The following is a 144,179-nucleotide window of genomic DNA, read 5'->3' as shown; positions in this document are numbered from 1 at the left end:
TATTGTGCTGGTGCCAGTCCGCCCCCACTCTGGGGAGGGGGGGAGGGGGGTGGGGAATCGAAATCCAATAAAGGAAAAAAAAAACAAGGAAGGAAGAAGTGAGAAAATTTAGTACTTATACCAGTCACAATTGCGGTCGAAGACCGAAATAAATACAGTTTCAGTCAAATGTCCTGCTGCTTCTTCGTCGTGGCAATATTTCACGTTTTCAGCAAAACGTAAGATGTTAATTTCTACTGTAAAATAAACAACTAAACTCAATGAAACGAGATAAAGCTGGCAAGGTTATCAGTTGTTGAACAGCCCCACAGCCCGCAAATCAATTGGAACCCAACTGGTTATCAAAATGTTGTCGTACAGAATTTCTCGTTCGTTCTCATACACAATAACTTTCTCTTCAGGGCATTCAGCACAATGTTTAACACTGCTGGAATTTTCTCCTTAGTTAATCGGTTCATGTAACACAAAATGGTCAATCACTAAAATTTCTTCAAATAAGTCGAGGGTGTTACTAATTAACGTTTAATGGGACCACATTATCTCTGAACTTTTCAGCGAATATTAATGGCTCAAATGGCTCTGAGCACTATGGGACTCAACTGCTGAGGTCATTAGTGCCCTAGAACTTAGAACTAGTTAAACCTAACTAACCTAAGAACATCACAAACATCCATGCCCGAGGCAGGATTCGAACCTGCGACCGTAGTGGTCCTGCGGTTCCAGACTGCAGCGCCTTTAACCGCACGGCCACTTCGGCCGGCAGCGAATATTAATGTTTAAACATTAATTATTAACTTAAATTGCCTAATATATGCACTTTACATGTAACACATCGAGGCTCACAAGGGGAAGGCATCAGACACGCCAACCGACTCGACTCAAATTTGGAAGGAACCTAAAACGAAGGACTCTAAGATATTTTGGCTCAACACCCCATCGTTTTTGTGAAAATCAGAACGAAAGGTTACGATGAGCAATCGACTCAAAATTGGGCGGAACGGTAGATAATTGTAAATAGAACATTTTTCGTTGTCAGGTATAGGGTCCACAAACGCATACTTTTCCAGAAATAGAGGAAATACATTTTTACAACTGCCGCTTACGTACACACATGGTAAACGATGTTCACCGAAAATGCCGATAGCGCAACGCCCGAGATAACTGGCTGGAAAGCTGAGAACCCGGTTCGAATCTCGAGGAAAATGTACGGTTTTCATTTGTTTTAAATTGTAGTTTTTCGTATCAGAATTCGGAGGGATAGGAGAGTTAATAAGTTACGCAACTCAACACGGAATAATAATAGTAATAAGGTAGGCAAACTAATTTCCCAAACGAAGTGAATTAGTAACGAATTAAACTTTTAAGCCTTGTCACATGAAAACAACTCCGAGTAACAGTGCTGTGAATTCCTTACGAGGGACCATAGATAGCCAACCGCTCGACCCTTGTTTACAGCGAGGCACAGGACAGAATGCACGCGAGGAGAATTATGTTGTGCCGGGGTTGCCTGTTCGTCATAGTGGCGAACCTCGAAGAGTGAGGGTGTCCAGCACGAACCTTATATAAGTCAGTCGGAAAGAGATATATTCCGCCATTAGGCTGCTGTGAACGTTGAGGAGGCATGTAATGATTTTTCATCGTTAATCCGCCGAATAAAATATGTTTTGTGAAAGAATACAGTGTTCTTCCGTAAGTAACATATGACTTGTACTGCATGTAGTTTGTAGTAATTAGATTTTCTGTTTGTGCTGCAGTAACTACCTATTGTTTGTTGTGTCATGTCTTTCAGCTGCATAATCTGAATAGTGGAGGATGTACACCGTTCGACGAGCGCTGAAATATATCGTTTGGAGACTGTCGTAGACGACGGCAATCAGAAAGTTACCGACGCTGTTTTTTTGTTTGTAAAAGTGTTGCAAGACAGATGCATTATCAATGCACTACCGGAAGCAGGCATACCCCTTGTAGTGAAAGTAAAGGCGTAGCGCTAGCCACGAATCATTCAAATTGGAACCTACAAACACTGCAACAGAATGAAGCAACAAGAGCTCTGAAAAGGCGGGACCTAAATTTGTGGGAAAATGATATTGTTAAAGGAGGGACAAGATACGACAAATACCAGACGATAAATAAGTGGACATACGACCGATTCGTCGAATCTCGTCGTCGTAACGCGATTGTAACAACGAGAATACTCCATGAGTGGGCTGCAGATGCAGCGCATCAATATACAGGACAAGGATTTACGTTTGCTGCAACATTATCTCGGGCAAGGAATTTCAAATCGGAATATAGTATTCGTCAACGGCACGTCACTAAAAATATATATACATAAAAACCTAACACATTCGTACAAGGCGCAATATGCCATCACAGGCTCTGGAAAAGTGTTGCGTAAGGTTCTCCTGTGTTTACAAGAAACGAAAGCTACATTTGGTCCTCGGGTTATAGAAGAGGTAATTGCTCAGCCGACTCATTGAAAAATGTTTACATTACTTGCTCCAAATCCGGAAAATTGACAAATGCAATCTACAGAACATTTCTTGAGGCTGTTTTAAAATCATACGTTGCTGATAATAAATTTTGTCTAATGTTGGATTCCTGGGGTGGACAAACTAAAACTCTACTGTATGACACCATGTTCATAGATGACGATGGTCAACCGACGGGCACGGTAAAAGTAATACCGCCAAACTACACGCCTGTTTGCCAGTCGTGTGATGTTTATTTCTATCGCCAGGTTAAAATCTTTATAACGAGGCTTCAGACTTGCAGTGTGCTTCTAGCAACCCAGAGGGCACTGCACAACCGCACAGATGAAATAGCTATTCACAGCATAATTCATAACCAACTTTCAGCACCGATTTTTGAGGCAATGAGGTTTGCCAAACTTCTATCATTCCTTATTGATTTACTTATCTTATTAACCTTCCTATTCCTATCGATTGAGATATGGAAAAATACGAACGAGATGAATAACATCCGCTAAGTTTCTTCGAGATTCGAAACCGGGTTCTCCGCTTCCCACCCAGTTACCTTTTTTTTTTTTTAATCTCATTTTGTTCGTTATAGTTCATTGCATTTGTTCCGGGCGGACGTCCCATGACACCCGGACACCCATTGAATTTCATAGTGGATCCATTCAGTCAGTTTATTTTATTTTATTTTATTTTATTTTATTACAGAGAGGAACTAATCCTCTGACCGAACACGCTGAGCTACCGTGCCGGTGTTGCCTTAGCCGTTACGCTTTCGGCGCTGTCGGAGAAAAGCGTTTACCATGTGGGTACATAAGGGGCAGTTGTAAAAGTTTCTTTCCTTATTGTCTGGAAAAGTATGCATTTGTGGACCACATACCTGATGACGATAAATTCTCTATTTACAATCCCGCTAATTTTGAGTCGACTGCTCGTCATAACCTTTACAGGTGACTTTCTCAAAAACCGGAGTGTGTTGAGCCAAAATATCTTAGAGTCCTTCGTTTCAGATTGTACAAAGGCGACCTGCCGAATTTGAGTCGAATCGGTTGGCCATGTCTGAGGCCTTCCCCTTGTCAGTGACTTCGTTAGCTTCATCTACTTGCGGATTCATTCGGTATTCACGCATTTATTTGTTTGTTTTGCAGGCTGTCAGCTGGATGATGTTGCTGTAACCTAGATGAAAAGTCCACGATAATATTTAATGTAGAGCATTTTTATTTTATTTACACATCAAGTTCCGTAGGACCAAATGGAGGAGCAAACCTCGAAAGTCACGGAACGTGTCAGTACATGAAATTACAACGTAAAAGTACTAACAGATAAAAAACAAATTGTTTATGAACCCGAAAAATGTCAGTCCATAACTTTAAGTAAACGTAATCAGCAATACAAGAAGAATCATCTTAATTTTTCAAGGAACGCCTCGACAGAATAGAAGGAGTGACCCATGAGGGAATTATTCAGTTTCGATTTGAAGGCTCGTGGATTACTGCTAAGATTTTTTAATTCAAGTGGTAGGTTACTGAAAATGGATGCAGCAGTATACTGCACACCTTTCTATAAGAGAGTTAAGGAAGTCCGATCCAAATGCAGGTTTTATTTCTGCCGAGTATTAAGCGAGTGAAAGCTGCTTATTCTTGAGAATAAGCTAATATTGTTAACAAGAAATGACAGTAAGGAATATATATATATTGAGATGCCAATGTCAGAATACCCAGAATCGTGAACAGGAGTCCACAAGAGATTCGTGAACTTACACCACTTATTGCCCGAACCGCCCGTTTTTGGGCCAAAAATATCCTTTTATAATGGGAACAGTTACCCCAAAATATAATGCCATATTTGGGCCAAAAATATCCTTTTAGAATGGGAAGAGTTACCCCAAAATATAATGCCATACGAAATAAGGGAATTCAAATTTGGAAAGTAGACTAATTTTCGTGTCGAAGGATCACTCACTTCAGATACCTTTCGAATAATAAAAATTGCAGCATTAAGCCTTTGAACAAGATCCTGAACGTGCGCTTTCCACGACAGTTTACCGTCTATCTGAACACCTAGAAATTTGATCTGTTCAGTTTCACTAATCATATGGCAATTCTGTGAAATTAAAACGTCAGGTTTTGTTGATTTGTGAATTAGAAACTGTAAAAACTGAATCTTACTGTGATTTAGCGTCAGTTTATTTTCTACGAGTCATGAGGTTATGTCATGAACTGCACTATTTGAAAGCGAGCCGATGTTGCACACAACATCCTTTACTACCAAGTTAGTGTCATTAGCAAACAGAAATATTTTAGAGTTACTAATAATACTGGACGGCATATCACTTATATAAATAAGGAACAGGAGTGACCCCAGCACTGATCCCAGGGGCACCCCCCACTTGACTGTACCCCACTGAGACCCCACATTATAGTCATTCTCATCGTCGTGAATAATGACCTTTTGCTGTCTGTTAATAAAGTAAGAGGTGAACCAATTGTGAGCTACTCCCCACATTCCGTAATGGTCAGACTTCTGGAACAATATTTTGTGATCAACACAATCAAACACCTTAGTTAAATCAAAAAATATGCCTAGCGTTCGAAACCTTTCGTTTAAGCCATCCAGTACCTCGCAGTTGTTAAACGACTTCTTAAGTCGAACTGACATCTGATAGCAAATCGTGTGATATAAAATGATCAATTATCCTTACATACACAGCCTTTTCAATAACTTTAGCAAACACTGACGGGATAGAAATGGATCTAAAATTATCTACATTAGCCCTTTCTCCCTTTTTAGAAAGCTGCTTTACAACTGAGTACCTTAATCGTTCAGGAAACTGACCATTCCTAGAGGAAAAATTACAAATATGGCTGAATACAGGGTTAACATGTGCAGCACGGTACTTTAATATTCTGCTAGGCACTCCATCATATCCATAAGAGTCCTTAGTTCAGTGATTTAATTACTGAATCAATCTCTCCCCCCCTCCCTTTGTTTGTAACAGAGGGTAGTATTTCAGACATCAATCTCGGAAAGTCATTCCCTTTAGAAACTAAATTTTTATTTAATTCACCAGTGATGCTCAGAAAATGATTGTTAAATACTGTAATTATATCTGATTTATCAGTAACATAAATATTTTTACTACGAACTGACTTTATATCACTGACCTTGTGCTGCTGACCAGACTCTACCTTCACACCTGACCATGTAGTTTTAATTTGATCATGTGAATTAGCTATTCTATTTGTATACTACATACTCTTCACCTTCCTAATAACATTTTTAAACACCTTACAGTACTGTTTGTAATGGGCTACTGTAGCTTGATTGTGACTACTACTAACATTTTGATATAATTCTGTTTACAATCTTATTGAAACGCTGTGTTGTGATATAAGGCAGTATCACACAGTATCACACTGTACGTAAATGCTTACCATTAGCGTCAGTTTTACAACGGAGTATAATAAGTATCATACGGGGATTAATATGGCCACAGTTTCTGCAGCAGGTGTTGAAAGGAGGGAAGGGGACATACATCCAATCTTTTGGAACAATACAAAACTAGAAGGAGTTCCACAATACACATAGACAACATTGTGGTTCAGTACCGATGGGGTGCAAGTCGTTTCCTTCGCAATGTGCGACGGCACTTGGAGGATCTTTTCCTAGTTCAGTAGCTACATCGTGAGAGATCATTATCCGGAAATATAAAAGCTACGACTGTCCTCTCCTCTTCATCCCTGAACACCATGCTGAAGTTGAACCAGTAATTGTGCGACCCTGTTTTAAAGGAATATGAAAATTCCATCTCATTCAATATCTTTCAATTTTTCTGCCAAATTTTGTTAGAAAAAGAACAGCGCAGATTTGCACAAAAATAAATTGGAAATTTAAGAAAATTGTACGCTAGTAACGGTACCTTCACTGTCAGTTCTCGTGTTCATCAATATTTCAAAGCATTATTTCCACTGAAATTTAGTCTTCTCGTAGTATCACGCACTCTTGCGATCTTTGCATACGTATCTCTACATTACACATAGTCTCGCAGTCATTTGTGAATTGATACTGTGATTTGTTTGAACGATAATAAAGAAGTGATGTGGAGACGTCGGTAAGGAAAGAAACAAAATAGAGGAAGTTACGAAAAAGTACGGAATACTCTTGCACCAGAGACGAATGATCAAAATATCAATCTCTTTGTTTCAAACATATTACAAAAATCTTACAGGGTTTTGGCTCACCTGAAATCCCATCCTCTTTCATTATGAAATGTGTACTCCTGATAGCTCGACGCAAAAGAATTGTGCCTATCTGTCTCTCATTTTTCTCCTTTGTGTATTTGGTACGACATTGTATTTGTCTTACTTTGTTTCTCTTATTGTAAGCCATCGCTACACTAATCGATATGTGATGAATATTTAACATTAGTGGTAAATAGAAATTCAGGAGAGAAAACACAGGCCTTAAGTTGCATCTAGTTTCTAAATTGGTTTCAGTAGTTGACCAGATAAGATTTCACTCAAATTTTCAGTTTCATTTTGTGTTAATAATAACACTTGAAACGTGTGTGTGTGTGTGTGTGTGTGTGTGTGTGTGTGTGTGTGTGTGCAGACTAAAGCGACGAATGAAAATTTGTACCAAGGGTCCGAATCTCGGCCTTTATTCGTCTGTTCAGTCTGCTTGTCAGTCATAACACTTCTACACTATTTTAAATAAGATCTTTTACCATGTGAAGCGACAAAGAGACTTCATGCTGAAAATTAAAATACGAATCATTCTCTCGGACTCAGCTACTATATGCACTGCATAAATGCTTTGAAAGTTCTTTCCCACAAAAAACTGTAAAAAATTTGAACTTTTTCACGCCATAATGACCAAATCCCATTATGTTTCTTAAGTCTTCCCAATTAAATAATTTAGAAAAATGGTTGGTTTTGAAAAGAAGCTAAGACACCGTTCACCTGCTTTCTTCATTACAAATTTTAATAAAAGCCTGCGTAATCTACGACTGCTGCTACATCAATGATGAAAATTATACAGTGTGGTCAAAAATAGTCTGAAAATCTTCTAAGGTTGTTGCAGATACAATTGGCGTCAATTGTTCTCGTAGCGTAGATGATAGCACACCAAGCTGCTCAGAATTTGGCTTTTGTTCGATCCTTACTAACAACCAATGTTCAATTTTTGTATCGCCCTCCTGTTCGGTTTTACGAAACCAAACGAAGAGCAAGTTTGGCCTGACCGGCTATATGCAATGCTAATTAACCCGAAAAAGACGCAACGGATCGAATTTTTTTGTTAATAAATACTTCTCAGCAGGAGCTACCCTGCAGCACCCTTACTAGCTTTTCAAACTGTTTCTCACCATCCTGTACAGACAAGCCACTGGTACACTTCCAGGAGATGAAATACTGGTGGAAGGATAGCTGTTGTAAGTAGCCTGTTTATATGCTTATATGTTGGCAGCACTATAGACTGTAATTAATATCGCTGACAACGCTGTGCGCCATCGGTAAGAGACTCTGTGGCTGGACAGACTAGCAGTTAGCAGTTAGCCAGCGGTCGGCTTGGACATGTGTCCTTCGTGGAGGTAGGACGTGCATTGTAAATTGATGATGGATGTAGCTGGTAATGTTTGAGTAGTGGAATTACTGATGACTATATAATTATTGGAACTGGATGTCACATGAATAAGGTAAAATCTGCTAAATACATTGTTCGCTCTTCAGCAAAATCTTTCTTTTGTTAACCGTATGCCTCATAGCAGTTAGAGCCTATAGTACTTAGAATCCTTTTATTTGGCTGGCTGTAGTTCCTGCTTGCTGTAGTTGCTGTAATTCGTGTTATGATTTTTTATGAGTTAATTGAATTATGAGAAGTATGGGTTATTGTTAGGATTTCTTCCACTCAGGGCCGTTCTTTTGTGTTAATTATTTGAAGTCATATTGTCACTGTAGACCAGTCTGATTGCTTAGGGTTTGTATATTGTGGGTAGCAAATGAATAGGTTAGGTTTGTGTTGTCTTTGTCAGGAAAAATTCCGTAAGTCAGTGTTGATAAAAATAAGTAACGAAACAGTAGATTGTTTCAATCAGCAGTTTAAGTAAACACAAAGAAGTTTCACCTACTCAGTTATTTTAGTGGACAAAAAGAAGTTTCACTGCGAGGGCGGGTCGTGAGTAGTCCTCGGATAGCTCAGCTGGACCCGGTCAGGCATAAATTTGCCGGCACGGTAGCTCAGCGTGTTTGGTCAGAGGGTTAGCTGCTCTCTGTAATAAAAAAAAACTGAGTGAACCGATCAACGATGAACCTGAACAGATGTCATCGGACGTCCGCCCCGAACTAATGCAACGAACAATAGCGAACAAAATGAGATGAACAAAAAATTACAAAAAGAAACGGAGAAATATAGCAGTGAGTCGAGTATACATAAGCAGATTTTACCTGGCTCTTAACTAGTGACATAAGTTTCTCATTTTACATGTCTACATCTACATCTATACTCCGCAAGCAAACTTACGATGTGTAGTAGAGACTACTTTGTGTACCACTCTCACTTGCCCCACTCCCCTGCCGGTCGGGAATGCTTCGCGTGAAGAACGATTCTTTACAAGACTCCGTGTGAGCTCGAATAGCACGAATCTTACGTGCTTAGTCTTTTCTCGAGAAATACGTCGGATGAATCAATACGTAGGTTCACTCTTCTACGAACATACCTATAAGAATCGTAACATCAAACTATGCTATGATGCAGAACGACTATCTTGCAGTGTTTACCACTGGAGTTGCCTGACCATCTCGGTAACGCTCTCGGGCTTGCTGAATGAACCTGTAACGAAACGTGCTGGTCTACTTTGGATCTTCTGTATTTACTCTATCAATCTTGTACTTACCTTAGGCTGAAAATCAATATTCAAGTAATGGTCAAACGATGATTTTGTAAGCTACCTCCTTTGAGTGTGGACTACGTTTCCAGGGGATCCTTCCAGTGAAATGTTACATTGTATGTGCCTCATTTCTCTGAGATAGCAGATGTACTCAGATTTACAATAATATTCGACTATGAGTTATTATCGAATCTCAGTCTGTAACTTGGCTAGCTTTAAGGTTCTCTGACTCTCAGCCATTTATTGGAGCATCTCTTGCACAAAGACCATGCGAATAACAGCCATCCGAATTCCCAGCTTCAGGATTTTCGCCTTTCCGGCTACGTTGCTAGTCTTTGTACCTGGAATCGCCCGTACCGGTTACCAAGCGGGGAGCCGAACTGTCGTGGCGCACCCTTTGGCCTGGGCCCGTTAATGTTCAACTATACATCAAATCCATGTTACTGAGTGCCAATGAAGGGCGGCCGATTTTCTCGCCTAAATAAACGTAACGTTAACAACTAGGTCATATATATACTGAAGAGCCAAATAAACTACTTATTCAAATACAGAGATATGTAAACAGGTAGAATACGGCGCTGCAGTCGGCAAGACAAGTGTCTGGCCCAGTTGTTAGATCGAATACTGCTGCTACAACAGCAGGTTATCAAGATTTAAGTGAGTTTGAACGTGGTGTTATAGTCGGCGCACGAGCGGTGGGACACAGCATCTCCGAGGTAGCGAAGAAGCGGCGATTTTCCCGTACGACCAATTCACGAGTATACCACTAATATAAGGAATCCGGTAAAACATTATATCGCCGACATCGCTGCCGCCGGATTCTGCAAGAAAGGGACCAACGACTACTGAAGATAATCGTTCAACGTTATACAAGTTCAACCCTTCCGCAAAATCCTACAGATTTTAATGGTGAGCCATCAACAAGTGTCAGCTTGCGAATCATTCAACGGAACATCATCGATATGGGCTTTCGGAGCCGGAGGCCCACTCGTGTGCCCTTGAGTACTGCACGACACAGAGCTTCACGCGTCTCCAAGGCCCGTCGACGCCGACATTGGACTGTTGATGACTGGAAACATGTTGTCTGGTCGGACGAAACTCGTTTCAAATTGTATCGCGCGAATGGACGTGTATGGATATTGTGAGGTAACGGGCGAATTGTGGCGCCCAGAAAATATTCTAAGTTGTCTTGGCCGCACAGGACGCTCGTCAAAGCTGCCGCCCGGCAGCAAACACATGTTGCCGAACGTTGGCTGAGCAAGAGGAGTGGCCGGAGCACGTGATCCATCGGCTGCTTGGCTGGGAATTCCATGTTGACACTGTGACGAGCACGGCGCTTTATGTCGAAGACGTTGTGTATGCCGGGAGTGCCAAAGATGGTGGACTTTGTGAACTACAATAGCAGACATTTCACAGTTCGTATAGAAATTAATAGTAGCCAGGTGAATCATGATACCTCAAAAAGAAACATGTGCATTAGCATTATTTGCACGACGATTCTGATGGTGCAATCAGATTTTCAATATATTTATTAGTTTAAAGTTTACTATCCGACGTTAATTACACAAGTAACACCCAGCAACGAATTTCCAAAATCTAAACGGTTCATCCGATTTCGTCGGTCTACATGTCTTTAGAAAGCTATTAGGGTAAACCTAAATTAGTATGAATTACAGGCATGTAACTTAAATAGTACATGAGTTGTTGGAGGTCAAAGTGGCCGATTACTATCGATGGCGTCAGGCAATAAGTACTCCACGGTGACGCGAAAAAATTGTAGCAGCATGCTTATAAATATATTTATTCGTCTATGTCTTTGTTTATATCCGATATGAACTATTCATGAAAAAACTGGTCAATTTTTTGCTGTGTTTTAGAAAGCGCAGAGACATTAGGCTCATGGCCTACCTTATGCTTCTTTTCTTTTAATATATGTTTATTTAATTGTTTATGTATTTAATAATGTGTGTTAGAGCGTGTTTATGGTCCAGCCGTAGGAATATTTATTTAATTTCAAGTATTTAAATGTAAATATAGTATTTCGAATATGTTTCATTATGTGACTATGCGTTGGAGTGAAGACATGGCGATAGCGCTCTAGCCAATCACAGCGCTCGTGAATGGAGAGACTGGATGTAAGCGAGTTTCCGGAGAGGATACGGGGTGGTTCTGAGCAGGAGACAGTTCTGGACGAGGAGTCGTACAAGAAACGGGCAGTTCTGGACGGTATGGCACAGGACATGGAGGTGCTGGACGCGACGCAGCGACCGACGGAGATTCCGCGGAAAGACTTGGATAGTGGAGCAGTTTGCGCATGGTCGAGGCAGATAGAAAAACTTCGGAGTGATGACTTGTGCACTTGTGAGATTTCCGTGGCTTCTACAGTGAAGACGTAGTGTGCGTTTAGAAGTGAATATCTCGCGAGCTATTTCTGTATTAATTCGCAATTCCAGAGTGATAGGAACCTTCGACCATCAGATTCATGTGTGTATTCTTATCGTATACTGTAGACTCAGCAGCATTTGGCCTGTAATGCGGCAACTACGTATCCCAGGCTCTATACAACGAATCCAGCCAAAACTTTTAATATTCCAACTCTGAATCAGAGGGTGCGTAGTTATTTTGAAAACCCGCAATACGGAGACAACCTCATGAATCCATGGACGCTGTATGTCAGCAGGGTACTGTTTAAGCTCGTGGAGGCTCTGTAATGGTGTGGGGCTGGTGCAGTTCGAGTGATACGGGACTCATGATACGTCTAGATACGACTCTGACAGGTGAAATGTACGTAAGCATCCTGCCTGATCACCTGCATCCATTCATGTCCATTGCGCATTCCGACGGACTTGGGCAATTCCAATAGGAGAATGCAACACCCCACACTTCCAGAATGGCTCCAGGAACAGTCTTCTGAGATTAAACACTTCCGCTGCCCACCAATGTCGCCAGACATGAATATTATTGAGCATATCTGGAACGCCTTGCAACGTGCTATTTAGAAGAGATCTGCACCCCGTCGCACTCTTACGGATTTATGGACAGCCCACAGGATTCATAGTGTCAGTTCCCTCCAGCACTACGTCAGACATTAGTCGAGACCATGCCAAGTCGTGTTGAGGCACATTTGTGTGCTCGCGGGGCCCTACACGATATTAGGCAGGTGTACTAATTTCATTGGCTCTTCAGTGCATGTATGTTTATGTAAGTGTGTGTGTATGTGCGTGTGTGTGTGTGTGTGTGTGTGTGTGTGTGTGAGAGAGAGAGAGAGAGAGAAATTTAATCTCCCTAACACTCCCATTGGGTTGCCCGAAGCTCCTTTTACACCTGAAGATTTCTTTATATTGAAAATGACGTGCTTTCTTCTATTTTCTAGAGGCTCGTCGGTCAAGTTACACAGCTGGTCTGTTATTCCCTACATTTGGTATTATTTTCTTCAGAAGGCTGCAGCGGGGAGCCGCGTCCAAGGCCTTCCAGAAGTCAAGGAAAACTCTTATGGATCCAACTCCTGTATATGACAGTCATTAGGAAGGTAACTCATGATTGGTTTCAACAAGTAGAGGTAATTTAAGCATTCGGCTTCTTATTTACTAGCTTCCTTACAATTGTTGCGCCTCTTTTATCGTGAGCATTTCATAATTAAGATTTGAACTCGAAACTGGTTACGACAAAATAATTAAAGAATATGACCGTAGTCGTAGGAGACTTTTTATTTGGATTTGTTATTACCTTTGCCATTACGGACTGTGTACTACAGATAATAACAGTATGAGTTATTGCAACTAAGCGGCTAATGTCTCCAAGTTGTAATGAGAATCACAATTAAATTCTTATTACGGCACACATTACTAAAAAGTTATATCTTACTTACGTCCGTAATAAGGCGTATGCTTGAACAATGCAGAACACCAAACCAATTATTGGAAAACCGGTATCTCTTACAAAACGAATCAATAACGTCATAGGCTATAGAAACTTACGTGATTTGAGGCAATCCGAGTTGAGTCAACGATCAGTGTTACTTTTAATGCATAACTGTTTTGAAAATAAAGTAGAATAAAATGAGCCAAAGAGCGCGAACATTGCACTGTAACGTAAGCATTCACTCTGGTTCTCCTATTACTGTTTTTGTCATTCTTGTTCTTATTACTCAAATTTTTGTGTGTATCAGTGCAGAAGGTAGTATTAGTTTCACTTCAGAGAATGTCTGCAGCTCGTGGTCTAGTGGCTAGCGTTGCTGCCTCTGGATCACGCGGTCCCTGGTTCGATTCATGGCCGCGTTGGGGATTTTCTCTACCCAGAGATTGGATGTTTGTGTTGTCTTCACCATTTCAGCATCATCATCATTCGTGACAGTGGCTAGATTGGACTGTGTAAAAAATGCACTGAGTAAAAAATTGGGACTCTGTATGGGCACTGATGACTGTGCAGTTGAGCGCCCCACAAACCGAACATCATCACTTCGGAGTATCGGTGAAAAGGCTTATTGCAGTAACGTTATGGGACATCAGAGCAAATGATGTTAAGTAAAGTAACACTAAGGAGTAGCTTTTATGAGCTGATGGATTTGTTAGTTGAAGGGGAAAGTAAAAACAATAACGTGTGCGGCGTAATATGTGAAGTCTGTTGCGCAAATACGAGGCCCACTATGGGTAATTTGGATCAGGAGTGGCGGAGTATGTCACAAACGCTCCGAGAAATTCCTTCGTGTTCTCTTCGCTCCCTGACTAGTGCAATCTCATTAACAATCCTGTCACTTATAGGATGTATATATAGAAACATCGGTTGCGCAAAATTTTTCTCAAATTGACAATGGTTTCCACTGTACTAGGGCAGTCTTCATAAGAATAAAAAAATACATGTATTACATGTAATCACACCATGGGTAAAAAACGTCTGAGCCCTGCAGTCGAAACCATAGTTAATTTGACAAAAAATTTGTGCAACCGATGTGGCTATCATGAAATTAAATAACGTACGGTTGCTGGATCTCAGCCAACAAATATGTTTAAAAACTCTGTCAATGACTATCACTGAACTCCGACAGCTGTATGCCACAACTACAGCAACCACAGCTTGCCCTGTCCGTCATCTTTTTGCTCTCCTTCTCTTTCACTCTTTTCGTTCTCCCTGTCTCTCTCTCTCTCCCGCCCCCTCCCTTCTTTCGTCACTCTCTCCCTCCTGCTGTCAAACACACACAGACGTGTCCATAATTAAAGTTCCAGTTCCAGAACGTTGTAGAGAGAGAACCACTGCTCAGAATGAGCTCAAATTTGAACAGCATATCATTGATGCGCAATGGGTGGGGGGTGGGGGTGGGGGGGAAGGAGCAAAGCACTTCATACCACGTCTGTCGATGATGTGGCGACAGCACTGCAGGAGGGGTCAAGCGGTGCTATACAAACATGCACTGGCCGAATGTTCGAAATGCCTGCGAGCCGGTGCATAAAATCCTGCGAAACATCTTGCATTGCTACCCATACAAAATCACCGATGTTCAGGAGTTGTTTTCTGCTGACCTACCAGTATGACATACGTTCGCTCCGGAATTTTCCGTCTCGTAAAAGGCCAATGAATGGCCATGGAAGATTCTAAGGACAGATTAGGCCCATTTACATTTGCTAGGACAAGTCAACGGAAGAATTGGAGAGTATGGGCAACAGAAAATCTGCACGCACATTAACAGGAACCACTTCATTTCGCGAAGGTGACTATGTGGTGCGGGATGACGGAATAGTACATAGTAGGTCCTTATTTCTTGAAGAAATGAGTCCTGCGGGTCCTGTTACCTGTAACGTCACTCGTAAACACTATGAGAGTCCTTTGTGCAACAACTTCATTCCAACACCTCATGGATCATTTTCATACAAGATGGAGCTCCTCCGCACTTGCACAGTCGGTAAAGCGGCTGCTGCAGGAGCATTTCGGAAATGCTAAAAATTATCAGCCGTCATCTCCCTACACCATGGCCGTCCAGATCACTAGATCTTAATTCGCGCGACTTGTGGCTGTGGGTGTTACCAGAAAGACGTTGTGTTTAGTGCTCCATTACGAACGTGCTTGTACTGAAGGCATGCCTTGCGCAACGCATTCTGAATGTGACCGCCGAGACACTCCGCTCTGCTATGGAACATGCCGTTTCTCGATTTCAGTTTGTGGCAGAAAACGGTGGACAGCATACTGAACATGTCTTGCGCCAGTCTCAAAAAATTAGAAGCTGATGTCATTTTGCTTTTTATGCTGTTTGTGGCTTCAGGGCATTTAATAACCGGTTTTTTTCCATCCGATGTGGTACGACCTCGTCGGGGTGGATGGACTTACATAACAGTTCCACTACTGTTCACTGCCGAACTTCTGGTAATCATGCGCATTGAATAGTATGCATAGTGTAATGTGCAACTGAAACCATAGCCGTCGTATTGCTAATCATCAGTCATTTGAAGCCGACCCTGTTTACGTTAAGATGTAAGATGCCTACAGCACCATTAATAGTAAAAGTTTAGTTAATTCTTATCCTTTTTTTTCTATGACGTTTCCACCTGCGTCAATAATATGATGTTGAAATTTGACGTCATTGTGCAAGTGTATTCCTATTTCTGTCTTTCCTGCAGTTTACGCTCGACATCTCCCTCTAAAACCATTGTAGCATTTACGTGACGTCTTAAAAATGTCGTATCATCCTGTTCCTCCTTTTCGTCGGAGTTCTCCGCCACTTCTTGGAGAATATATAAAAGGAGCGATAAAAAAGTTTCTATTCGAAGGCCGTACAGTCCAGATTCGGTAAGCCATTCAGACAAAATCGCCTTGAGCATTGAGACAACCATTCCGCCGACGCACCGGGTTGAAGATATTGGTTTGGTTACACACCGCTGTCTTGCAGCGTGAAAAAGTCTGAACTGTTTACTACACGTCGTCTTCTGAAGACAATCGTCGACCCTTCAGGGCCTGTCGTTCACGTTCTTACAGCCATTCATGCTGTATGATTTTAATCAATATGCATGCGACAGCAATGTTAGAAAACGCCGCGCATAAAAAGGGAATTTTCCGGTGCTCAAACCTCGAGACTGGTTTAAAAGAATGGATCAAGTGCTCTGGATAGCCCTTGAGCTAGAGACCATTTCTATGCCCAACATCAGGACTGCTCTAGTGCCACTATCTTACAGAACAGGGTCAAAGTATGAATATACCTCCTCCTGAACTTACAACACAAACATCTTGTGGCTACTGTACGGCAGATTGTTTTGAACAGTAGTGTTACTGACAACATGATTCGTGCATGTGATGTTATTTATATATATTTGACGATCCTTGTGCTGATTCTGCATTTAACATTTGACGATGCCTCTATGGCTGCAGTACATTAGGACTTTGTTTTTATGAAACAGATATGCCTTTCATACTTAAAGCTCACACATGCATATATTGTCAGTAGTACTTTTCATTATGGTCTACGTATTGTTTTTAAGCTGTAGACAATCTGCGAGTGTATTTATGTTATTCCATTTTCTGCTGCAGATCTGATGATGGTCATTATAGACCGAAACAGGTAATCTGTTAACAAAAAGTTTGTGACCATAGACGTAAAGTAAAGGAAACTTATACCTCCTCCTGCTTGGGCAAATATAGAAAATCGGTTGGTACTTTATGCATTTGATGTGGTCTACAGTAGGATTAATGGGGCTTGTATGGCACCATTATTTCATGGGCGGTATCCCCGAAAAACCCTACAAAAAGTTTCCTTGCTATGTTTTCGTCGTCACCAGCAGACTGAAACCCAGGCGAGGATTCCAAGACAACTACGCACAGCAAAAGGCTGTAATTTTTATGATATACCTGTATTTCTAAGGTCTAGATCTCGAACAATCTTGAAAATCTTGTTCGTATATCTATAGGTTTCATAAAAACAGAGTTTCACAATTACCTTACTTGTACAAATACGCACGCAGAATCTGGAGTGAGGCGAGAACGTAGTTTATGAAGTGACTTAGCACGGAGAAATGTACTGTAAAGTGTCTCCGTTATCATCCGGTCTCCCAATGTTGTTGTACTGAAGCAGGCGAAAAATTGTTTTGCACGTAAAATCTGGTCTGAGGTGTAATATTAGTTCTGAGTTATTTCAGGATTACATACACTATGTGATCAAAAGTAACAGGACACCTAACTAAAAATGAATTACAAGTTCGTGGCACCCTCCATCGGTAATGTTGGAATTCTCGCAGGCACACTCTTCAATCAGGTGCTTTAAGGATTCTTGGGCAATGGAAGCCCATTTTTCCCGCAGTGCTACACTGTAGAGAGCTGTCGACGTCGGTTGGCGAGGTCCGGCGGAAGCTGGCGTTCCAAAACGTACCAAAGGTGTTGCGTATGATTCAGATCAGGACTCGACGCAAGCCAGGCCATTACAGGGATGTTATTACTGTGTTGAAAGATTCGACCGTCATCACCGAATTGGTCTTCAACAGTGGGAAGCAAGAAGGTGCTTAAAATATTAATGTAGGCATGTGCTGTGATAGTGCAACGCAAAACAGTAAGGGATGCAAGCCCTATCCATGAAAAACACGACCACACCATAACATCACCACCTTCGAATTTTACTGTTGTCACTACACACGGCCGGCCGCTGTGGCCAAGCGATTCTGGGCGTTTCAGTCTGGAACCGCACGACCGCTACGATCGCAGGTTCGAATCCTGCCTTGGGCATGGATGTGTGTGATGTCCTTAGGTTAGTTAGGTTTAAGTAGTTCTAAGTTCTAGGGGGCTGATGACAAGTCCCATAGTGCTCAGAGCCATTTGAACCATCACTACACACGCTGGCAGATAACATCCACTGGACATTCACCACAGCCGCATCCTGCCATCGAATCTCCACATTGTGAACCGTGATTCGTCACTTCACACAACGTTTTTCCACTGTTTAATCGTCCAATGTTTACGCTCCTTACACCAAGCGAGGCGTCGTGATGTGTGGCTCATGAGTAACCGGTCAACCGTGAAATCCAAGTTTTCTCACCTCATAGTACCTGCAGTGGATTCTGATGCAGTTTCTAATTCCTGTGTGATGGTCTGGATAGATTTCTGCCTATTACACATTACGACTCTCTTCAAAAGTCGGCGGTCTCTGTCACTCAACAGACGAGGTCGGCCTGTACGCTTTTGTGGTGTACTTGTCCTTTCACGTTTCCACTTCACTATCACATCGGAAACGATGGACCTAGGGATGTTTTTAGGAAGGTGGAAACCTCGCGTACGGACGTATGACACAAGTGACACCCAATCACCTGACCACGTTCGAAGTCCGTGAGTTCCGCGGAGAGCCCCATTCTGCTCTCCCACTATGTGTAATGACTGCTGAGGTCGCTGTAATGGAGTACCTGGCAGTAGGTGGCAGCACAATTCACCTAATATGAAAAACTTAAGTTTTTGGGAGTGTCCGGATACTTTTGATCACATAGCGGAAGTAAACTGTCTAAATTTCATTTACGGACACATTACTTTTCGTATGATTTGCATGCCCTGATGTAGAAGGGAATAGAAGGAAACCAGCGGAAAAACGCTGATATCGGAGCACATAAAATGCGAGTATGTTCCTGTTTGTTTAAAAGCCTCTCCCTGGTAAGTGGGGTGCCAGCTCCCTCATTCTACCTTCCTCACCACCTTTGATAATGTTCCAAAATTTTTGACATGAGAGCACATTCGCGCGTTTTTTAACGGGCAACTCATTTCTAACTCACACATGCTCCCCAACTATAACTCAATCACACCTACTAGTACATCACCGGAAGTCGCTCATACGCGTCCGCTCAAAGCTGCCCTTCTTCACTCACTCATTCAAACAAACTCAACAGTCGTTATTTCTTTGTGGCTCTCTACTGTTGTCTCCCGTGTCACAGGCACGGCCCCGTTAGTTCTGTCCTGCTACTTCAACCTCCTAAAACTGCCACTATCTCCCTCCCGCTCTGTCTTGCAGCTACTGCCTCATTCGTTCCTTCCCACTGTTGCTGTCTCTCCTCACTGCCACCACCTCTCTCCTCCCCGCTGTCGTTGTCATACACTCTGTCTCTCATTATCACTGGCTGTCAGTCACTTCCACTTCTTGTTTCTCTTTATTCCTCCACTCCTGACACAGTCCAATTCACTCTTTTCCTAGCACTTCTCTGTCTCTGTTAACTATGTTTTTCTTCCACTGTCTCGTTCTCTTTCTCTCATACTGCCATTGTCTCCTTCTCTCTTTCTATAACAAAACCACTGTCTGCCCCATTTCAGTATTCATTTCTTGTCCGTCCCTTTGCAACTGATACCATCTTCTTGTCCCTCAGCATAAAAGAGTACAAATACTTCCGCATGTCGCAATTTGTTGAAACATTTTTTAAGCTGCCTAGGAAGGTAAAATGAGCAGCTGGTACCCGACTTTTCGGTCAGAGTTTCTGAAATTAACAGCAACACACTCGCATTTCTTGTGCTCCAATAGGAGCATCTTTCTGCTTGTTTAGTTTACACCAGATAGATTTCAATAGATAGCGTACGATTGGTGGCTGTGTGCTAGTCGGCCGTACTACAGTGAAGCGCCAAAGAAACTGGTACAGTCATGAGTATTCAAATGTAGAGATATGTAAAAAGACAGAATCCGGCGCTGCGGTCGGCAACGCCTATATAAGACAGCAAGTATCCAGTGCAGTTGGCAGTTGAGTTATTGCTGCTACACTGGCAGATTATCATGATTTAAATGAGTTTGAACATGGTGTTATAATCGGCACACGTGGGGTGGGATGCAGCATCTCCGAAGTAACGATGAAGTGGGGATTTTCCCGTACGACCATTTCACAAGTAAACCGGTAAAATATCAAATCTCCGACATCGCTGGGGCCGGAAAAGGATTCTGCAAGAACGGGACCAACGACGACTGAAGAGAATTCTTCAACGTACAGAAGTACAACCCTTCGGCAAATTGCTGCAGATTTCAATGCTGGGCCATCAACAAGTGGCAGCTTGCACATCATTCAACGAAACATCATCTATATGGGCTTTCGGACCCGGACGCCTACTCGTCTAACCTTGATGACTGCACGACACAAAGCTTTACGCCTCACCTGGGCCCGTCAGCACCGACATTGGACCGTTCAAGATTGGAAACATGTTGCCTACTCGGACGAGTCTCGTTGGAAATTGTGTCTAGCAGATGAACTAGTACGGGTATGGAGACAACGTCATGAATCCATGGATCCTGCATGTCAACAGGGGACTGTTGAAGCTGGTGGACACTCAATAATGGTGTGGGGCGCGTGCAGTTGGAGTAATATGGGATCCCTGATACGCCTCGATACGATTCTGACAGGTGACCCGTACTTAATCATCCTGTCTGTTCACTTGCATCCATTCATGTCGATTGTGCTTTCCGACGGACTCGGGCAATTACAGCTGGAAAATGCGACACCCCACACGTCCAGAATTGCTACAGAGTGGACTCAGGAACATCCTTCCGAGCTTAAACACTTCCGCTGCCCACCAATCTCGCCAGACACTAACGATATTGAGCATATCTGGGACGCCTTGCAACGTGCTGTATAGAAGAGATCTCTACTCCCTCGTACTCTTACGGATTTATGGGCAGCCGTGCAGGGTTCATGGTGTCAGTTCCCTGCAGCACTACTTCAGACATTAGTCCATGCAACGTCATGCTGACGCACTTTTGCGTGTTCACGGGGCCCTACACGATATTAGGCAGGTGTACCAGTTTGTTTGGCTCTTCAGTGTAGGTGTGCCAGCGAAAGATAGGGTGCGGTGGAGAGTGGCTGGGTGCAGTGAGAGGCAGGCGCCATGTGACAGGTGCAAGTGCAGCGAGTGGCGGGCAGGGGGCGCGGTGGCGGCCCGCCGCTGCGCGCTGCGTTCCCACGACGCGGCTCCGCGCGGCGCGCTGCAGCCAGCAGGGTCAACGGCCCGCCACACCCGGCGCGCTGCCAGCCGCCGCCGCCGCCGCCGCCGCCGCCACCGCGCTGCCAGCCTCACTGGACACCGGTCTGCCAGCGCAGGTCGCACCGCACCGCGCTCTCTGGTCCCGTCCTTACGAGAGCACACGGCGTAGCATATCAACATCCACCTCACCAAGTGCTCTACATATCTGCCGCACTTACTGCTCTTTGCCGCTACTCGTATCGATTCGCTCACTACATTAATTGATAAAATTGATTAACAAACGCTAAAAGCCCTTTTCCCTAGGTGCCATTTTATCGCCAACTTATTTCGTCGTTATGATGGACTCAATATCATTTGAGTTTCGAAATTGTTACGAAAGTACCGGGTGATCACAAAGTCAGTATAAACTTGAAAACTTAATAAACCACTTAATAATGTACATAGAGAGAGTGCGATCAAAAAGCCAGTATAAATTGGTTCAAAAATGCCTCTGAGCACTATGGGACTCAACTGCTGTAGTCATCAGTCCCCTAGAACTTAGAACTACTCAAACCTAACTAACCTAAGGACACCACACACACCCATGCCCGAGGCAGGATTCGAACCTGCTACCGTAGTAGCAGCGCGGCTCCGGACTGGAGCCCCTAGAACAGCACGGCCACTGCGGCCGGCCAGTATAAATTTGAAAACTTAATTAACCACGGAATAATGTAGATAGAGAGGTAAAAATTGACACACATGCTTGGAATGACATGGGGTTTTATCAGAACCAAAAAAAAAAGCACCCTATATTGCTAGACGCGTGAAAGACCTCTTGCGCGTGTCGTTTGGTGATGATCGTGTGCTCAGCCGCCACTTCCGTCATGCTTGGCCTCCCAGGTCCCCAGACCTCAGTCCGTGCGATTATTGGCTTTGGGGTTACCTGAAGTCGCAAATGTATCGTGATCGACCGACGTCTCTAGGGATGCTGAAAGGCAACATCCAACGCCAAAGGCTCACCATAACTCCGGACATGTTTTACAGTGCTGTTCACAACATTATTCCTCGACTGCAGCTATTGCTGAGGAATGATGGTGGACATATTGAGCATTTCCTGTAAAGAACATCATCTTTACTTTGTCTTACTTTGTTATGCTAATTAGTGCTATTCTGATCAGATGAAGCGCCATCTGTCCGACATTTATTGAACGTTTGTATGTTTTTCGTTCTAATAAAACCACATGTCATTCCAATCATATGTGTCAATTTCTACCTCTCTATCTACATTATTCCGTGATTTACTCAGTTTTCAAATTTATACTGACTTTTTGATCACCTGGTATAAACGAGAAATGAGAGAGGGTGAGACAAAACATTGAGGAACCTGCACAAGTAGGTATAGGGGGGAGAAAGTACGAAAGAATAAGAAAAGAATGAGTAATAGAGACGTGCTAGATAAAATGGACGAAAGAAGTTAATGGAAGACAGTAGGAATTAAGTAATAGAAAAGAACGAACTAGAAGATGAATAATGAATTCAGCAGGGAAACAGGGCAGGCGAGGAAGAAATGGATGAAAGAGAAATGTAAAGAAATAGATAAACTAGAAAAAGGGGGGGGGGAGGAATGGGAAATGATGCATAGATTAGCTGATTGAGCTAGTCTTTGAAACAAAGAGAAGCAGGGCAAGTATGGCAACAGAAAAAAATCATGCTACAATGTTTCATAGACGGGAGGAAGTGTTCAGAATGGGGCAAAAATACGTAGAGTGTCTCCATGAAGCTGATCTGCCACCAAATCATTTTGACTTAGAAAAGATAAGACGAGAGTTACAGAAAAGAACAAAGATTGCTGTATCTTTGAAGAAGAAGTAGAAAGCGATTTGAAAGCGACGAAGGATCATAAAGTAAACGGAACTGGTGGGTTACCACCAGAGTTGTATAAGAGCCTTGAAACAGTTACCTTATCTGTGTAGTACGATATATGAGAGAGGTGAATGGATAGATGACTTTCACTCGGCAGTAAACATTTATTTCTATTTTTATTTTACATTTCATTTTCATTTTTTTATGAGTCATCAGTCTTCTAAATGACTTGAAGTGGCCCGCCACGAATTCCTCTCCTGTTACAGTCTCTTCGTCTCAAAGTAGCACTTGCAACCGATGTTCCAATTACTTGTTGGGTGTATTCTAGTATCTGTCTTCGTCTACAGGTCCCCCTCGTACCATGGAAATTACTCTGATGTTCTACGAGCCTGACCCTTCTTCTTGTCAGCGTTTCTAATATATTCCTTTCCTCGCCGATTCTGCAGAGAACCTTCTCGTTCCTCACCTTATCGGTCCGCTTTTGTTGGTTATTCAATCTTTTTCTCATGGTCACCCCTCCCTTGGCAGTCCCCTCACTCTTTACGTTCCGAATTACCCGTTTAGTATTCTTACATACTTTTTCTATCTCTTCATCTTCGGACTGCGACGTCGGCATGTATAATTGAATTTGGTTCACTGTCGATTCTGATGAGAACAACTCTATCACTGAACTGTTCACAGTAACATTGTCTCTGGATTACCTTCTCATTCATAACGAATACTGTTCCTGTAATACCATTTGCTGCTTCTTTTGATAGTACTCTTTACTCACTTGACCAGAAATCCTGGCTTCTTTCGTTTCCACTTCACTGTCCCTCATTGCAACTAGACTGAGCCTTAACAAACCCATTTTCACAATTTATAGCTTCCCTACTACATTGAAGCATATGAAATTCCATAGGACGTTATCGTTTCATTGGTAATTCAATCACTGTCTCATAATCACCTCTCCGATGGCAGCCCTTGGCGGAGATCGGAAAGGGGACTGGTCCGGAGTCTTCTGCGAATGAAGAGACCATCGTGACACTTTTTCAAGTACAGGCAACGTGTCCTGTGGATACACACTACGTGTATTTCCATTGCCTTCTGCATCTTCATGCCGTTGATCACTGCTAATATTTCCGCTTTTAGGGGCAGTTTCCCAACCCGGGCAAAACAGCACCGTAATCCTCTATCTGCTCTTCCACCCTCTTTGACAATGCCGTTGGCAAAATGAGGGCGACTTCTTATGTTGTAAGTAATCGGCCATCACTGATAATGATTTTTATTCAAAATTTGAGCGGTAGCGAGGTTCAACCCTGAGGCAGAGGACGTTTTAATTACTAATCAAAGATGCTACCGCTAGACCACGTGTATTAGCCGCAGTAATGACGCCAAATGAGAAAGAAAGCAATGCCAATAAATGTGAAGACTTTACAACATGAAATTTGATTTCTCTAGCAGCAAAATGTTTAACTAAAGATGATACACAGAAGACTTCTCAGAAAGCTGGAAAAATGTACTTCAAAGGAAAAATATGGAATTAAAAAGGGGGAAATGCATAAGACATGCAACTTGACTGCTGAGAATAACAGCGAGAGATACATGAAAGAGAAAGAGGAATTTATACTGTTTTCATTGACTTGGAGAAAGCATTTGACAGAGTACAAATTACTGTACATCACAAGGAAGAATGGACAGAGGCTGATAAAGAATCTATACATACAACAGAACATCTGAGTACAGATTAATAATGAGATCACCGAGGAAAGCACAACTGAATAGGGAGTGAGGTAAAGTTGCTTTCTCTCCTCAACACTGTTTAACAGATATTTGGAGCATATTCTTCAGAAATGTTTGAAACGATAAAGAGGAGTGTGGATTGGTAGTTGGAGGATAGATTATCTTCACTATATATGGAGGTAGTATCTGTTCCCGAAAGAACAGATACCATTGTGACCTTGCAGCTTCTCTAGAATGAAATGATAATTAAATCAACTTCCTAGCTACAAACAGGCGTTTATATACATCATTGAGGACATGTTGAAAATGTGTGCCTCGATCAGGACTCGAACCCAGGATCTCCTGCTTACACGGTCGACGCTCTATCCATCTGAGCCACCAAGCGCACAGATAACATGACTCGTACAGGACTTGGTAGATTAATCTGCCACGACTAATGAGTGTGATGGTCAAACATCTATTAGGCGCACTACGAATGTAGTGGTGTGGACATGTTGGGAATGTGGGTCTCACAGGGAACGTGCAAGGGATAAGTCCCTGCAGACACACAAGCCTCTGTGCCCTAGGTAAAGATATCAAGAAACAATGCACTGCCACATATATGGAACGTATTCGGAAAATACAGCAGACACCCCATCCGAAAATTACAAAAACGTTATTCAACAGGTTAGCTCCAACGAGAAAAAGGGCCCCAGTCGATGTTGGTCGCATCAGCGCTCAACTCGACTACGTCCGGACTTACTACCTGGAAATGAGCTACATTCAAGATACTCCACAGCTCCTTAACACCAGAAGGACCTATTACTACCTCACGAGACACCATAGGCAAAACCCAATGGAAGCGAAATATATTAACAATCCCATCCTCCACTCCAAAGTAGTGTCCATATGGTATGACATTGTAAACGAGAAGGTCCCCCAGGTGAAAAACTGCACAATATCAAACTGAAGCAGAGTCCGTACTGCGATCATTGCCGTACTGTGGATACCTTGGCTCACATCCTAATCTGCCGAGATCAATTCCACATATGGAACCGGACTAGAAAAAAAACTCGCAATAATTACTAGGACTACAGACTCCGCTATAACACTTAAAGATGTACTTCAACCAGACTGGCATTTCTTTCCTGAAACAAAGAACAATAGCTACACTTGGATTATCGGCCAGTACGTGTATTTTGCAGTTACGACTAAACATGCGAGTTTAGATGATTACATACTTTATATAATGGAAGAGCACCACAACCTTAAAACGAGTCGGAAATACAAAGCTTTGTTTCAAAATTTCTTACTTCCCATAATGAAGGGGTAGTTTTTGGTAGGTGCACAACACACAACACTACAGCGAGTCACTACTAAGTTTGCATCATTTTAATTAAGTTGGCCTTTTTTTGCCAGAAGCCGTAACATGACAAATCAGAAGTGTTTGACTGATTTCGTTTTATTCCGTTTTACGGGTATTGGACAGTTTGCCACGAAAAGAAGGATCATTTAGTTTCTTTCAAAAGGAAAAAAGAAGAAAAGAGCATTCTAAGTGAAATGCAGCAATGCATGCATACAAAAAAGTGGCTCAGGTGGATAGGGCGTCTGCCATGTAAGCAAGAGATCCCAGGTTCGAATCCCGGTAGGGGCAAACATTTTCAACATGTCCTCAATGATGTATATAAACGCCAGTTTGCAGTTAGGGTGTCGATTTAATTATCATTTCAGATTGTTTACAATTTGCCGATGATATGGTATTATTGGCAGAGAACGAAATACGATTGGGATGTTAAGAAAAAATAGTCCTGCGAGGCATTCGGAATGAGAAATGAAAGACACAAAATGGTGTGGTGATAAGTTGTAGAAATGTAAGAACAAGCGTAGAGCTAGTGCAGGAGGATATAGGACAAGTTAGTGCTATCAAATAAATGTTAAGCATAATTACGGAAGGCATGAGATGCAATAACGACGTCAGTTGTTAAAGATCGAAAGGAGAAAGATATTTAACGTCATAGTGTGCTGTAGATTATAGCTCTTTATAGTGATATTTAGTTTTGGTGGTCATTAATTACAATTTTCTTTAAGCGACTTAGAACTTGTACTCTGGCTTCGGGTTTTTGGCACAAATGAACATCAACTCCTCTCACTGTTAAAATCAAATTTATTAACGAAATTTTACACGATATGTGACGAATATCGTACAACGTCATATATTCTATTCAGTTAATGCTTATGCACACTATAACTGGCAACTATGGTAGGGCGCACTCTGGTGTTACCAAACGAGCAGGAAAAATTAATGTATACTGGTGCTTCCCGAACTCTCCAAAGATATTCTTAAGGTTTCTGGACTATTTATTTTTATTCTGAGAAAGGGACGTGAGCTTTATACTTTCTTTGGAAACGTCATATTTCATATTTGTTCGCTAAAATTTTTTTCTGATATTAGTTTTCAATAATCGACATGTAAGGCCATGGAGGCGCTAAGTAGAAACACCGTGATCTTTGGTTTCCGGTAATATTTTCGTTGCAGCAGCATTCCATTCTGAGATAAACTAGCGAAGTGTCGGGTGTTGTCTACACTACTGAACTGACTGAAATGACACGCAGAGCACAGAGACATAATTGCAGATTATAATGAACTGTTAAATATGATTTGCTAAAGGTTAACTGGATAAATAAAGATTATGATGTAATACACTGCTGGTTTATGCATAATTGTGTTGTGTTCTGCAAACGGTAAGTTTTAGTACGATTTTTCTTTATTCGTTTGTGTTAGTTCATTGTTGAGACAAGAATAAGTAAGTTAACAGTTCACCTGGCTTGCACTACGAAGTTAGTTTTATCAGTGCTTTACATTTCCAGTAATTAATTTCATGTCAGAGAAATTTTTGTGTAGAGGATACTTTCTTTTTTTTTTTTTTTTTTTGCTGCAAAACCATTGTACGAGAGCTATTAGGTAGTAATGTCTGGTCAATCGCGAAATTTAAACCACAGTGAGAGTCAAAAATATTTTATTTGTAACAGTCTTCTACAGCTGTCACCTAGTTCTCTACATGGTCGCACCGACTTAGATATTTGTCGCTGCGTTCTACCAACTTTCCAGTACCCTCGTCAAATAAGGTAGCTAGCTGCCTGTGCTTTCCGCCACTTCTCCACGCTGATCACCCTTTCTTTGTCGTACCAAAGCCAGCGGTTCACGTGAGCGGAGATTAACATCAGAAGGAGCCAAGTCCGGACTTTATGGTGGGTGATCAAACACTTATCATCGAAACGGCTGTAGGGTCGTCCTCACTGTCCCTGCGTTGTGCGGCCGAGAATTATCACGAAGAAGGAAATGAGTGGCAGGCAGGTTACGTGGGTTGCGTTATCTCACAGTGGGCACCCATACTTGGCGCAAGGAACTACTGTTCTAGGCATCTTTACTTGCTCACTGTGCGCTCAGGACTGAAAAGCGCGACGTGAGGCCTTCGAGAGCCGTATTAGTGACAGTGGCCAATACATCTGTCCAAAATTTCATCGGATTTTCACGTTCCATTTCTTGACTCATCGGATCTTACTTTCTGAATAGCTCTCTTAATTGTTGACGAATGACTATCAGTTTCCGTAACACAGTTTTTAAAGGATAAATTACTTCCAATCATTTTTATATTATATATATGAAGAAGGTACCATCGGTGACCATGCAGCTCGTAGAATGAGATTACAATGAAATGAATACCCCTAGTTGCATACAGGCGTTGATATAAGTCAACGGGGACAGTTGAAAATGTGTACCCCGATCGGGACTCGAACCCGGGATCTCCTGCTTACATGGCAGACCGCGAGTAATGAGTATAATGGGCAGGGGCACTATGAATACAGTGTGGTACAATAAGTTGCCAATATGGATCCCACGGGAGGCGTGCCAGAAACAAGACCCTGCAGTCGCACTATCCTCTGTGTCCTCGGTGGCTCTGATGGAGCTGGCACGGTAGCTCAGCATGTTCGCTGACGTGCTCTCTGTAATAAAAAAAACCTGAGACAAGGAAACAACGATCAACTTGAACGGATGTCTTGTGACGTCCGCCCAGACCAAACGCAACGAACTATATCGAACAAAAACAAGAAAAAAAAGAGGATGGATAGAGCGTCTGTTATGTAAACAGGAGATCCCGGGCTCGAGTCACTCTCGGGCCACGCATTTTCAAATGTCCACGTTGACTTATATCAACGTCTGTATGCAGCTAGGGGTATTCATTTCATTGTAATTTAGTACATTGAAATTCCACCACTTCCTCCTCATGAAAGAAATTTCATATTTTCTGATTATTTGTGTCTCCACATTCCACAGAGCGGAACACAACTTCTTAAAAGATGAACCCTGATCTTGTTAAAATGGTTGCACGTCCTTGGATTGTATTGCATAGGGCTTCATATATTCTGTTTAGCTTGGTCGCTGCTGCGCTGAATCTTTCATGTTCATCACTTCGAGGAGCATCAAGTTTCCGTTGCCACAGACAGCCATGATAATTTGTTAGAGACAGCTGTAAAATAATTCAAAAAGTAGGTTCATTTATAGTTTGGTGATGCTTTTCAAAATTTTTTATCAGTTCCGTTTAGGTCAAGTTTAGTGTACGTAACATTTCATGTGCAGACAGTCTTAATCTCATAGTGCAGTGTTATATTTGTGTGTGTATCGTTCGGTGTTTGGAAATTGTTAGCCAGAATGCTTACGTACAATCACATGAAATTTTCGTAAAAACAATCTATTAAGTTATCTAAAAATGTGTGTGAAATCTTATGGGACTTAACTGCTAAGGCCATCAGTCCCTAAGCTTACACACTACTTAACCTAAATTATCCTAAGGACAAACACACACACCCATGCCCGAGGGAGGACTCGAACCTCCGCCTGGACCAGCCGCACAGCCCATGACTGCAGCGCCTGAGACCGCTCGGCTAATCCCGCGCGGCTAAGTTATGTATTCGAATTGTCACGTATTGTGACGACATTCATTTCAGCACTGCTCACTATACTGGGCAATACAGAGTTTTACAGGACATCTTATGTCCTGTACCGTGTTGGCTTTTAGTTGATTTGTTTGAAGCTAAGTAGAAAAGAGTTATGCAATTTCATTGTTGTGGACTCATTTATCAGATAGCGTTTCAAAAATGCTTCAAATGGCTCTGAGCACTATGGAGGAGGAGGAGGAGATTAGTGTTTAACGTCCCGTCGACAACGAGGTCATTAGAGACGGAGCGCAAGCTCGGTGAGGGAAGGATGGGGAAGGAAATCGGCCGTGCCCTTTCAAAGGAACCATCCCGGCATTTGCCTGAAGCAACTTAGGGAAATCACGGAAAACCTAAATCAGGATGGCCGGAGACGGGATTGAACCGTCGTCCTCCCGAATGCGAGTCCAGTGTGCTAACCACTGCTGAGCACTATGGGACTTAACTTCTAAGGTCATCAGTCCCCTAGAACTTAGAACTACTTAAACCCAACCAACCTAAGGACATCACACACATCCATGCCCTAGGCAGGATTCGAACCTGCGACCGTAACGGTCGCGCGGTTCCAGACTGTAGCGCCTTTAACTGCTTGGCCACCCGGCCGGCGATAGCGTTTCCGTGCCTACACCACTTCCACTGTTCAATAATACAACACAGATATACCAGTTACAAAGAATAACAGTTCAGTTGACTCCAGTTTCAGATTACGAGATTAAACAATGGAAAGTTACATAGCGCAACTGATCATACGCAAATGTCCTCCTCTGGCGTCTTCCGAGGCATTGATGCATACAAGTTCTAGGCAGAAAACACCGACAACGCTTAGTATGTTTCGCAGGACTTAAAACTGGGAACTTTTTCATAGAGTAGGAATATCAATGGAGTGAGCATTCAGCTGCACAGAACAGAATTTTTGTCGGCAACAAACGTCGGCTCCAAAAGCAGCGTGGCTACGGTGCGGTATTAGGTCTGTGCATATTTTCAGTGACTTTACATTGGTGGTGATTTAGAAGACAGTTTGGGCAATGTGAAATGGTGCTTGATACTCAAAATTCTAGACAAAATACATGTACACTGTATGTAAACCGCCGCACGGAGTGGCAGCGTGGCTTACAGAGCCATGTCACGGATTGCGCAGCAGCTCCGGCCGGAGGTTCGAGTCCTCCCTCGGTCATGGGTGTGTGTTGTTCTTAGCATAAGTTAGCTTAAGTTAGGTTAAGTAGTGTGTAAGTCTAGGGACCGATGACCTCAGCGGTTTGGCCCCTTAGGAATTAACGTACACTTGAACATTTTGTATGTAAGGACTGGTAATACGTACAAAAGCTATGAAGCGAAAATAAGCATGGAAGGCTAACCACGAAGTGGTCTGATCATTAAGGGGGAAAGACAGAGATGTAGTCATCCACATCGACGAAATAGTGACGTAAATACAACAAATATACGGGAATTATATTCGGTATAAAAGTGTATGAATGATTAGATTCGCTACCTTCGGTAAAAGTGAGGAACAACGGAATGAATATTCTAATGGTCACACACTATGGATTGAGAGGAAACCGAAGAAAGACAAAAGTAATAAGGAGTAGCAAAAATGACATAAGAGATAAACTGAACATCGAAGTTGGAGACAGCCAAGTGGACAAAGTGAAGGAATTCTGCTGCCTTAGAAGAAAAATATCACAATACTGGCGCAGCCATAAACGTCATAAAAAATTCGACCAGCACAAACAAAGCGAGCATTTCTGGCCAAAAATGACTACCAAGAACAAACATAGACATTAATTTGAGGAACAGTTTCCTGTGAATTTACGTCTGAAGCATAATACTGTATGGAAGAGAATCAGAACTTTGGAAAAGGGGAAAAGAACACAATGGAAGTATTTCAGATGCAATACTGTAGAAAGACATTTAAAATTAGGTGAACTGCTAAGATAGGAGGAGGTTCTCCATAAAACCGGTGGAGAAAGTAACACGTGGACAATACTGACCAGAAGAAGGGGCGATATGATAATACGTGGTGCTGTAGGCAGTAAAAACTACAGGTGAAGGTAGAGAATAGTGTAAATCGGAATGTAGTGACAAATAATTGAGGACGCTGGATCGCATGGAGAGATTGGCACAGGAGATCAGAGAGATAAAGAAATAGGTACGTTCCAATAGGACTCATGCTCCGAGGGTTCCGTACAACCTCAGTTATGTACTCAGGCGGTTAATCCATTCCGGGAATCGAGAATCTCAATGATTTCTGCCTGTAACCGACAATGATACTGGCATGACAAGGATTCCGCAGATTCCAAGACTTTCGAGAAAGTAGTGTTACTTAAACACTGAAAGGTGGCTACACCTTCGACCATAGATACTAATAGACTGGGCAAGCAGTGCAGCGGCTATACATCTGGCGTGGCTGCAACATAGAATCACGTGACTGTTGGCAGAACGTCGGCGGGAGTTCAAGGCAGCATTCTGATTCCTGATTTCACTTCCAGTATTTCTCAGTGGATTTCCTGCTAACTTCACCACATTAAATGTAGCTTATGTAAACACAGCTAGAAGTGATAAATTACTGCGTAACCACGGTACAAATTTAGTTTTATAGCCATTACTTCACAATGAACTTTGTGAACTGCTGAAACACTTTCGAAGTTCGGCAATATATTCGCCGCGAATATTTCAGTGTTACCAATTATGAGATGCATTCTCTACTAACAATATGCGTTATGCACTGCATAAAATGTAAATATTGCGTGTGTGTGTTTTAGTGCCTTGGTTGTAGAAAGTGTTATAGACTTCATAAATCGGCATAAACAACGAAACCTGTAACGTAAACACACGTGTTCACGTCGAATGTAACGAACTCAATTGTGCCGTTCACCCACAAAACGTAAAGCAGTTACATTTGAAAGCTCTTTTTTGGTTTAAACAGTTTGTTTCGTAGATGTATCAAATAAGATATCTACAAAATCAGTACCTAATTACATGAATACTTGTTCCACAGATCATGAATACGATACTTCACAGAGTCAGTTTAATGAAAGGTAGACCTATCATTACATGACAATTCTTCCAATCACTTATTTATACCTAAAAATCGTCTACTGAGTAGGATCTGTCATTCACAGATTCTTTTAGTTTGATTTTAAATGCTGGTTGACTATCTGTCAGGCTTTTAATGCTTTTTGGTAAATGACCAAAGATTTTTGTAGCAGCATATTGTTTATCCCATACATTACAGCTTATTATCTGGAAACTAACATAGGTCATACAATTACCTTTTTGCAAATGGTATTCAGTATTTGTTTCTGATATTCGTATGTTTTGTAACTGGGAAGTACAAAATAAAACTAAACCCTGATGAGAAATCAAACCTCTAACTTGTTTTTGCAAATTGTTCTTTAAAATAATACCAGCATAATTCACCAGTTTTTGTACCAAAGTCAGATTTAATCCAGGATAGTAAAAATCATCCTTTCTTCTTATGTAGTAACAATGCACATTGCCATTGCTTTTGGAGTGGGAAGGGTTATTGGTAATAAATATATCTCTCTCTCTCTCTCTCTCTCTCTCTCTCTCTCTCTCACACACACACACACACACACAAAATATATATATATATATATATATATATATATATATATATAGTGTGTATGTGCGAATGGATATGTGTGTGTGTGTGTGTGTGTGTGTGTGTGTGTGTGCGCGAGTGTATACCTGTCCTTTTTTCCCCCCTAAGGTAAGTCTTTCCGCTCCCAGCATTGGAATGACTCCTTACCCTCTCCCTTAAAACCCACATCCTTTCGTCTTTTCCTCTCTTTCCCTCTTTCGTGATGAAGCAGCCGTTGGTTGCGAAAGCTTGAATTTTGTGTGTATGTTTGTGTGTCTATCGACATGCCAGCGCTTTCGTTTGGTAAGTCACATCATCTTTATATATATATATATATATATATATATATAAAATCTTCTTCAAAGTGCTTTGAACAGATGCGTGTGTGCGCAGTAGGCTTGAAATCTTTTCGTTTCACTGCCTGTATCCACATCTGCCTGCACCATTCATCCTTTGGAAACCTATACGAAAAAGCGGCTTTGTAGCTTACCATTTCAAGAAATATATACGATTGCAATGTGCGCCTGGAAACACACACAGCACTTCAAACCGCCAATTTACGTAACTGTGGCGTTCTGGGTAAGGATATGATACACACAATAGTTTATCAGTATTCAAGAAATGCCGCTAAATTGTACTAATAATACTTACACGCGAAATTTAATGTTACTTCCCTTCACAAAACTCTCGGTACAACCATAAGCACAACAGGATACCACCATTGTTTTGCCAATAGTCACGTGGTATAGCAGTAGAGATGTTGGTGCCACGAAATGTACGTCATGACCAGTCTACCAATATCTATGGTCGAAGGGCTACACTGAGCCACAGCGCCAGAGAGTTTTGTTTCGCCGCCTCCACTGGCAGTGATTATTAAGAAGTAGCGGAGGGCAGTGCTTGTTGAGAACTCGTAGTGGTGAGTGCTTGCTGAGATGTCGTAGTGAAGAGTGCTTGTCGAGATGTGGCAGTAGTCAGTTCTTGTTGAGATGTGGTAGTAGCGAGTCGGTGTGGAGATATTGTAATGATTAGAGTGCTTTTCATCAATATAAATGAAGGTAACAAACTCCTTTTCTCTTTATTCTCATTATTTCAATGTCCTGAATAATGCGTCATTACAGGTTCAGTCAACAAAGCATCTGGCTTGTGTTCTTGTATTAGAGTGTAATTCTGGTTTTATTGCGCAATTATAGTATTTCTAATTTTTTTTATCACGTCAGTATAAATGGTATTTGAAATTTCTTGTCTTATTGAAGAAGAACCGTGCCAGATGTGTACGTTGAGTCATACTTCCACACACAGAACAGTTATACTTGTGCTTTGGTTTCGTAGGTTTTATAGTTGCTGGGGACTTAATTAATTAATTGTGTAAACGAAAATTTTCATTTCATTCTTTGTTGTTGTGTTATGCAGTCAGATTGTGTAATAATACTAGTCAGGGCCAGCCGTTTACGATACAGCGTAATCGGACATACAGCGACAAAAATTAAAAAAAAATATTTGCATTAAAATAATAATTAAGCCCCCATGCACGTGGCGATCGCTGCTTCGGATCGTCCCTTGGAATTCTTCTGATTGTAAAAATAGTAGACAGAAGTATTGTTGTATTAATTTGTAGTTTAGTAATTGTAGTCTATTTTGCATGTGTAGATTTGGTAATTGTCATTCTTCTAATGGTATTTTTTTTCCAGAATTTAATTTTGTTGTCTTGTATACGCGTTTGACAATTTAGTGCAATTATTTCAATTGTTCGTTAATCGTGTTTGAGGGAAACATTTCGTGTAAATGGTATTGTTGGAGATAAGGAGTCATTGTGTGTAATTTTCGTATAGTGACGAATTTTGTATGTTTTGTAAATGATTACGCAATCGATGAAAAAGGCAAAAATGATGGATAGTGAGAATGACGAAATTGTTAACATGGCGAACTCGCCAACAGAGGAAAACAGTATCATGAATAATGAAGTGGAAAACAATTTAATAAGTCGGGAAGATAGTCCGGAACCATTTCAAAATTTTTCTCAATCAGAAAATTCACAGAATACGAGATTAACGATAGAAGATTCTGGAATAGTATCGAACACAGACAGCTTTACAGCTATGACGAAGGAAACTGGTTTTGCGGGAAATGTTAGGGGCGAAAAGAATTTCGAACAAGTTAATATGGAGCAGTTGATGAGTGCAATATTAAATTTACGATCTGAATTAAAAACAGACAGGGGAACAATGGAAACACGGTTAGACTCACTGGGATCACAAATAGGAACAATTAAAACAGAGATAGGAACAATTAAAACCGAGATGGGAACTTTGGGATCTGAATTAAAAACTGATATGGGAACAATGGAAACACAGTTTAGATCTGAATTGAAAACACAGATGGGGACAATGGAACCACGGTTAGGATCTGAATTAAAAACAGTGGCAACACGTTTAGAAACAGAGATGGAAACAATGGAATCACGGTTAGACTCACGAATAGGGACATGTTTCAAAAATATGAAAGATGAATTAAAGAAAGAAATCAGAGAAGAAGTACAACCGATTTTGAATGCTCACGATAATAGATTAATTGCAGCAGAGATTAGACAAAGGGAACGGGATAGATAAGAGGAAGAAAGAGTACCAAATGTGTCAATACTGAAACCCGAGTCGCGACACTTACGGAAGACGTAAATAAACAGAAAGAAAAAATAGGTGACTTATCGGAAAGAGTTGAGGAGATTTCAGATAAATTGACAAATCTTAGTTTACATGGGGACAGAGATTCGGATGATACAGCTCCATTACCATTTGCAGAAACCGAAGGGTACCAGAACATAAATAAGCATACTGAAAATCAGGGAAAATTTAATGAACGCGTGAAAAGGGAATTTGAGGCATTAAAAAAGCAAGTCAAACAAATTGAAGGCGAAATCGTAGGAAAAGACAGCAAAAGAAATTTAGAATCACAGATACCAGAGGGGTTTGAAGAAAATAATTTGTTTCATTTACGGGATGCAACAAGAGAGCGCCAGGCGCGCGAACTTGACAATAATCAACATTGGGATTGGGACAGACGCGGTAGGTCTTTGTCGCCACGAGGCGAAAACTTTGACTATGAACACTTTTTGACTGTTCGGAAATTTAAGATCTTTCGCAATTTTAAGAATGACATACATCCATGTTCATGGTTAGATCAATTTATGTACGCACTTCCACCAAATTGGCCACTAAGTCACAAACTGGAATTTATGTGTGGATATTTAGAAAACGAACCGGCGACGCGCATGCGCGCTCATTAGAGATTGTAATAATCTAAATGATTTTTATCATGCATTACTATCGGCATATTGGTCCGAAAACACGCAAGACAGAGTCAAACATAGTTTGATTATGCAGCGTAATTTTAAACAGTCTGAGTTCCGCACGCCAGCAGAATATTTTGAAGACATGATTCGAAAGAATCAGTTCCTTTCCAACCCTTACAGCCCGACTGAATTAATTCGCATTTGTTTAACTAAGCTGCCACAATCCATAAGACATATTGCTCTAGCTGGAAGATGTAAAGACGACATTGAGACTTTTAAGACTTTGCTACAGGAACTCGAGTATGACAACGACGATGGGACTTCCTGTAATTTTTTCAGTAACAGTAATCGCAATAGATTTTCAGAGAAAAGGGATAGTGATCGGAACGGGCGTTATATGGGTAATTTTGAGAATGACAGACGTAACAGACAGGACAATAGATACCAGCCTTATGACAATAACAGACGTTCTAACAGCAATTACACAGACAATTATAATAACGGTAATTCGTACCGGAATGATCAATTATACGGAAACAGTAATCGGTATCATCAAAACAGAAATTATTCATACAGTAATAGAAATTCTTACTACAGAAATAACCAGGGTAGTAGGTCTAACAATAATTTCAGAAGTGACAGTCGAAACTACACAAGAAGTAGTTATGCAGACAGACAGGAAAACAGAAATTTTAATAACAGACACAACCAAGAATTTGCATCTAACAGACAGGAAGGACCTAATTGGCATCCTCCACGTGACAGAACTTCAGAGAGACAAGTGCAAATAGTAGAAATTGATCCGCGAAATGACGCTAATAATCAAAGACGTGACGCAAGCAATCGACAATGACTTGTAGCTTCGGCTTCTGGCAGCAATATAGACGGTTCAGAAAGTAATGACACTACAACTTTACACTACGTACGCCTGGAAGACATGAGAGACATTTTGCTAGACGAAAAGGAAAATAATGCAGACGCATTTTTACATCCTGTTATTGAAGTATGTGTGGGTAAGAATAAGTTCACTGCAGTTTTAGATTCTGGGAGCCCACTGAATGTCATTAGTGAATCAGCTTTTCGTATATGTGTAAGAAATATGGCTTGTCCTGTGTTACCTGTTTCTAAAACTACAATTCGAGGAGCGATTTCTGGAAAAAGTGTGGAAGTCAAACAACAGACCAACTTAAATTTCATTTGTCAAGGATACGAATTTTCTGCCAATTTTATTATTGTTCCATTACTCAGTACACAAATTATATTAGGTATGGAGTTTCTTGACACACATAAGGCAATTTTGAACTTTAAAGAAGGAAGTGTGAATTTGACTGTTGCCGGAATGCCGAAAAGTTTGAAATTTTTCGAGTGTTTAACAAGATCTGAGTCAGATACAAATTGTTTAAGGTTTCTTACTTCTGATGTTTTCGTTGAGCATTATGACGACAGTGTGTTTATTCATGACAATGACAATAGATACAGAGATGCGATGGATGATATAATTAATAGCGAAGAATTAATTAATGAAAAGGTTAAGAAAGCTGAAGTGCCAGATGACGTTGTAAGAGAAGAGCTGCACCACATTTTGACTTCACATGCTACAGTATTTAGTCATCACACAGGAACTATACAAGGCTTACAATATTTATTTAAAGTAAAAGAACACACACCATTTCGGGGGAAAACGTACGCTATTCCTTTGGCTTACAGAGACAAGGTTAAGAGTGAACTTCAATAGATGTTAGATCAGGGCATTATTGAGCCAGCAGTCAGTCCTTATACCAGCCCATTACACGTCGTTCTTAAAAAGGATGGGTCAATTCGTTTGGTTCTGGATTCCAGACAGATAAATAATATCATCATTCCTGAAACTGACCGTCCACAAAATTTAGATGAACTTCTTCAACATTTCCATGGAATTAAAGTTTTATCCACGATTGATATGCGCGCAAGTTTTTGGCAAATAGAACTCCACCCTGATTGTAGAAAATATACTGCCTTTTTAGCCTTTGGTAACTGTTACCAGTTTCGGAAATTACCGTTTGGACTTACTGTATCTTGAGCAGCATTCATTCGTAGCTTAAATGAAATTTTACCTGTTCATCTTCGTGACAATATTACTTCATATGTTGACGATATTCTTATTGCTAAACGTTCTTGGAGTGAGCACAACAAAATTTTGGATTCATTATTACGTATTTTTGCAAGAGTTGGCATTACAGTGAACTTAGAAAAATCTGAATTTGGACGTTCACAGGTGAAATTTCTCGGTCACATTATTTCTACAGAAGGTATTCTTCCTGATCCAGAGAAACTAGACGCTATTCGTAATTATGCTGTTCCTACCACAAAACGTGATGTTCGTAGTTTCCTTGGTGTCTGTAATTTTCTTAGACGCTTTGTTAGATTGGACAATTTGGGTACACCTCGTTTATGTGAACTATCTGGAAAGAATTCTAATTGGTGTTGGGATGAGGAAGCTCAATCAGAATTTGAACAACTTCGTGATGCTTTAGTTGCTGCTCCACTTCTTTCACATCCGGATTTATCTAAAGATTTTTGTTTGGCGACGGACTCATCATACAAGGGCCTAGGTGCACACTTATTTCAAGAGACAGAAGAAAACGGCGTTGTAGTACAGAAGACTATTGCATTTGGAAGTCGTGTTCTCTCTAAATCAGAAAAGAATTATACGATTACGGAACTTGAAGCTTTGGCTATTGTTTGGGCTTTCACAAAATTTCGTATATTTTTGTATGGCAGACATACTAAGGCTTACACCGATCATCGAGCTCTGGAATTTCTTATGTCAACAAAATTAACTCATGGCAGATTGTCACGATGGGCGTTGTATGTACAGGAATTTGATTTTAGTATTGTTTACATACAGGGTTCTACAAATATTGTTGCTGATGCTTTATCACGTGCACCTATGGGTTTGAAACAAAGTGCTGAAGAGGACTGCAAGGAAAACAATTATTGTTTGATTTATATTCAAGGTGTTGCGTTTGAGAACTTTATTTCGTCTTCGCTCCAGGACATCGCTAAGGAGCAAAATAAGAATCCAATCTCGAAGGACATTAAGGAGAAGTGGAGGAGAAAGGAAAGCGTAGCGATTAGACAGCATTATTTAGTTCGCAATGATATTCTTTTTAAACGAAAATCGGTCGACAGCTCTGTTTGGTTAGTTTGTATTCCTGATGAGTGGGTCAATAAATTGATTTGGTACACGCATTTCAGTTATGCACACTTTGGTCCCAGAAAATGCTTTCATAAATTACGAGAAAATTGCTACTTCAGTAATATGGAAAAACGTATTCGATCTGTTCTGGCCAAATGCAAATTATGTCAAAAGGCTAAGCCGCCAACTATTTCTCACAGAGCACCGTTGTTTCCTATCATTCCAGCGAAATTAAAGGACATGGCTGCAGTCGATTTGTTCGGTCCAGTGGTTCGTTCTACTAATGGTTTTGCGTACATTTTCGTAGCAGTGGAGTTGACATCAAAATATGTGTGTTTTACACCGTTACGCAAAGCAACAGCTCGTTCAGTATCTAATGCTTTCATTAACCATTTTCTTAAAGAAGTTGGTCATGTTCATAAGGTTATGTCAGATAATGGATCACAGTTTCATTCTAAAATTTGGCTTCGTACTCTACGGCGTCGTAAAATTAAATCAATTTTCATTTCACTTTTTCACCCTCAATCTAACGCTTCAGAGAGATGGATGAAGAAAATCAATAAATTGTGTCGTCTTTATTGTCATCAGAATCACAGAACGTGGGATCAGTATCTTCATATTTTTCAAAATATTCTGAATGAACTCCCTAATGACTCAACTTCTTTAACACCTATACTGATATTAAAAAACAAAGCACCGACAAATCGCATATCTGAAATCGTTCCTTTTCCGCCTTCACGGAAACTGCGGCATTCTGAAGTTCTCAACCTGGCTCTACAAAATATTGCATCTGCGGCTGCTAGAAGAGAGAAATCAGCTAAGCGTCCTGGTCGTTTAAAAATCTTGTCAGTTGGTCAAAAGGTGTTAATTAAGTCTCATAGTTTGTCTCACAAAGGAAAAGGCTTGTGTCGCAAATTTTTTCTGCCTTATAACGGTCCATATAGAATTCGCAAAATTATTCATGATAACACTGTTGAAGTAGAAACTCTTAAATCACGACGCTCTAAGGGAATACATCATATATCAAACGTTAAAATTTTTGTGGAATGACATACTTTCGAGAAACCAACAGTTTACGTAAACATGCAGAGAATACAAGGACACCGCGCTGTGTTTTGGCGGCGGCATATACTCAAAGCAACAGTCAAGTCTGCGCGCCGCACAAGGCGTTCGTTGACCGCAAACAATTGCTTCCTACGTCACGCGCCTACAGCTGATCGAGCGCTCAGTGCGAATGCACTGACAGCCGTAAACAAACACACAGTCTAATTTCTCCGACTAAATTCAGTATAAAGCTATAGTGACTTGATGAATTATGTTATTAACGTTCAGTATTTTTCAGGATACGGTTGTATAAAATATTTAAAAACTTCAGGTAAATTCTGTGTGTCTCCGACGTTAAGAGGACTTACTATCGAGAAAATTTCAGGAAGAATGTAATTTCGAAGAAGAAACTAATAAACTAAAAAGGTAACTATTAATTGAGTTTATTTTTTCAGGTAACATATTTCCACTTAGGTACGTACTTTAGACGTAATTTGCTGCTCGCAATTACGTGATTCATACTTTGTGCTAATTTCATGTTCTATGAATTTACTTGTGAAGCGACGTGCTTGCGTACATTTGCTGATTTTTGTCAATGTTTTATTAATGAACAGGGTTGTTATTTGTATATATTATGCATCGCTTGGCTGCAATGCTTTTTCACTGATGTCATATTTTTTTATTATGTGTCTGCTGTGCTTATTTATTTCAATTATAATTGTCACCTGATTAGTTGTGCTGATATGTATGTAAGTTATACTTTGTAATTTATCTGCTTGCGCCTTCATGTTTACTTATTAAGATGACATATGAACATTTATTTGCTTATGCTGATATGATGCTAATGACCTGTTTATTACGTAAGATATATGTTTGCTGCTATGCGTATGGATTGCATATTTATACATTTCTGTTTGTTGTCATAACTACTCTTTAATTTGGTATATAGAAATGCTGATATACTGTGTACAAACGTAGAGTTTAGGTCACACTATTGTATTAATTATAGATTGTTCGCTTGGCAGAGCCTCGTTGTAAGAATTGTGTTGCATCCACTTGTTGACATTCTGTTCTCTACTGGTATGTTTACTCGCTATTGCATGTTTTGCTTACGCTCAGTGCCTTATATTTTTAAGGTAGGAAAATGAACTGCTATAATTCGACATAAACGACATTAGTACAAGAAACTTCATAGAAGTCACATGAGCTGGAGGTTTTATGGAAGTTGTATAAATTTATGCTAATAGGAAGGAAGCTAACGATATGACATACCAAAACTAGGTTTAGACCATTGACAGTTATTACACTGCATTTTTCGTGAGCAATTGAAATAGGAAGTGACATTTGACACAAGAAATACTCCACATGTTTACTTCTGTTTGTCATAATTCTTGAAGTGGTGTACACACTGTGAAATATTATGATCATTCACACTCCATAATCGTACTTAATTACTGAGAGTTATTCGAACTAAGTCTGTTATAGGTCATGTATGCATTTCTTTTATTTAATGATGGACAAGGTAACCAAAATCCATCTTATAATTTATAATGAGTAGAAGAATTGGGTCAGATGGATTACACAGAGGTTGTGTGTTGACAGTGTGTCTTCGGATTGTATGGGATGATGAGGTTTGCATTAGGATTTTATCTGTACTTGTTCGAGGAGACTGACTAGAGGAAAGAGTTGTTATGGAAGTGAAATGATATTGGCGATAAGGTTTATATGTGTCGACGTATTGAAGAGGTATTATTGAGGTATTGAGATTATATGAAGTTGATGATTATTGGAGTTTTTGTGGACAAGAGGTAAGGTAAATGATATTGATGATAAGATTTATATTTATCGACGTAAGAGGTATTATTGAAGTATTGAGATTATGTGATGCTGATGATTATTGGAGTTTTGGTGGATAAGAGGTAAAGTAAGTGAGGTGCATAATTTTTTTTTTGGTCTATATGGAACAAGGAGGATGAAGATGGCAGACTAGAACACTCAAGTAGAAGGAAGATTGTCTACACACACTTTGTTAAATCAATAAGCAGTACTTTTTTTTTTTTTTTTTTTTTTTGGAGAGAGGAAGTAATTGCATATCTTGGCTCACTGACAGTTGTTCAGCAACCGTACATTTTGATCTGGCTTGGCAAACATTGGTCTTGACATGATGACTATGATGTTGACTTAACTATTATTGACTGTTATACATTGCTGCCACTACTACTTGATACACGTGATGAACATCAAATTTTGACAGAATTGCATTTACACAGTTAACACTATTCAATTACACAGTAGTACTTAATGTGGATGAAAGATGAGTGAGTGTGTTTTGTGTGTTTTCCTTTCCTAATCCTACCCACCTATCTCCTAAATATTATTTTATTTGTTTGTAGTGGCTTGCACTGACACCCATAAATATTATAGGTTTACTGATATTTGAGTATTTGTAATAGTTAATATGACAATTATCTGATATCATTTGTGTGTTTATTAGAATTTGTATGTTTAGTGTAAGAGCATTGAGAATAATTTTGTAAAAGCATTTGTATGTGCATTCAAACTATTGTTCATGCCTGAACTGTCTGATTAGTGATAGTGAATATTATGAACTGTTACCTGCATCTGTTCAACATTGCTAGGTGCCACTGATGGACTGCTCTCTGCATCTGTTCAACATTACTGGGTGCCACTGATGAACTGCTTCTACTGAAATAATGTCACTTGTTAGGGTCTGCACCTGTTCAACATTACTGGGTGCCACTGATGGACTGCTTCTACTGAAATGATGTTGCTTCTTTCTGTCTGCACCTGTTCAACATTACTGGATGCCACAGATGGAACTGCTTTTACTAAAATGATGTCACTTGTTGGTGTTTGCACTTGTTGACCATTGCTGGGTGCTCCTGCTGGAACTATCAACTATTTTTTTTTTAATAATTAAAAGTATTTTATGTGAACATTTGTATAAACTGATTTTTTGTATATTGTGTAAACTATTATGTAAAGCCACATGTATGAAAGAATTTGTATTGCCTACTGTATTTTATATATTAGGTTATTGAAAGGTCAGTGCAAAGCCAAAATTTTATCTAATTATGTGATATTTATGTATTAATATTATCTTTTATTTTTGTCTGTATTTTTTTTTACGAATTTGGTGCTATTTTCACCACCAATGCTGGCAAAAATACCATCAAATTCTAGCCCGTGGAGGAAGGGCATATGAAAGGTGGCTACACTGAGCCACAGCGCCCGAGAGGTTTGTTTCGCCACCTCCATTGGCAGTGATTATTGAGAAGTAACGGAGAGCAGTGCTTGTTGAGAACTCGTAGTGGTGAGTGCTTGCTGAGATGTCGTAGTGAAGAGTGCTTGTCGATATGTGGCAGTAGTCAGTTCTTGTTGAGATGTGGTAGTAGCGAGTCGGTGTGGAGATATTGTAATGATTAGAGTGCTTTTCATCAATATAAATGAAGGTAACAAACTCCTTTTCTCTTTTTTCTCATTATTTCGATGTCCTGAATAATGCGTCATTACAGGTTCAGTCAACAAAGCATCTGGCTTGTGTTCTTGTATTAGAGTGTAATTCTGGTTTTCTTGCGCAATTATAGTATTTCTAATTTTTTTTATCACGTCAGTATAAATGGTATTTGAAATTTCTTGTCTTATTGAAGAAGAACCGTGCCAGATGTGTACGTTGAGTCATACTTCCACACACAGAACAGTTATACTTGTGCTTTGGTTTCGTAGGTTTTATAGTTGCTGGGGACTTAATTAATTAATTGTGTTAACGAAAATTTTCATTTCATTCTTTGTTGTTGTGTTATGCAGTCAAATTGCGTAATAATACTAGTCAGGGCCAGCCGTTTACGAAACAGCGTAATCGGACGTACAGCGACAAAAATTAAAAAAAAATATTTGCATTAAAATAATAATTAAGCCCCCATGCAACACTGATAATTAACACATACGATCTTATCGGTAATATCTTCAAAAAGTATCGATATCTCAACTAACTATCGATTGCTTTTGGCAGATATTTCAAATGAATAATAACTTTCTAAAGATTTTATATTGTTTAAAATACAACGCTACAAGAAATGCAAGTTTCGTTTTATAAAAATTAAGTTATTATATTCTTCTCCTTTTGTCTGTTGCGTTTTTCATTAATTATTTCCTCTCTCTTGGAGAAAACCGCCGGCCAGTGTGGCCGAGCGGTTCTAGGCGCTTCAGTCTGGAACCGCGCGACCGCTACGGTCGCAGGTTCGAATCCTGCCTCGGGCATGGAAGTGTGTGATGTCCTTAGGTTAGTTAGGTTTAAGTAGTTCTAAGTTCTAGGGGACTAATGACCTGAGATGTTGAGTCCCATAGTGCTCAGAGCCATTTGAACCATTTTTTTGGAGAAAACCCTCTCTGAGGAATGCGAAGCCGCTGGCCAGCACAGATATTTAGTGGCTATTACACGAAACTTGCTAGGAACTTTGTCCGATATTCTAATACACAGGCATGCTTGACTGTTACAGGTTTTTCAGAATATTCATATAGGCCAATTATGGAATCACTGAATGATGTAACGACATCAACGCTATGCTGTTGCTGATGTGGCAAAAAAAAAAAAAAAAAAAAAAAAAAAAAAATATGGATCGTCCAATTCCAGATTGGTACACATATCAGTAGACGTATTAACACTGCTCATGGATGTTTCTGTTTCAGGTACTACTCTTGGTATTGATGCGATGGTAGCAACATGCTCTTTCTGAATTAACTGTACGTTGTTTGGCTCTTGAAATGTCTGAAATTAAGTACTTTCTTAAACCTAGGATCTAATAATGTCCCAAGCATATTAACAGACCGTGTATTAAATAGTTTCAGTTTTTCATTGACTGATTTAATCAAGGAATCCAGAACACTTATCGATCAGTAGTTGCTAAGATACTTTCCAAGTCTGACAACTTTGCACAGATACTTAGTATAAGAGGTATAATTAAGGATGCAAGTGATGTATGACCGCCCTGAGATTGTTGTTGCTACTATTTCAAAAATTCAAAAAGATCTATTATCTCTTGTACAGCTAAGTAATTTTCTGTTGTGAGGGAAGGCGATGCTTGTGAATTTTCACCGATCGTAATCCCAAGCTCACTTCGTATTTCCATAATTATTTTGAACATGTAGTTTGAGCTGTTCCATCGAGTCAGCACCTCTTATATCAGTTTCAGTTCTTTTTTGTTTGCTCTTTTTTTTTTTTTTTTTTTTTTAGCTTGCGCAGTTTGTCACTAGGTAGTGCAGAATTATGAAAGAGAGTCACAATAGCTTTTGTTTTCAATAATATTTCAGAAAATGATTCTACTTTGAAACAATCATTTACTGTTAAGTTGATACAGTGGGCAAAACAGGGTGAATGTAGTACCCTTAAGATTTCGGCAGTTTTTTTCATAGCTGCGGCGTTGTCCACAACCACTTCTAATGTCATAACAGGAGTATTGTATTCTGGTGAGGTCTGATTGATGACCTGTAAAAAATGTAGTGTTGAAATCAACTGCCAATATTTCAGAAATTTAGCGTAATATGCTCGAGTAGGTTTTGTTTCTCAATTTCTTTGTTATTTCAAAAGTCGCTTTCAAGTATTAAAAATTTTAATTCTCGTACAAATCGGTGCTGAGATTCACCATCTTAGAAGAAGGAGGGAAGTAGGAAGAGGAGGAGGAAGGAAAAGAAGAAGAAGAAGAAGAAGAAAAGGGATGCCACCACATCGAAAAGGGGTGCGAGAGGGGAAACGCTAATGGTCTGAAATAAAATACTGCTTCCTTAGGCGTAGAGCTTGCTGAGTCGCGCAGGGTAGTTGCGCGGTCTGGAGCGCCTTGTCACGGTCCGCACGGCTGACCCCGTCGGAGGTTCGAGTCCTCCCTCGGGCATGGCTGTGTGTGTTGTCCACAGCGTAAGTTAGTTTAAGTAGTGTGTAAGTTTAGGGACCGATGACCCAAGCAGTTTGGTCCCATAAGATCTTACCACGACTTTACTTACGAGCTTGCTGATGAACTGCACTATACATGGTATAAACTGCAAACGGGAGTAAGAAGGTTCAGTCAAAGCGCATTGAAGAGGCCAGAGGTGGCTTCGTCTTTCATTATGTTGTTTCCCACTTGAGTTGACACCCAATACAAAACAATCGGGCCATCACTCTACAACAGTGCTAAAGCTGCTATATGGCTGCGGTCAGAGGCACTCGTGAACTTAATGCAACAGACATATGGTATATAGATCGTATATGTTTTCTCGTAAATTTAGCCGTTCGCCGAGGGAAGCGCACGGAACAATATGAAGAGCACTATCGTGATGAAGGGTAACGAAAGGTGTGGGGAGAGATAGCAGTGCTTGCACCTTCACCCATCATACCGATGTATTCCTACAGTAAACCAAGGCCGCTCAAAATATGCACTTTACAGATCCTGACAGATAGCGTTTCGTCGGCTTCACTGTATTTGCGATACAACAGATTCCATTACATAACAGCAGAGTGTTTTCCGTGACCATTAGAAAGTTCAGATTCGGTTAATACGGCATACATTTACAACTTCCTATGGTTAGCCTTTTTTGGCAAAAAAGTTTCGTTAATATTGACGCCATTTAATCAGCACCAGAAGTTTTCATTCTGTTTCGATTCGCTAACCCAATGGGTAGCTCTTCCGTATAAATCAAACGCCAAAGTCAATTGTTTACATACTCAGTATACACAGTAATTCTAACGCCACAACCAGCTGAGTTTGATGTACTATGCTAGTTTGGTTCAAACGGTATTGGGGTTCCCGTTCGTTTCTCACTTGTTACTCTGTTGTAGTACAAACTTGAAGGGCATCTCTCAAGTGTAAACATTGGGCGGTCCGCTATAAATGACGCGCGGAAGTAGCAATGTTTTGAGAAAGCGCATAATAGAGACATCCTGCTTCAAAATGTATTGCTATTTGTAGTAATGAATAAGAAAATAAATGAAGCCTATTATACCATAAGTCTTCAATGTTTTGTTAAGGTTGTCAGTGTCCGCAAACAGAACACAGATGACACGATGACTTTACGATTTCTATCAACAAGTGGTTGGAATCATGGAGCGAGGGAGAGGGGGGGGGGGGGGGGGCAGAGGTTGTTAAAGCAGCCAAGGACAAACTTTGTAAGCTATACCGACATGTGCCGATAACAAGAATGAACTGAAACTCAGCATGGCGTTCATAATCTAAAGAAGGAAACATTTTGTAAAAACGATGTGCCATAGATTCTGCGCCGTGATGACGTGCAATTTTCGTTATTTTTAATATGGATGAAAGAAATTTTTCGTCCAATATAAAGTGGGAAGTCAGCGGCAGTACGCCTTCATTTTCGCTGATTGTCCACATGTCCATCGTAACACAAAATTTTAAATTATGCAAGAGCGTTTTGTAATTTATTTTTTTATCTCCTCAAGGTTGTTAAAGCAGCCAAGGACAAACTTTGTAAGCTATACCGACATGTGCCGATAACAAGAATGAACTGAAACTCAGCATGGCGTTCATAATCTAAAGAAGGAAACATTTTGTAAAAACGATGTGCCATAGATTCTGCGCCGTGATGACGTGCAATTTTCGTTATTTTTAATATGGATGAAAGAAATTTTTCGTCCAATATAAAGTGGGAAGTCAGCGGCAGTACGCCTTCATTTTCGCTGATTGTCCACATGTCCATCGTAACACAAAATTTTAAATTATGCAAGAGCGTTTTGTAATTTATTTTTTTATCTCCTCAAATAATTTTGGGACCAGTGTACATATGAATGGTTCTATCTGGCAAATCATATCTACTGTCTAAGGCACGAACAAATGTTTCAAATCTCGATCATCGGAAGTTCTGCACGGCAACTTATTGATGACCGTCATTCGCTCATAATGAGAATAGAGATCGAGTTCTTTTTTTACTTTTGAAGTGGTGTCATACGACCGACTTCTGTTAAAACAGCTTTTCAATAGAGCACCTCCTGCGCGTGATCTAGCTCACAAGTTGATCCCTCACCTTTCAGTTCTATTACTAATCCATGGTCCTCTAGTTTTTCACCAAGCTTTCTTTTTAAGTCCTCTCTTAAATTAGTCGTGTTCCCTGAATGTTTATATTATTTACTGTAGATAGTACACTTCACAAAATGACTATTATCGCCCATTTTCTTGAAAAAATTTCACCCAAAACTTCATTTACGCACTTCTCACATAAAAAAGGTAATTTTGTAAGCACGGGATTCCCTCGGCCAACAGAGACTATTGGTGGCGCGTGAAAGGTACAGATCCTTTCATTTCGGCACCATTCGGAACACTTCGTGGCGACTGTTCTCTTTGTCTCACGGTTGCTGACGATAACGATTCAACAGCTGAGTCACTATAGCTGAGTGACGAACAATAATCCTGTTGTTGTGTGGCGTTTAAATAAGGAAATGACGAAGACGCCATTGTTGGCACACTGAGGTCACCTATTACGGTATCCCGAAGAGCTAGACGCTTTAATGGCAGCACTTTTCCTCGTGAGGCTGGAAAAATTATTAATTAGGTCGCAGACTGGCGCAAACTCGAAAAAACAAAAATAAAATTAATGGTGAACTAATTTGCCTGCTGCACAATTTTCAACAGCGGGTTTAAATATTAACGGAAAAGAGCTTACCAACAGGATTAGGGTTTTGCAAAAGCATTCCTGGACATTCACGGTCAACTCTAGGCAACTTGGAGATTAGTTTTGTCTCACATGCATTGAAACACATTTCGCCGACTTACGTATGAATATGCATTGCAATACTGTGAGAGTAGATAGCATCAAACGACACCCGTTTATTTTAAAGATTATGTGCAGCCACTATACAATATAAAAATTGACACTCGACAGGTTGTGCTTTTACTATATTCAGTTTTGCGGAAACTGGTGCATTCTTGAAGGAAAAAGCTCCGCTAGTCGAACACAGCGCAGGCAACCAACACATGAACGATATTTATACTCCAACAAAAGCAGAATTGATGCAAGAGCATTAGGGTAGTGTCGATGTTTTGTGTTTTCGAATCGCTTTACACATTAACATGTACAACTGTAAACACTTCTAAGAACCATGAGGGATCAGAAACAGAAGAGGGCAATGGTGAGTGTTTGTAATTAATAACTAAAAGCCGGCCGGAGTGGCCGTGTGGTTCTAGGCGCTACAGTCTGGAGCCGAGCGAGCGCTACGGTCGCAGGTTCGAATCCTGTCTCGGGCATGGATGTGTGTGATGTCCTTAGGTTAGTTAGGTTTAATTAGTTCTAAGTTCTAGGCGACTGATGACCTCAGAAGTTAAGTCGCATAGTACTCAGAGCCATTTGAACCAATAACGAAAATAATTGTATATATTTTAAAAGGCATTATGCATTACAATCACAAATGCTTAACAAATCTTTAAAACGCCTTTTTTACCCCTACTAACAGCCTTGTATTACAACAACTTTATTTACACTTGTATACCTTACCACAAGTAAGTATGTACACGTATTTGAAGATGGCCGTCTGTATAATTCGCATTCATGAATCCACGTTACTTACGTGTATGTAATTTTTACCATAAGCATTTGATCAGTACGAGACGCACTCGACCATGATTTGTCGTCAATGGAAGACAAACAAGAAAATTCCCTCCCTCACGTGCTCTCCTCCCCAGGTGCCAATCTGTTCACAACAAACGTATATAGGCAGCATAGACATTTTGATTAAATGCCTGCAGGCAATCTACTTTCTATTTCACACACTACGGATAACAGGATTCGAAAATTTTTGGCGTGCCAACTGAAGCAGAATTACATTACAAACGAAAGCACTATCGAGTGATACCGATAGTAGCGTTAGTGTGGACACTATCGATTAATCGACAGTTTACAGACGTTTAAGTAAAACTAAGATAAATTTTCAATTTCAGAACTGAAGTCGGATGACAAGTGACAAAAGAAATATATTTTCGTGTGATGGAATCACAGATTTCAGTTTTCTAATTTTTTTCTCTTACTCGTCCTGTTACAACATACTTCTTGCCAAAGCACATGATTCTAGGTCAACGAGAAGTACACTATAAGTTTTAATTAATGAACTTGGGTATATTAACATGCGTAAAATAAATGGCCATATTTTTTTATTGCACTGACTTAGAAGCTCAACTCCTCTACAACACTAAGGGAACATACGCCTCAGTGTGTGACATAAAGTTTAACTTGATGCGTCCTCCATTTCCTGATATTAAAGGCGTCTTAACAGATAGACGAACACAGAGTCAGTCGGACAAAAAGTAACAAAAAGTTGTTTTCATGTGATATAATTATAAATTGAGAAAGAAAACTGGCATTCTACGGATCGGAGCGTGGACTGTCAGATCCCTTGATCGGGCAGGTAGGTCAGAAAATTTAAAAAGGGAAATGGATAGGTTAAAGTTAGATATAGTGGGAATTAGCGACATTCGATGGCAGGAGAAACCAGACTTCTGGTCAGGTGACTACAGGGTTATAAACACAAAATCAAATAGGGGTAATGCAGGAGTAGGTTTAATAATGAATAGGAAAATAGGAATGCGGTTAAGCTACTACAAACAGCATAGTGAACGCAATATTGTGGCCAAGATAGATACGAAGCCCACGACTACTACAGTAGTACATGTTTATATGCCAACGAGCTCTGCAGATGACGAAGAAATTGAAGAAATGTATGATGAAATAAAAGAAGTTATTCAGATAGTGAAGGGAGACGAAAATTTAACAGTAATGGGTGACTGGAATTCGGTAGTAGGAAAAGGGAGAGAAGGGAACGTAGTAGGTGAATATGGATTGGGGCTAAGAAATGAAAGAGGAAGCCGCCTGGTAGAATTTTGCACAGAGCACAACTTAATCATAGCTAACACTTGGTTCAAGAATCATAAAAGAAGGCTGTATACTTGGAGGAAGCCTGGAGATGCTGACAGGTTTCAGATACATTATATAATGGTAAGACAGAGATTTCGGAACCAGGTTTTAAATTGTAAGACATTTCCAGTGGCAGACGTGGACTCTGACCATAATCTATTGGTTATGACTTGTAGATTAAAACTGAAGAAACTGCAAAAAGGTGGGAATTTAAGGAGATGGGACCTGGATAAACTGACTAAACCAGGGTTTGTACCGAGTTTCAGGGAGAGCATAAGGGAACAATTGATAGGAATGGCGGAAAGAAATACAGTAGAAGAAGAGTGGGTAGCTTTGAGGGATGAAGCAGTGAAAGCAGCAGAGGATCAAGTGGGTAAAAAGACGAGGGCTAATAGAAATCATTGGGTAACAGAAGAGATATTGAATTTAATTGATAGCAGGACAAAATATAAAAATACAGTAAATGAAGCAGGCAAAAAGGAATATAGACGTCTCAAAAATGTGATCGACAGGAAGTGCAAAATGGCTAAGCAGGCATGACTAGAGGACAAATGTAAGGATGTAGAGGCTTATCTCACTAGGGGTAAGATAGATACAGCCTACAGGAAAATTAAAGAGACCCTTGGATATAAGAGAACCACTTGCATGAACATCAAGAGCTCAGATGGAAACCCAGTTCTAAGCAAAGAAGGGAAAGCAGAAAGGTGGAAGGAGTATATAGAGAGTCTATACAAGGGTAATGTACTTGAGGACAATATTATGGAAATGGAAGAGGATGTAGATGAAGATGAAATGGGAGATACGATACTGCGTGAAGAGCACTGAAAGACCTGAGTCGAAACAAGGCCCCGGGAGTAGACAACATTCCATTAGAACTACTGACGGCCTTGGGAGAGCCAGTCCTCACAAAACTCGACCATCTGGTGAGCAAGATGTATGAAACAGGCGAAATACCCTCAGACTTCAAGAATAATATAATAATTCCAATCCTAAAGAAAGCAGGTGTTGAAAAGATTACAGTACAAAGGTTGCTACTCACAATCCAAATACCATTTTGTGGCAGATAAACACACAGAATCATAAAACGTTTATATAGCTAACGGTTAACAAGCGGGTATTGACAGATGTGAAATTTACCGAACTATCAGTTTAAAAAGTCACAGCTGCAAAATACTAACTCGAATTCTTTACAGACGAATGGAAAAACTAGTAGTAGCCGACCTCGGGGAGGATCAGTTTGGATTCCGTAGAAATGTTGGAACACGTGAGGCAATACTGACCCTGCGACGTATCTTAGAAGCTAGATTAAGGAAGGGCAAAGCCACGTTTCTAGCATTTGTAGACTTAGAGAGAGCTTTTGACATTGTTGACTGGAATACTCTCTTTCAAATTCTGAAGGTGGCAGGGGTAAAACACAGGGAGCGAAAGGCTACTTACAATTTGTACAGAAACCAGATGGCAGTTATAAGAGCCGAGGGACATGAAAGGGAAGCAGTGGTTGGGAAGGGAGTGAGACAGGGTTGTAGCCTATCCCCGATGCTATTCAATCTGTATATTGAGCAAGCAGTAAAGGAAACAAAAGAAAAATTCGGAGTAGGTATTAAAATCCATGGAGAAGAAATAAAAACTTTGAGGATCGCCGATGACATTGTAATTCTGTCAGAGACAGCAAAGGACTTGGAAGAGCAGTTGAAAGGAATGGATAGTGTCTTGAAAGGAGGATATAAGATGAACATCAACAAAAGCGAAACGAGGATAATGGAATACAGTCGAATTAGGTCGGGTAATGCTGAGGGAATTAGATTAGGAAATGAGATACTTAAAGTAGTAAAGGAGTTTTGCTATTTGGGGAGCAAAATAACTGATGATGGTCGAAGAAGAGAGGATGTAAAATGTAGACTGTCAATGGCAAGGAAATCGTTTCTGAAGAAGAGAAATTTGTTAACATCGAGTATAGATTTAAGTGTCAGGAAGTCATTTCTGAAAGTATTTGTATGGAGTGTAGCCATGTATGGAAGTGAAACATGGACGATAAACAATTTGGACAAGAAGAGAATAGAAGCTTTTGAAATATGGTGCTACAGAAGAATGCTGAAGATTAGATGAGTAGATCACATAACTAATGAGGAAGTATTGAATGGGATTGGGGAGAAGTTTGTGGCACAACTTGACTAGAAGAAGGGATCGGTTGATAGGACATGTTCTGAGGCATCAAGGGCTCACCAATTTAGTATTGGAGGGCAGCGTGGAGGGTAAAAATCGTAGAGGGAGACCAAGAGATGAATACACTAAGCAGATTCAGAAGGATTTAGGTTGTGGTAGGTACTGGGAGATGAAGAAGCTTGCACAGGATAGAGTAGCGTGGAGAGTTGCATCAAATCAGTCTCAGGACTGAAGACCACAACAACAACAACAACAATTATAAATTGATAATTTCTGATTTTTCCCCTTTGTTGTACAGTGAAATCATTCTTCTTGCCAAATGTCATGATTCTAGACTAACGGAAAGTACCGTATATGTTTTGATGATAGAGTTTGAATCAAAATATATGACATAAATGCCCTTGTATTTTGAATCCATTCACTTAGAAACTAATTTTGTTACACCGGAAGGGATCATAAACTTTTGTGACATAAATTTCAGTTACATGCACTATCTGATCAAAAGTGTCCAGACACAAGGCTGACGATGACTTACAAGTTCGCGGCACCCTCCATCGGTAATGCTGGAATTCAATATGGTGTTCGTCCACCCTTAGCCTTGATGACAGCTTCCAGTCTCGTAGGCATACGTTCAATCAGGTGTTGGAAGGTTTCTTGGGGAATGGCAGCCCATTCTCCACGGAGTGCTGCACTGAGGTGAGGTATCGTTGTCGGTCGGTGAGGCCTGGCACGAAGTCGGCGTTCTGAAACACCCCAAAGGTGTTTTATAGGATTCAGGTCAGAACTCTGTCCAGAGCAGTTTATTACAGGGATATTATTATCGTGTAACCACTCCTCCACAACATAATGTTCACCGGGCATTCACCATACGCGCACCCTGCAATCGGATCTCTACACAGTGTACCGTGATTCGTCACTCCACGCAACGTTTTTCCACTGTTCAATAGTCCAATGTTTACGCTCCTTACACCAAGCGAGACGTCGTTGGGCATTTAAAGACGTGAAGTGTGGCTTATCAGCAGCCGCTAGACCATGACATCCGAGGTTTCTCACCTTCCACCTAACTACCGCAGTATTTGCAGTTGAACCTGATGTAGTTTGGAATTCCAGTGTGATGGTCTGGATAGATATCTGCCTGTTACACATTACAACCCTCTTCAGCTGTCGGCGGTTTCTCTCAGTCAACAGACGAGGTCGGCCTGTACGCTTTTGTGATGTACGTGTCACCTCACGTTTTCACTTCACTATCACATAGGATACATTGGACCTAGGGATGTTTATAAATGCGGAAATCTCGCGTACAGACGTATGACACAAGTGACACCCAATCACATGACCACGTTCGAAGTCCGTGAGTTCTGCGGAGTGCCCCATTCTGCTCTCTCACGATGTGTAATGACTACTGAGGTCGCTGATGTGGAGTACCTGGCACTAGGTGGCAGCACAATGCACCTAATAAGTAAAACGTATTTTTTAAGGGTGTCCGGATACTTTTGATCACATAGTGTACGTCTACCGGATCCTGAGAAAAAGGATTTTTAATAGTCTGACACGGAAACAGAAAGACCGACAGACGCACAACAATGTGATGCTATAAGGGTTCGGTTTTTACTGGCTGAGGTACGGAACCCTAAATATGATGAAAAGGTAATGAGTGCCCGTTCTGCGGTGGTACTGTGGAAGGACTTTCTAGAGCGTCCAACTGAAGTTGTACCGGGAAGTATCAAACTTTCAAGAATGCAATGCAGAAAATTCACTGTCTATTATTATTGAAGTATTTTAGGGGCGAAATTCTTCCGTTTTTATTATCTGGTATAATCTTCCAAGTCTTAAATGGTTCAAATGGCTCTGAGCACTATGAGACTTAACTTCTGAGGTCATCAGTCCCCTAGAACTTAGAACTACTTAAACCTAACGAACCTAAGGACTTCACACACACCAATGCCCGAGGCAGGATTCGAACCTGGGACCGTAGCGGTCTCGCGGTTCCCAACTGAAGCGCTTAGAACCGCATGGCCACACTGGCCGGCCTCCTAGTCTTAATTCTTTCTTATAAAAACTACGATATTAACTGCATACTTCGTATAAACTGTGTGATTACTGTAAATTAAGTTCAAGAAATCAGAAACATGAATCATTCGAAAGAAATGACTAAGACTGTCACGTATAACTCTTATCTACAGATGAACACTGCACGAAACATGGGTTTAAATTCAACGTATTGACTGGCATCACACTTCCCACAGCCGAATTTCTCTTTCACTTGTCTGATAAATGTATGGCCCTACAAAGACACAAATTAGCCTCACGTTCCTGTGCATTCGTTACACAGAGTCGTGATATTAATTAACACATACCGCAGCTTTAAATATTGGTATGATAACTACGATGGCTATCTGGAAAGTAAGGAAGGATTGGTCTCGAAATGGAATGCTAAGTGAAAATCCGATGGAGCTTTGCACAGATGTCTTGGGCAGAGTCTCTAGTATGCCCACAGAGAGCATCACGTCGTTCTTCTCAGTTCTGAGCGCACAGTGAGCAGGTAAAGATGCCTAGAAGCTAGTGTCTCCCGCCAGGTATGGGTGCTTGCCGTGAGGTTTCGCCTAATTCTATGCAGCCCCACATAACGTAACTGTCGAGCATTTTTTTCTTCGTGACAGTTCTCAGCCACACTCAGGAATGGCATTGAAGATGCACCTGCAGCGTTTTCGATGGGAGGTGTTTGATCCCTCACAATACAGCCTGTAACTGCCCCCCTCCCCTCCCACAACCCGCAAACCTGAGATTCATTTCTGTTCATATGAACCCCTGCCTATGAAGATAGCATTTTAGCACAGACAACGAGCTGTGGACCAGTTTAGAGAATTTACTTAAAGCACAGGCGGCTGCCTTCTGTGACAATTTATTGGAAAGTTGGAACAATCCTACGACAAAAATCTAAGTCGGAGCGGCGACTATGTAGAGAAGTAGCTGAACCGTTGCAAATAAAACAGTTTTGACTTTCACTATGGTTTCTGTTTTGCAACCGATCGTTCCTTACTTCAGGACAGCCATCGTATAATTAGCTATTTGTGGTACTCGCCTGTGAAAAGTAACATTTCCCCCTTTAACGTGTGTCAGTTTACATTTGTAGCAGCAACAATTATTCAACATCACTGTTAAAAATAAACAATTCTGTGAAAACAGTGTAAATATGTGTAATTTACAAATTTAGGTCTTCGCGCAACGCCATATGAACGTCACGTGACTATTTCGGTTTGCTGTTGGTGACACACGCAGTGCATGTGCATCTACATGCGTACCTACATGCATACTCTGCAACCCGCAATACGGTACATAGCGGAGGGTATTTTGTACCAGTAGTAGCTTTTTCCCCTCTCCTGTTTGACATACAAATGGAGCGAGCCACACGGGATTAGCAAAGCGGTCTATGGCGCTGCAGTCGTGGACTGCGCGGCTGGTCCCGGCGGAGGTTCGAGTCCTCCCTCGGGCATGGGTGTGTGTGTTTGTCCTTAGGATAATTTAGGTTAAGTAGTGTGTAAGCTTAGGGACTGATGACGTTATCAGTTAAGTCCCATAATATTTCACACACATTTGAACATTTTTGAAATGGAGCGAAAGAAGAATGACCGTGTAGATGCTTCCATACGAGATTTAATTTGTCTTCACGTGTCTACGCGGTCCTTAGGTGAAATATACGTTGATGGCAGTAGAATCGATCTGCAGCCAACTACAAATGCCAGATCTCTAAATTTATCAATAGCCTTTCCCTCCAAGTATTTCCATTTGTTTCCATTTGTTTCTGAGTTCAGGAATCACCACGCGGAGCTCGTGCGATGATCGAACCTACAGGTAACAAATCTAGCAGCACGCCTTTCAATATTTTTCATACCTTCCATTAATTTCCCTGGTGGGCATCCCAGAATGGGTTTCAGTAGTGTTCTATACGCTGTAGAGGAGCTACAATTCCCTAAAATTCTTCCAATATACCGAACATTCGCCTTTCTTACTATCGACCTCACTTGCTCGTTTCTTATTTCATATCGCTTTGCAACGTTACGTCTGGATATTTAGTAGACGTGACTTCACCAAGAAGCACACGGATAACGCTAGATTTTATCATTTTTTCTCATCACTTGCAATAAGTTACATTTTTCTACAGTTAGGGCAAGCTGCCGCATATCCCAGTACACAGAGCATATGTGTAGTTTATCCATAGTACGCTAGTTTAAATTCATAGATACACTCTAAGGTAAAAAAAAAGCTCTCAGGACGAAGGAATTATCCGAATGGGACAAAAAATCGGTATCTGTGATGAATATGTGCAGAAAAAAATTTCAGTTTCATAAAATGTGGAGCAAGTCAATAACGCGTTGGTCCACCTCTGGCCCTTACGCTAGCAGTTATTCGGCTTTGCATTGATGGGCAGAGTTGCTGGATGTCTGCTTGTTTGGTAGTGTGGCAAATCCTTTCCAGATGGTGAATTGGGTCGCCGAAATCACGAGATCGTTAGTAAGCCCTGCCCACAATGGTCCAAATGTTCTCTGTTGGGGAGAAATTCGGTGACATTTCTGTCTAGGATACTGTTTGGCAAGCACGAAGACAAGCAGAAGGATCTCCCACTGCGTGCTGGCGGACATTAACTTGTTGATATATAAGCACTGGATGCTTTATACTTTTTTTTTCTTTTAAAGTTGGCCAATGAGTCTGCCGTGAAGTGCATACATTAAGTCTGAGTCTGAGATATAATTATCAAGAGTGTTAGCGAGCGAACAGCTGTGGAGCGTAGTCGGACGCAGTCTGGCGTGGAGAGATGCCGCAGCCTGCCCTGACTGTGCTAGGAGATTTTGGTAGTAATCAGGGATTTTTGGTAATTCCCCTTTTTCATATGTTCAGATGTGTGTGAAATCTTATGGGACTTAGCTGCTAAGGTCACCAGTGTCTAAGCTTACACACTACTTAACGTAAATTATCCTAAGGACGAACACACACACCCATGCCCGAGGGAGGACTCGAACCTCCGCGGGGACCAGCCGCACAGTCCATAACTGCAGCGCCTAAGACCGCTCGTCTAATCCCGCGCGGCCTAATTTGCCTTTTTGCTGCACGTAGTTGTTGCTTGGTTGCACACTGGAGGGATTTTGTCAGATTTGTGTATGCATACAATGAGAGTAATATTCGTATCTTTTTTGTGACCAGATACGGAATTATTCATTATAGAAATTGTGAAATGTCTACACGTTTCAAACTGTTCAAGGAAAAAGAAAGTCTTGCCGAAGTTTAGCAATGTATGAATATTTATTTTGAGAATACAGTAAATAAACACCTTTCATTGGTTTCTTTCATTTTTTTACAGCGCTTAAGGCTTGTTGACCAAATCCTTCCTAATAATTTAATTTCTACAGACAAAACAGGACTAAGGGGCAGTTGCATAAGTACTTGTAACGAAGCATTGCACTCTGAATTCATTGCACTGTTTCTTTTGGATTATTTTGGCACGTTGCTGGTCAAACATTTGCAGCGGCACGACAAGATAAGTTGTCTGTTGCGAACAGGAGCAGTGCAGTATAATTGTTAGATGACGTTAGAGAGTATTTTAAAATATGGAGTCAGAACTGGAGAACTTTTTATAATTTGTAACATGTGTAATTAATTTGAGCTTTTGTTCTCTATCAGAATACTGGCTGTCCGATAGTAGGAGATTCAAGAAAATGTTTGAATACTGCCATGTCGGAATAAGGATTTCCATAATACAAGTTGTACGGCTACATATCAGATTTTATGATAACAATATTAAAGTTTCAGTAGGTTGCATTACATTTTTTTAGAGAAAAGTAAAAGTAACGATAATATTGACAGAGACTGAGACTTATACATTTCCGTACGTTTTTCACCACGTTAACAATAATAATTATTGTAACTGACACCTAAAACTTTCACCTTTCACCAATTTTTCATAAAAATTGAAACTTTTATCTGTCGATCTGTCTGTAAGGATTTCGTTTCGTTGGATGATTTCGCTGATGCTGCATTTGCAAAATTTTATGCAATGTGCTTGGTCAGGTGTTGGACAGCATTTTTGTTGCTTGCACGCTGCTCTGCATTAATTCAAAATTTTTTATTTCAGCAGTTTTCCGATTCAGAATTTCTTTCTTTATTTTATAACAGTGAGGCTAACAGCTTTGTGCTACTGTGTCTGTTTTGCATTTTTGTGTCTTTTTCTGTATTGGTACAATAGCAGTGGAAACTAGAGCACAGGCAGAAATGGAAAAGATCGTAGAAGTAGATCCAAACGAAGTTAAGGAAAATTTGAGATATAATGTAGAAAATTCTTCTCAAGATGATGAAATCTGGGAACTTTCGAACAATGCGGTTAATACTCAGAGAGTATGAGGGAAAAACGATGGTTTTAATTACAAACATCTTCTCATCACTTAGGAAATTTAAAATTTTTCTTAATGGCACCAATGAAGTTCAACCAAGTGAGTGGTTACCTCAATCTGACTCTTCTCTGCCACCAACATGACCAATTGGCCACAAACTTGAATTCATTTATAGTTATCTCAAAGGAGAACCTGCGACAATATTGAGGTCGATAGCACGTGAATGTCATACGTACGGTGTTTTTCTTCACGCATTGTTGTCCGCCCACTGGTTTGAAACAACCAAAGATAGCGTGAAACAAATATTAATATGATGCAGAATTATGAACAACCGAATTTTTCAACTTGTGTGGAGTACTTTGGAAACATGATGCGCATGAACAAGTATTTAACTAATCCGTACAGTCCGTCGTAATTAATCCGCACTTGTTTACGTATCAGATAACGGCTCATAGATTTGGCAGGACATTGTAAAGATGACTTGGAAGCTTCCCAAGCTCCTTTACAAGAACATGAATTTGAAGAACACGCGCACACACACACACACACACACACACACACACACACACACACACACACACACACACACACAGAGAGAGAGAGAGAGAGAGAGAGAGAGAGAGAAACAATAATAAATTTTAGACAAATTGCCGTCCGCGGCGTAACCGAAAACGTAGATGGCACTCACGTGAACGACTGATACGAAACGCAGCGAAGACAAGCGTGGCATTAGACATCAGCCATACAATATAGTTTACAGACGCTCGAGAATTGGTTCTTATGAACATCGCAATCATCAGTATAGGAATACAAATCGCATATCACGTTAGCATAGACGTTATGGCATTGAAGAAATTTTAGACACAATGGTAATGACAGAGGAAATCGAAATAGGCGTGACGGCACAAATTTTAATACCTAATGTGGTGCTCAGATGTCACGGCATCGAACCCACGGCACAATAATACGAATAACTGAAATGTAAGACGAAATAATTACGGTGACAGATCAAATCAAAATTTGCATGATCGTAAAAATTCAAATTCTGAGTGTGGTGCTAATGTAGAAATCAGACCACCGAACTCACTCAACAGCTCCTGCAAAACGAATCGACACGACAATGACTAGCAGCCATCCCCGCAAACGAACCGTTTGCATTTGCCGACAATCCACATACGAACCATATTAACTTTGTAGGTTTTGATGGCATTAGAGACACGTTTTTACAAGAAAGTGACGACTGTGAAAATAGACTTGTACATCCAGTTGTAAAAATTTCAATAGGAAACGTTTCGCTTTCTGCTGTACTTGATTCTGGTAGCACGATTAGTGAGACAGTGCTTAGTAAATCCGCTCAGTCATCTGTTTGTCCAACTTTGGTACTAATAAGCTATAAATTGAAAGAAGTGATTCAAGAAAAGAGTGCAGATGTATGTGAACCGTGGATTTACTTTCAAAAGCTTTCCTTAAAGAATTTACTTTATTTACTAGCGATCCATCAAGAACATTAACACATTTAATCACACTGTGTGAGCGTGGAAGTAGTTGCCAGTGGGTAACTGATGAAAACAAATTTCTTTCAACAAATGGAAATTTTATTTCTAAAATCCCTTTCCTTCAAAAAAAAAAATACAGATTTAAAAATTATAATCAGAAAGCACCCTCTAAATATCAAGTTACAATTGTTATATATTTTTTACAGTATGAGCTTTCGGGCTGAGAAGCTTGCCGGTCCCTTTTAACACGGCTGTAGTCATGACCGCTCACAACAACTACTGAAAGACTACACTGGTGCAAATCTAATCTGCAACACACCAGATTACTTTAAGCTAAAAATTTTAACAACTCACACAAACACATAAACTATGCACCCCGTAGGAGGGATGGAAATGGTACAAAACACTCACACTAAAAAATTACTTGCCACCGAAAGTGCAACTTGTTTTTAAAAGGGCGTTGATGACTTCGATGTTGAGCGCCCATAAGCCCCAACACACACACACACTGTTTTTAAAAGAAAACTCTTACGGTGGTAGGGCGGCAACTTTATATACTAAAATGACCATTTAAATAAAAACCCATGAAATGCAGTCTTACATAAAATGTACAAACATGCTCTACATTATACATATACCGCCTCTCAAGATGATAGGCAAAATAAAAACATCTTTCAGGAATTCGGCTTTACACCTTAAGCAATAAATTCGTTAACACCGAATCCGACAAACATGACAGAGGCAGCTATTAACGTACGGAAGACCGACAGACAAACAGACAGACAGACACTAACTGCCTAACAAATGCGGACGGGAGACAGACGAGCAAGCTGGGGACGAGAGATTGACCAAGAAAACAAGTAGAATTTAACAAGTAAATGAAATCTTATATCACCAATCACTTAACTTCTAACAAACTGCGATTTCTGGAGAAGACCCGGCGTAGCACCCCCAAAACGCTCCCCCGAACCGTCCGCTGCCAGCCGCTTCAACGGACGCAGGAAGGCGCGCCGATCTACCGTCTCACGGCGTCGCAGCTCGCCCCGGTCAGACCAATGTCGTGGTTTGACTCCTTTTGCTCTCGTGTCGGTCGCGAAGCCACTACTATGCCTCGATATACGGCGCGGCCCACTGGACTGACGTGGCGACCTTACATGCGCCGACGCTCAAGACGAACAGGTCATCTTGTGTCCCAGTGCGCAACCGACCAACCGATCGATCCAACCGCCAATGACTACTGCCTGAACAAACTTAAGCAGACTGGCGGCCTAACACATACTAGCACTCCGGACGACAGACAGACACTGACTGCCCCACACTGACCCGGCTGACCTACTGACCAGACTCGCCCCTAGCGAGCTCATAGCGCCCCTTAAATGCACGGGAACAGGCTACCTTTCCCCTTTACCACCAGAGTGAGACACTAAAGCTACGATTGCCACAACGACACCACCGCCAGAAACGGAGGGCGACTGCTTCACACTACGCGCTGCGGCGCGCTCTTCAAAACAGCAGTTTTTACCACGGCTCAGTATGTAATCAGACTTCGTTAGTTTTCATGTGTCAGGGACACAAATTTTCTGCGAATTTTCTGATAGGACCTCGTTTGTCAAAAGAAGTTATTTTGGGTGTAGAGTTTCTACGTGAGTATAAAGCGACGTTTAAATTTTTGCGATGAAAAAGTAATGTTACAAGTAAATCATGTACCTCTAACGCTTAAATTTCAGGTATGGTTGCCAAAGGAAGGTGAAGATAAGAACTGTTTGCGTTTTCTCTTTCCGCACGAGACACAACACTCATTGAAATTTCCTGACGGTTGCAGGAACGTCTCTATACTATCTTACCAATGCATTTGGAAGACAGGATCACCACTTATGTTGAAGACATTTTGATCGCTGAAAGTTCATGGACGGAACGCAACCAAATACTGAGCGAACTATTACAAACATTTCTTGAGGGTGGCATTACAGTCAATTTAGAAAAATGAGAATATGCTAAAACGCAAATTAAATTTCTTGGCGACTTTGGCTCAAGGAAAGGTAATTCACACAATCCAGAAAAAGTGAAAGAAATCGAAGAAATGCCTGTACCTACAAACAAACGACAACTTAGAGGATTATTAGGCCTTTTGAATTTTTATCGATGTTTCATCAGCTTATAGAGCTTGTCTACACCTAGACTATGTCATCTCACAGGTAAGAATACGGTTTGGGAGTGGGATGTCACCCAGACCACATATGATGATCTGAAAACTGCATTTTTAATGCTCCCATATTATCACATCCTGATTCATATTTTGATTTTTGCCTTCCGACTAATAGCTCAAAATCCGGTCTTGGTGTACACTTTTTTTAAGAAGTTGTAGGAAATGGAATTCTTACACAGAAAAGTATAGCTTTGGCCAGCCGAGTCTTCACCAAAACCGGGCATGACTATTCTGTCACCGAGCTCAAAGCGATAGCCATAGTCTGGGCATTTGATAAATTTCGTTACTTTCTACAAGATACACACACTAAGGTGGATACTGATCATTGGGCACTTCATTTTCGTACAAGATTTAAACTAAATCGTGATCGTTTAAGACATTGGGCTTTGCTCCTTCAGGAATTCAGTTTCACTCCAGTTCCAGAAAACATTATCGCTGATGCACTTTCATGTGCACCTGTTGGCTTAGTCCAGAGTAATGAGGAAGATTGCAAAGAAAATAATTTAGTTTGTTACAAATGCAAAAAGTAGCCTTTGAAAACTTTATTCCATCCTTGTTATATGATATTGTCTGAAGAAAGGTACTTTGAATCTACTAAGCATAATCTGACAAGATGATAATACAGTGGAAGTAGACAATTTTTTTCAACTATATTTCCATTAGGACAATATGGAATGGTAAGAAATCTGTGAAAAATTTGTATTCAGCTGGTATTATTCTGAGTTTACTGGTGAAGTGTCAGATTGAAAGGCAATTCTGTTACCTCATTTCATGAGATGGAAACTTTTCTTTTGAGGTCTTGATACAGAAGAGTAGACTTGCTTTTGAGGTTCTGAGATAATCACTTTTTCTTCAGAAAGCTAGTTTGCACACATAATGAAGTTTATTGTGACTTGTAGTAAGTACTGACATTTCAATTTGCTTTACCTTCAACAGACAGAATACTGTAAGTACATGAGATGACCTTTTCTCTAGGTACATATTTTGTGCAGTAGGTAATGAATTTTAGTGGTATAAATAACTGCTGATATTATTTTGGATATAAGAGATAGTGTATGTGTGGTTTGAAATCAGAGGTGTATTTCAGATGGACGGTAGTTTAACTAGGAATATTTCTGACTGACGCTTGTTCTGCTATGTAGGAAGTGTTTTGAAAATTGAATTGACATGATGAATTTAGGGAATACTGCGTGATATAGGTATGGAATATGATGAGTAAGTTTGCTTAAGGATTGCCACATGAGGTTTATGATACTATTATGGTTTATTATGGTGTAATCATGTTATACTATGATGCAAGTATGGTATATTTTGTGAAGTGAATTATTGTTTGTAGGAAATTATGCTGAAGGTTAATGAAGTTTGTTGTTCTGAGGAAGACACAGGATGTATTATATATGCCTGAATGGGAAAGTAGATTTTTTTCTATTCTGCTATTTATGGAACAAGACAAGGTAAGGAAGTACACCCTATAAACGAAGCATCCAACAGCTGTACTAGATACGTGGAAGTTCTTTTTGTGCACACGTTGTTCTAAAGTAGAGAGGCAAAGATATTTTCAACAGAGATTTACTTTGTCGTGCAAGGATTTTAGAGAGGATATACTACTGAAGTTCTGTTGCTGCTTACGAAACGTATTATGACGTGTGAGAGCTGTCGATTATAGAAAGGACACCCATTTAAGTTTGAAATACCAATTAAACCTGCTATATATATTGTAAACTCCAGAAAAAATAAACTTTTACCTGTATGAAACACCACCGCCTGCAGATGAGATGTTTTCGTTTCACTCACTTGGAGATGTGGCTTTATCTGTCTGAGTATGAATGGCTTAACAAAGATTTTTTTGTCTGTTGATTTGTGTGATATATCTGTGAGATGGATTTTCTAGCTCTGCAAAGTGGTGGAAAATTTTGCATCTCGATTTATTGCTGTATACATTTACTGTACTTAATTTTCCGTGTGTGACACGAACATAACTGAATTTATCTCTATTGGAGAATTAAGTAAAAAAAATAGAAAACACGGAACTGTATGCATTTCTATGAGCTAAATAATCTCTTCAGAGTGGAGTGTAACGTATTTCGGGAGCGAGTTACATTCTAACAATGCGAATGTTGTAGTGGTCTGTTACAGATAATTAGACGTTCTGGAAGTACCCGGTTGTTTTAAAAACATTGATCCATGACTTGTATCGAAGCATGTTATGTATTTTGACACCTTTTTTTCTTTTCACCTTGTAGTATATTTACATCTTGATGCAAGTTGATCTGCTAAATTTTTATGCATGTTGTAAATAATTGTGTAAAATAAGTTACTTGAGCACTTATGTGTTTTCTTATTTCAACAATTTTGTTTCGGGATTTCTCTTTTGATGACGAATGAAGATGTTGCAGAAATGATGCAGTGCTGATTCTAGCACGTTAAGTTAACAATTGTAAGATGATTTTTTCTCTTGTCATTGAACGATACTGAAGCTCAACAGAAGTTATTTGCTTCATTATCGGTTAATAAACCATTTATTTCAAGAACTACTGATCCGATCGAGGATAAATGTTTCTTGTTTTGCACCTTAGAGTAAATTATGTCGTCCGCAGCTCGTGGTCGTGCGGTAGCGTTCTCGCTTCCGGCGACCGGGTTACCGGGTTCGATTCCCGGCGGGGTCAGAGATTTTCTCTGCCTCGTGATGACTGGGTGTTATGTGATGTCCTTAGGTTAGTTAGGTTTAAGTAGTTCTAAGTTCTAGGGGACTGATGACCATAGATGTTAAGTCCCATAGTGCTCAGAGCCATTTGAACCATTTTGAAGTAAATTATGTCACTACTGATTGCATTATATGTCTCTTGAATGTTATATTTACTTTACTGTTGTGATTAAGTATGTATGGACATACAATTCTGTTTCTACATACAGACAAGCTGACATTCGACAACACTGACCTTGTAATGGTACTTACTATTTTCTGTTCGATGATCATCATGTAAATATTAGTACGAGTTTTTTTAGAAATGAAATACTGTGCTGTAATAAAAAAGAATTATTTGGGACTCTATGTGTAATAAGTTTATGAAAACTGAACTGCCTACATTAACTTCAGCTGAAGTCTCTTATGACGTATATGAAGGAATTTCGTGTATACTCATGTATTTCTTAAGTATCTACAACAGAAATTGAATTATACGAGCTTTTACTTTGTTTGTCGACCTAAAATTCTGACTGTGATAATTTAAATCACATGTAATCACTATGTATATACCAACATTGGAATCTATGATTAATTGTAACATTCTTTTTAAAATATACCACCATTAATGTCTTTCGACAAAACCATGTAATTCAGTGATGTTATATGTCACGCGCTTTGCGTGTTCTGGATCAAAACATGTACTTCATGGTGCACTGTATACTGTACCATCAGGAAATGAACTATTATAGAACAAGGTTGCCACCATGTGATTGATCTCGACTTAATACTTACAACTGTACCTCAAGAAACTTGCCACACTTGTGTAGTCATCTGTGGTTATAAATATTTGAGTCTTTTACTGAGTGCTGAGCTCATGTGCCTATTCACATGAAATAGATTTAATATTCAACTGTGTTACTGTTTTTCAGTTTTTCACTATAATTCGTTTCTGTTATTGTGTCATATACGAGACTTTTGATCTTCTACGTCAATCCTGAGAAACTGTTTCTACAAAGAGATACAACTTCATTGCTTTTATGATCTTATCATGAATTTTTCGTATTAAACAAGGTCTACTTGTGCCTTATACTGTCAGTACTGATTCCGTACAGTATCTTTATCTGAATATGAAAAGGAGCCACTCATAAAAACATTTTGGTGTGGTTGTCAGTGGACAGTGTGCGTTGTCCCTGAGTCTGCTGCACCTAAACCAAGAATTTCTTTACCTGGTTTTCTATTGCCATATGACTTTTTACTCTGTTCAAGAACTGTGAATAACATTTGTTGTCTTGTTGAAAGACATACCACCAATGTCATGCCAATATGAGTGCTTACCAGCACAAGGATTCTTGCACATTTATTTTCTTTCTCTTTGAACTATTTGCATTACTGGTAATATTTGTAAGTAAACAACTGAAAGACTTTTTTACACTTTTGGAGAAGTATAAATAACATTTTAGTATCTTATCAAATGAAGTGTTATCAATGTCATGTGGATACGAGTGTTTACATGTTCAAGATGATACTTGTACATTATTTTGCTTGACTACATTCTACAGCTTATCAATTACTTATAAAACTTATGTAATCTTGTGCTTATGTTTACGTATTTTACTGCTTTTGTAAGACATTTGATGTTAATTTTCACAGCTTTGTTATGTAAGAATTTTACGTTTATCTGATTATCGGGGCCCAGTTAGAAGTGGGATTCGTCATTGTAGACTGTTCTACTCGAGTCATTGACATTCCAGGTCGAAGACATGTACGGAGACGCTCTGGACAGCGGCGGGATACTAGCCTACTCGCATATGGAAAGGCTTTCTACTGCTTGTCTTCGTGCTTGCCAAAACTTATCCTGGCTAGCAAGGTCGCCAGATTTCTCCTCAACTGAGAATGTTTGGAAAATTATAGACAGAGACCTCCAACCATCTGGGGATCTTGACAATCTGACGCGTCAACTGGACAGACTTTGGCACGATATCCCTCAGGAGGACATCCAACATCTGTGTCAATCAGTGCCAAGCCGAATAATTTCCTGCACAAGAGCCTGAAATTGTAATCATTTGCTTATCTCTACACGAACATCATATCTACCGATTACTATCCCACTCGAACAACTGAAGAATTCCTTCATGACGCGTAGGTCTCTCTTTTCTTTTCATAGTGCATTTTTTCTCTGCGAATTTTTATTTCTGAAGTGAAAAACTCTGTCCCGAAATTCGTAGTTTGCACGTCGAAAGTTGATAATTGTAGCGTCAATACTCATTTGTGTTGTGTTTGGTATACCAATTCGTTATGCACCCCATTAGCCACCTGTGTAGGGTAGACATACGGACTGCACCTAATAGCTTTCTAACACATGCACAGCGTCTTTCCATGGTACTTGCAATTAATTAGTTGACAGTATTACGATATGTACCTTTGTATAATTATTGGAAAGGGCGATGTGTTGTTTCCAAAAGGCAAAGTGGATAGCAAAGCGAGAACTGCTGCGGGATTGTGCACATCATGCATCGTTCAACATTCAGGACGATGGAGAGAAGACAGAGAGACCAGAAGGTAGAAAGTGGGTGCTGAAGGAAAAGAATCGAAACATTGGACGTATAGTGTTAATGAAGAATGCTGAACGTTAAGAGGACTGAAACGAAATGAGTAGATCCTCCGCAGCATTAGCGACGAAACAAATTTGCGAAAGTCAGTAACTTTGAGAAGGGACAGCACAATTCGGCACGCGTTAAAACATCAGGCCGTTACTTCCATGACACTCGGAGTCAAGGATAAACTTGCAGAACGTTTTGGCAGAAAAGGATAGGTAACTGCTGCGAGCTGCTTTAAACCAGTTATAAGACCAAACCGTCGGCTTACATTTTTTTCATGAAGTTTATGTAACATGAAGCAATATGTTGAGTAAATTTCAGATGAAAGGTACGAGTACAGAACCGTTAGACGCAATTACTATTGTATAATTTCGTATGTTTTATCAGTTAAGTAAAGATATTTTGAAGAATACTAGTACGTAATGTGCTGTACTCAAATAAGATCAGTAAGATTAAGTTAGTTTATCGCTGATACCAAGAATTTGGTCTAAACGACACGGCAACAAGGGCCAAGCGCACCACACTGGTGTGAGTCACAGAGCATTTAGTCTTCAAACACAACTTTGCTTTACAGGGTACATTTGTGGCAAACAGTCTGTGTAAAAATGTGTATTTCAAAATGTATGCGAAATGGAAAGTTAAGTTCTGTTAATAAATACTGTTAAACCTTGCAGTTTTTTATGAGTCAAATATGCCACATACAGTCCTAAGTGGCACTGCAGTTGCAAAATGTAACTTGGAAATAAGTACTGTCTTCACAGGAGAAGAAAATGCGCCTTTCGAAACAAGTGAGGATGACGTTACAGTCCCGGAGGTTTAATGGTAGTTCACACGGTGATGCACTACGTGTTTCTTCTAGCGTCTGGCAGTGAAGGTGAGTGAGAGTCGCCGCCACGTTTCCATGCTTATGAAACGAGCCTGTGACGAAACACGCTACTCTTCATTGGCTCTTCTCTATTTCATTTATGAACCCTATGTGACTGTCTGGTAAGCATTCCATATTGGGCAGTGATACTCTAGTATCGGTGAAACAAAGGTTTTGCGGGTGCATTCTGCTGCCTGAATATTCTTCCAGTTAATCTGAACCTGACATCTATATTTCCTTCTATTAGATCTCTCGTGTCACTTCAAGTCACTCAGTAAGCACACTCCCAAACGTGTAATGGATGTGAGTGCATCCAATGATTGTCCAGTAATCGTTGGTAATCGTACGATCATGCATTAAGGTTTTTCTTCGCTGTGGTAACAATTGTGTGTACTGATGTTCCACTGCGAATCCCTACACCATGCGTTGATCCTCTGCAGGTTCGGCTGTCTGCGTGTCCTAGAGTTCCAACTTATCTGTACCCGAGTAGCATCACTCGTGAGCAGCCCTATGGCTGTTTACATTAGCCACTAGGTCAAGTAAGAGATACTGCCACTTTATGGTCTCAATTTTGTAGAAGAGATTCGCCTAAATTCTATCACTATCTCGAGTTCACGTGTTATAGCCCATATAGTAAATTACAAAATTGTTTAAACAGAGATATCTCCAAACTGTACAATGTTGTTCTTTACATCTGATTTAAAGCAAGGAAAATCTGAGAAAAATTAACAGATACATTTCCTAAACATCTGCAAGGTTACAACCTATGAATCTGTTTTCCTAATTTGTACTAGTAGTTGGTTGGTTGGTTGGTTTGGGGAAGGAGACCAGACAGCGTGGTCATCGGTCTCATCGGATTAGGGAAGGAAATCGGCCGTGCCCTTTCAGAGGAACCATCCCGGCATTTGCCTGGAGTGATTTATGGAAATCACGGAAAACCTAAATCAGGATGGTCGGACGCGGGATTGAACCGTCGACCTCCCGAATGCGAGTCCAGTGTCTAACCACTGCGCCACCCCGCTCGGTGTGTACTAGAGGATGTATAAACTGTACCATCCGTATAAACTATATCCCTCAGCTTAATTACATGTACTAGTCTAACGTTAAGGAAGTGTTCCATATTTTCTCACATCACTATTTGCAGGAATTGCAATACATCGTTTTGTTTGGAGCTTTTCTCATCTCCATCGAATTCGGTGATACTTCTTGGATAGACACTTTCAGCCCACTTTTTGCCTACCACGATTTGTTTTGCAGAGTAATTAAGGGGCCGTCCCTTTAGTTATTAGATGCTGAATCCAAGTTTCCCTCATGTCCGACAGGCTCTTCACATCTAAGAATATAATCATCCAGTTCTCTTTCAACTTCGATGAAAAACACTTCACTGGAGACAAAGTTTTAATAATGTTGTTTGAATTTTTGTTTTATTTCCAGCATACCCCTTTTATTGTTGGCTTAGACAAATTGTTACTGACTCTACATCCATTTAATCCATGATTCCCACTTCGATATACTGTTACAGTTAAACACAATGCATCTGTTCTCCACAGTCCATAACGCATTTCTGTGCCACAATTCAATATTTAAAAAAATATTTAATTGTTGGCTTAGTCTAAGAACGCATTAGAGAATCCATCACGTCATTTTTAAACATTATGATGCATTGATAATGATAAACGCCTTTTCTTTTTAAACTCCCTATACAAACAAGTTTCTTAAATTGAACCGGTACAATGTCGGAAGCTGATAGCGTTGCGCTATAGGTGACGTCGTCCTTTTCTCTTTGTCTTTTTCCTATAGAACAACCACGACGAGTACAGATTTATGATTGGCTGAAAAGTAAGGTTGTTTCATGTACATTCACACATAAATAAGAGATTTGTTGCAACTCACATCATAACAGTAATTCCCTTTGAGATGTACTCCAAACATGGGTTGGAAACTGCCACAAAATCGACGCTGCCTTCTGTCGATCTGTTCCTTAATACACAAGACTCCAATGAGAACATACATGCTGACTACATTAAATGTCGGATACATGAGATATAAACTTTATAGTGCTGGTACAGTATAGGCAACTCTCCCACATGTTGTTTTAATTTATTTAGAACGACATCAAAAAATAGCGAAAAAATGCGAAGAATGACCGATTAGATGTCGAAGAAAGCCTTATAACCCATATTGGATCAGGATGTATGCACCAATAAGTTCCTGTTTCTATCCATAATAGTGGCCGCCTGTATAAACCCACATTCACTAACAGCTGAACTGCGGGCAACTGCTGTGTTGGCAAATAAGCACTCCCACTCTCACGAAGAGTTCCAAAGTTCCGGCGTTGTGTGGTTGGAATGTCAAATACTATACTGGCCACAATAATGAAAGTGTAGGGTGAAAAAAGTACTATATAAGGGTTTTCGATCGCATTGATATCGTGGATGTCCAAGGCATGGAACACACTATTTCACAGCGAGTGCAGGCTCTTGGCTTTCCATGTGGCACAATTTTAAAGGCGTGCCTCGATTCGAGATAAACTAACACTGTCCAGAGTCAGCATCATTGACAAACCCATTGACGATAGTGTTATTAACCGGAATAAGCCACTAGAGAAGGCAGTTTCGGGCCCCTAGCCGTTGATTGTCCTTCATCCATCAACATACACACACGTGAAAACGGGTTGCGGATTTTCTCTGCCTAGGGGCTGGGTGTATGTGATGTCATCATTTCATCATGATCATGCGTGACAGTGGCTACATCGGACTGTGAAAGGAAATGTACTGTGTAAAAATTGGGACTTTGTTCGGACGCTGATGACGGCGCAGTTGAGCTCCTACAAACCAAATATCATCATCAAACACATGAACATTCCGTGAATCGAATCTCCTACTGCCAACTCGAGTGACATTTCCTATTGCTAAACTAGTGATCTCGGATGTATAGGAGAGTAATTACTCTTTATTAAAGTATGAAAAAGTCGATTTTGTAAGTTATACTTTGCTTTGACAAAATTCTCTCTCGTAATTCAACTGAGATAATAAAGTTATTCCATAACTGGTCTGTCCCTTAAGCACTAGTACATCATTTTAAAGGAATTTTCCAAGCCTTTTTTCAGCTCTGACCTTCCAAGTTATCAGTCTTTTGACTGGTTTCTTGATGAGTTTTATATTTTGTAAACTTGAGTTTTCCTTTTTATCCTACGTAACTACAACGCCCGACAAAAAAACGTGAAGCACAAAGGACACATGGTCGGATGTGTATGTAACTTTGTACACGTACACACCATCTGCAGGTGCGTAAATAATTAGGGTTGCAGTTCTCTGTGACAGATCGAACGATCACCAGAGTGCATTATTATTGTTCGTATACTTACCAGGCCTGGTAGGGTGTACAAGAGAAGTGAACAGCCTCAAATGTTGAGTTAAGGACAAGGAGATACAGCGTACGCGTATGAGACACTGTTGGAATTCAGGAAAACGTGGAAGGTAGGACTCACCAATTTCAGTTTCTTTTCACACAACTAGCTTATTAACAATATATTTTCTGTGTTTTACAAATAAATATTTTCTTTATCATAATGAACAAGTTTGCAAAATTCTTATGACCTTAAGACTTAAGTTGAATAAGCTTTTAATCTTTGCCAAAGAAATCTGAAGTGCTGTATTGCAAAACAACAAACTATATGACAGTGATTACAATACTGCCGGACCTGCAGCCCGCCTTTATCGGGTGAAACAGCAGTGTTTACTACCGCGTTGGACACAGTCTGCCTTATTAAATGCCCTTCTGCAACACACAAAAACTATATAAGCACCATTGATGACAAGAGTGATTCAGCTACTCAAAACAAATTACTTAACTTTTAATTTGAAAGCTGTATGTCGAAAGGTTCGGGGGTTAAGATGCGCACCTGTGCTTAAAGGTAAAACAGATTCTCAAACAATATGACAATGATAAGGCATACTTCAAAGCAACCAACCTCTTAATTTCAATCGGCAACCAAGCTGCGACTGGATCCCAGCCGACCCCTTCTGACAATAGACTAAAGCTCTGGTGACAGTTGGCTGTTAATGTTTTCAAGGTTTAACTGAATGTCAGTTATTAAGACCGCTCTGTAGGAGCGTCCTAAAACATCACTTCTGAACTCTTATTACAAGACAAGTCACTCAACGGAACCACAAGAACCAGCTAAAATACACCAATAATGACCCTGTCTTTCAATTACGGAAACGAACAGCTTAGTACTACAGGTTGTTCAAATTATAACTAATACTGAGAAATGTAATTACAATCAAAGAATTGAAATGGTTAAAAGGTAAATCTAGCTTGAAGGTCCCTCTTTTGTTTAATGGCAACCTGTGCCTTAGTGCAATGTTCCGGCTGTATTTAGGACCAAGAGCTGATTAATTATAACATTAATGATCCGGTACAAACCAAAGAGGTATGATAGCGGGACAAATTTTCAAACGACCAAAGGGCCGACCGAGCAAACCTCTGAAAATTGGGTACAAACCAGAAAATAATGAGGGCATGTAGACAAAGAAACAAATCACCACGAGGATTAGAGTTTTTTTTTTTTTTTTTTTTTTTTTTTTTTTTTTTTTTTTAAAAAAAAAAGAGGTGGAGCCCCTCCACGCCCACACCGGCATGATGGCCAACACAAAAGGTCTACTGCCATCTCTGCATAAGGGTTAGTATTCACTAAAGTGAGGTGTCGCAGGATGTGGGTACTGCGATGTTTGCGTACGTCTGGTTAGGATTAACCATTAATACGCGCTCATCTGGAGATAGATTGGTCGAAATCTGACGAAGGGTAGCGGTTTGAAGGGCAGAGGAAAAAAAGTGCCAAGGCAAGAGCCAAGGGAAAAAAACCTCTGCGAAAGTTAGGTCGGGCGGCAAGAGCAGTAGCGGTTGTCTTGCTGCCTGCGATAGGTTTTGCAAGGATAGGCTTTGTTAGTAGTGGGTATCATGCATGTCGATACCTTGACGTTGTGCGTTTGTGCTGCTCGGCGGCTGGCGCTGGGTGCTGGTACAGAGTCCTCGTTCAGCGTCCTGCAACCTGCAACAGTTATGTTTGTTATCGGTCTTGTGTCCGATAGGTCATATACTGGAGGCACAGTGTGAGGGAGTGTTGGGAGATTGTTCGTGCGTCTGTGGGCGAGCTCGTCGGTGTCCCTGCTGTGGCCTGTTGGTCGGCTCTAATAGCAGCTGGTAGTTGCCAGTCAGTATTGCTGATATGCAGGGGCTTACCGACGTTTGTCGCTGTTTGCGTATGTTAGTTTACCATAGGTGGTTATGCCCTAGCTAGCAGTGTCTTTGGTCGCTTGCGTTTCCACCTGTGGTTGTGATCGTAGTTTCCCAGAGTGAGGATGAAAGGATTGTTCGAGTGTCTCGAGTTCCTGTATAGTCGTGTGGCGTGTTTCTTGAATACTTCCTTGAGGGTATCAAGGCGGTATTCATGGTGAAGATCCACGGTGCGTGTGTAGCGTGGAGCATTGCTAATGATTCGTAGCACTTTGTTCTGTATGATCTGCAGGCGGCGCAGTCGTGTGGGAGCTGCATATCCCCAGACGGGAGCTGCGTACGTCATCAGAGGTCTAATCAGTGTAGTGTATAAGGACCTCGACACCCTCCTATTCAGTGTGCTTTCCCTGTTGAGCATTGGGTAGAGCTGTTTGAGCCTCGCGTGCGCTCGGTTGGCAACGTATTCGATGTGGTCCCCCCATGTAAGTTTCCGGTCCAGCCAGACACCAAGGTATCTGACTTTCTCTCGGAAACGTATTGGGCGTGTATGTAGTGTTATCGGTCTACAGTGTTGGTGTTTGCGCAGTAGTTTCGGTCTGCGTGTGAACAGAACTGCTTCGCACTTGTCGACGTTTACTTTAATACGCCATCGCTCCAGCCAAGGCTCAGCTGTTCTGAGTGCTGTCTGTATTCGTGAGTTGATGTTCGACGGTTTCCAGTCTTGCGCGAGGATGGCTGTGTCATCCGCGTAGACGGCTAACGTCGTGTTTCGTGTCGCTGGGTAGTCATTAATGTACAGGTTAAACAAGATGGGCCCCAGAATGCTTCCTTGGGGTACTCCAGCTTGGATACCGTGTTGTGTTGATTGTTTATCCTGCACGTTAGTGTTGAAACATCTGTTCGTGAGATATGAGTGTATGAGACGTACGAGTCCGTCTGGGAAACCAGCTTCGCTTAGTTTGCGTATGAGTCCGTTGTGCCAGAGACGATCGAAAGCCTTTTCGATGTCTAGGAACACGGCCCCTGTGGCTTTGTTCATGTTGTAGCCGTGTGTTATATGTTCGACTACGCGGAGGAGTTGTTGTGTTGTCGAGTGGTGATTCCTAAAGCCGAATTGCTCCGGTCTTAGGGTGTCGTTGGCGATGCAATGCCTAGTGATACGTTTTAGTATTACCTTCTCAACAATCTTGCTGAGCGAGCACAGCAGACTGATGGGTCGGTAATTTTGTGGGAGGGAGTGGTCTTTCCCTGGCTTCCTGAACATCAGGACCTTGGCCGCCTTCCAAAAGTCAGGGAAGTGTTGGTGTGTCAGGATGGCATTCGTTAGGTGTGTGAGGTATTCTACGGCTTTCTCCGTGAACTCCTGGAGGACACGGTTTTGAATGCCATCAGGCCCAGGGGCTTTTCTAGCGTTGGTGTGCTTGATAGCCCATGTGACTTCATTTGTGCTAGCACGTCTGATTTCGTCGCGCGAGGGCTGGGCTACAAGTCGTGTAACCTCCTGGTCCGTTTCAAGTGTGAATGCTGGGTCTGAAGGAACCAGATTCGGCATGAAGGACGCTGCAAGTGTTGTGGCCATAAGCTCTGCCTTCTCCGTCGCGGAGTAGGCTGGGCCGTCTGGTCCTTGTAACGTGGGAATGTAATGTTTCTCCCTGGTGAAGTGTCTGGCCAGCTGCCACACGCCAGGACGTGTGGTATCCAGCCGAGCGAGTCTCTGTCCCCATTGTTCGTTTCTGAATGTTTGGATTTTATTCCGTATTATGCCCTGGAGTCTGTTGACGTGCAGTTTATAGAACGGGCGCCTGGTACGCTGCCAGTATCTCCTGAGGCGGTTCCTCATTGAGATAAGGCCCAGGATTTCCTGGGGCAGGGCCGTCGAGTGTTGTCTTGGTGTTGTAGATGGAATGGCGTCAGTCATTGCGTCTTGGACGGCAGTTGTGAGAGCCTCCACAGCCTCATCGATTTGCTGTGTGTTGTTAATTTCGTGGGTGTCAGGAATGCGACTATCAAGCGTTTCCTTGAACAGTGTCCAGTTCGCACGCTTGTAGTTAAGCATCCTGCGTGGTTCGATGTCCTGCGGTGTCTCTTCCATGTGCAGTATTACAGGCATGTGGTCTGAGTCCAGATCGTTTTCAACCGTTAGGTTGAGTGTGCATGTGATGCCCTTTATGAGGGCTATGTCTAACACGTCTGGCCTATGTCGGGCCTGTGTAGGCACGAACGTGGGAACGTCCGGCCCAAGTATAATGTAGTTTCGGCCTAGTGCGTGTTCGTACAGTTTCTTGCCGTTGGAGGTTCGTATTCGTGAGTTCCAATCGGGGTGTTTTGCGTTGAGGTCTCCAGCGGCTATTACCCGCGGTGCCATGTTGAGTACTGTGCTGATATCGCGTGTTACTATGTTTTTAGGAGGATTGTATAGCGATACCAGTGTGGTGTTGGCTCCGTTGAACTTGACCCTAACGGCCGTAGCCTCCAGTCTTTCAAGTGCTGGGAGCTCGATGTTCGTGTGGTCTATGTCTCTGTGTATAATGATTGCCGTGCCGCCTCCCCTCCTGCCATCCGCTCGGTCGGTACGATAGACGCAATAACCTGGGAGGTTTAGTTGTTTGCGAGGCGTAAGCAGTGTTTCGTTCACAAGAGCGATTCGGATACCCTTTCGCTCCATGAACGCGGCCATCTCGGCTTTTTTGTTTGCGATCCCGTTGGCATTCCAAAACAGGATCTGTGTGATTGTGTTTAAGTCTGCGTTTCGGGGCTGGTGTGTTGTATTATCCATGTAGTAGTGTAAACAGCGGTGTGATAGTGGCTTGGAAGCTAGTCCAGTTGAGCGTACCCGACATGAACTGCATGAAGAGTTGTGAGACACACCCTATAATCTTCGTGACTATTTCGGTGGTTGTGCGTCCGAGGAATAATGTTTCCATTATTCTCTGGAATGTTGTTGTGATGTTGGTCATGTCGGCCTGGGAGTTGTTGGTCGTGTTAGCGGCCGCTTGTTCCAGTGTTGGCGTTTGGTGAGGGCTGGCCTGCGAGTCGGTTGTTCGCGTGGCAGTTGTGGGCGCCTGTGTATTTTCTGAGGTGAGTGGGTGTGTTATGTGGGTTGTTGAGTTAGTGTCCGGGATGTGTTCGTGGGTGTTGGTGTTCTGTTGACTGTGTACTTGTTGTGGTGCGGTCGTGTTCCTCGTGCTGCGGCTGTTTCTCCTTCTCCTCCTCCTCTGGCGCTGTGGTTGTCCCTGTGTGGGTGCGTTTTCTGTAGCTTGTGGTGGGCTGCAGTTCGCGATCTCAGGGGGTAGAGTGGTGTTGTTGCTTGTTTCGTGTGGTGTGCCCGGTGCGGGAGTGGTGTCATTTGTTGTGCTTGTCTGTTGTGTGTCTGTTGCTGGGGGTGTTTGCTGAGCGTGTTCTGAGCTCTGGGGCTCCTCTGACCGTCCCGCGCTGCTGGGGCTGCCAGCGACCGCTCCAGCGAAGGATATTCCACTTCTTACTGGGCGCGGGGGCGGTTTAGGAACTGTGATGGCGGTTGGCTTCGCATGTTTCGCGATTTTGCGCCTCAGAGCTGCTTTGTATGCAATGCACCCTCTGTAGTTTGCCGGATGGGCAGCACCACAGTTGGCGCACTTGCGAGGTGCTGTATTGGGGAGTTTGCAGCGTTGGGTTGTGTGACCGCCAGCGCAAATGCGGCAGCGGGGTGCGAGACCGCATCTGATACCCGCGTGCGCATAGCGCTGGCAGTTGTGGCATTGTTGGGGGGTGTGCGGCGTGTTGTACACCTCTACATTAACGACCATGTGAAGAAATAATTTTAACTTCAGCAGGTCGCGGGATTTAGCCGTGTCGGCCAGCTCCGCCATGTAGTTATGTGACGGTCTCGCTGTGCCGAACTCTGACATCCGGTTTACCCGAATGCACTCCCACCCGAGAGCAGAGAGTTCGTTGTGTACCGTGTCGGTCGGGGTTCGTGAGTCTATCCCCTTAATCACGTACTGTTGTGTTTTTTCCAAGACTGACCTGTACGTGAAGGATTAGAGAATGTTACTCCTCTTTATCAGCAAGCAGTTGCGTGGATCCACAGTGCGTCGCAGCTGTTACTGAGTGGTGCCGATGAAAGCCAGGTCGAAGGTGGGACCCAGGCCACGAGCGGTTTCCCGACACGAATGTTGCCAACCGACCTACGGAATGTCGGCCTGCCGCTTGTAGTCTACGCTGGCCCCCGTGAAGTACTCCGATATATATATACACTCCTGGAAATGGAAAAAAGAACACATTGACACCGGTGTGTCAGACCCACCATACTTGCTCCGGACACTGCGAGAGGGCTGTACAAGCAATGATCACACGCACGGCACAGCGGACACACCAGGAACCGCGGTGTTGGCCGTCGAATGCGCTAGCTGCGCAGCATTTGTGCACCGCCGCCGTCAGTGTCAGCCAGTTTGCCGTGGCATACGGAGCTCCATCGCAGTCTTTAACACTGGTAGCATGCCGCGACAGCGTGGACGTGAACCGTATGTGCAGTTGACGGACTTTGAGCGAGGGCGTATAGTGGGCATGCGGGAGGCCGGGTGGACGTACCGCCGAATTGCTCAACACGTGGGGCGTGAGGTCTCCACAGTACATCGATGTTGTCGCCAGTGGTCGGCGGAAGGTGCACGTGCCCGTCGACCTGGGACCGGACTGCAGCGACGCACGGATGCACGCCAAGACCGTAGGATCCTACGCAGTGCCGTAGGGGACCGCACCGCCACTTCCCAGCAAATTAGGGACACTGTTGCTCCTGGGATATCGGCGAGGACCATTCGCAACCGTCTCCATGAAGCTGGGCTACGGTCCCGCACACCGTTAGGCCGTCTTCCGCTCACGCCCCAACATCGTGCAGCCCGCCTCCAGTGGTGTCAGGACAGGCGTGAATGGAGGGACGAATGGAGACGTGTCGTCTTCAGCGATGAGAGTCGCTTCTGCCTTGGTGCCAATGATGGTCGTATGCGTGTTTGGCGCCGTGCAGGTGAGCGCCACAATCAGGACTGCATACGACCGAGGCACACAGGGCCAACACCCGGCATCATGGTGTGGGGAGCGATCTCCTACACTGGCCGTACACCACTGGTGATCGTCGAGGGGACACTGAATAGTCCACGGTACATCCAAACCGTCATCGAACCCATCGTTCTACCATTCCTAGACCGGCAAGGAAACTTGCTGTTCCAACAGGACAATGCACGTCCGCATGTATCCCGTGCCACCCAACGTGCTCTAGAAGGTGTAAGTCAACTACCCTGGCCAGCAAGATCTCCGGATCTGTCCCCCATTGAGCATGTTTGGGACTGGATGAAGCGTCGTCTCACGCGGTCTGCACGTCCAGCACGAACGCTGGTCCAACTGAGGCGCCAGGTGGAAATGGCATGGCAAGCCGTTCCACAGGACTACATCCAGCATCTCTACGATCGTCTCCATGGGAGAATAGCAGCCTGCATTGCTGCGAAAGGTGGATATACACTGTACTAGTGCCGACATTGTGCATGCTCTGTTGCCTGTGTCTATGTGCCTGTGGTTCTGTCAGTGTGATCATGTGATGTATCTGACCCCAGGAATGTGTCAATAAAGTTTCCCCTTCCTGGGACAATGAATTCACGGTGTTCTTATTTCAATTTCCAGGAGTATATATATATATATATATATATATATATATATATATATATATATATATATATATATATATAATTATTATTATGTGCGATTGGACCCATACGGATCACGCAAAGCTTTTCCGATACAATTTTTTAATTCTCCAAACTTCTCTCATTCTTTCCCCATGAATTCTCTTTCTTTCCTCTGTCCATTTTGTCCCCTGTCTCTTGCAAACTTCATTCTCGGGTTGTACTTTCCAACTATTGATTTCTCGCCTGTATACATTTCTGTTTATAACTTCTGAAGAATTTATTTGTGCATTTGCTAGATCTGTTTTGGTTTCTTGTATTCAGGGTATGGTTTTCAATTTTTCAATGTATATTAAAATTTTGTGGGAGAGTCTCGGTTTTGGGAGTCTGTGGATATGACCGTAAAATTTTAGTCTTCTTTTCCGGATGTCTGCGGCGAGGTTAGATAATTTTTCTGTAGTTTTCCGAGACTGTAACCTGTATCCATCTTCCGTTCTTTTTGGGCCAAGAATCTTTCTGATAATTTTGCGTTCCTCTTTCAGGATGCCTTCCAGGTCGCCTTTTCTATGGAGTGTGAGTGTTTCGCTGGCATATAGTGCTTCGGGCTTGATTACTGTATTGTAGTGTCGTATTTTTGAGTGAATGGAGAGACACTTTTTATTGTAGATGTTGTGGATTTTCCAGTATGCTCTTTTCAGTTTTTGCAGTCGAACTTTTTGTGCAGTTTTCTCTCCCCCTGTGGGTTCTAGGACCTCGCCTAAGTATTTAAAGAATGGAACTCTCTCAATTTGTCCATATTTTGTAGTCAGTTTTTGAGTTTCAAATTTTGAGCGGATGAATTTGGTTTTTTGGAAGGAAATTTGTAGCCCAACTTTTTCGGCGCATTCTTTGAGAATGTCTATCTGTTTAATTGCTGTGGTCTCGTTTTCTGCTAGAATGGCCACGTCATCTGCAAATGCCAAGCATCAAATTTTAATACCACCTTTAGATCTTCCTAGTTGTATAGGCTTCCAGTAATTTTGATTCTTCAGTTCTTTTTCCCATTCTCGGATGACTTTGTCTAAGACAAGGTTGAAGAGGAGTGGAGACAAGCCGTCACCTTGTCTGACGCCGGTTTTGATCAGGAAGGGCTCTGATATTTCACCCAGGAATTTTATCTTAGAAGTTGTGTTTGTGAGCGTTTCTTTGATAAGGTTTAGGGTTTTCGGATCGAGTCCTAGCTCCTCAAGGATAATAAAGACAGATTGCCTATCGATTGAATCATAAGCCTTTGCGAAATCAACAAAGGAACAAGTGATCGGACTGTTTCTGACTGCTTTGTATTTTAGTGTTGTCTTCAAATTGAAAATTTGTTCTGCACAGGATCGGTGAGGGCGAAAGCCAGCTTGGTATTCACCAATACTGTGTTCGAGTTATTCTTGTGTTCGTTGAAGAAGACAAGCTGAGAGGATTTTATAAGTGACTTGGAGAAGGGAGATTCCTCGATAGTTGTTTATATCTACCATGTCTCCCTTTTTATACAGTGGATGAATTAGGGCGCATTTCCAATCTTCTGGTAGTTTTTCTGTCTGCCAAATGTCTGTGATGATTTGAGTGAGTTCTTTGAGGGAATTTGGTCCAAGATTTTTAAGTAGTTCTGCAGTGATATTATCTTCTCCGGATGCCTTGTTGTTTTTCAGTCTATGAATATGTCTTTGGATCTCCTCTAGTGTAGGTGGTGGGGATTCTGGATTTGTGTAGATAGTAGTTTCTTGACGGAATCTTGAAGAAGGTTCAGGACAATTGAGGAGCCCGGAAAAGTATCTTGCCAGCTCCTCACAATTTTCCCGGTTTGTGAGCGCTAGTTTTCCATCTGGTTTTCTGAAACATAGATTTCGTGAGCCGTATCCATTGATTCTCCCAGCAAAGGTCTTATAGAAGTCTCGTACATTATAGTTACGGAAATTTTCTTCAATAGACTCACACTGTTCCTTGAGGTACTTCATCTTGACTTGTCTGATTGTTTTTGCCACTTGTCTTCTGGTGTTGTGGAAGTGATCTAGATTTTCTGGGGATTTTTTACTGTTATACTTCAGAAAGGCTTTCTTTCTTTCTTCCAGCGCTTTTTCACATCCAGAGTCCCACCAGGGGTGTTTTGTGTTCTTTTTCAATGGGATCAGTTCTTTTGCCTTCTTTGTAATTTTTGTTCGAAATTTTTCCCAAGAGTCAGCTGGTTCCTTTTCCCACTCCTCCTTCAGATTGGTTTCTTTGATTGTTCGTGTGTCAAATTTCATCATGTGTGTTTTCTTCGGATAGAATTTTTTTGGGGTGAATTTCACTTTAATGCGTGTTAAGTAGTGGTCTGAGTCAATGTTCGCCCCTCTGCGGACTTGGACATCATGGATCTCTTTCTGTACGAAATAGGAGATGGCAATGTGGTCAATCTGATATTCGCCGATCTCTTGTATGGGGGACCTCCAGGTCTTTTGTTTTCTAGGTTTTTTTCTCAAAGATGTAGACATTATTTTTAGATTATTTTGTTGGCATAGTTCAATAAATCTCAGTCCGTTTCTGTTGGTGAATCTGTGTGCTGGATATTTTCCTACAGTTTTTTGGTGTTCTTTCTCTCTGCCAATTTGTGCATTGAAATCTCCCATTAAGATTTTGATATCATCCCGGGGAATTTTGGCCATGACATCTTCAAGTTTAGTCCAGAATTTTTCAGTTTGTAGTTGGCGTTTTTTGTTGTCTATGTTTGTGGGTGCATGAACATCTATCAATGTGTATTTCTTGTTGGCGCACTGGATACGCATGGTCATGAGGCGATTATTTATGGAAGAGACCTCTCTAATTGAGCCTAATATATTTCTGTGCACCGCAAATGCCATGCCCAGGAGTGGCGTACCATTGGCAATTCGTTTGTCAGTCTTGCTCTTGAAGATGCGATGGTTTCCATAGTCTATTGTATTTTCATCCGTGAATCTAGTTTCTTGTAACGCTAAGATCTTAATTTTTTGTTGGCCTAGCTCTGTTACTAAGTTGTGTAATTTTCCAGGTTGAATTAGGGTCTGAATGTTAAAGGTACCAATGTACATGGGAACCTTGGGACGAAGTTTGCTTGAGAACTCTGATCGTGATGGCCCGGGTTCCCCAGAATCCGAAAACCCAGTTGTCGTCTGTCGACGAGTGGGTTGGTTACCACCTGGGGTAATTCTGTCATTACTCTCACGAATCATGATAGCTTGTAAGTTTTGGTCCAGTGTTTCCACTGGGTGTTTAGAACCAGGGATTGTCAGTTCCTGGAGCATATAATACAGCCGCACCTACTGGATGGACAGACGCTGACCTCGCTGCCGCTCGACTCGAGTACAGATGCATTGAGGATTTGGAATGTGAGATTTTTTTTCAAGGTTTTCTCCTATAGATCCGCCGTGATCTGCGTTAACAGGGTCACCTCGTGTAGGATGTGGCTCTTCACCACGCACGGACGGTCTTGGACGTAGCTTCCTCAGAGGCAAAGGTCTTGCATACCTCCTCAGCTCATCCCTGGGGTGGTGAGGACCAGTACTGAGTCAACCCCAAGCAAAGGTGCTACCTCTACCAACCACCTTGATATATATATATATATATATATATATATATATATATATATATATATATATATATATATATATCGGCATGCAACGACCCTCTAAGGACACAACCCACAGATACCAACTCTTCTTCATATATATTGGCAATGGGGTCACAAGAGGGATGGTCGATAGTAGACGTGAGTCAGTGGAGCCGGACAGAACAGGCTGCTAACTCAATGGTGCCACGGCTCAACTGTTATCAGCACCTGACTGAGTTTAAAAGAGACCTCACTGTGAGTCTCCATTTGGGTGGCGAGTCGAATCGTGGAGTATGCGCACTTGTTTGACAGTGGTCCGATGACGGACTTCATGGAAACGAGTGGTCAGGCATACCAGTTGTCAAGGTTCCAGTCGATCACCTTCGACCAACACAAGTATTTTCCCAGAAGACAATGCTTATCCACTCATAGCACGTGCCTCTATGAGCTGTTTGCGTGATGTTGAGGTACTTCTGTTGCGACCAAGATCCCCAGATCGGTCCCCGATAGAACCGTGTGGAATCGGATCGGACACCAAATCCATCGTGTTGCAAGTATGCGGGATATCAAGGAGCAGTTACGGTTATGGACCAGCTTGCCTCAGGATATGATGGAATGGATTTTGACACCTTTCCCAACAGGATCAATCCATGCATCGAGGCCAGGGAAATGCGAAATCATACTGATAAGTGTTCACATGCTGCGAAGTTGTCTATAAATTTGACTCTATCTAGTAATCACTGCAATAACATCATATACCTTTTCGACCCGTTCACATATGCCCCTGAATCTGGGAACAACTCCCTGTAACATTTTGTCTTATACCGTTGGAGATCAGCAGCAGCCGGATTAGGGAATTAGCGTCCCATTCCTTAGCTGCCATTAACGCCACAACAGGAACAGGTGTATTTGGAGTGGTCACGTGACCGGCAAGTATGTACAGCTTATGAATCGCTGTTGGCACTGTCCCGGCAAGTATGGTGGCGCCCTGGGAGAGATTCCATTCTTGCGATGTTTTGTACCGGCGCAACGATGTTACTCCTAGAGTGCGGTGTGCTGTGCGGAGCCACTGGCTACGACTTCAGGTCAGGCCAGTAGTGATTGAGGGAATTGTGACGGCACAACGGCACGTCACGCATATTCCGCGTCCTTACGTCTTTCTGCTCTTGTGACAGTATCGTGGTGCCATTTTTCCGAAAAGAAGATAATGTCCTTCGACGCATGGCACGTGTCTCTATGAACTGTATGCGTGATCAGAGCCAGGATATCAACGATTAATTACAACAGTCGTGGGCGGTCTTGCCTCAGGTGTGGGTACGACTGCTTTATGACGTACTTCCCAACCGAATCAGTGCATGCATCCGGGCCAGAAAGGATGCAACGTCATATTTATAAGTGCAAACATACTGTCAAGTTGATCGTAAATTTGACTCGATTTCGTAATCACTGCAATGACATTACATACCCTCCCAGCCAATAAAGTTTCATTTCGTTTTCTTCTCCCCTTCTGGGTGCTCCACATTTTTTGTCGGGCAGTGTATTACAAGCAACAATTTCTGCAATCTGTTTCACAGATTTTGGTCTACCTCGATTATTTCTCCTCTTTGCTCTTGTGTCCAGCGCCTGCTTAGTTACTTCTGGACGTCTTAGTGGATATGCCCCACTAACCTGTCACTTCCTCTGGCAAAGGCCTTCCACATATGTTTTTCCCACCCCTTTCTCTTACCGCTTCATCACTCCATGCTCCATATATCCATTTAAATTTAACGTTCTTCGTTAGCCCCTGTACATGGCGTAATGTGCCATTGTTAGCCACTCGTTGTCGCAGTGGATGAGGAAGAGTGGCTGATGGTTATTATACTTCAGCCTATGTCTTAAACACTGTTACCTCGTTTTCATCGTCCATACGGGAGATACACGATGGAAGCAATAGAATCGTTGCGCAGTCGGTTCCCAATACTCTTTCTGCAATAAATCCCAATAATGCAGTGTTTCTTCTATAAGTCGTCTCTTGACAGACTAACCAACTGAAATACTGGAGATGGCGCGGAAAATTAGCTTTTACTAGACCATTATGTTTGATTTGCATATCGTATGCGCTACACTTTCCCAAACGTCTTCCAAGAACATTCACTTTCAAACCTATTACTCAGTGTGACAGGCGTCAGAAGTTTACCATCGTTTTGTAATCCGACGCAGCTAGGTTATTTCTCCTTCTTATGGACATTATTTTATATTTACCCACATTTCAGAAGAGCAGGCTGATTGTAAATCCAGAGTAGATCACAGACCAAGTGATGTTTCTTACCTGGTGATAACAACATTATGAAACTGAGAGCCCTGCTGGCGATATCTGGTGAATGGATTATGTACAGAATGATTGCGTGATAATGTTACAACCTTTCAGGTATACTGGAGAAATGTATCTATCTGAGACAAGGTAACCTAGTCCGGTAACGAACGAGTTGAAAGTGATAAGAAAAAATATGATCAAGTTCCTACTTAGTCTCGCGCAGCACTCGAACTAAGCGACCCAACTTTTGAATCCTGATCACGACGTACAGAATTCCCACCGAACACTCCACAATGCCCACAGATAATTTCCGCTGTTGATGGATTATTAACGGCGCAAGTAACCTGATGTCAGAAAACCTAAAATCTTAAGCCTACGATACAGTAATAATGAATTCCACTTACCTGAACAAGTTTCACGAGCTGCTACACATACAACAGTTGTTCAAAATCGTGTGCCCCAGCGTCAATGCAGGCACTGCATCGTTGCACAAGATTCCATCGTTCGAACAGTGTCATAGGCAGCCAGAATTGTTGCCAGGGATCGTCTTTAGTCTTCACTGGCATCTCGTACATAAAACTTTTCGCATGGCCCCGCAATCAGGAATCAAGTTGGGTAAGATCAGGTGAAGGTGCTGGCCAAGAAACAGGACCTTGTCTTCCTATCCACTTTTCAGGGAATGTCTGATCCAGGTGTTCATGGAGTCTCAGTTCAAATTGAGGCGAGGCCCCATCATGCTGGAACCACATCCACTGTCGAATAACTAGTAAAATACATTTCAGGAACGTGGGTAGTACGTCTCTGATAGACACTGTGTGCACTGGTGCATTTAAACAGTGTGGTGTCGGAACGATTATTGCTTATGACATTCGAACTGGACCTTACCTCAGATAGATACATTTACCTTTCTCCTACATACCTGAAAGTCTGCAACACCATCATGTAATAACCCCTCGTATTTAAAATACTCTCGATACTATCACTCTACGCTGTCCTGTCCAGAATTTATTTTCGTTTGCGTTGAAAATTCACTGTCCAATCCGGATATCTGTAGCGGGACTTTGAATTTCGCCGCGCTACACTCGTTCCCTCAGACATAAATTATACCGTCGCAGCGGTATGAGCGCTCTACGGCAGAGAAAATACTAAAATTGTAACCCTTTTTTGTTTTTCTATCCGTTTCATATTGTCTCTCGAGAGCGGAAGCTTGATTCAGACGTAAAAACGTTTTAGCTAGTCTTGATCTGATTTTAATGTGTAGACATATTGTGGAAGTTGTTATGAAATTCGGAGGATAGAAGTAGCAGAGTAAATTAAATTGCATTCAGTATCAAGATGATTTTAATTTGTATAAATTAGTGATTCCTGGACCATTGCAAGATTTCGGAGCAGACTTTTCACGCAGAAATGAAGTAGGAGATTTTTGATGACCTGGACGCCGCACGAAAGAAGACATGTTAACCTGGTAAAGGATGAACTCTTTTCTACGCCATTTCCCCCTGTCAGTTACATTTTGTTATTCTCTGTTCTTTTTCAATAATTTTTGTAGTGGAAATTGGTTTAAGTTTTGCTCAAAAACGCCACAAGGACCACCCCAATAATAGCTTTCCCGAATCACGAAGTCCGATAGCTTTTCTGTAATACGAAGTCCGATTTGCTTTTCATTCTTTCCCTTTTTCACGGTCATTTACGATTTTAAAACCCCTTTTTATTCACCATTACTTCCCATCATTTTCTACCTTTTCTTTTCTTTTATTTTCTTCTCTTTTTCTTTTTCCTTTTTATTAACCACTACATATCTTTCTGGTCAAACGCATATTCCTGAAAATTCGTTCATTAAATAATTTTCTTCAAGTAACGTCCCTTGGCCACTTACTGGATATAAGGTCTCTCTATTATGCAATACACTGGTTTTTCGTATAGAGAGCTAGACATGTTTCACGGCCTTTGTGTCATCGCCAGTGAGTTTTCTTTATTGAAATCTTTAAAATGTGAACATATTTTAAGTGATACTTTATCTATGAAAATAACGCCTAAAACAGTTGTTGTTTCTTATCCTCATTATCTTAGTTTAGCATAATAGTTTCATACAGAACTCGCTGTACATTACTGGGAACTGGTAGCCAGTGATCTACAGCTAAATTATGCTAATGTGAATTTGTTGGCGAGTTAACAGATGACTTTATATCTAAACGTAATTTTGTTGTCCTAAGACATTTCGCGACTATATTTGCGACTACTTACACTTAGCTTTCGCAAAAGCGTTTTCATTTGCATTCCCATGTGTTTTTGAGAGGCATTCACAAACACTATAAATACTTTGCAGAACTTCTTTTGTAAATAACAGTTTCCAACTTTTCCAAAAAACAGGGTAAACGTTGTTGTTGTTATTGTTGTTGTTGTTGTTGTTGCTGCTACGTGTCCAGTCCCAAGTGGCGTTCATGTGTTCGCAAGTGAGTTTAGCGCCAAATTTGATTATTGTTTACTTACTCCCTCTCTCTTTACATATGTTTGTGTTTGTGTTCAAATGGTTCAAATGTCTCTAAGCACTATGGGACTTAACATCTGAGGTCATCAGTCCCCTCGACTTAGAACTACTTATACCTAACCAACCTAATGACATCACACACATCCATGCCCAAGGCAGGATTCGAACCTGTTACCGTAGCAGCAGCGCGTTTCCGGACTGAAGCGCCTAGAACCGCTCGGTCATAGAGGCCGGTTGTATTTGTGTATATCTGTGTATTTGTGTGTGTGTTCAGCTGTTTGCACCGTGTTTTCTGTAAAGTTCCACTGAAGAGTGTAGTGTAGTCACGTTTACGTTTAAAGCAAAATTCGTCACGGTGTTTATAATGTAATGCAACGTGATTAACAGTTTTTGAATCGGAATACTTAGGCAGACGAAGCTTTAAAAGTAGCGAATTACGTAATTATAGCGTTATGGAGAAAAACGTTGGACAAGAAGAGAAATGAAATATTTTCCTTTCGCTCGCCGCCCTGAAAGAGAACCAGTCGTCTGTTAGTACTTCTGCGACACGTTGTTTGCTCGCCGGAGCTGCAGCGGGAACTCAGCTGGCACCAGCTGGCGGCGCGCTGTTTCCACGGCTCGTAATGACGTCGCAAAAGATCCGTGATAAATCCTCTCTTGTAATCAGCGGCTGAGCCAGCCAGGCGGTAAGAAATCGCACCGTCGCCCCGCCGCCCTCCGCCCGCCAGCGTCACAGCGGCACAAAAACGAAGGATGGCTCATTGTCCCCCGCCGAGGGCAAAGACACCGGCCGGCTAATCGGCGCGCCGCCGCTCGCCGCCGCTCACGAGCTCCGGTGACAGCAAACGGCTCCGCACAGCTGATAAGTCTAAAACAGTCTCTCACAAGATGTACTCGCAGTTGCGAATATCTCTATAAGTGAATGACCACAATGAAAATTTGTGCCGGTATGGGACACGAAATTTGATTTCCCACTTATCGCAAGCAGTTTCCTTACCATTTGGCTATCCGAGCACTCTTCGCGGCCCGACCCAAACTTCCATATGTCGTCAAACATGTGTCTACAATCTGCTCTCGCACATTCATTATGCGTATTTCCTTACAGGGGAGATATTTTAATTGAAAGTCGCTTGCCTGGTGCCTACTGATAAATACGATACTGCATTGTCTGTGCAGTTCGGAAGCGCGATGCAATGTTCGCTCAGTCTTTGCAATGCCTGTTCCTTCGGACGTGCGTGGGTATTTATCAGGAGTCACCGGACAAGCGACTTTCAATTAAAATATCTCCTTTGCATACGAACATATATAACCGGATATATGAGTGTACGTCGTGGACACATGGTTAACTACATATGGAAGTTTGGGTTTGGTCGTGAAGCGCATCCAGACAGCATAATGCTAATGCGATAGCTGGACATAAGCTCGAAATCTGGGTTCGAGTCCCAGTCCGGCACAAACTTCCAACGTCGACATTCCGTTGTACAGCTGATGGTTGTCACCATTCGCAACTGCGAATACATTTCATGTATTTCATAATGGCAGTAGCCGTTGCAGTCCTTGTTCCTTCAGAGATGAGCTTATATCCACTATAGTTCTCAACAATACTTCTGAACAACACAACAAGTAACATAATTTCCTTTATGTTACTACTGGTTGTTGTTGTTGTTGTGATCTCCAGTCCAGAGACTGGTTTGATGCAGCTCTCCATGCCACTCTATCCTGTGTAACCTTCTTCATCTCCCAGTACCTACTGCAAACTACATCCTTCTGAATCTGCTTAGTGCATTCATCTCTTGGTCTCCCTCTACGAGTTTTACCCTCCACGCTGCCCTCCAATGCTAAATTTGTGATCCCTTGATGTCTCAGAACATGTCCTACCAACCGATCCCTTCCTCTAGTCAAGTTGTGCCACAAATTTCTATTCTCCCCAATTCTAGTCAATACCTCCTCATTACTTATGTGATCTACCCATCTAATCTACAGTATTCGTCTGTAGCACCACATTTCGAAAGCTTCTATTCTCTTCTTGTCCAAACTATTTATCGTCCATGTTTCACTTCCATACATGGCTACACTCCATACAAATACTTTCAGAAACGACTTCCTAACACTTAAATCTATACTCGATGTTAACAAATTTCTCTTCTTCAGAAACGCTTTCCTTGCCATTGGCAGTCTACATATTATATCCTCTCTACTTCGATCATCATCAGTTATTTTGCTCCCCAACTAGAAAAACTTTTGTACTTTAAGTGTCTCATTTCCTAATCTAATTCCCTCAGCATCGCCCAACTTAATTCGACTACATTCCATTGTTCTCGTTTTGCTTTTGTTAATGTTCATCTTATATCCTCCTTTCACTGTCCATTCCATTCAACTGTTCTTGCAGGTCCTTTGCTGTCTCTGACAGAATTAGAATGTCATGGCTGAACCTCAAAGTTTTTATTTCTTCACCGTGGATTTTAATACCTACTCCGAATTTTTGTTTTGTTTCCTTTGCTGCTTGCTCAATACTAGTAGTATACGACGATAATCAGATGCACACTGGTGTGCAAAACTCAAGGACAACAGTGGCTTTCCCGTGATATGTCACAGAGTTGTAGAACAGCTCGATGAAACTTCGAACTCATATAGAAGGAACTGCAATATAGCACGGAAGTTAACTGAAACAAATACTCAATGGGACGAACAGAAATGAATGGTTCAGATAGCTAGAACCGCTCGGCCACAACGGGCAGCGACAGAAATGAAACTTTTAATCAAAGATTGTTATTACACTGAAGTCACTGCTATTCATTGCGGTCCCCTGGACCTCTCAAACGGCGGAACACGATTCTTAATAGGTTATGAGATCACTGTGGATGCCAGCGCATGCACTGCAACTCACTTCCAAGCGGCCACAAGTATGGTATGGCTTTCTTGTGGTAGGGAGTTCCATTCATCCACCAGTGGCCGTCACAAAGGTTGGCTAGTCGTCCTCAAGGATTTGCAGGCCAGTACACCACTGCAACATAATCGTTCCGCAGGCCATAACACATGGGCCACCAAAACGATGTCCCCATCTCTCGCGATGCAACCGGGAACAACGTCCAGAGTGATGGTTTGTGTGATTCAAGAGTTATAGCGTGGACAGACATAATACTGTATGGACGTGCTAACCTCCAAACCTTTGAAAACGATACGCTCACTGGTCAACGTTATTGTGACACTGTACTCCTTCCTGATGTCCATGTTTCCAGTACTGCATTCGGCCCTTACTTCATTTTTATGGATCACAGAGCGCGATCGCTCCGAACTGCGCACGTGAAGGAAATCTAGAAACGATGATATTCGGTGAATGGACTGCCTGCCCGCTACCCCGACTTTCATCCCATCGAGCAAATGTGGGATGCATTGGGGAGGCGTATTGCCAACGTCCTCGTCCAGCTGATGTCAACCACGCTGGTGGAGGGATGGAACTCCTGCCTCAAGAACTTCTCACCTATCTTGTGTCCAGCATGAGAGTACGTTGCAGAAAATTCGTTGTCGTCTGTGTTGATTATACTTCCTATTAAGAACCGTGTTACGCCCTTTTTAATGCCAAGAGAGCCATCGTGAATCACGCTGACTTCAGTGTAATTACTGTCGTTGAATAATATTGTCATTCCCCTTCGTCCCATTACGCATTTCTTTCAGTTATCTTCTTTACTATACTGTAGGCGTTATTACTGTACATAGTCGATGTTACGTCGAGCTGTGTTGCTTGGTACTGAAAGATCATGTGAAACTTACTTCCTTTACTCCTTCGCACTTATTTTACGAAGACAGATAGAGGGGAAGGTCATGTAGAATCGGAGACTCAATGATTTTCGAAATTATAGTTTTTTCTGAAGATTTTTTCGACCATTCTTCACAGTAAACAATAATATGACATGTTTCTTTTTCCTGGGTTTTTTCCCATATCTGCATGTGTTCGACACTAAAATTTTGGTGTTTCGCAGTGTTAGTGATACAGGATGACTGGAAGCCTTTCTCGTCGCCTTCATCTGTATACTGCAGCACCACAATTCAAAAGCTTCTCTTTCCTCTGTATTGTTTATCGTTGACGTTTCACTTCCATGAAAGGAAGGCTAAACTGCACACAAATAACTTCAGAATAGGCTCAATAATACTTAAATTTATGTTCGGTATTGATATTTTTTTTTCAGGAACGCTTCTCTTGCTATCTTTAGCCTCTCTAAGAGGTTCTTTGCCGCTTATTATACTATCTAAATACCAAACCATATCTACTATTTTAATTTTCCCATTACAGGATTTAATTCGACTTTATTCTATTGCTACTATTTCACATTTGTTGATGATCATCTTATAACCTGTTTTCACAACAGAATGCATTCCGTTCGAATAATATTCCATGGTTTTTGCAGTCTCTGATACAATAACAATGTCGTCGACAAACCTTAAAAATTTTACTTCTTCTACCTGAACTGTAACCCTGTTTCTCTTTGGTCTTCTTTACTGCCTGTTTCAGTAAGATCTGGAATAGGTAACAACCGTGTCTCATTCCTTAACTACTGCTTCCCTTTCATGTCCATTGACTCATAGCTACAGACTTCTTTCTGTACAAGTCTCGCTCCCCGTACTTTATCCCTACTATCTTCAAAACTTTAAAAGTTGTATCCAATGAATATTGTCAAACTCTTTCTCTAAGTCTTCAAATACTATAAAAGTAGGTTTGCTTTCATTTAGTTTATGTTGTAGGATAAGCTATAGGGTCATTTTTTTCTCCCTCACTCCTACTTTCTTCGTAATCCAACCTAGTCTTCCTTTAGGTCGTCTTCTACCAGTATTTTCATTCTTCTGTAAATAATAACAATAAAAGGGATAACGAAAACCAAATACTAATGTTTTAAACAGTTTGGAACAATTTAATTGCTGCACAATGGAGACTTAATTCCGCTGATTCTTCTTTCAGTACCAAAAAGCCATCGATATCCTTTAGCTACTACTGCAGCTTTAAAATTTCGTGGTAGATTTTACAATACGTTGTGATACATTGAAGACTTCTCTTTCTTTCTTCCTGTAACCAGATGGAGAGATGTTTCTTTGTATTGTAGTCTTATTTTGGAAACAAAATACCTGCAATGCACTTTTTTGTGCATTCTGTACAGCCCTCATGTGACAAAGTGGTGTGTACATTGCATGATGTACTGCTATTGCCCGGTTATATGGACCTGAGGATGGCAGTACTTACTGCCGAAACTAGTAGTCCAATAACTGTGTTCACGTAGAGTTCTTGGCAAATAAATTAGTTTTCCGAAGAATACCACAATACAAAATTACAGATCGTATACTGCACTGAATGATCATGTCAGATAACCATAAAATACTCCCGTGTATCAGGTGAACCGATGTGGTATAGAACAGATGCATAAGTTCAGCCCAGAGGTGTTGCACTGCAATCAGAAGGTAATAGACTTTAACACAAGGGAGAAAACTACGCCTATTTTCATTAATTTTAATATTCACAAAGTTGAGATATTACCGTATATTACTCGTTACCATGTACTTTGCACATGATGATGGTACTTCAGGCCGCGAAACCGGATGTGTATCAAAAAAACAAGAATTTTACCGGCTGTCAACGGAATCATTTCTACTGCTTGTCCTCGTGCTAGCGAAACTGTAAGTTGGCCACCAAGTTCGACGGATATCTCCTCATTTGAGAATGTTAGGACAATTTTGGGCAGTGTCCCCCAACCATTCGTTATTTTGAGGATTGAGGGTTTTTTTATTCAGTCATCAGACTGGTTTGATGCAACCCGCCACAAATTCCTCCCCTGTGGCAAACTCTTCTCAGTGTAGCACTTGCAATCTATGTCCTCAATTATTTGCTGGACGTATTCCAATCTCTGTCTTTCTCTACAGTTTTTGCGCTCTACACCTCCCTCTAGTATCATTGAAGTCATTCCTTGATGTTCTCTCCCATTCCGCGCAGAATCTCCTCATTCCTTACTTCATCAGTCGACCTAATTTTCAACATTAGACTTTAGCATCACATCTCAAACGCTTTGATTCTCTTCTGTTCCGGTTTTCCGAAGGTCCATTTTCACTACTACACAACGCTGTGCATAAAACGTATATTCTCATTCTCAGGAATTTCTTCCTCAAATTAAGGCCTATGTGTGACACTAGTAGCCTTCTTCTGTCCAGGAATATCCTTTTTGCCAGTGCTAGTCTGCTTTTGATGTCCTCTTTACTCCCTCCGTCATTGGTTGGTTTGATGCCTAGGTAGCAGAATTATTCAGCTTCATCCGCTTCGTGACCATCAGTCCTGTTGATTTCCTCGTTGTTCTCATTTCTCATTACTTTCATCTTTCTTCGATTTACTCCCAATCCTTATTCTGTGCTCATTAGATGTTTATTCCATTCAGCAGATCATGTAATTCTTTGTCACGTCCACTCAGGATACAACGAATCCTATCACTGATAGCCTTTCACCTTGAATTTTAATCCTTCTCCTGAATCTTTCTTTTATTTCCATCACTGCTTCTTCGAAGTACGGATTGAAAAGTAGGGGTGAAAAACTATATCCCTGTCTTACTAACGTTTTAATCCGAGCACTTCGTTCTTGGTCGTCCACTCTTATTATTCCCTCTTAGCTCTTGTACGTATTGTCTGTTACCCACCTCTCCCTAATGCCTACCCCTGTATTTCTCAGAATTTCGAACGTCCTGCACAATTTTACACTGTCGAACGCTTTTTGCAAGTCGACAAATCCTGTGAACGTGTCTTGATTTTTCTTTGGTCTTGGCTCCATTATCAGCCACAACGACAAAATACCCTCTATGGTGCCATTACCTTTTCTAAAGCCAAACTGATCGTCATCTAACGAAACCATGATTTTCTTTTCTATTCCTCTGTATATTATTCTTGTCCGCAACTGGTATGCATAAGCTGTGTAGCTGATTGTGCCATAATTCTTGTACTTATCAGCTCTCGAAGTCTCCGTAACTGACTGGATGATATTTTTCCGAAAGTCAAATGGTATGTCGCCTGACTCATACATACATTTTACACACCTAAGTGAACAGACGTTTTGTTGCCCCATCCCCCAATCATTTTAGAAAATCTGATGGATTGTTATCTATCCCTTCTGCCTTAATTGATCTTAAGTCTTTCGAAGCTATCTTAAATTCTGGTTCTAACAATGGATCCCCAATCTCTTATAAATCGACTCCTGTTTCTTCTTCTGTCACACCAGACAAATCTTCCCACTCATAGGGGTTTTCAGTGCACTCTTTACACCTATCCGCTCTCTCCTCCGCATTTAACAATGGAATTACCGTTGCACTCTTAATGTCACCACCCTTGCCTCTAATTTCACTGAAGGTTGTTTTGGTTATCCTATATGCAGATCAGTTCTTCCGACAATCATTTCTTTTTCGATTTCTTCACATTTTTTCTGCAACCATTTCGCCTTAGCTTCTATGCACTTACTATTTATTTCATTCCTCAGCGACTTGTATTTCTGTACTCTTGTATTTCCTTGAACACTTTTGAACTTCCTTCTTTCGTCGATCAACTGAGGTACTTCTTCTGTTACTCATGGTTTCATCGCATCTACCTTCTTTGTACCTACGTTTTTCCTTTCAGCTTCTGTGACCACTCTTTTCATGGATGTCCATTTCTCTTCAATTGTACTGCCTACTGAGCTATTCCTTATTGCTGTGTCTATAGCCTTAGAGAACTGCAAGGGTATGCTGTCTTTCCTTAGTACTTCCGTATCCCACTTCTTTGCATATTGATTCTTTCTCACTAGTCTCTTAAACTTCAGCCTACCCGTCATCATTACTAACCTGCGAGCTGAGTCTATATCTGCTCCTTGGTATACCTTACAATCTAGTATCTGATTTCGGAATCCCCGTATGACTATGATGTAATCCAACTGAAATCTTCACGTCTCACCCGGTCTTTTCTAAGAATACTTCTTCCTCTTGTGATTCATGAATAAAGTACTCTCTCATAGTGGGGAAAATTATTCTCCTCTCTCATTTCTTGTCCCAAGCCCGTATTCTCCCGTGACCTTTTCTTCTACTCCTTCCCATTCCAGTCATTGGTGAAAGTTTGATTTTCACCTCTATTTACGTGCTGTATTACCTTTTCAATCACCCATTGTACTTTCTCTCTCTCTTCATCTTCAGATTGTGGCGTCAGCATGTGTACCTGAACTATCGTTGTTGATGTTGGTTTGCTGTCAACTCTGATAAGAACAACCCTATCACTGAACGGTTCACAGTAACACTCTCTCTGCCCTACCTTCATATCCATAACGAATCCTACTCCCCTTAAACCATTTTCTGCTGCTGTTGATATTACCCTACATTCCTCTGACCAGAAACGATTGTTTTATTTCCATTTCACTTCACTGACCTTCATTATATATAGATTTTTGTATTTCCTTTTACTTTGTATTTCCTTTTTCAGATTTTCTAGCTTCCCTACCACGTTCAAGCTCCTGACATTCCACGATCCCCCCCACGAGACGTAGTACATTGTCGTTTTGTCGGTTATTCAGTGTAATGGTCACCTGGCCCTTGCCCTCCCAGAGATCTTAATGGGGGACTATTCTGAAATCTTTTGCCATTGGAGAGATTATCATGACATTATTCAATCACAGGCCTCACGTCCTGTGGACACACGTTATGGATCTTTAACGCAGTGGTTTCCATTGCCTTGTGCACCCCCATGCCTTCGATCATTGCTGATTTTTCCGCCTTTAGAGGCAGTTTCCCTCCCCAAGGACAAGAGAGTGCCTTGAACCTCTATCCGCTCGTCTGCCCTCATTGACAAGGGCGTTGCGAGAATGAGGGTGACTTCTTATGCTGCAAGTCTTCGGCCGCCAATGCTGATTTAAAAATAAATAAATAAATAAATAAACGATTGCGAGTTTCGAGCTTGGGACTGAGGACGTTTTGATTAGTACCACGATACCACGATTCTGACGATCTACGGTGCCAAGAATTTGACACGATATCCCTCGTGAGAATATCCAACAGGTCCATCAATGAACGCCAAGCCGAATAACTGGTTGCGAAGGCACAGAGGTGGACTAACTCGTTATTGACATGGTCAGTTTGTGATGCTCTTTCCCTTGAATAAATTATCCTATTTTTTTTTAAATTGTAACTATTTGTTTGTACAGCACGTCAACCAATTTCCCTGCCTTTCGAAAATTTCCTACGTAGTGCATAGTTTTTTTATTTCTCTTGTTTTCTCAATTTTACTTTATTTTTTGAGTGTGTATAGCTTACGACCCTTGTTATAGCATGCAAAATTCAAGGGCAACTCGACAAAGGACAGAAATTTGGGATAGAGTATTCGACTGATGGGTGGAAGTGGGTATCTGCCCAGCCCGAACAATCGGGTGGTGGGCTACCTTGCTAGACAGGTATGTGGATGAGACCCACATCGAATCCGCGCGCTAGGTTAGCAGTCGTTGACCTGGTACACGGCCGCCGTGAGTGTCTTTTTCCACGCTAGTTTTAGCATAGGCTGGGACGGTTCCAATCTCTGCCTCCAAAAATTTATACAGAAATCATTAATACGATAACACATAAAACAATGAGTCATAAACTAATGTTGCACACACTAACACTCCCTTGGGTTAACTGATGACTATGCTGACGGAAAGCGCGTCGGGCCATAAAAGTAACATAGTAATACCAAATTATGAAAACGGCGGATCTGTAACTCGGAATAAGAGCTAGGAAACAGATGGTGAACTTGAATATTCGCTGCATTTTCAAAAGATGTGGCCAGACATTGTCTAACTGGGAAACTATTTTCAATGGCTTTCTAGATGAGCTTCGTTTTCCGTAATAGTGCTGGAACTTTTCTGAAAGTGCCTGGAGGCTAGAAGTTACAGTCAGTCGCTACTACGAGAAATGTTGCGTTTCCAATGTAAAAGTCTGCGACCGAAACCTTATGAAGCAGCACCTGAAGTTCTGTTTGACACAAGAGGGTAAACGTTTACAATTTTTGTTCCCCAGAGCTGGTCGCGTGACAAGGTTGATGACTCGAGCACGGGATTCCGCAGCGTGAAGATAAGTTTCCATGCGGAACGGAACAGGTAGTAGTTCAGCAGTTTTAGCAAGTGATTGTGGCGATCCAACGAGACTTCCGATTTCAATGAGCATAGTTAGTATATAGCGCGGTTACAGAGCTATCCACAGATGCGAGACTTTTCGGCTAAATGACAGTGTATGCGGAGAGAGTAATCAACTGGAAGACGTAACGAATGGGCAGGGCGAGTCTGAATTAAACGAATATACTCTGCTGTTCCAGGAAAACCAAAGTGTATCATTTCATATAAAAGCTTTTACCCTCCTGCTGTTAACTTCCAATCACAGAATTTTCTCCTTTTGTGGGTCACTGGTTGACCACTGAGTGGAGACGATAAACGGTGTTTCCTCTTCCAGAGCAGTTCGGTAGCGGGATCCTTGAGGCTTTCATAGAATCCCGGCGCTCTACTAAAACAGTGGAGTAATAGCCTTAACAGCTTAACCTCATCTCACAGGTCTAAGTTACGCTGAAGAAAAATCACTAAGGAACTACCTACACATAAGAGTTTGTTAATTCGCACTAACGTAAGTTTCCTTCACCTGTGGTGCGAAATTAAGTCGCAGTGTGAAATAGGTGTAACCCCCCCCCCCCCCATTCAAATTTCCAGCTCATAATTGGAGTGGCCCGCACACACATAATTTCGAGGAAACTCAGGAAAATTACTCTCTCTGCATTATCTTCGGACTGGCTGCCTTCTATCCCATTCTATAACATGCGACTAAAACTACTGTAAAGTCAGATTTAAATTACAATAGGTCAGTTGTATCGTAACTACGACACTACAGCCGGAAGACCTACCACAGACCTCAAAATTACTGCAATACATAAAAAAAAATGCATTTCCCTTATGAACATTGCCAGTGCGCGGAGGGGAAGAAATTCAGATTTCTGGTATTCATTGAAAATGCAGGCGTCAAACAGTGCTGAGAACCTCTCTACATAAGTGCCTGTGTAAAGAGCTAGCTAATCAACACAGTGTCAACAGTGGCGTTTTAGTAACTTCTTAATATGAAAACTGATGAAGTGATTTAGTCTGCAGCTAGTTGATTTGCCAGTGAATAGAACTGAATTCATCGAATGAATTCTACATTTGAGAAATATGTTATGCCCAAATGAATTAGGGTTTGTAACATGATAAGTCTTCCGTCGTGTTCGCCACCCTATGAATCACATACGGATCTCACGGACTGACCAGCTGCTGGCTTGAAGGAGTGTACAGCTAACTGTTGAGCAGCCTGTTGCTTTCTTGAGGCGCTTACAGCACCTTTCCTCATTTGAAGTGGTAGCACTTTTATCTAAGTTGTTCATCAGTCGATTTTCCTGAGTCTGAGCCAATAAGCCAACATTCCATCCAGTTTATCTTGTGCAAACGTGGCTTACTAAATATTTCTAAATTGTAGTAATCAGACCGCTGACCCCCTATTAGACAAAAGTCACTGTTTATTAAAATCTGTGCACACTGTCCTATAGCATAATCTCGAATATCATGAACAGGCAACTCCCAGACTGCTTCTTTGCCGGAATAGATAGCTCTCTTAGGCGATCTGATGTATTCTACACACTATATTGAATAACTGTTTATTACTGCTTCCCCTAATGATTGTGGAAATTTCGAAAAAATATCTGTTACATCTGCCTTGTTCGACTACAAGTCTTCCAAAGCACTGTCTGTTTCTAACTCTAATACTAGATCTCCTGTGAGCACCAAATGGACACAATTCCTTATTCCATCACATTAGCAAACACTTACTTCCTCTACTACAGGCCCTCAATATATCTTTCCACCTGAGATGTTGCAGAACATTTTCAGTTCCTGAATTTTCGTAATAACCTCAGAGTGTTTGTAAGGGAACTATTGTTCCTTGTGTTTGATAATATAGGGCTGAATTCTGTTAATTGCCACAGTCTGCATGAAAATCATACCACTGTTTTGGGCCTATTCAATTTAAAGAGTGTCAAAACAACAAATTTCTGAGACTAATAGACAGACCATGTTTTCCATTTTCTGTTGGTTTGAAGGTATGCATAGACATTATCTACAGGTATGTACGTGACTGGAGTGGCAATTCTCTGTTATCTAAGAGACAAATCACTATAGATGATTTAGAAGTCAAATTTGAGTTTGTTGAATTAGAAAACTATGCTACAATTTTATTAGACTAAATGCTATATACGTATAAAGAAAGTAATTTAAAATCAAGTAAAGAAAATAAATGAAATAATTTGAAAGAAACAATTGTTGAAGGCTTTTTCCAACCTCTCCAAACAGAAAATTTAATGATTCATTTCAAACAGATGGTGAAGGTTTAATTGAAAATATTTATCAAGACAAATCGATTATACTTGGATAATTGATGTTCCCAATTTAATAGGTAGATCAACAGTAATTCAGGGTGAAGAATTATCTGGAAAAAATTATCATAATGAAAAAGTAGGAATAATTCCGATATTAACCAATAAATACATGATTTTATTATTAATCTTTCAAAAGGAATTCCGTATTTAATTATATTTTTGAATAACTTATGACACTCATTTTGGAAAATATCGAAAACTCTTTGATTAACAAATCACCCACTGAAATGCATCTTCCTGGTTGTAACTGTTATGGTAATGGAAGAAAATTAGAAGAAAGGTTATCTAGAGGAGATCAAGGGATAAATCCATTTGAGAACCCTTGTTAAAATATGTTATTATTTAAAATACGTTATTATTTACAGAGATAGTAAATATTTAGAAAAAGACTCAAAGCAGATAAAGAAATTTATTTAATTGCAAACAAAGAATGTTCCCAAACATCTCTTCAGTTGGTTAAATATTAGGAAGCGAAATCAGTTACAGAAATAATGTATGGAGAACAATAATTGGGTTTAACTATTGACAGTAAGGAAAGATTTCATATAAAAATTCTTTATTGATTTTTAATCTAAGTAAATGAATAACATCAGTATCGATTATTATAAACATCCAAATGTTAAATTTAAACCACAATTTTAATGGTGAACAAGGAAAAGATGAATAGTATTGATAATGTAACACAAAAAAGGAAAAAAGTTAAAAATGGTAGGCTTTCCTTCTTAAATTTGGTACTCCCGCTGTAAAAAAGTTCTTGAATGTTCAATTAAAAATAACTAAGCAGAACACAAAGGATAATTTTTAACAGCTTTAGTTAATGCAATTTGTTCATTAGCTGATGGTGCAGCTGCATAGGAGAATCAGTTAATGATAAACAAACAAGAAGAACAAATAAGACACAATCCAGTAACAAAATAAATGAAAACATTCGAAAAAGTAAAGCAATATTTGAAGTAGTAATAAAAAATTAATAATCCTTTATTTAATTTTAACATTGAAGAATTAGTTAACTGATAAAAATTACAGATTTTCATAGTTTATTTATCAGCGATAAATTATCTATTAAAACAAAAAATACAGAAAGTGCAATAGTATATTTACATATATCTGACCATGTTGGTACTCATTAGATTTGTAATCATAAAAATAAAAACATATAATTTGTTTCTGATTCATTTGGAGAAATTTATATCATAACAACTAGTTAACTAATTGGGAAAAAGATTTATACTAAATTACTTAGGGACTACAGAATTAGATTATCATTGTGTTAAAAGTATTAACAGAAATATTTAATGACATTTAAAATTTAATAAATGGACATTTTAGGAAATAAGTTACATGCTACGCAATGGCGATTTAGAAAGAAATGAAGTTTTCTGTCACTTGAACAAAAAATAAAAAATGAATTATCTTCAAAATTCGAAGATTTTAAAGCAAAAATTGAAGATTTTTAGTTGTAAATTAAAATTTATTCACTCATCAAAAAATCTAAAAACAAAAACTTCATCACAGTTCTTACAAACAAAAATTTAAAAATTTCAGCCAGCAACAGCTGGAAAAAAACTACATTACAGCCATTAAAAAACAATTTAAGGTCATCCAAAGTTCTCACTCATCAGCAAATCCAAAATTAAATGTTCTATTTAAGCTATTTCAAAAATAAATAGCTAACATTTTTTTATTTAGTGGTGGCCTGTTGATTTTACAAGTAGAAGATTAGTAAATGTAAGCTTTTAGTGAACTAACCATACTTATAAAGGGGAATAGTTATTATTAGTATGAAATCTGCATACAAATATTTTAATGCAGTTGAATAATAGTCTTAATATAACGGATGTTAAGGAAAAGAATAATTAACTTAATAAAAATTAATGTATCAATTTACTTTACAAAAAGGAAGTACTCAAAATTTCTACAGATTATTTCTCAAAAACTCATTTAACTCCATACTTAAATAACTAAAGTCATCTTAAAGAAAAGCATACGATAAAGAAAGTGTTGAAGTCACATTTATGATTGGAGGGGGAAAACATACAAAATTTCGAGCACAGGTTCAGCCTTGAAAAAGTATTTCTTTTTGCTCGAAATATAAATAAGGAATTAATAGTGTTCACATTTGGTAATCTTTATAAAATAGCTCCTGACTAATCAGTTAATAATAGTAAGTAAATCAACTTTTCTAACTACAAGGTTAAGAGATTCTGTTAAAACTCTTCCACTTAACATAAAGTTAATTATATTTGGTGAAATAATATTAATTTCAATTATTATATTGTATATAAATGAACTATCATCTGGAACAGATGATTTATAGCAAGCAGATATAGTCAAAACGATTCTGGAAAATTAAAAGGAACATGGGAAATAAATCAACAATATAATAAATTGTTCACAATTACAGGAGCTTTTTCAAAATTTCCTTAGGCTATTCCAGTTAAAAATAAAACGAATGAAAGTATAGCTAATTCTTTTAAAAATGTTTAACATAGGTTGTCTAAAAAATTTAGTCAGAAAATGGTAAATAATTTATTTAATAAAAAATTTCAAGAATTAATTCTAAATTAATATTAATTATTATTCTAAATTAGTGAATCAAAAGCATCTGCTGTTGAAAGATGTAAAAGACCTTTGAAGAAAAATCTGTGAAAAAATGAGATGCAGAAGAAAATTATAATTGGGTTGAAATTAATAACACAAAAAGTTCAACAATAAATATCAAATGAAAGATGTAATCATAGGAAATGATTTTTTTGGTAATCTGATTATGTTAAGATATGTTTGATACTAATGCTTAACATAAAAAAGGAGTTAAAGTAAGACGAAGTAAAATAGTGGAATTTTCGAAAAAAGATATATGGGAAATTGGTCAACAGACATTTTTTAAGATGTATTTAAAAATGGAACATATGGTGCTAGCGCTGTTTATTATATTAAAAAGGCAAATCAATTTAATGGAGAAGATTGGGAAGTTATATAAATGTTACTGAAGAGAATTTCAGAAAAAAAATAAATAAGAAGACTATATCAAAATATCAAGTATTATCTGAAAATTTTAGAACAGAATTTCAAGGTAAAACAAAATGGTCTACTATATTGCACAGTCAAAAACTTTCAGAAGAGGACTTCAAGGTATATTTAATTAAGAAGATTAATCAGGTATTCAAGGATTATTAGAAGTTTTAATTGGAGAATTTAAAGATAAAGTTAACTGGGTTCATGTTACAATGGATCCGAAACTGTCAGAAGATTATATTAGAGAATTTCAAAATAAATTAGACTGGCATTTATTTTCACTGGACAAAAATGTTAAGGTTTTATTAGAGAATTTTAAGATAAAGTAGATTGCTTGGGAATATACTGTAAAAAAAATTGTGAAGATTTTATGAGAGAATTAAAGAATGGATCAGATAATAAAAATAAAATTAAAAATTCACAACAAAATTATCATTTAGAAAAAATTATGTATTAGTGGAATTATTTATTGAAAATTCAACATATTTAGTGTGAATATAATACAAATTGCATTGATTGTTTTATTAAACAAGAATATATTTTGAGAAAAAAAGAAAAGTTAATAACAATGACCTTATGACAGAATTGTTTGAGAATTTTAATATTGGAATAAGTGACTTTGACAGTTTTGATGGTTTTAGTACATTAAGGTACAGAAATTGTTAGGAAAGTTGTATTAATTTAGAATATGAAGAAAGTACTTGGAAATACAATATTATAGTGTAAGTAAAGTTAGTTAGATTAAATTCATCATAATGCAATTATTTTCTTTAATAGTTAATCAAATTGTTTATATAAATTCGGCAACAAGGAGAATCCAATGTTTATTTCATTCTATGGAAAAGTTTTATTGAATTAATAATTCATAAGAAATTATTTACTTTTTGTTTTTCTATTTCTAATATTATTTATCTGTTTCTGAAGATGTTTAAATAGTGTTCGAATAATACACAACTTAATTATGATAATTTAATTTGAAATAGCAAAGGGAGGTCTTCAATTTACATGAGTTAATTAAGAAACAACATGTGGTAATAGCGCAAATATTTGTTGATTTCTTCCATGTAAATTTTGTATAGTGCTATTGTATATTACATCAGTGCTTTTTATGTAATTATTCTTAATTTCATTAGGTCTTTTAAGTGAGTATTTGGTCCTCCTTGAATATTTTTTACATTATCCCTTATTTTATACTTACTTTGTTCATGTATATATTCCAAATCAATTTTTATAAATCAAGTATTGTAAAATATCTGCTAAAGGCGTTTTCGATTTTGTGGCTATGGAATATCATCCTTGTTCATTTATGAAATTTGTATATGAAAATTGCTGTAACTGTTCAGTACCCCTTAATCTTTATATTTTTTCTATTTTTACTTTAACGTTATTGTTATAGCTTTCCTAGATTTCGATATTTCAAAATATAAGAAATATCTTCTGCTTTAAATTATTTACAGATAAAATTTATTAAACTTTTATTTTTTTATTTTAATAATTTTCTTTTTTAATAAATGGAGCATGAAAACTATTTGTTCATTAAACAATTTGAAAGAAGTTGTGAATTCAATGAAGAATACACCCTCAAATTGACTGTATAAGAAACTAAAAAGAGTACAGAGAAAATAAATTATAACATATAAAGACCTTATCAATAATCGGAATAAAAGAATATTTACTGGTGAAAAACTATAAATTCTTGAGAATATATTATAAAACAATATAATGCAAAATGGAGAAAAAGCATTTTATCAAAACTTCAAATGTTTTTGTGGAAAATGTGTTAGCAATATACTTATGAAAACCCATCAACAATTATACTGTGAAGAAAATATGTCAAAAACTGATCATTATATATATATATATATATATATATATATATATATACATATATATATATCTGTGTGTGTGTGTGTGTGTGTGTGTGTGTGTGTGTGTGTGTGTGTGTGTGTGTGTGTGTGAGAGAGAGAGAGAGAGAGAGAGAGAGAGAGAGAGAGAGGGAGAGAGAGAGAGTGAGTGAGTGAGTGAGAGAGAGAGAGAGAGAGAGAGAGAGAGTAATACAATGATTTAAGAATTTTAATTTTCTTTAAATGTTAAGATTTATTTCTTTTAATTTATAATGGCCAATACGGTAACGTAGTTGTTCCAGCTTTTAGTATAATACGTTAATCATCGTCATAACTTGAAACAACTATTACATTCTGTTGTATACAATTCATGTTTAAAGTATCTAATTAAATCCATTTTTCTATATTGTTTTATTTTGTCATCTAAACATTTTTTAATCATCAAAAGAACCGTTAGTTCTTTTCTCATAAATAACAGAATCTGTATCCAGACACCATAAATCAAAATTACTGTTGTTTTTTTTCGTTTCATAACCTTGTAATAAAAATAGTTCATTTTTATTTTTGTAATATCTAGAACACTCTTTCTAGTGTAAATGGATATGTTGAATTTTACTATATTTTCATATGACCTGCTACTAAATTTTCTGAAAATGCTGTATTATGTTTATAATTTTGTTTTAAAATATGTTTGATATTGAGCTGGATTTTTCATTATTTTAATATTTTGTCTGTTTGTAACATTTACCACTTTTCACTTAAGGTCGAATTATTCATTAGTGTAAAGAATCCTTTTCAAATTCATTAGCTGCATTTTGTCTCATTCTTATGTTAAAATCAAAGTATTTTTCAGCCATTCTGATTGTTCAAATGATTTTATTCCACGAATTCTCATTGATAAGGTGAAACGTCCCCTTTGAACAATTATACATGACTGTGCTTAAACTGACACACAATATTTTGTTAGCGCAACGCAATCTGACTTTCAAAATTCCCTACAAAAGAATGGCCCTGACTAACATTAAACTATACCTTTCACAAATCACTTACCTCACAAAAATCTTCGCTGCTCAAGCTACTGCAATACAGCGAGCGCCACTACTGCCAGCTAAATAAAAGATTCAAACTATGGAAGGCACTAACTACTGATAGGGATAGTTAGCAAATGAAAGATATTAATAGAGAACAAACAGTGTATTTACCTTGATATCATCATATATAAATATAGCAGTTCATGACAAATTTCAAAACTCCGCCATCTCTCTCCCCACATCCACCACTGCTGGCGGCTAACCTCCAACTGCGCAACGCTACGCGCTGTTCACAGCCAGCTGCCTAACACTACAATGGCGAGTATTACAACAATGCAAAGCAGCCACAGACTGCACACAGCACAGCCAGTGATTTTCATACAGAGGTGGCGTTACCAATAAAAAAACCTAAACAGCCTACTTACATAGAGAAAACATAAACAGCCTACTTACATAGAGAAAACATGAACAGCCTACTTACATAGCCCCCATGCTTCCCACAAAAAATTTTACAAATTGGTTTGGGCAGTGCCCAATACAGATTTGAAAAAATTTTTCATAATTACAATAACAAAGATATCAAATGCACACACTTATTGATACAACGTTGGTCAAAAGCTAAAATTTTGTCACAGTCCATAAAGACAGTCCTGATCACTCATTACGGTAAAATATAGTGTTTTTCTCAAAGTCTGAGCAGTAGAAGAAAATGCACACGGAAGTAGTGGATTTCCATGCAGTCTTGAAGAAGTAGTGTTGTCCTTCCAACGGAAAGACAGTGCTGACTCTCGACATGCAGACAAGTATTGGGTCACAACAGAGCAAACCCACTGCAGAGTCAGTCGAAGTTTTGATGAATATTGGTAGGTCATCACAGAGCAGACCCACTGTAGTCCTGGTAGAGATTACGATATTGGTGGGCCACCAGAGGCGCAGACCCACTGCAGTCCTTGTAGAAATAATGGTATTGGTGGGCCACCAGAGGTGCAGACCCACTGTAGTCCTTGTAAAGATGACCAGCAGCCATCTGTTGCGATTGTGCAGGTGCACATTCACCATCGAAGAGTCTTGCGGAGAATATAGCAAGTCCATAAACCACCACTTGTGCACTCACAAAGTTTTTGGAATTGTCCTTAGAACCAGCAATGCTGTTATCCAGTCCCTTGCTGAATTATTAACACACGTGCAAACACTAACAGTCCCTACTCCTCACATATTGTCCATATACTATGACCAACAGAAACGTGTGCAGTGAAATGTAACTTACAAGTTAATAATAAGATGAACTGGTGTCAATTACAATTTTATAAATTTACAACATGAAAATACAATTACAAAGGTACAAAATACATCATTAAAGAACATAATAATACAGATAACATTTGTAGTACAGGCTTTACAAAAGAATCGAAATAACATATACATCAGTGTTACAGGAATTATGAGATAACTAGATACATAAAAGATCACAATAACTTTTGAAACGTCAACTTCACACATGAGCATTAAACAGAACGGAATTAATAATGTCTAACATCTTTACAAAGTAAATAACATATTATTAATGCCAATTATATTCGAGGATAACAGTATTCCTCATCATATTGAATGTAGCTTAATATTAAAAGAAAAAAAAAATTCTATGAAACTACACAGAGACAGGAAGAAAACAAATACACAACGGTACACAAACATATAGTGGGATAACACAAAAGGGAAAGGACAGGGTTTGTTTTACTGCAGTATTTTGCATGGAGATCTCCCTTTGTTCATCATTATTCCCAAAAAGTCCTATCTAAGCCTGCCTTCTGTATTTTGTTCACATCCTCTGTCAATAATAGTTTTTCTCCACTGTACAGTATCCTATTTCTTATAAATTTATAATAGTTAGTTTCTTATATAGTCTACCCCCTCTTAAGCTAACTTAAATCTACTGAGCTCAGATGCTAAACTAAGGGACGAGGCAATGCAGCAGCACATAAAACAATTAATATAAACAGCAATAAAAAAAATGGAAAATCGCAAAGCAAGCTACAGTAAATCTAAATTACCAAGCAATTCAACATTACAACTAATATGAGGCAATGCGCAGCAAATAAAAAAATAAATCTGGCTTAGCAGAGTAACACAAATTAAAGTTCAGTAGCACTATACCTGGCAAACAGCAGCTTATATCTAAACATGACATAGCTCAAGCAGAAAAAATAGTACAATAAAGATAACAATGCAGATAAGGGAAATGTATAATCACATCTTAATGTCTAAGTAATTAAAGTGGTGCACCACAACAACTTATTGTAAAAGAAATATTCCCATGTACTTGAAAAGAATGTTATGTATGCAGTTACTGATACTAGTCCCTTCTTATTGTTCTTTCCTTTCCGAGTGCTCCTTTTTTGAAGAATGTGGATCACAAAATTATTATTTAATAGATCTGTTGACAGAAAGTGTTCACATTAGCAAATGCATTTAATTTTATTTTATGAAACCAATGCTGCAACACAGCTGAAAAACAGATGTCAAATGAAATAAGCAATTACGCAAACCAAAGCATAAAAACATCATTCAATAGTCATGTGGCATTTCGTACGTCAGTAATCTCAACTCTCATAGAAAGCCACTTGTCATAATCAGGTGTGCAGATGTACGAATATTTCCCATCAATTCATAAGCATTGCAGTAATTAGCACAAAGTACGAGTAATCATATGTTTTCAGGTAATGAGCGTGCAATATTTGCGATGCTTTCTACAAAGGAATGTCAATAGCAAGGTTAATGGAAGTAATGAGGGTGTCGCATTTGCAATATTTTCTCTAAAGGAATGTCAATGGCGAGGATAAAGGCCTGCCTTTTTTCCTTTTTTTTTTTTCTACCTGTGCTTCCGGAAAGGCACACCCTAATGGCTTGTTCTCCAGGTGTTTGACACAGCTGCGTGCTCACAACGCATTACGTGCAGGTGGTCACTTAACTTTCTTACGGAAATATTTACGACACCAGTTTCCGCTACAGTGACAGTCTCACATAAAAATATTTCGCAGGTCAAGAATTAGCGTTGCAAATCTGTAGAAACAAAATCCTATGAATATAACAGTGTCCAAAAAGATTTTCAGTGGCATTGTGATACATTCACACATGATTCACACATGTACACACATTCCATAATTCTAAAGTACGATTCTTGGTTTCCAACATCCTGTTTCACAAGTCAAGAGTCCCTACCCACTATTCATTACTCCTTACCTTATTCGTCGACACTTCTTCAATATTGCATCATAACAGATAAGTATCATAATCAAATAACTCATATAGCATCAGCCTATTAATCATAAACATACCTCAGCAGCATAATACACATCGTCGTCGTAAAAATAACATCATAACACCTCAGTCAAATCTCAAAATCGTCGTAGCTTCCTCCAATAATTAAAAAAATTCTCTGCTCATGTCAAAAGTGTCATCTGCCTCAAACGTACTTTAAAATCATGCTCCCTTACCAAATACATCATTCAAAGCTCTCATAGTATCACAATGGTTCCAAAAAAAATATGAACAGTTCACACAATACAGACAAAATACAATTTCATAAGTGTGAAGTTATCCAACTGTGTAATTGCGTAAACATCTGTCACTGATGTAATAAAAAAAGTTTATCTCTCAGTTACATGATCAGATAGCTGTGTAATTTGTGTGTTAGAGAAATATGGTACCGATGTGTAAAGTTGTATAAGCAAATACCATATTAGCTAGGGTTCCTTGTGGTTGCCAAACACATGGTACACAAAGTAGGCGTATACCCCCCTGAGGATTAATGTAATTATACCCTCAGGTGTTACAGATTACAGCAATGCAATGAAATGTATCACGGAAAACTTTCTTTGTAATTCAAAAATCTTTAAAAATAAATATTTTAAGTACAAAATTAATCACTCAAATACGTGTACTGTAGCGCTAAATGTGCGTCTTGTTGCAACATAATCTGTGTGGAAGTGTCGTAGTTATCGTCTTCCGAAAGCTAAGTTCTGCATAAGTCAATGTACTTACCTCATAATACACAAAAGTGAAATGCTTTGCGTATAGATATCGTAGTTATTACGCTTATTGTTGTAATGAAGAAAGTACTGTACAGTAACGTATTGTTATGCCACGAAAAAGGCTGTCTCATTGTTGCTATACCACAAAAGTTACTACTAAAACATGTTTTTCTTCCTAGAAGAATTCAGAAAACTGTGCAGATATAAAACAGATACACTGCAAAAGCAACATTGTAAATTGTCATGCATTAGCAGCGTCGTGATAAAATCGTGTAGCTGTCACATAAACTAACCACTGTGTCATCTGGCATTTCACAGAAAGCACCTCAAATCCAGAATCCACTCTCAAGCAAACCAAAATGTTGCATGAAAATTTCATTAGCAGTGCTGGTATATGTTCTAAGTATGTAAGCGGTATATTTGTTATGTAATCGTGCAACTAACAAGGAGGAATGTATAAATAACAACACTGTGTCGTCTGTTTGCAATAACAATGCATTCGCAATTACTTGTCTAAGTTACCTATGTTCTTGACTGGATAGTTAGTTAGCTTTAAAACATAGTTGCATGTTAACAGTTTCTCAGTGTGACAAATTGTACAAGTAGCGTGAAGTGAAAATTGCAAAGACTAAGTTAAAAAGCAGATTATCTGTCAATAAATGGTTTTACATGAGAAATGTGGTGTAAACCTTTACTCTTCCTAGTACGCAGAGTTTCAACTTCAACACAATTATCATGTGGTATACGTCGGATTCTGTAAGGTCCATTGTAAACTAGAAAGAATTTGTGACTCAAGTGTTTCTTCTTATGTGACAATGAATGAGCTTTAATGAGAACTTTCTGACCAATATATAATTTCTTTGCATTTGCTTTACCGTGTAGTTTTCTCCTTTTGTCTGCTGCAGATTTTATATTTTTAAGAGCCAAATCAATTATGTCTTTGTGTCGAAGTTTACGTGTATTTGGGAAAGGTACAAGCTCTCTGATTCTGTTCGGTGGTTCTTCATTCTTTAGTACAAGAGTAGGTGGTAAAGCAGTGGAATCATGAGGCATTTCATTCAGCACATTTTGAAATAAGTGTAAATATCTGTCCCAACGCTGATGCTTTCTGTGACAATAATGCCTGCAAAGCTTATTGATTTCTTTCATAATCCGTTCGGAGGGGTTACAATGTGGTGAGTACAATGAAATAAAAACAGGTTTGATTTTATGGTTGCGAAGCATGCGTGACCAAACAGCAGATCTAAATTGCGGTCCGTTATCTGAAATGACTTTAGCAACGTGGCCAACTTCAAGTAAGAAATTTTTAACAAAGGCGTTGGATACAGACCGTCCAGTGGCTTTACGTAACGGAGTGAAAGAAACAAATTTTGAAGTAAGTTCAACAGCGACTAGAACGTACGAAAATCCATTTGATGTTCTGACAAGGGGTCCCAAAAGATCAACAGCAGCAAATTCTTTTAATTTAGAAGGAATAATAGGAAACAGCGGAGCACGATGTGAGATAGTAGACGGTTTCGCCTTTTGACAAAGTTTACAAATAGACAAGACTCTTCGAATTCGCTTTTCCATATTGTTGAAATAACAAGTCGTTCGAAGAATATGATAACATTTTCGTGGGCCAAAATGTGCGTAGCTGAAATGAATGTACCAAATGAGCTTATTAACAAAATCGTCGGGAATGCAAAGTACCCATAGCTTGTCATCAACAGTGCAGCGTTTGAAGAGTATGTTGTTCCTAACCAGGTAATAATGCCGAATCTGAGTGTGTGTCTTTTCATGCCATTTGCTCTTGATGTCTTTCCAAACCGGATCTTTATCTTGTTCATGAGCAATGTCCTTTAAAGATGTGGTGATGAAGTTTTCAAAGGCGACTTTCTGAATGTAAAGAATACTGAAATTTTTCTCGAGGTTGCCTTCTGTGTTACTTTTCTCAAGCCCAGCCGGTGCGCGTGACAGCGCGTCCGCAACAATGTTCTCCTTGCCGGGAATGTAGACTATTGTGAAGCGGAATTCTTGCAGAAACAATGCCCAACGTTTTAGCCTGTCATGATTTAATTTTGAAGACATAAGAAATTGTAATGCACGATGATCACTGTATACTTTTACGTGCTTACCAGAAAGAAAGAAACGGAATTTGTTAAATGCCCAAACGATAGCTAAAGCTTCTAATTCAGTAACGGAATAATTTTTTTCAGATTTTGTTAGCACTCGGCTAGCAAAAGCAATGGTTTTCTGAACGGTAGTGTCATTTTCTATGGCTTCTTGAAATAAATGGGCACCAAGACCGACTTTAGAAGAATCCGTGCTAAGGCAGAAATCTTGTGACAGATCTGGATGAGCTAAGATTGGCGCGTGAAGTAACGCTTCTTTCAAAGAATTGAATTCCAACTGTGCTTGTTCGTCCCAGTTCCAAATAGTATTTTTTCCAGTGAGAGAACAAAGTTTTGGTGTAACAAGAATTTGCATATTCAGAAAACGACGGTAAAAATTTACGAGACCTAGAAAACTGCGGACTTGTCTTTTTGTGGATGGAACTGGAATGGCTCTGATTGCTTCTAACTTTTCAGGATCCGGCTGAATGCCTTCAGAAGAAATAATATGTCCCAAAAACTTCACCTTTGTCCTACCGAATTCAGACTTTTCCAAGTTAACTGTAATTCCAGATTCTGCAAAAATACGTAACAAACTGTTGAGGATGCGATTATGTAGTTCCCATGAAGCTTCTGCTATTAGAATATCGTCCACATATAAGGTGATGTGACGTTTTAAGAACTCAGGTAATATCGAATTTAGCCCGCGAATGAATGCTGCTGAAGAAATGTTCAAACCAAAGGGAAGTTTCCGAAACTGATAACAAACGCCGAAACAAAGGAAAGCTGTGTATTTTCTACATTCTGGATGAAGTTCGATCTGATAAAAGCTGGATCTGAGATCAATGGAAGACAACACTTTTACACCATTAAAATTTTGAAGAAGTTCTTCCATCGTCTGCGGCCTGTCTGTTTCAGGAATAATGATAGTATTGATTTGTCTCGAATCTAAGACAAGCCTGATCGATCCATTTTTCTTCTCAACAACATGTAATGGATTGTTGTATGAGCTTACTGCAGGCTCAATAATGCCCTCGTCGAGCATAGATTGTATTTCTGTTCTAACACGGTCCCTATAATGTGCTGGAATTACATATGGTCTAACACAAAATTTAGTATGCTCACGAACACGAAATTGGTATTGAAATCCCTTGATTGTTCCTGTTTTATGAGTAAAAACTGTGGAATGTTCTTGTAAAATCTCAAAAAGGTCCTGCCTAACAGTGTCATTACAATTCTCAATTGTTTGAATTTTATTCTGAATTAACTTATTAGTGTCAAATGCGCCGTCGACATCATCCCTGTCAGTACTTGCAGAGTGATTGTTAGTGTCTAGTTCCGTAGAAAATTCCGAACTGTTGTCTAACAGAAGGTAAAGCCGATTGATTTCTTCGTCATGGTTTGAGAACCAATCTTCAAATTTCAAAGCTATTGACTTACCTTCCTTCTCTAAACCTATTTCAGCATCGTGAAAGCTTAAGATTGCTTTGTATTCATTCAAAAAGTCTACTCCCAGTATAATTTCCGTCGACAATAATGGAACAATAAGAAAGTTCATAGAGAAGCTGTGGCTTTGACAATAGAATTCTAAGTTGGTTTGTTGGCGTACATCTACACTTTTTCCAAAGATTGCACCTTGTAATTTAATCTTACGTAACGGAAGTGTGGGGCAATCGTTCGATTTGTTGCATTTGCTAAAAGCTGTTTCACTAATTACTGAAATGGGACTGCCAGAGTCAAGTACTGCCGTAAATTTTACGTCATTTACAGTAATGTGAATCACAGGATATGCAATGTTGTTATGTTTTACGTCGTGTTCCTGTAGTAAGATGTCCCTAATGTCTTCCATTTTTACGTAATTACTAGCTACGGCAGCTGCGTCGTCAGTTTCATAAGTACGTATTGTGGCTGCCAGCATTGTGAGTCATTGCCTATTGTCTCTTTGTTGGCGCGCGTCGTTATTGGGATTTGGAGACCTAACTTCTACAAATTCACCGTGACGAGAGGGCCCTGCCCTGTTTAAATCCCGCCAGTTCTGATGCAATTCAGGTCTGTCGTTACGATCACATCGTCTGTCGTCATGTCGGTAGTTCCTGTAGTTCCTTTCTTGTCGGTTAAGTGGTGGAGAATTTCTCCCTGAATCGTAACTGCGCGTTGGACCGTTGCGTCTAAAGTTATTCTGTCTCCCTTGATAATAATTATTTTGGTTCCCAAATTGTCTGTTTCTCTGATTGTCTCTGTGATAGTCACTACCGCGGAGAGGTGATCTTTCCCTGTAATTATTACTACTCTGCCAACGGTTGTAATACGGGTGGTGTCTGTTTCGGTCACGATTTGTGTTGTGAGAATAGCCTTGTCGCGTCCAGTTATTATTTCTTTCATCGCGGAATTGCGACTGATGTGATCTGTAATTGTTGTGCTCCTGTGTTCCGCGATTGTCAGTGTCACTTTCCAGTTCTTGTAGCAGTCCCTGAAAAGCTTCAATGTCGTCTTTGCAACGTCCTGCCAAAATAATATGTCGTAAATGTTCAGGTAATTTGATTAAGCAAATGCGGATGAGTTCTGAGGGGCTGTATGGGTTTGACAGGTACTGATTCTTGTGCAACATGTCTTCAAAATATTTCACAAGACTGGAGAATTCAGATTGTTCGAAATGTTTCATCATTATGATGCCATGTTTTACGCGGTCTTGTGTGGCTTGAGACCAATATGCTGAGAGGAAGGCATGGTAAAATTCTCCTTCACTGTGGCAATCGTGAATGACCGATCGCATTCTTACAGCTGGTTCATTCTCTAAGTAGCCACACATAAATTCTAATCTGTGTTCCAACGACCAGTTGGGAGGAAAACAATGAGAGAATTGATGGAGCCATGCTTGTGGATGAATGTCGTTGCCAGAATTCTTAAATGTTTTGAATTTACGTGTAGTAATGAACAGCTTATAGTCAAAATCGTCATGTCGGCGAGTCGCATATCGGTCATTGTTAGGTCGTGTCGGCCGTTCCATCTCAAAATTCGGTGCACATTGCCAATTTCTTTCATAACTTCCGAAATGCCCTGTGTTATTATTTTGCGGCTTTTCCGTGTTTCTAAGTCCCTCTTCCCGTGTTGGAGCGCGAGTGTCCTCTGAAATACGTGATTCTTGTATTACCTGTGTCAGCTGATCTTGCACTTCCCGGATTTCTCTTTGGTGTTGTGTATTAATTTGATTCTGATTTTGTTTGAATTTTCTGATTTGTTCATACTCTTCTGTGTCAGTGAAGGCTACGGGTCTTGTGTCATTCAGATCATCATCTACCTTTGTAGATAAGTTAGTGACCTGATCCGAAAGTTCGGCTACTTTCTCCGATAGTGTACTTATTTCTTCTGTGTGTTTTTCTGAACCAAGTTTCAGAGTGTCCATTTGTGTTGAAATCGAATCTACTGTGTTCTTTAAGTTTTCGTGAGTTTTTGCCAGTTGCGTAACCGAATCGGTAGATGCAACTGAGTCAATTTTAGCCCACAAGGTCTCATGATTTTCATGAACAATGGTTTGCAGCTCTTTTATGGCTGCTTCGTGATTCTGTAATGCATTCTCATGACGCGAAAAAATAGGTTGGAAATGCTCACAAATTTGTGTTTTTACGTCATTACAGACTTTTTGACATTTCGATTCAATGTTATGTAACACAGTAGTTAAATCTTCACGTGTTTGTTCAAGTGTGGTGTCTAACTTCCGAAGATTTTGTTCCATTGTGTCTAACTTCTGAAGCTTTTGCTGTGTTTGTCTCTGATTTTGTTCCATTGTGTCTAACTTTTGCAGCTTTTGCTGTGTTTGTCTCTGATTTTGTTCCATTTGTTACATTAATTGCAATAATAATGTATTAGTGTCTGGAATCTGTTTCTCTACGCTTTTCGGCAGTGCATTTGCACCGGCAACATTCACATTTTGACAAGCAGAAAATGTGTCTTGACTTATTTGAGAAAACGGTGATGACCCAAAACCTGAATCTACAGTATTTGCGATATTGTGTTCTGTCATTCGCGATTCCTGAGGCGAGCTGTTGCCGACCAATCGATCGATAACGCTTCCCTGTTCACTACCTGTTTCACTGTCTACACCATTGTTTGCCGCCCGCTCCATTTCCCTATGCGCAATTACCAAATTACTACTTTGAACATTAGTTAATTCATTACTCTGCGGCGCTAACACACTGCCTTCGTCTTCACTGTCATTTCTCAGTTTACTTTGGAGCCTAGTATTACGTTTTTCACACGCCATAATTGTCACAATATTTCACACGATAACACAGAAAAACACAATTTGAAGATCAAAAATAAGAGAATACATTAACATAGCACTGAAAATAATATCTAGTTAATTGCAGCTGCGAAATACTTGGTGCAAATCTACATGCATGCCACAACTGTTTTACAGTACGACAATGAAAGACTGCAACTACAAAGGAGATTTTCTCTACAATTACGCGCTAGTAATAAACAAAATCTACACTAATTACACAAACTACAACAAAAAAATCAGAAGATTCCAGTGAGGTATCCTAGGCTAAGGGTCGACATATGAAACGTCCCCTTTGAACAATTATACATGACTGTGCTTAAACTGACACACAATATTTTGTTAGCGCAACGCAATCTGACTTTCAAAATTCCCTACAAAAGAATGGCCCTGACTAACATTAAACTATACCTTTCACAAATCACTTACCTCACAAAAATCTTCGCTGCTCAAGCTACTGCAATACAGCGAGCGCCACTACTGCCAGCTAAATAAAAGATTCAAACTATGGAAGGCACTAACTACTGATAGGGATAGTTAGCAAATGAAAGATATTAATAGAGAACAAACAGTGTATTTACCTTGATATCATCATATATAAATATAGCAGTTCATGACAAATTTCAAAACTCCGCCATCTCTCTCCCCACATCCACCACTGCTGGCGGCTCACCTCCAACTGCGCAACGCTACGCGCTGTTCACAGCCAGCTGCCTAACACTACAATGGCGAGTATTACAACAATGCAAAGCAGCCACAGACTGCACACAGCACAGCCAGTGATTTTCATACAGAGGTGGCGTTACCAATAAAAAAACCTAAACAGCCTACTTACATAGAGAAAACATAAACAGCCTACTTACATAGAGAAAACATGAACAGCCTACTTACAAAGGTACCAATATTGTAAAACTTTTTTCTTTATTACCAATGCTGCTAACAATTTATTACCTCCATCTTGTGCTAATGGTAAATACCTCTGTAAATTATGTAATTTTTTGATATTCTAAATCTACTTCTAGAATTTCTGTATACTTACTTTCTTCTGATACTTAAAGTGTTTTTTCGGAATAAATATATTTTGTATCTAACCATTCAAAATTTTTAAATGGTAAACTTGAGACTTTGTCCAAGTGTATAAATTATATGCATTTAAATATGTAATATAACTTTTCTGGCTAGAAATTTTTACATACTTATTATTTGACTTAGAATATCTCTTTAATGCTTTGAGAAATTCCACCTCATTGTTTGATAATCTAAATTTTTAATATTTAATTTTGTCTGGACTAGTTTGGCATGATTAAAATACTCAGAAATATTGGATTTAGAACATCACAAATAAAATCAATGTGTATTAGGTAATTTTTTGTCTTCCAGTTTTTCTTCAAAAATCCTTATTAGGAATAATGTGTTTTTAATTATTAAATCTTACTCTTCATTTTTCAAATATTTTGCTAGTTTCTCCAAATTGTTCTTCTGTAGGGTCTGAATATAATTTATCAATGCTTAAACTATAAATTTAAATGTATCCAAAAATATTAAGGTTAATCTATCTTCAACTGTTTTACTGAAAGAAAGATATTTTTGTACATTAATTGAAGTATTTTTACCAGTTTCTTTATCTATTGCCTGTTCTTTGATAAACAAATGAATGTTGTAATTTGTTACATTATGAATATAAACTTGAATAAATTTAGGACTTTGATAAGTAAGATTACAAACTTCATGAGCAGCTCCTCAATATTTTCCTGTTAAATTGCACTGATTGATTACTTTCTTTTCTCCTTTAGTAACTTCACCTTGACAAATAAAACAAACTTTTAAGGTCTTAAAATTTATTTCACCTTCTTTAGTCATTACGGTTAGTATACTTCAATCACATATTTATTTAGTTTTACGAGATTCTTGTTTCAACATTTTTATAAATTTTTGTGCTCAGTTCATTGCCAGTATAGTCTACAGGTTGTTTGTACTCATCATTACAATGTTTTATGTAATAAAGATTCATCAGTTAGAAGTTATTGATAGTTATTAGAATAAGGTTTTTCAGAATTTCGTTAACAAGTGTTGAAATATTTCAAAACACATTCGACGTTTGCATATATTGCAATGGTACATATCATGAATGTTTACAATTTTCAAATTTAATACTTTCACCTGTTACAGGCATATCTATTTTTACTTCTTTATTTTCCTTACAGTCATTTACGTGTACGTCTAATTTATCTTGAGAATTAAATAATTTAAACATCTATCACAAGGATAACTTTAAGAAATGTTATATGTTTGTGTTCTACTACATACAGATAAATCTTTTATCTAACAATAATGGAAATTATTTCTTTTCGAATTAAAAGACCTTTGACAAGTTTAGTTGTTCATTATTGTATGATAAACAGATTACACAATAATGTTTTTATGATAATCATAAACATTAATGGAATTGTTTGACAGCTTTTCAAATTCTTGAATTTCTGCTAGTTTAACAGGTCAGTCGATATTTTTCTTTTTCAAAGATGTCACCTATCTCTCAAGCAACATTTTTAAAATGATCAACTCTTCCCACATGATCGTTTCCTGGATATAAAAATGATTTTTTGAATCAAGAAAAACTTTTGACCTTCATTTTTCGTATTAATTCCAGCTTTTTTGTATCTATTATCTTCTGGTAAATCAGTATCAGAAGATCTACAAATTTACTTCTGTCTAGAAACATTTAATTCTAAGCTATTTGTGTAAAATAAAGAGTAACCAGCCTTTTTTTGCATTTCTTCCCTTTCAGTTAATAGGTTCTTCATTAATTTTTTATTAATAATCTTCTAAATTAGTGGTCTTTATTAATTATTCATGACGTTTTTAAAATAAAATTCTTGTACTTCATCTTGTCTTTTAAAAGTATAATAATTGTTCATGTTAGCACTAATTGTTCCTCCTGTTTTAAATATTATTTATTTTAATGATTACTTTTTCTTTATTTTGAAAAATAAATTATTGTGATACTTTAATATTATCAGTATTATTAATTTCATAAGTTATTATTCTAAATTCAAAAGGAGAAGGTATTCTGTTCATTTGTTTAGGTGATTTAAGAAATTCGTCTTCATTTACAAAATTGTAACCAGGCGCATTTTTCCAATAGTTTTTTGTTTAATTTTTTGATATTTATCTACTAGAAGCTTTTGAGAATAACTGTCATTAACTCATTACTAATATTACTCTAAAATCTTTTAATAAAATCGAGAAATTGTTGTTCATAAAACTGAGAATATTTTTTTCATTTTTTCATTTTTCAGATTTTATGAAGATCTTCTACAGAGTTTTTGTTCAGTTCGTTTTATTGTTTCTATTAATATTGTCCTCAGATTTTTTTATACATTCAGTTAATTGTTGTTTATTAAAGTAAGATTATTTTTTCTAGTTTTTCGTTTTAGAGATTGCATTAGGTTCTTTTCAAGATTTTTTATTTAATTCATTATCGTTGTTATTAATACTGTCAATATAGTTTTGAGTAAGTTTGATTGATTTTTCTTTATTAGGTTTGGAATAAATCTTCAAATTTTTAGCTTCACAAATTTATCAAATTACTTTTATATTTATGTATCTTATTTCTCTCTTCTTCATTTGTTTCATATCAAAACAATACAAAAATTCCAAGATAGCTTATCCAGTTATATTGGAATAACTTTTCTCTTTGCAATAATTTTCTAAATTCATAAAGGTATATCTATGTTTCTCTTTCTAATTTTTAAAATAGCTCTATCTTGGAGTATATTTTGTTTACATTTTATTTATACAGAGAAAATTAGATTTTTTAAAATGAAAATGTATATTCGAGTTTTTAAATGAAAAATCAATTCTTGGTACAGATAAATCAGATTTGACAGAACTTAGTTATAAAGAAAATTTATTATTTTTTATTTTCTAATTAAATGAAAATTTCGTTTGTTGGAATGGAGAAATTTTTGATTGGGGATACAGCAAAACTAAAATCTTGGTACATACCACAGAATATTTAAAAAAATATGCTCTTTGGTCCAGAAACCCCATACATACACATACACAATTCCATCTTTTCCCACTACGGTGATGGTAAGTCGAGCTATGCTTACTAGGTTGCTGCAAGATTTTGTCAGTGCTGGTGGATATCTGCTTAAGTCAGTCTGGTCCTGGATGCATAGGTAAAATGTGAAAAAGATGGAAATTTATTTACTGATATGGTGCAGAAGCAGTGTATGAATCTCCTGTCGTATTATGAATAGAGTCCCACATGCCTCTGTAGCAACGAGTACTTAACTTTAATTTTTGATGGATTTTGCTGGTTGTCAAAGAAAATGTTGAGAAAACGATTGCTTTGAATGAGTGGCTCTCATGAAGCTGCACAAGATTCTGATGTGTAGAACAGATTAATTTGATCAACAATAAAAATTAATTGGAGGACATAAGGTGTCATGAAACTATTCTTAGTTTACTGGATTATCTACACTCCTGGAAATGGAAAAAAGAACACATTGACACCGGTGTGTCAGACCCACCATACTTCCGCCGGACACTGCGAGAGGGCTGTACAAGCAATGATCACACGCACGGCACAGTGGACACACCAGGAACCGCGGTGTTGGCCGTCGAATGGCGCTAGCTGCGCAGCATTTGTGCACCGCCGCCGTCAGTGTCAGCCAGTTTGCCGTGACATACGGAGCTCCATCGCAGTCTTTAACACTGGTAGCATACCGCGACAGCGTGGACGTGAACCGTATATGCAGTTGATGGACTTTGAGCGAGGGCGTATAGTGGGCATGCGGGAGGCCGGGTGGACGTACCGCCGAATTGCTCAACACGTGGGGCATGAGGTCTCCACAGTACATCGATGTTGTCGCCAGTGGTCGGCGGAAGGTGCACGTGCCCGTCGACCTGGGACCGGACCGCAGCGACGCACGGATGGACGCCAAGACCGTAGGATCCTACGCAGTGCCGTAGGGGACCGCACCGCCACTTCCCAGCAAATTAGGGACACTGTTGCTCCTGGGGTATCGGCGAGGACCATTCGCAACCGTCTCCATGAAGCTGGGCTATGGTCCCGCACATCGTTAGGCCGTCTTCCGCTCACGCCACAACATCGTGCAGCCCGCCTCCAGTGGTGTCGCGACAGGCGTGAATGGAGGGACGAATGGAGACGTGTCGTCTTCAGCGATGAGAGTCGCTTCTGCCTTGGTGCCAATGATGGTCGTATGCGTGTTTGGCGCCGTGCAGGTGAGCGCCACAATCAGGACTGCATACGACCGAGGCACACAGGGCCAACAGCCGGCATCATGGTGTGGGGAGCGATCTCCTACACTGGCCGTACACCACTGGTGATCGTCGAGGGGACACTGAATAGTGCACGGTACATCCAAACCGTCATCGAACCCATATTTCTACCATTCCTAGACCGGCAAGGGAACTTGCTGTTCCAACAGGACAATGCACGTCCGCATGTATCCCGTGCCACCCAACGTGCTCTAGAAGGTGTAAGTCAACTACCCTGGCCAGCAAGATCTCCGGATCTGTCCCCCATTGAGCATGTTTGGGACTGGATGAAGCGTCGTCTCACGCGCTCTGCACGTCCAGCACGAACGCTGGTCCAACTGAGGCGCCAGGTGGAAATGGCATGGCAAGCCGTTCCACAGGACTACATCCAGCATCTCTACGATCGTCTCCATGGGAGAATAGCAGCCTGCATTGCTGCGAAAGGTGGATATACACTGTACTAGTGCTGACATTGTGCATGCTCTGTTGCCTGTGTCTATGTGCCTGTGGTTCTGTCAGTGTGATCATGTGATGTATCTGACCCCAGGAATGTGTCAATAAAGTTTCCCCTTCCTGGGACAATGAATTCACGGTGTTCTTATTTCAATTTCCAGGAGTGTAGTTATTCATTTACAGGCTAGCCAATTTCTTCCCTGCCCTGTCATTTGTCTCAAAGTAAATAGATATGTAACCACAAAGAACACTGTAGTAACCATGTAATACTTGAAATCGATCGAAACATGGCTTTATGCATAAATCAGTAATACATCCTTCAGCTCCTGAGTGGCGGCAGGCAGTTTCGAAGGAGGCGGGAGGAGGATGTGCTGGGCAGACAATGGCGTACTGGGCTTCAACGCGAAGGGATGCTGGCACACCCTAGTTTGGTGGACCTGTGCACCACCTGACAACAGCACAAGAGAGGTAGGTACCACCGTCATTTTTGCATCATCGTCAGCAGGCATGTCCCAGTGCAGTGGAAATGGTGCTGGACCCAGTGGTGAAGATAACTAAGTTGGCCCAACCAGAACAGCAGCAGCGCTGCTGAGGATCGAGACACATCAGCACGCAGCACCAGCGCGATGCATCCCCAGGGGGCTACACGTGGAGAAGCAGCCATTGTGATGGATGTGCCTACACAGCAGGCGACGATGGGGTCGAGGCGCCCGAAAACGCAAACTGATGGCTTCCAGTGGCATGAGGGGGCAGAAGTGGTCAAAGTGGAGCCCCAACAGCCTGTCCTCCATTTGGACGTCAAAAAGATGGCGTCCCCGGCAGTGGACAACTGTGGCCAGTATCCACTTGGGCCGGTGACCAAACCCTCGCGCCCAAACTGGCGTGAAGTGGCTGGACGAAACCTATCTGCAGCAGGCCACTGAAGGTGGAGGGGCATGGGTGGCTTCTGGCCATGAAGCAATTCAGTTGGGCTCCACTCCCTCATAAGGATGAAGGGATAGGTGCTCAGAAGATGAAGAAAGGCAGTGTCGGGCAAAGAGTCCGCAACAAACTTTTTCATTTGGAACTTGATTGAGACTGTAATGGCAGAGTCATATCACGACAAATGCCGTAATGGAAACAAAAGAATTGAAAGTTGTGGGATACAGATGAAGTTGGGATCAGGACCCATGGGAAAGCGAGACAAGGCGTCCCCATTGGTGTGTCTGAATTTAGTAGAAAATGGACATCGTAACTGCAGCGAGACAAGAACAGTGCTAAGCGATGTAGGTCATGTCGTGTCTTGTCGGGCAAGGACTTGTGGGTGTTAAACAAGGAAAAATGGTTCAAATGCTCTGAGCAGTAAGAGACTTAATTTCTGAGGTCATCAGTCCCCTAGAACTTAGAACTACTTAAACCTAACTAACCTAAGGACATCACACACACCCATGCCCGTGGCAGGATTCGAACCTGCGACTGTAGCTGTAGCGCGATTCCAGACTGTAGCGCCTAGAACCGCTCGGCCACCCTGGCAAACAAGGAAACCAAGGGTTTGTGGTCAGTAATAAGGTGAAACTTGTAGCCATAAAAAAGAAATCATAAAATTTCTGGAGAGCATAGACTATGGGAAGAGCCTCTTTTGCCACCTGAAAGTAACGCTGCTAAGCTGAAGTGAGAGATTTAGAGGCGACAGCAACAGTCCGTTCAAAGCCGTCAGCCTATCGGTGCGCTATGACTACACAGAGACTGTATTTTAGGCGTCATTCGCCATAACTATGTGCTGGTCTGAAGAGAACGTAGCTACACGAAGGGGCGAGAGTAGTTTAGATTTCAAGATTTAAAAAGCGCGTCTGCAGTCCAGGTTGCAGCAAAAAGATACAATCTTGCGCAACATGGCACGCAACTGGGTTGCTAATGTAGCCGTCTTGGGAAGAATTTACTATAATATACTACCTTCCTTAGGAAGGCCTGAAGCTTCTTCGTGGACGAGGCGCGAGGCATAGACGTAACAGCGAACATGTGCTCTTGAAGAGAGCGAAGTAGGAAGGAAGTGCACTGCATTATCCTACATCGAGGATAATGCAGTGCTAAGGAAGAATGTATGAGTACTGCCACTGTCACGACTAACGATAATGAAATGAAATGATGAGGACAACACAGACACCAAGTCCACGGGCAGAGAAAATCCGCAATCCCACTGGTAATCGAAGCTGAGACCCCGTGATCCAAAGGCAGCGATGCTAGCCACTAGACCCCACGCTGCGGGTATTTGGAGAAGAGAGAAGAAGCTTTATGAATGAGCTCAGATGGCAAGCAAGCACTAAGCAAATTAGGAGAGACTGAAATGTGGAAGAAAATATAAAAGGGCTTTTGAAAGAAACTTAAGGAAGGGGGAAAAGGAGTATGATACTGTGCGAAGAACTGGGCACGACAATGAAAGGACTAAATCGAAATAAGGTACCTTGAATAAACGACCTTCGCTCACGTTACTGAGCTCCTTGGGAGGGCGTGTGATAAAAATATTCCAACTGGTATTGGAGGGAGACAAAAACCCGTCAGACTTCAAGAATAATATAATAATCCCACTTCCAAAGATAGCGATAGTTACAGTTATGAAGACCAATCAACCATCAGTTTATTAATTTACGGTTTGAAATTGCGTAGACGTATTATTTACAGAAGAATGGCAAGACTGGCAGAAGCTGATTTCGGTGAGGATCAGCTTGCGTTGCAGAGAAATGTAAGATCACGTGAGAGAGTACTTACCTTACGACTTATCCTAGAAGATAGACTAAGGAAAGGTTTTGCAGATGTAGGGAAAGCTTTTGGCAATTCTGACTGAAATGGAGTCCTTGAAATTTGAAACTTGCGGGGCTAATTTAAGAGGAAGCGCAAGATTATGGACGACTTACCCCAAAACGAATCGGTGCTTCTAAGAGTTGAAGGACATGAGAGGGTAGTAATAGTTGAAAACGGATTGAGATGCGCTTTTGGCCTACTCGCCATGTTAACCAAGCGGGCAGTAGAGAAAACTAATGAAAAATTAGGAAAAGGTATTAATATTTCCGAATAATGTTCCAAGATGCTATTCCAGGCAGGTGTAAAAAATGAATGTTCGCAAAGGAAAATACTAAATGCAAAAATGAAGATTTGGCCCTGTCTGACTACTCCCTGAAGCAGATCTTAGGATCTCCTAATGGCGATATTATCTCATCTTTCTTGCTCTTTAATATATAAATTACAACATAAACATAAATGAACGATTAAGGGATTTAGTAACTGTGTGTGCACCATCACTTCCTCTTCTTCTGCTTTCTCGTGTAAGTATCTTCTGCTGTCTTCTCGTGTACGTAACATAGAAGTCTCATGTTCATTAATATTCACGTCCCCAAGTGCTTCCACTTAAGATAGTTCACCGTTAAATGTTCTCATCGTTAATGTAAATCCTGATACACATTCCATCAAATCTCGCGATCTTGAAAATGAATAAAAATTTATAGTTATGTTCGAGTAACGTATACAGTGTGGAAACAATGATATCAAAATTGATGGCGCGAAACATTTCCGGTTATTTGATCTGACTAAACAAATCACATCAAGTAATTACTAGACTCAATGTAAGCACAACAAAACGCTACTCAATCGATAGTGCGAAGAGAGGCACGTGTGGCACACCATAAAGCTGCTATCATGCTTCTGTTACACAGTGAGCGCATATTCCGCGTATATGTACGAAAATGTTAAATGCTCACAAATACTACGTTTATCATTAACACAAGCTGTAGTATAACCTTGTCGCCTCATCGCTGGCCATCAAGTAACCTGTTCAGTTCGGAAAGCGACATCTTTTAAGGAACAGGGCACGAGACGCAGGCTGTGAGGCGCTGGTGCGTTGGCAGGACTGGTGCGACGCTGTAAGACGCAGCGGTCGGCCCTTAGCGTAACGAGAGCCGCATATGGCGAGCACAGGCAGGGCCGGAGCGGTGCATACATAGCATTACCGCGGCGCACGCCGGCGGCTGCACAGGCGTATACTGACGCAAGGCTGCTAACTCACGTCGCATAGCGATCACTTGTTAAGGCTTCAGGGGAACGCCGAAAGAGATAAGTCGCTACGCATCTATGACTGCACTCTAAAGACCACCTTACGATGTGGCGATGTACTGTAGAACATAATTTCCACACCGCTATCATTTCTCCCATTCCTGTCCTGTCCAGAATAAAACAAGGAAAAAAATTACATCGGAAATCCTCGGTAAGAGCTGTAGCCCGGAACAACTTCTAGTCATATGTCAAGTTCGTCAGGGGCATCGAGGTTAAAGTCCAGACACATACGAGAAAGAATTGAAATTGTGCAAAGGAAAGAGAAAACAATACCTCTGAAAGACTTTTTCACTGTTCCTTTGCAAAGGCAAATCCTAGAGAACTATCGCACTTTAATACTCGCACCACTACGAAAGTGAGTAGCATACGCTATCTGATCGAAAGTGTCCGGTCAACCCTTATGTAAAGCGGAATTGATCATCAGATGTTGCGAGAGGCGGATTAGTCAGTATAAAACAAGGCGGGTAGTACTGCGTCGTCCGTGGAAAGGCAATAACGGTAGAATGGGCTGGTCAGTAGAGCACAGTGACTTCAAATGCGGACTAGTGATTGGGTGCTACTCGAGTAACAGATACATCATGGTCATTTCAACACTTCTAAATCTGTTCAAGTCCACTGTTTGTGATGTAAATGTAAAGTGATAACGTAATGGAGTGATTGAAAGGGATTATAACGCAAAGGATCAACCACAGCTAAACCAAGAACAGTGGGACCTCATGTACTGACGCACAGGGATCATCGAGTAGTGTGAAGGGTAGTTGTAAAAAATTGCATGAAATCATCGGAAAGAATCACTCGTGAGTTCCAGTGCTACCATTACTACAGCGAGCACAATCACGGACTACAGGGAGTCGAAAAGAATGGGGTCCAATGGTTGAGAAGCTCCTCATAAACAAGACATTTCTGTAGCAAGTGCTTAGCGACGCCTAAGGTGGTGTAAAGAGCGAGGCGCACTGGACAGTGCATGATTGGAAATGAGTGATTTGGAGTGATGATTCACACTACACCCTGTAGCAGTCAGATGGAAGGGTTGGAGTGTGGTGATTGTTTGGGGAAAGATGCTTGCCATCAACTGAAATGACAGTAGTGAAGTACGAGAGAGGTGGTAATACAGTATGAATTTTAACATAGCTGCACAACAGCAACGGTTCCACGTAATAAAATTATAAACAGCCGACCAGTTGCAATGGATAAAGAATTCTTTACCAAGGTTTCAACCGACTAGTCGGTTGTGAGCTCTGCAACATCCATGTACTAATTTATATTTAGGTGACAAACCCTATTTCTAGGGCTATATTTTAATTTTGACAAATGGATCTATGCCGACATTTGGAAAAACGGCGATGGTACATTAGTCCATACTAATGTAAAATTGCCACCTTCTGAAGAAGACAAATTTAAATTTGTTGAATCCTAGGTAAAGAATTCTTTATCCATTGCAATTGGTCGGCTGTTTATAATTTTAATACAGTATGTGCTTGTTTTCTGTGGTTAGGATGTGGTCCCCCTTATTGAACTTAAGGAAGTGCTAAACGAGGAAGGCTACGAACACGTTTACAGCATTGTATATCGCGTACAGTACAGGAACATTTCGGAGACAACAGTTATTTGTATCAGCATAACAACGCATCCCCTATCATAAAGCAACTTTTGTGTTTGTGAACAGTAACACTCGTGGAATGGACTGTCCGCCCAGAGTCCTGACATGAACCCAACGGACCAACTTTGTGATGAGTTAGAACAACGACGTCGCCCTATACCTCACGACCAACATCACTAGCGTCGATTCTTGGGGAAGAATGGGCTGCCATTGTTCCACAGACATTCAGACACCACACTGAAAGTGTCCTCAGCTGAGTTCGCTACATCATAAAGACTAAGTGTTGACATCTTCCACATTAACGTCCACTGACAGGTGAGCCTAGAGTATTGATTAGGTAGGGTATAAACTAAACTATGTCCGAACAGGTCTCGGAAGAATCAACGGTACAGAACGACCACCCTGTTATTCTCAGCCTATAGGTGTAACTGGATGCGGATATGGAGAGCATGGGGTTAGCACGTTGTTATCCACGCCGTTGTCAGTTTGCACGACCGGAGCCGCTACTTCTCAATCAAGTGGCCCCTCAATTTGCCTTACAAAGGCTCAGTGCACCATGCTCGCCAACAGCTCTCGGTCGACCGAATGGCCACCTACACAAATGTTAGCAAAGGTCGACAGCTCTTAACTTCGGTTATCTGACGGGAACCGGTGTACTCGCTACAGAAGTCGAGCAAACGTACACTCTCATACCGTCTAATTGCATCGCAGTAACGATTGACCAAGTTTTGCAGAGGTAGACCCTCTGTTCGAGAGAGAATGAAGAAGTTCCGAGCGTCAAATGATTTGGATGACCTTGTTAAAGTAACAGTGGAGCGCTAGACGGTTGAGACGCAAATGCCAATAATGCACCGAAAATACCTCGGATTCAGGGAGACTGAGCAACAGCATACAGTATCGAGCACAAGGACCGCTGTCATCTATCACGGATTGTAACGGTGGCACACAGGCGTGTATTCAGTTAATTATTAACTTCGTTGCTCCACATCTAGTGGCAGGCAGCCGTTAAATGTAGCCGTTACAGATCGGCGAACGGGATAAGCTCCTACACAAAATTAACTGTCTGAATCGCAGTTAATTTATCCGCATAGCTTACGCATTTCGGCAACCTATCACCATCGGCGCGCGCCTCCGTAGCAAGGTTGCTAATGCAAGCATGTGTGGTGGTGTTCGACTAGGAGCTACGCCGGTTCGAATCCTGGTGGTGGATGAGATTTTCAGTTTCGCTATTTGGACGGCAAGCGAGGAAGTTCCTGGTTACCAGCCTTCGAGCCAATGTCCTGGGTTAAATTGCAAATCTCTCTGCAGTGTCTCATAAAGTGAGGGAAGTAAAACTGTCGGATGGGGACGTTAAGCTCAGCGTCCCATTTGGCACTATTCGAGACGAATAGGCTACATAGCGGCACCACGTATCACACTCTTCCTTCTCTCAACATCATCATACGACACAGACATAACACTACAATATCCACGTATCTACTACGTTCACTACAATCCACAAATAAACACACGAAACATCTCTCTGATTTCGACAAGGAAAGAGTCCAATGAGTGTCGAGGAAGAATACTGTTTCCGCTAGGCGGATGAAGCCACCGCCTCGGACTTCCCAGCGAACAATATCATATGAAATTTAATTTTTAATCATCGGATCTGTCGTAAGTCGAAGAAAGAATAAACGCAAGGTATATATTTTTTCACATATAATTACAAAAACATACATACCAATAAACAAGAGGAAATCCAAAATGTACACACAGAAAATATACATAACATAGCACAAAGGAAAAAATCAATACTCTATATTGCATCGAAATAGTACTTAAACGTACCAAGTATGAATGTATTATGGAGATTACAAGTGGAACGATAAATTATACGTCCACCAACAGGTGGCATTCGCATCACGAGAAAAGCGTACTCTACTGAAATAGAACTCTCACATGCGCAAAGTTACGCAAAATTCAGTTTGCTTAAAGCATATAGTTTTACATTTGTGTTTCCACACTTCAGTAATCATTTTAAATGATTCTTCCGTGGCTTATTTGTAAACACAATAACACACACTAACAAAAAGGAAAGAAAAACTACTCACCAAGAATAATTTACACGAGTGGGTCGAAAATCGATGGATATTATGTACATGTATAGACAAACGAATGGTCACATTTTCAGAAATATTGGATCACTTGTGCAAGAGAAAGAGGTTTACAAATTGAGGGAATTAATACAGCGTTGGTCCATCTCTGGCCCTTAAGAAACTATTTATTCAGCTTGGCATTGGTTGATAGTTGTTGAATATCGTCCTGAGGGATACCGTGCCAACTTCTATCCAGTTGGCGCTGTAGATGATCAAAATCCCGAACTGGTTGGAGGGCCCTGCCCACAAAGTTCCTTGGTGAGAGGGGTCTGACGTTTAGTAAATTACTGGATGTACTTAGTGCCATACCCACCCATATTTACAGCCAACTTTTCGCCGTGATCGCTACTACCGAGGAACTGCAAGCTGATTTATGACCAGATACATCACAAGCAGAAGATGCGGGTTCAAATACTAACCTTGGAACTAATTTTCATTCTTCGCTTCAATCGGCATATACGCATTTTAAAAAAATCATCGAACGGAAATTTGCCGTTATCTGCTGGACCAGTACGAGACTGAGTGTCCGTCGAATGATTGTATGCGAATCATTGAACAAAGAAGTTGAAGACATACCCATCTAAGGCAAAGTAATATGTCCAGTCTTCTGGGGTAGAAAACGTGTGGTTCTTTGAATGTCTTGGAGCTTGTCACCAACTTTTAATACAGAACGCAACAAGATGACGCTGATAAGTCTGAAAACTCGAATTTCCAAAGTTAAGGGCCAGCGAAGAAGACATACAGCCACTTGCAGCACGATAACGCTAGGCCCCACAACTGTCTTCGACCATGGAAATCACTGCCAAATTTGACTGATTGCCCTACCACAACCTGACTGTCCTGATTTAGCACCGACATACTCTGTGGAATTATGAAAGACTATGTACTTAAAATTTACCAGATTTAGATGCTATTGTCAAACCAGAATGGTAATGGCTACGCTGTCGTTCCCATACTTTATTGTTGCTGTTGTTGTTTCGGACTTCAGTCCGAGTACTGTTTCTATGCTGTTCCCCAGCTAGTCTACCCTAGGCAAACCTCTTCATCTCTGCACAACTATTGCAACCTACATCCAACAGAACTTTCTTAGTGCAATGAACCCTTTGTCTCCACTGCACCTTTTACCCCCGCCCCCTCACTGGACCCCCCCCCCCCCCCCCGCAACAACTAATTTAATTTTTCCTCTATCACCAAACTGACGATTCCTTGATGCCTCATATTGTAACTTACATTTCTTCTTTTCAGTAGACCTTCATAATTTATTCGATCTACCATTTTAGCCTTCAGCATTATTTTGTCGAACCACGTACCAAAAGCTTCTGTCCCGTTTTTGTCTTTCCACGTTTCACTTCTGTGCAAAACTGTACTCCGTATAAATACCTTCAGAAAAGACATCTTAACTCTTCAAGTTATGTACAATGTTAAAAAATTACTCTTCTTAAGGAAAACTTTTTTTACCTTTTCCATATCGTATTTAATTTACTACTTCAGCTATCTTCAGTTACTTTCATGCCCAAATAGCAAATCTCATCGACTACTTTCAGTGTCTCAATTCCTAACCTAATTCTATCAATATTAGCTGATTTAATTCGACTGCATCGTATTACCTTTTTTATTTTTGTTCATCATTTTATCACCTCTTTTCAAGACAGTTTCAGTGCTTTTCAGCTGATCCAACTCTTTTGCCTTCTCTGACAGAATTACAGTGTCATTACCAAACCTCAAAGGTTTCTACCTTGTCTCTCAACTTTAATTCCGTTTCCAAATTTCTCCTTGGTTTCCGTTACTGCTTGTTCAGTTAACAAGTTGAATATCATCGGGGTTAGGTTACAGCCCCGTCTCCCACCCTTCTCAATCACAGATTCACTTTCATACCGTTAGAATCTTATACCTACATTTAGGTTTCTGCCCAACTTGTATAAAAAATTTCGCTCCCTGTATTATGTCCCTGGTATCTTCAGAATTTCAAGAGGTTTTTCTAAATCTACTAATACCACAAATGTAGGTTTGCCTTCCTTCAGTTTACTTTTTAAAGTAAGTCATGGGTCAGTATCACCTCGCGTGCTCCTACATTTCTCTGTAACTCGAAGTGAACTTTCTACATCTACATGGATACTCTGAAAATCACATTTAAGTGTCTGGCAGAGGGTTCATCGAACCACCTACACAATTTTCTATTGTATCAATGATCTTCCTCGAGGTCTGTGCCAATGTGTTTCTTAATTCTTTTTTATGAAAAAAATATAGCTGAAATCTTGCTATATGTAAGTACGCTAGTGTGCTTTCAATATCTGTTCTAGGTTGCAAGAAAATAAGCAGGAGGCAGTTTCGTAGTGAGACAAGTATGCTATAGCTTTTCAGTTACAACGAAATTTTTAAATGTATATACCGTTTCTAAATAAAACTGTGCTTTCTGTGATTGAACAAGCGTTTATCTCATGTATATGTTACATTGTGTGCGAAAGTGGCAGATATATTAGCATATGTTACGTCTGTATCCACGGTTGTACAGTGACCTTCATCTCGGAGATATACCGGTTCTAATCGTGTGGAAGATTTTTACTGACGGGGGAGGAAATTATGCGGCGTGAAATTTCTGGTCTTCGCGCCTGTGTCCTGTAACATTGCTGATGGGACATCAAGCTTGGTGCTATTAGAGAGGATTAGGCTGCGTGCTTTGAAAATGAAGGTTAATGACGCGCGCATCTTGCTAGTAACAACCTAAGAGCTCAAATGACATTTACAAGGAGTGAAAACAGCTTTTCTGTCGAAGGGAAATAGCGAGAACAATGCTTGCAGTGAGTCTGAGAGCATCAAAAAAGAAGAGATAAAAAGACAAACGGGGGTGTAAGACGTTATCAAACGGATAGCGAGACTGAAATGGTGTTGGTCGGAAATACCTTCAACTGGACCAAAACACTGACGCAGTGGTGACAGAGAAAGTCTAAGAGAAGTGTCGGACGCCCTCTGGCGAGATGTAGAGACGGCACTGGGGATAAAATCTGATCCAGACGGCCCAGCAAAGATCGGCAAGGAAATCTTAGAAGAGGCCTATGTCCAGGAGCGGAGATATAGAAGTTGAAGAAGAAGGCATCGAGTTTCACCCTCTCGTTCCCCTTAAGCCGTAACAACATAACCCCGAGACTAAAACGTAGAAGCACTTGTCACAGTCATCCACACGACTCAGCTACACAAATGACACTTCATAGAAGCTGGAAGAAGGCAGTGTCAAATTACCTCCAGTGGGATCTGGCCTGGAACAGCGATGAAGTATTCCTACATCTGCTTCAAAATGGTTCAAATGGCTCTGAGCACTATGGGACTCAACATCTGAGGTCATAAGTCCCCTAGAACTACTTAAGCCTAACTAACCTAAGGACATCACACACATCCATGCCCGAGGCAGGCTTCGAACCTGTGACCGTAGCGGTCGCGCGGTTCCAGACTGAAGCGCCTAGATCCGCTCGGCCACACCGGCCGGCCCTACATCTGCTCCCGTACGCTCATTCCCTGACTGCGTAGTCTTTTGGGATAAGCAAGTATGACGGCACAGATTGATATGAACAGTACCAGAGACATTGATCGCACATCTCATGATTCGGGGCCTCCTTAACCGTAAATTATACCGCCGTCACGTAGCCCGGACAAGGTTGTGGGCATCACTGTGGGACTGGGGTTGAAACAAGATTTCTATGACGTAATCAGTATTCCACCTCACTAGCTAGCAGCCCCGGAGAAGAAGCGGGGTTGTGTGACGGAGGGTGTGTCGGCGCCGGAAGCGCGGCTGTTTTTAAGATGCGCGCGCCGCGATACGCGGGAGCGACGGCGGCGCGGAGCGGCGCGGCAGCCTTGTGTGTGTGGCGCCTTGAATGGCCACAATTAAGACTCTCGTCATTAGCGGCTGCCGGCTGCCGGCCGTCCATCTTCACTGGAGCGCACCACCGCGCCCACACGCAGCACCCCCGGCTGCACTGTGTACCCGCCGCTGCCCAGGGCTGTCCACGGGGGTGGCAGCTTCCCCCAGGGTCGAAGCGCTATTACTGTCCTCCAAGGGAGCTTTGTAGCTATTACACACAGGAAGTAAGACCACGTCCCCTGAGTTAATTGTAGCGAGATCGAGTACCGGCTCACTTTTCTGTGCTTGGTCTCCAAACAACAATTATTTCATGATCATTTTAGTAAATTTTTACAAAACAAATATTGTTTCTTGGACCTTTTCCAGAAAGAATAAAAATTAAAAAATAAGTTTTCCTCTTTACCCAGACACGTTTCAAAGACAATTTGTCACCATCAGCAATCAGTAGATCTCATTCTATTTGTAGGGAAATACACTGCCTGACAACACAAAAAAAAAGGAATATTAAGCCGTGAGAAGCAGAACTGTCTCCAAAGTGCATTAGTGTAAGTCGTGTTTATTCTTGTTACCTGACCTTGTGATATATATAAGGGGAATGAACAGCGCCAGACGTTTGTAAGTAGGTTGTTTAGGTTATTATGCTGGCAACGCCACGCAGCGCTCTGTATGAAAGTCACTGACTGTGCTGTGTGCAGTCTGTGGCTGGTTTGCATTGTTGGAATATTCGCTATTGTGGTGTTGGGCATTTGGATGTGAACAGCGCGTAGCGTTGGGCAGTTGGAGGTGAGCCGCCAACATGGTGGATGTGGAGAGAGAGAGATGCCAGAGTTTTGAGAATGGACGATCTGGACGTGTGTCCGCTCGAAAAAGGAAAATTATATATATATATATATATATATATATATATATATATATATATACTGGGTAGTCAGAAAATGTATGAAATGCTTGTAGCAATGTTACAGGGCAGGTTGTACTGAGACATAAATGTTAAGAAAGAAATTCGATACGTTGCTCCGTTTCCGAGTTATTTAGCATAGAATTTATCCAATCGGGGCGTCTCGCGCTCACATTCAAGCGGCCTGCCAGGGGCGGTATTGCCCAACGAGTGCTTTGTCTCGTTAGCTGAAACTTGAATTTACGCGCGCGACGCTCTGATTGACTAACTTCAATGCTAAATAACTCGGAAACGGCGCAACGTATCGAATTTTATTTCTAACATTCATATCTCAGTACAACCTACCCTGAAACAGCCCTACAAGCGTTTCAGACATTTTCTGACCACACTATATATATATATATATATATATATATATATATATATATATATATATATATGATGACCTTTGAACATTATTAAGGTAAATACATTGTTTGTTCTCTATCAAAATCTTTCATTTGCTGACTATGCCTATCAATAGTTAGTGCCTTCAGTAGTTAGAATCTTTTATTTAGCTGGCAGTATTGGCGCTCGCTGCATTGCAGTAGATCGAGTAACGAAGATTTTTGTGAGGTAAGTGATTCATGAAAGGTACAGGTTATTGTTAGTCAGGACCATTCTTTTGTAGGGATTATTGAAAGTCAGACTGTGTTGCGCTAAAAATATTGTGTGTCAGTTCAGTGTTGATCAGAATAAGTAAAGAGAGAAATGTCTGAGTACGTTCAGTTCTACTCAGCTGTTTGAAAATCAAATAACATAAGAGGTTTATCAGCACAGTAATTCATAACTTTTTCCAAAGGGGACGTTTCACGTTGAGTGGTAACTCTGAAGGACATGGAGATGCCACATACTCATACGAGACAGCGTTATCAGCAACTGACACTGTTTGAAAAGGTCCTCGTTATTGGTGTCTTTGGTTCGGCTGGTCGAATCGTGAAATATTCAGATTTCTGGGATATTCATATGTGACAGTGGTCCGATGTTGGTTCTTATCGAAACGTGAGGGCAGGACACTAGTTGTCAAGGTTCTGGTTGACCAGTCTATTCACCACATGCGTGGATCATCGTACTGTGCACTTAGGACATCAAATCTCTACACATCTGCCCCTGGCAACTAGACGGCCCTCCTGCTTTCTCCCTACTGTATTCTGTGACCTCCCTCAATGTTACTACCGAGCGAGGTGGCGCAGTGGTTGGACACTGGACTCGCATTCGGGAGGACGACGGTTCAATCCCGCGTCAGGCCATCCTGATTTAGGTTTTCCGTGATTTCCCTAACTCGCTCTAGGCAAATGCCGGGATGGTTCCTTTCAAAGGGCACGACCGACTTCCTTCCCCGTCTTTCCCTAATCCGATGAGACCGATGACCTCGCTGTATGGTTTCCTTCCCCAAACAACCCAACCCTCAATGTTGGAGACTAGGAGGAGCTCTACTTGGGGATTACCGCCCCATGCGCGAGCTGCCATTAACACCACAACACAAACAGCTGCGTTTGGAATGGCGTCGTTACTGGAAAGCATTGTTTGCTGATCAATGTGTCGCATTGTACTCAGCGATGAAATGTGTTTCTGCACATCCCTCGATGACCATCGTCGGCAAGCATAACGGTGATCTGGGGACTGGTTCCATTCTTCCAATATTTTCAGCGGCACAGCGGTGGCACTCACAGCGTCATGATGTGGGGAGCTATCAGGCACGACTTCTGGTTACACATGATAGTGACTGAGGGAACTCTGGCGGCACAACGGAACGTCATGGATATCCTATGTCCTCAACGTTGCTTCCACCACGGAATAGTTCATCGGGTGAATATCTTGAGATATGTGATCCTCATCGTCGTGAGATTGCGTCCTGCAGATGTTTCCAAGTTCTCTTCGGTGACCGTTGTTGCATACGTGACCTTCCGTGTCGGAAGACGCCAGAGGATCCGGATGGTCAGACACAAAAGCATTGGTTCGCACTACCACGGGGTCAAGGGGCATCCCATGCACCAGAGATTGCTCACGACTGCACAAGACAGGAGTAGGGGGCAAGGCGTCGTTACGTCCGCAGCACCCTGACGTACTACCTAAGACGACGATGTGTCAGTAGTAGCAGCCAGTGGCGGTCGTGGTCGCGGGTCGTTATGGAGAACTTGACAAACGTCAGCGGGAGCGTCGTCGGGGCGGTCGTGGCCTGCTGGTTCCCATGCGGTAACTGTGTGATTCTGCGTTGCATTCACCTGGAACGGGGGTGTCCTTAGTCACATCCACAGTACATCTTCGGCTGGCCATCATACAATTGCACGGCATCCGCCATTATACAAGTAAGGCGGCACATGTTTGGTTAGCTCTATGAGCATCTACCGTACTCCATTGAGAACTGGATATGTGGTGAACTGAACTCACTTTTCAGTTGTAAGACCAATCACCTTTTCATATGGGCGGAATGCAGATACAACTACCTCTGAAGACGCATCGAAGGAGCATTCAAATACACGGCTAGTCCGCAGTCCACGTCTCGCATGTTCCACAGTTACGTCACCAATGTGACCATCAGAGTGACGGAGCTTGAGACCACTTCGAGTTGCACATAGAATTGTGCCACATACTTCTTCATTAATCAATTTCACGTACACCACACTGCCCATTATAGACAGGTGGATGCCAACAAGACCGATGCAATCAATCTTCACTTGTTCTCTGCTAAACCGTTCAAGGTCAAATGCTTTCAGTAGACCATATTCTGGTGAAAAGCTGGTCTTCAGTACCGATTTTATGTGGGCACAACCACTCTTCTTCTGACAAGGATAACTCCCCATCGCACCCCACTCAGGTTTAGCGGAAAGATGGCTCAGTGGATAGCCAGTGAATACGTGAACACAGATCAAGCAAGAAAACAGGAAGACGGTTTACTGAACTGTGAAAAAAAATAAAAAATGAACTGTCTGTCCGATCATTGAAATGTTTGTTCTCTTTGTGTAGTCTTGGTAGTTGTCGTGGTAAGAATACGTTACCTTAAGTAAATATGATGAACAGTGAGAGCAGGCGAGACGTCTCAAAGAAATGAAAACAACAAATAAACGTGTTTGAACTATGGTACAACAAAGTAATTCAAGAGTCAAGACTTCCAAATGGGAACGCAACTTCTAAAACGTTAAAAACTTATGTTCTGTCGGAGTACGGACAAACTGTGTGACTCTGAAATCGATGCAATCATTTGTTGCAGCTTATTTGGCAAACTATTATGTTTTCATCATTTTCTTGGGAGTGATCTCATTCACATTCATAAAAACACTTTCATCGGGCAAGAAGACGAGTCTCACTCAGTTACCAGTCCCATAAATTAGTTGCGTCGATAACAGATTCCTATCATTTGACACACTTAAAAAAACTAAAAAGCTCCTAACGAACAGGCCATGAAGGCCCAACAGTACTGACCGGCCGCCGTGTCATCCTCAACTCATAGGCGTCACTGGATGCGGATATGGAGGGGCATGTGGTCACCACACCGCTCTCCCGGTCAGTTTCCGAGACCGGAGCCGCTACTTCTCAATCAAGTAGCTCCTCAGTTTGCCTCCCAAGGGTACCCCGCGAGCCAACAGCGCTCGGCAGACCGGATGGTCACCCATCCAAGAGCTAGCCCAGACCGACAGCTCTTAACTTCGGTGATCTGTCGGAAACCGGTGTTACCACTGCGGCAAGGCCGTTGGCTATTTGACACACTTACTGTCACTAATGCCGTTATGACACACCAGACTTGTTTTCCCGTGAAAGATTCGGATGGCTTGTCGCCTTCGTCATCAAACGTTTGCGATTCTCATTCGAAAGCAACTTTCTTTCCGCTGCTAACGTAGTTGTGCAGAACCAACTGTCATTATAGGTCCCTTACACCTACCTATTGCAAACGTACGTTACACCACGTCACAGATACAAATTTCAATCAAGAGAACAGCGACAGAAAAAAAAGAGGGATGTCTGAACACGGGTTGCCCACTGGGTAGTCCAACACCGTAACCACTTAACCGTGGCGCCACTTGTCTTCCGTGCTGTCCTGTATTACACTTCCTGTTCTTGGACCGTCCACTGTTTCTATTTTGCTTCTTTTTTTCACATTTCAGTACACCTCTTTCCTGTTTTCATGATTGATCTGTGTTCAGTTTTTGATGAGTTGTCGACTGGGCCCTCTTACCACTAAATCTGAGGGAGGTGAGATTGGGAGTTTCCCTTGTAAGGAAATACAGCGCGCTAAGACAACAGAATCACGTAAACACCTCCACGAGCGAATCATGCGGCGAAGACGTAAACAAGACATTCCTGCCGCTAGCCTACCGAAGGGCGACTGCTGCCCTAGACCACGAGTAATAGTCGCCATAAATTCCTTTGTTTTGGATTGCTTATCGCCCACAGAAATTCATGGAAAGAAGGCATTACTTCTGCATAACACACAAGAAATAGGCAGCACAATCTGAACATGGCTTTTTCTAGTAATCTTATGTGTACTGGCACAATATCCTCTCTTGCCCCAACTTCTTCATGTCAAAATAGAGCCTACAACCAATGACCTGAGTTGTTTGATGTATATATTCTACTGTAAAGCGATTACGTCATTGAATGAATATTTCATAGTCCTTAACAGTGTTACGTCAATATCAACAGGATCAAAGGGGCTACCGAAAATCATGACAACAACGCCGTTTCCGTATGTGACCTACGCTGTACTTCACAGATCGAAGATTAATAAGATTGCACACTTTCCTACGCAGTACTCCACAAATCAAAGATTAATAAGATTGCACACTTTCCTGGAGTTCGTCATGGTTAACACGGTGTTTGGTAAAGAAAAAAGTAAAATTAGACTCGTCTGATCAAATTAAATGTTTCACTGGTCGCTAGTTCACACTAAATATTTATTGCACCACTGAAGGTTCGTCTTTGCAGTTATGTGATATCCAAGATATTTGTCAGTGACAGCCTGTTGCATGCTGCAATGTTCCCACGTCCTTATTTTCCTCCACTGGCAAGTTTAGTTCTACTTCTATCCAGTGTGTTCAGGCGAAGAAGTTTACCATGACCGCTGTAACTGTGATTACAAGGGAGCGGCCGGCCGGAGTGGCCGTGCGGTTCTAGGCGCTACAGTCTGGAGCCGAGCGACCACAACGGTCGCAGGTTCGAATCCTGCCTCGGGCATGGATGTGTGTGATGTCCTTAGGTCAGTTAGGTTTAATTATTTCTAAGTTCTAGGTGACTGATGACCTCAGAAGTTAAGTCGCATAGTGCTCAGTGCCATTTGAACCATTTTTACAAGGGAGCAGTTGCTGTACAAGGTGGCGAAAATACGTGAATCTCGCTGCTGGATGAAAACCGTGAAGGCGGATGGAATCTGTGCCTGCAAAGCTGAGACAGTAAGAGAACTGCCGGCAAAAGAAAGGGTGTTGATTTTGAGTTCCCGTCAGATACACCATTTGTTGGAAACGCATCGTAAACAATGCACAGAAATGAAGTGCCTGTACAGTGATGTTTCCAACTACTCCAGACTGGAAGAAACAAGGGATCTCCGACGTACGAGGTGTGTCCCTAATTTTGGTGATTCTGTTTACTAGAAAATGTGACTGTAATGATAAGCTTGTGATTGCGTAACAGTAAGGTCGGTATACCAGTTGCAAAGTTAAGTCTTTGGTAATTCATTGAGTACCGTCGAACACAAGCCGGACTTGAAGTATTTGAATATTGATTATTGAAACTAATTGCTGTATTATAATTCAAGCGTCGTTTATTCAAAATGTGCTAAGACTTTCGAGGCGGAAAAGCGTCATCCTCAGACCCCAAACGTAATCTGCCATCAACGTGCGAACCACAATGACAAAGACCAACGGAGCCTTCAAAAGGAAACATTACAATTTGTTCAGTGTGTTACACCAGGATGTGCAACCAACGAAGTCGAGTGCAGTGGGTAAAAAAACAAGTGGATTCCGTAACATCCAGTAACAAATGCACCAAACGTCAGATACCGTCTAACTCGACTTTATTGGTTGCACGTTCTGGCTTAACATGCTTTAGAAGTAGCACTGTTTCCATTTGAAGACTCCGTTGGTCTTTGTCATCCTGGTTCGTACGTTGATGGCAGATGCCGCTGGAGGCCTGCACTCGAAAATGGTAGCATGTTTTGAATAAATGACGTATGAAAATACAGCTGTTGGTTTCAGTTTTCATTATTCAAGCACTAATTACAAATTTCGTCATCTAAACAAACCCGTGGCCACATATCGCACGATTTTACATTCAAAACTGAAGTATGGGGCTGTAACTCATAGTGAATTGTGTGATGTGTGTACGTCTTCAGCAGTGTCTTCAGCAGTGCGTGGAGAAAGATAAATAATGGGATCAAGCATTTATGGAAGTACCTATATTGGCTGGCACATATAGACGGTTCACATTGAGCAAGTGAATGAAAATGTGCTTGAAAACTGTAGTTTCACGAATTGTAACTTTGGTAACTGAGACGTGTCACTCAGAATAAATGACGTGAGAACTGGTAGCTAGAATAGTACTGTGCACATTCTGTCGCCCAAACAGTACCAACCATCAGGAACTCTGGGTAGGAATATGAGTGTTCCTACACTTCAAGAAATAAAAGTCTTATTTCTCAACGTTTTGAAAACAGTGAAACAACGAAAGGTTTATACCGTAACTGGTTAAAACGGCGGATGAGGTTTCGGAGCTCTTGTTATTTGTGAAATAAACGCTTATTTTACAGCACTGCCTTCTTCAAGACACCGATGTTTACTTTTTCCTTTTCTTGCCTACAAAATATTCAGATACTCACTTTGTTTACATAAAAGCATGGTTCTCTGATTTTTTACTTTAGGCCTGAAAACTGAAATACTGGCTGCAAAATACTTTTATTTTTAGTCCCAACTGTAAACTTTTACAGCTATTACCAGTTTTGACAGCCGGCCGAAGTGGCCGTGCGGTTAAAGGCGCTGCAGTCTGGAACCGCAAGACCGCTACGGTCGCAGGTTCGAATCCTGCCTCTGGCATGGATGTTTGTGGTGTCCTTAGGTTAGTTAGGTTTAACTAGTTCTAAGTTCTAGGGGACTAATGACCTCAGAAGTTGAGTCCCATAGTGCTCAGAGCCATTTGAACCATATTTGAACCAGTTTTGGAGTTTAGGTCATTTTCAGATAGCCAGTGCCATTTTAGCTCTTCAGTCGTCTGGAAACATCAGCTTCACTTCCACAGCTCAATAAGCAGCTGGTGGTGACTTCTAAAATATGTTAGCCATCCAATAAAAAATTAAGCAAACATCTCTAGATGACCCAGCGTCATTAGATTAAAAGTGAACTGAACATCAAAAGGAAAAATCACTTAAAATATTTTATTCAGTTCCAAGTTGTTACTCGCAGCTGCACTCATATATCAGTACAATGATTGATGATAAGTATTTGTACATACAATAACGTCAGCTGCCTGTTCAGTTCGTTAAGCACAAGGTATACGGGTAAGCATAGGTCGTCATGTGCCCCCCCCCCCCCCCCCCCCAATGCAATGCCGCTCTCCTCTCCTCGGGCTGCCTAAAAGCACGACGATGCAGAACTCTGTGTGCAGA

Source organism: Schistocerca americana, chromosome 1, assembly GCF_021461395.2.
Source record: "Schistocerca americana isolate TAMUIC-IGC-003095 chromosome 1, iqSchAmer2.1, whole genome shotgun sequence".
NCBI classification, from domain to species: Eukaryota; Metazoa; Arthropoda; class Insecta; order Orthoptera; family Acrididae; genus Schistocerca; species Schistocerca americana.
This window is presented reverse-complemented; position numbering follows the sequence as displayed.